Source organism: Miscanthus floridulus, chromosome 5 (genome assembly GCF_019320115.1).
Source record: "Miscanthus floridulus cultivar M001 chromosome 5, ASM1932011v1, whole genome shotgun sequence".
Lineage (NCBI taxonomy): Eukaryota > Viridiplantae > Streptophyta > Magnoliopsida > Poales > Poaceae > Miscanthus > Miscanthus floridulus.
In genome coordinates this window covers 78500849-78645027 of record NC_089584.1, presented here as the reverse complement: position 1 = coordinate 78645027, position 144179 = coordinate 78500849, and the positions used below count along the sequence as shown (strand labels likewise).

General features: G+C 46.7%; 5 protein-coding genes and 2 pseudogenes across 8 annotated transcripts; 6 read left to right on the top strand and 1 right to left on the bottom strand.

Annotated features, from left to right (window-relative positions):
• The first annotated feature begins 4787 nt into the window (after positions 1-4787).
• LOC136454803 (uncharacterized) lies at positions 4788-5345 on the top strand. The gene has a single exon (XM_066455081.1). The coding sequence runs from the start codon at positions 4788-4790 to the stop codon at positions 5343-5345; it is 558 nt and encodes a 185-aa protein (XP_066311178.1).
• Positions 5346-31324: 25979 nt separating this feature from the next.
• On the top strand, positions 31325-35645 carry LOC136452408 (TPR repeat-containing thioredoxin TTL1-like; annotated as a pseudogene).
• Positions 35646-49062: 13417 nt separating this feature from the next.
• LOC136452407 (vacuolar protein sorting-associated protein 32 homolog 2-like) lies at positions 49063-53562 on the top strand. Of its 2 annotated transcripts, none has more exons than XM_066453027.1 (8): positions 49063-49319; positions 49619-49745; positions 50312-50411; positions 51126-51211; positions 51290-51381; positions 51468-51582; positions 51675-51870; positions 53181-53562. In XM_066453027.1, the coding sequence occupies exons 2-7, from the start codon at positions 49662-49664 to the stop codon at positions 51864-51866; spliced, it is 669 nt and encodes a 222-aa protein (XP_066309124.1). In that variant the 5' UTR covers positions 49063-49319; positions 49619-49661; the 3' UTR covers positions 51867-51870; positions 53181-53562. The 2 variants fall into 2 exon arrangements, with proteins under 2 accessions (XP_066309124.1, XP_066309122.1); XM_066453025.1 differs by having other exon boundaries at positions 49612-49745.
• Positions 53563-79067: 25505 nt separating this feature from the next.
• On the bottom strand, positions 79068-92626 carry LOC136450106 (zinc finger CCCH domain-containing protein 8-like). Its single transcript, XM_066450394.1, is given in 13 exon segments — positions 79068-79579; positions 80773-80907; positions 81021-81074; positions 81506-81639; positions 87706-87752; positions 87846-87883; positions 88272-88499; positions 88580-88636; positions 88722-88817; positions 88890-88943; positions 90998-91239; positions 92415-92571; positions 92573-92626. Coding segments are annotated over 13 exon segments (1446 nt in total). The 5' UTR covers positions 92612-92626; the 3' UTR covers positions 79068-79414.
• On the top strand, positions 81646-87692 carry LOC136450105 (putative transcriptional regulator tpeD). The gene is made up of 2 exons (XM_066450393.1): positions 81646-84455; positions 84544-87692. Exons 1-2 carry the CDS (start codon positions 82885-82887, stop codon positions 85157-85159), a joined length of 2187 nt encoding a protein of 728 aa, XP_066306490.1. The 5' UTR covers positions 81646-82884; the 3' UTR covers positions 85160-87692.
• A 17430-nt stretch (positions 92627-110056) lies between the features above and the next one.
• On the top strand, positions 110057-114686 carry LOC136450104 (heterogeneous nuclear ribonucleoprotein 1-like). 3 transcript variants are annotated; one of them, XM_066450391.1, is made up of 6 exons: positions 110057-110217; positions 110320-110360; positions 111439-111602; positions 111760-111859; positions 111952-112124; positions 114415-114686. In XM_066450391.1, the coding sequence occupies exons 1-6, from the start codon at positions 110177-110179 to the stop codon at positions 114427-114429; spliced, it is 534 nt and encodes a 177-aa protein (XP_066306488.1). In that variant the 5' UTR covers positions 110057-110176; the 3' UTR covers positions 114430-114686. The 3 variants fall into 3 exon arrangements, with proteins under 3 accessions (XP_066306488.1, XP_066306487.1, XP_066306486.1); XM_066450390.1 differs by lacking the exon at positions 114415-114686 and adding an exon at positions 113543-113956; XM_066450389.1 differs by lacking the exon at positions 114415-114686 and adding an exon at positions 112362-113032.
• Positions 114433-115803, top strand: LOC136454802 (small ribosomal subunit protein mL103 (rPPR7)-like; annotated as a pseudogene).
• Positions 115804-144179: the final 28376 nt, after the last annotated feature.

Here is a 144179-nt window from a genome sequence, read left to right as displayed (position 1 = left end):
TTCCTTATGCCACCATGTCAGCGTACGTCAGCACTAACTGGACGTAGGTCTTGAGTGTCTGGTCACTCTTCATGCCAGTGTCCGGTCATGAGACTGAGACCACATGCTCACTGCTGCCATTGACTGGACACGCCAATCCTACCAAGGCTAGCATCCAGTCACTCACAGTGACCTCCTTTCACCTTGGTTTCATCGCTGAGTTGATCCACATCAACTCCAACTTCATCTCCTTCGTAAATGTGCCAACACCACCAAGTGTACATCACCATGTGTATGTGTATTAGCTTTTTCACAATCATTTTCCAAAGGATTAGCCACTCAACTTGCCACGCCACTTGTTCCTAGCAATGATGTAAAGTTAGATCACTCGAGTGGCACTAGATGACCAATATGCAAACAAGTTTACCCCTCTTGATAGTATGGCCATCTATCCTAAACCCGGTCATAAACTTTCTCTACACACCTATGACCGGTGAAATGAAATGCCCTAGGTTATACCTATGTCCTTGCGCATTCCATTCCATCTCCTCCATTGTTGATGCAACACGTGCACCAACACTGATAAACAATGATATGATCCACTTCATATCATTATGTGATCATATTGGTTCATAGATCTTGACTTACTTGCTTTTCACTGTTGCCTTCGTACATCGGTGGCAAGTCTTGCTGAAGCTTTACCGCCACACGGTCCATCGCTCCAAAGCCTCCAACTTGCCCTTCACTGCTTGCAACTAGTCCATCAAGCCAAGTCTTATCTTGATCTTCTCCACCTCAATCACATGACTTAATGTCATGTCTCATGTGCAATGAGCTCCTTCATCATCACATGTCTGAGCTTTGCAATATCTCTAAGCCATGTCCACCTTCATGGCATATGTTGCTCACACACATGTACCTATGGACTAATCACCTATGTATCTCACATAAATACAGTTAGTCCACCTAGGTTGTCACTCAATTACCAAAACCACACAAGGACCTTTTAGGGCCGCACCAGTCGAATCACTCCATCCACTCACCAAAGCAGTTGCTAGGTGTGGAGCAGGAGGCTGCGGCGCAACCAATTCCAATTCCAAATCATTTGCCAACATGCGGACTCACTTCTCTTTTGTGGGATGAAAGCCCTTGTCTATTTATGTGGGTGAATCAAGTACAACAAGTCAGGTTAGAGCTTGTGGTAGAAGATTGGGCTCTGCTACGTAGATCCACTCAACTAGGAAAGAAGTACGCATTGCTAACTGACTGTTTGAATGATCCTAGTTACTAGTAAGTAGCTAATCAAGTCAAAGTAGGGTGGCCGAGAAGCTTCTTGCCCTTGCCCCCCAAAGCAAAGCACAGACTCTACTCACCCACGTGTTTTCCACCTACTGAGGGAGAAATCATCAAAATATCCTCATCCCCTAAAAGGGAACCCAAAAATAGGATGAGAGTGGATAGGGTGACTAAGGAGGTAGTAAAAATTAGTAGTGAATTTTGGAAAGAGAAGATTACAAAAAGGCAAGAGCAACATAATCGTCAGTTAGGGGTAAGAGGGGACAGGCCCGTATAGAAAGTCAATTCGGCATGGAGCAGGAGGCCACGGCTACGCCACAGCCCAACCGAATGCCCGCTCCACATCGACCACCTATGCGCAAATGACTTGGGCTGAACCGTGACACTCATAGCATCATCAACAATCAATGCCACTGCCCAGCATGATGGTGACTGTCCATTGAAGTGGTGGTGAGATCAGGTGGTGTGGGCCCTGGCCTAACCATCGAGGAGTGTGAGGACACACACCCCAGGCATGGCGGACTGATCCGAACGACCTGAAGCCCCTAGTCCGAATGGCCTAGGGCCATGGATCTTTGGTCGCCGCATCCAGAAAGTGTCGTTCCCACAGCGCTTCCAACCGCCCACCAACATCACCAGGTACACCGGGGAGACAAACCCCGGTATAGTGGCTCGAAGACTTCTAGCTCGCCTACTTGAGCCGAAGGAGTGGATGATGACTACTTCATCATCCAGTACCTCCACATCTAGCGTGGGGGAGCATGTTCGAGCATGGCTTGAATTCCTTTCACCCGACAGCATCTACGACTGGGCGGATCTCAAGGGGGTCTTCGTCGAAATTTCTAGGGGACGTATATCCATCCTGGGAATTCCTAGGACCTCAAGAGCTACCAGCAGGAGCCCAACGAGTCCCTGCAGGATTACATCTGCATGTTCTCAAAGTAGTGCAACTCCCTTCCTAGTGTTGTTGACTGCGGACAGTCGTCAGTGCTATTCCTCTCTAGGGACAACCTACAAGTCCCTAATCCACAAGCTCGACCGTGTGAAGCCCCTGTACCACCCACGACCTGCTTGACATCGCCATGAACCACACCTCCGGTGAGGAGGTAGTTGGGGCAGTCTTCAGCGATGGTCAGGATAGGGGTAAGGCCAAGCACAGAGGACCAAGGGGAGTGGCCCTCCACACAAAAGGGCAAGAAGAAAAAGAAGGATTGGCAATGACCGGCCTAACCCAGCTTTGGTCGTTGCGGCCTGACCGCATGGGCAAGCAGTCCCAGCAGGGCTAGCCCGACCACTTTGACAAGCTCATAGAGAGTCCATACACCAACCACTGCCTATCCCATCAAACACCTCTACAAGGACTATGAGCTACTCAAGCACTTCCTGCGGTAAGCCGCCAAGCCAAAGGAAGGGAAAGGCAAGGAGGAGGCGGCCAAGAAAGGAGGCAGTGGTGGGCAAGGATGAAGACTGGCTTCCCCGACCCTGAGGAATGCCTCATAATCTTTAGGAGATCTGATGCCATCCACTCCAAGCACCAGCACAAGGTATGCTACTAGAGAGGCATGCACCGCCGAGTCGGCCATCCCCTCTTTCCTTAGCTAATTGAACTCCTTGATCACTTTTGATAAGACAGACCATCCTTCCCCCTATTGCTCGATTAGGGTCGCTACCCGCTCATCATTGACCCCATCATCCACAAGAAGCACCTCACTAAGGTGCTAATGGACAGAGACAGTGGCCTCAACATTCTCTACGTCGACACCCTCGACGCCATGCACATCCCTTGGTCGGAGCTCCGCCCATTGAGCTCTCCCTTCCACAGCATGATCCTGAGGACGTAGGCATACCCACTCAGGTAGATCGACCTGCCCATCATGTTTGGCAACCGCGCCAACTTCCACTCGGAGGTCCTAACCTTCAAGGTTGTGGACTTTCTAGGGTCCTACCACTGCCATCTTGGGGCGGCCATGCTATGCCAAGTTCATGGTGATCCCCAACTACACCTACCTCAAGCTAAAGATGCCGAGGGCCGAATGGTGTCTTCACCATAGGTAGCACCTTCTCGCATGCCTACATGTGTGACCGTGAGTATTACAAGCTCGCCACTGTCGTCATCAACTCCACCAAGCTCCAGGAGCTCAGGAATTCAGTGACTCCAGCAGTCCCTGACCGCAATGGGCAGACCTCCACAAGCACCTTCCATCCGACTAAGGAAACCAAGGCGGTGGAGATTGACCCCTAGCAACCCAAGCAAGATGGTGCGGATTGGGACCAAGCTCCTAGCCAAATAGGAAAGCGAAGCTCACCTGACTTTCTATGCGCAAATCATGATGTCTTCGCGTGGAAGCCTTCTGACATGCCGAGCATACCGAGGGAGGTCACCTAGCTTGCACTATGCGTCGCCCTGGGTTCAAAGCCCACTAAGCAACTGCCTGCTGTTGCTTTGATAGACGAGAGGCGCAGGGCCATAGGCGAGGAGATCGCCAAACTTCTAGCAGCCAGATTCATCAAAGAGGTATACCACTCTGTCTGGCTAGCTAATCATGTTCTTGTGAAAAAGAAGAATGGGAAATGGAGAATGTGTATTGACTATACTAGCCTCATTAAGGCATGCCCAAAGGATCACTTCCCTTTACCACGCATAGATCAGATAGTTGACTCCACCTCAGGGTGCAAAATCCTCTCCTTCCTAGGATGCCTACTTAGGCTACCACCAGATCATGATGAAAGAGTCTGACTAGGTCGTGACTTCATTCATCACCCCATACGGTTCATACTATTATGTAACCATGCCTTTTGGTCTAAAGAACATTGGTGCCACCAATCAACAGTGCATGCAGCGATGCTTCGCCAACCAAATCGACCCGCCCGACCAACCTGACCAAGTCGAGCGGCCAAAACCAACAATCGTTGTCTATGTAAATGACATAGTGGTGAAAACGGCTCAAGCTAGCGACCTGATCGTAAACTTGGCCGCCACATTCGTGAACCTCCGAAGGTTCAGCGTCAAATTGAATCCCAAAAAAATGTGTTTTTGGGGTTCCAAAGGGGAAGCTGCTCGGATACATCATGTCTGAGTGTAGCATCAAAGCAACCCTAAAAAAGTCACGTCCATCTCTAACATGGGCCCTATACGCAACGTCAAGGTCATATAGAGGCTCACCAGCTGTTTGGCCACCCTAAACCGGTTCATCTCCTGACTAAGCGAATGGGGAATGCCTCTCTACAAACTTCTTGAGAAGACAGACACATTTGTCTGGACAAAGGAGGCATAGTAGGCTTTGGAAAGCCTCAAAGCATCACTGATGTCGGCCCCAATCCTCATCATTCCCAAATGGGGAGAATCCCTCCTCTACATCGCGGCAAGCAACCATGTTGTGAGCGCTGCCCTCGTCCTTGAGAGGGAGGAATCGGGACACCCCCTGAAGGTCCAATGGCCAATGTACTTCATCGGTGAGGTACTCACTGACGCCAAAATTCACTACCCCTAGGTTCAAAAGCTTCTGTACGCCATGCTGATGGCGACCCAGAAGCTCCTACACTACTTCACCGACCACGAGGTCATAGCCATCACCTTGTACCCACTTAGGGAGGTCGTCCGTAACCACGACACCATTGGCCGAATCTCCAAGTGGGCTCTCGAGCTCATGGGCCATGACATTAGGTATGTCTCCCGCACCGCTATTAAGTCTCAGGCTCTTGCCAACTTCATTATTGAATGGATGGAAGTCCAGCTCTTGACCCCAGATGTCACCCACAAGTACTGGATGATGTACTTCAATGGGTCAGTCATGGCACCTGGCTCGGGGGCTGGAGTGGTTCTGATCTCCCTAGATGGAAGCAGGCTCCGCTACGCGATCCACCTCCATTTTTTAGGCTCAAACAATGCCGTCGACTATGAGGCCCTCATCAATGGGCTGTGCGTCATCGTCGAGCTCGGTGCCACGTGGCTGTATGTTTGTGGTGACTCAGAGTTGGTCATCAACCAAGTCATGAAGGGGTCCTCCTGCAAGATCCCTCTCATAGCGGCATACTACAAGGAGGCACGTAAGCTCGAGGACAAGTTCTGAGAGATCGAGCTGCATCATGTCTCTCGAAAGGACAACGACACCACTGACTTCCTCACAAAATTGGTGGCTAGACAAGGAACTGCCCGTTGATGGGGTTTTTGTAAACGACCTCCACGAGCCATCTACCCGCATCCGAGAGGATCTAACCTAGACGTGCTCCAACACCAATCTAGGCACTCGGGGGCTTCGACCCTCTGACATGCCCCGACCCCTGACTGAGCTGCTCAGGGGCTCTGACCTTGGCAGCCTCCATACTTGATCTAGCTAGCTAGAGAGCACCACTGCTCGCCAACCTCCTTGAGGAGGTTCTCCCACTAGAAAGGACTAAAGCACTGATGAATCGCTCGACAGTGCTAAGATGTTCGTCGCCATTAGTAATGAACTTTACAAGTGAAGTTCATCGGGAGTGCTCATGAAGTGCATCCCGACCGACCAGGGGAAACAGCTTCTCCTCGAAGTCCATGCTAGAATTTGTGGACATCACGTAGCCCCAAGGTCGCTGGTCAGGGAAAGCCTTTCAGCCAAGGTTTTTACTAGCACACTATGCTGTGAGATGTAGTGGAGGTGGTCCGTAGGTGTGAATGATGCCATTTCTACACTCGGTAAACTCACCTGCCAAGCGTAGGAGCTTCAGACCATCCCCATCACCTGGCCGATTCATGGTCTAGGGGCCTCAATATGGTCAGACCCCTAAAAAAGGCCATGGATGGCTTCACTCACCTACTCATGGTGGTGGACAAGTTCACCAAGTGGATAGAGGCGAAGCCCATCACCAATATCCGCTCGAAAGAGGCGGTCAAGTTCTTCCTCAACATCATCTATCGATTTGGTGTCCCTAACTGTATCAACATCGACCATGGAACAAACTTCACCAGGAAGAAGTTCCTAGACTTTGTGATGGATACATCATCGAGATCGATTGGGCCTCGGTCGGACACCTACGTACTAATGGTCAGGTCGAGCTAGCTAATGGCATGGTCCTCCAAGGACTCAAGCCCTGCATCTATGACCGACTCAAAAAGTATGCTAGGGTGATGGGTTGCAGAGGTCCTAGTGATCCTCTGGAGCCTAAGAATGACCCCAAACCGGTCCATGGGGTTCACCCCTTTCTTCCTAGCATACAGAGCCAAAGCAGTGTTGCCATCCAACCTCGATCACGGTGCCCCAAGAGTAAAGGCCTTCGATCGAGACTGAGCCATGGAGGCTCAGTAGGACACAGTCGACCTACTAGAGGAGGCTCATGAGATGACTATCATCTGCTCCTGCTCGTTACCAGCAAACTCTTCGTAGGTACCATGAAAGAAAAATCAGGTGGAGAATCCTCGAGGTCAGGTGATCTCAGTACTCCGGAGGACCCAGTCAACTAAGGACAAACATAAGCTCTCTCTCCACCATGGGAAGGACTGTACATGGTGGCCAAGGTGATCTGACCAGGGCGTTTACCGACTGAAGGACAACAACAGCAGCAACACTCTCATCAACACATGGAACATCGAATAGTTACATCATTTCTTTCCCTAAAGCTCAGTCTTACCATTTATTTCCATTCAATGCTTGCTCCTACAGCGCCCTAGCCTGAGCACTCTCGTCCTGGGTTGCTCGGGGGCTCCACTGGGGGTGTGATACCACCCCTTTTTTACTATCATGTAGTAACACTTCTCGTTCAAACAAAAGGGTGTCGCCCAAATGAAAGGGCATCCCGTTCCTCTGATTACCCTACATAACTTGTGCTTTAGCCTTCCAACCGATCACACCCCACTACGACCTATGGTTATGATCAGCTAAGCCTTGTGGGCCACGCTTGGGTTCTTAAGGTTGTAGCCTACGGGTCAACGGGTAGGTGCAAAAAAGAAAGGACAAAAAACAAAGCTACACAAGGATAAAAACAAGGGCGGATGGGACAGGCTTCCCCTCACAAGTGATTCCATCACAAAATGAACTTAAAATATTCACAAATGTAAAAATTGTTCACACAGGGGCTCCCCCATGAATTCATCTTTTACATAAACTGACTATTTCTACTTTAACTCTATTGTGCCCCCCAGCTGTGCCGGTTGATGGTGCGGTTGGCGAGGACGAAGGCAGCTCGGTTGTGGTCGGGACAATGGCACTCGGCTCGGCTGTGGTCGGGATGATGTTCGGCTCGGTTGGGGGAGGGACGACGCTCACCTCTGACCTAGCCTCCGCTGCCTCCGTAGGCTAGATGATGTCTTCACGGCGCACATCTATGGCTATAGTCAAATGGAGAGCCTCCATCACCCACTATGTGGTGACCTGCTCAGCGACCACCTGTGCATGTGGCACCAAACTTTCCCCCAGTGCAAGGATCTTGTCTACGCTCCACCCATCGACATATCCTCTGTAGATGGCCATGAATTCTAGATCAGGGTAGTGGGTCGCCACCAAGGTTAGCACCCCCGATGTCCCGTAGAACATGTCATTGGAGATGAGCGCCCAAACTTCATTTGGGACCTCTGCCAGCTAGACGGCGGGCGTACTAGTGCTCGATCCCAACCCGAACACCTCAGAAACCACCACATGCGCAATGTTGCGAAGCTGGTCAAGCTCTCCCTTGAGAGCATGTTGCTCCTCAAGGGACTGGGCTAGTGCCTCCATGCTTCGACCATTCGTCGCTTTGACCGTCTCTAGCCCTTGCTCTAGAGAGCCAATCTTCCCACCTAGTTCTAGAAACAGGATGACAAATTCAGGAGCAAGGAAAAGAAAGATCCTAAGGTAGAAACCGAGGGTAGAATAGGTACGTACTGAGGTGGGCACTTTCGAGAATGGAAAGCTCTTCCTCTTGCTAGGTCACCCTCTTGAGCAGCCGAGTGTTTAACTCCTCTGCCCCAAGCATCTGCCCCCTGGAGCATGACGACCTCCCGCTTGGCATCCAAGCGGACCTTCCACTTTGTTTCTAGAGCCTCCATGGACTTCCTGAGCATTCACCTTAGTCGCCACCAAGTGGGCCTTCACCGCATCAAGTTTCTGCTCGGCAACTAGTCGCCCACTCAATCCGCACGTATCTCCCAGTCGCCTTGGCCACCTCAGTCTTGGGACTCATAGCTGGGCGGACTCCAGCTTGTACCTGAGCTCATCGACCTACCATAACTCCATCGCTTCTTGCTCCATCTGACCATGCTCCTCCTAGAGAAACCTAGGACTTGTGGATCGACATCATCTCTAGGTCCTATGAGACAAGAAGCAGGAGTGCTGAGATAACTGTTTAAATGCCAGGGAATCAAAGACATCACCAGGAACGCAGAAAACTTACCTCTGCAATGCTTGGCAGGTCAATAGTCATGGCCTGATGGATGAGCTCAACCCTCTCCAAGGCCTCTCTCCCTGAGCAGGTGCCAAAGCTTCACCTCCTCCTCATCATGAAGGACGAACTAGGCCTTTCTTGGCTCACTGAGGCAAGGCCACACCAACTCATGGATGGCCCTTGACCCGCCAGAAGATCCAGCCATCATAGTATCAAGCGACGATTGGATCATCACCAACTTCTAGGATGGCGGGATGGCTGGCGACTCCACTCTAGTGTCTTCCTTGTCATTGAAGGGGATGTCCACCACCAGAACTCCATGGCTCACCGTTAGCTACTCTACCTCTGGCCTGGTCGTGGCTCCTTCAACCCCCTCCAACTTTGACTAGGCGGGCGAACCGTGCACTCCTCCGCTGGGCGAGATAGGGAGCCCAGCTTCCCTCCTCTCCTCCTCCACTACCGGTGGGGGAGGGATCGCAAGAGTCACCCCCGACCTGGCCTCTACTGACACCATGGGGATCACTACCATCACCACCGCCGCTGCCACCGCTACCGCCGTACTCATGACCGATCAGTAAGAAATGACCCTCATTAAGGAAGGTCACGCCGTTGCCAACCTGCTTCCCTCGCCGCTCATCGTGACCCGCTGGAGCATGGCCGCTGCAAGAGAAGGCACAAACATAGGTTAGTCACACACAAAAACTCAACTATGAGGGCAAAGGAAAGCATGAATACATAGCTAGACAAAAGCGGCAGAACCTTGAAACCCCGACCGGCTGACGATGAGCCAACCAGACAAGGATCGCTCGGGGGTCACAGTCCACGCCCCCTCAGATCGATCGAGGGTAGGGACGACACGGTCGATCCCCATTCGGCTCATGAACGGTCATAGCCACCAGCTCACGGTGAGACCACTAGAGCAATCATTGGGGTATCTCCCCGTTGATGGCCATGCACGCACGGTGACCCTGAGGGAACAAGTGGATGATCAGGCTCCCCCGATCGACCAACGCGCACTATCACACTCGGAGCAGGGGCTGAGAAGCCAACGGCACCTCCAAAGGGTGTGGTGACCGCGCCCACTTCGCCTCTTGTTTTAGGGTGGTGTCTCACTCATGGCATGCTTCCTCGACTTAGGAATGTCACCGCGTGTCTCCATACCATGATCGTCGTCGACGGGGGCAGCCGCGGGCTCATAGTGCTCCGCTAAGGTCATAGTAGCACCCCTGTCTCCCTCGTCCTCTAAGGAACTCGCGTCATCACCTGTCTACAAGGGCTCCTCCAACTCGAGCTCCGCCTCCATGTTGCTCCAGCTCTCACCACCATGGACCCACCTATTGATCTCCTTCTCCTTATGAAACCTCCTCTGGACCTTCTTAGTTTTCTTCTTCTTCTTGGCAAGTGTAGCCTCCCTCTAGGTGGTTTGTTGAACTGTGCCTTCCAGCCCTTTTGGAGGATGTGGCTGGGATTTATAGCCTACGAGTCCCTTCGAAATAGGCAACTCAAAATCAATCAAAACATCAAAACAAGAAGGAAAAGGTCATGGGAAAAAACATACCAAATCGGATAGCTTAGCAGCATGAAGGGGTTTGGGCGTCCCTTCGAGGGAGTCTTCATCCCTCAATTGCAGTACCCGACCAAGATAACTCCAGACTTCATCTTTTGACAACTCCTCCGGCAATGCGTAGTAGGGATCCATTGGGCCGGAGTATTCCAACATAGGTCATGTACTTTCCCCCAGCGGGGCAACGCGATGGTGGAAGAAGGTGTGGAAAACCCACAACCCATCGAGGCCATTCCGCATGAGCTTCTGAAGCTTCGACTCAATAATCGCTAGCTTTTTCTGTTGATGGGAAGGACCCCACGTCCAACTTTCCCACTTCTCCGGCCTCACCCTAGTAAACGTTGGGAACGATGCCTCCACCAGGTTCTTGATATAGAACCACTAGCCATGCCACCCTCGATTGGAGTCACTAGGGGCATACATGGAGTAGGGGACCGATGGCTTCGGCCTCTTCTGCAAGGCAAACCCCCAACCGGTGTGGTTCTGGGCGATTTTCCCTCAGACAAGGCTTGCCTGATAAAGACTCACCGAAATAGATCCACATGCGGCTCCATCCCGAGGAAAGCCTCACAGACTGTGATGAAGCTAGCAATGTGCAGCACCCTAGTTGGGTTGAGGTGCTGCAACTCTAGGCCCCACTCATTGAAGAGACCGCGCAGGAACCAATGCGCGGGGTACCCGAGCCCACGCTTGTGGAAGGCGAGTAAGGAGATGACCTCATCGGCCTGGGTTTGCGGAACAACCTCCTCCGGCATGGGATCCCTCCAATGCACCACCTCCTTTGATGGAAGCAGACCCTTCACGATGAAGTCGGCTAGCATGACCTCATCCATGTTAGAAGGCCTCCAGTTCGACATCACCTTGAGCTTTGCCTTGGTAAGGGCGAGATCAAACTCCATCGACAGTCCTCTCTCCCTAAGCAGGTGCCAAAGCTTCACCTCCTCCTCATCATGAAGGACGAACTAGGCCTTTCTTGGCTCACTAAGGCAAGGCCACACCAACTCATGGATGGCCCTTGACCCGCCAGAAGATCTAGCCATCACAGTATCAAGCGACGATTGGATCATCACCAACTTCTAGGATGGTGGGATGGCTAGCGGCTCCACCCTAGTGTCTTCCTTGTTGTTGAAGGGGATGTCCACCACCAGAACTCCATGGCTCACTGTTAGCTACTCTACCTTTGGCCTGGTCGTGGCTCCTTCGGCCCCCTCTAGCTTTGACTAGGTGGGCAAACCGTGCACTCCTCCGCTAGGCGAGACAGGGAGCCCAGCTTCCCTCCTCTCCTTCTCCACTACCGGTGGGGGAGGGATCGCAAGAGTCACCCCTAACCCAGCCTCTGCTGACACCATGGGGATCACTACCATCACCACCGCCGCTACCACCGCTACCGCCGTACTCATGACCGGTCAGGAAGAAATGACCCTCATTAAGGAAGGTCATGCCACCACCAACCTGCTTCCCTCACCGCTCATCGTGACCCACCAGAGCATGGTCGTTGCAAGAGAAGGCACAAACACAGGTTAGTCACACACAAAAACTCAACTATGAGGGCAAAGGAAAGCATGAATACATAGCCAGACAAAAGCGGTAGAACCTTGAAACCCCGACTGGCTGACGATGAGCCAACCAGACAAGGATCGCTCGGGGGTCGCAGTCCACGCCCCCTTAGATCGATCGAGGGTAGGGACGACATGGTTGATCCCCATTCGGCTCACGAACGGTCACAACCACCAGCTCATGGTGAGACCACTAGAGCAATCATTGGGGCATCTCCCCATTGATGGCCATGCACGCGCGGTGACCCTGAGGGAACAAGTGGATGATCAGGCTCCCCTGATCGACCAGCGCGCTCTATCACACTCGAAGCAGGGGCTGAGAAGCCAACGGTGCCTCCAAAGGGTGCGGTGACCGTGCCCACTTCACCTCTTGTTTGAGGGTGGTGTCTCACTCATGGCATGCTTCCTCAACTCAGGAACATCACCGCATGTCTCCATACCATGATCGCCATCGACGGGGGCAGCCGCGGGCTCATAGTGCTCCGCCAAGGTCACGGTAGCACCCCTGTCTCCCTCATCCTCCAAGGAACTCGCATCATCACCTGTCTACATGGGCTCCTCCAACTAGAGCTCTGCCTCCATGTCGCTCCAGCTCTCACCACCATGGACCCACCTATTGATCTCCTTCTCCTTATGAAACCTCCTCTGGACCTTCTTAGTTTTCTTTTTCTTCTTGGCAAGTGTAGCCTCCCTCTAGGTGGTTTGTTGAACTATGCCTTCCAGCCCTTTCGGAGGATGTGGCTGGGATTTATAGCCTACGAGTCCCTTCGAAATAGGCAACTCAAAATCAATCAAAACATCAAAACAAGAAGGAAAAGGTCATGGGAAAAAACATACCAAATCGGATAGCTTAGCAGCATGAAGGGGTTTGGGCGTCCCTTCGAGGGAGTCTTCATCCCTCAATTGCAGTACCCGACCAAGATAACTCCAGACTTCATCTTTTGACAACTCCTCCTGGCAATGCGTAGTAGGGATCCATTGGGCCAGAGTATTCCAACATAGGTCATGTACTTTCCCCCAGCGGGGCAACGCGACTGGTGGAAGAAGGTGTGGAAAACCCAGCAACCCATCGAGGCCATTCCGCATGAGCTTCTGAAGCTTCGACTCAATAATCGCTAGCTTTTTCTGTTGATGGGAAGGACCCCACGTCCAACTTTCCCACTTCTCCGGCCTCAGCCCTAGTAAACGTTGGGAACTGATGCCTCCACCAGGTTCTTGATATAGAACCACTAGCCATGCCACCCTCGATTGGAGTCACTAGGGGCATACATGGAGTAGGGGACCTGATGGCTTCGGCCTCTTCTACAAGGCAAACCCCCAACCGGTGTGGTTCTAGGGCGATTTTCCCTCAGACAAGGCTTGCCTGATAAAGACTCATCCGAAATAGATCCACATGCGGCTCCATCCCGAGGAAAGCCTCACAGACTGTGATGAAGCTAGCAATGTGCAGCACCCTAGTTAGGGTTGAGGTGCTTGCAACTCTAGGCCCCACTCATTGAAGAGACCGCGCAGGAACCAATGCGCGAGGTACCCGAGCCCACGCTTGTGGAAGGCGAGTAAGGAGATGACCTCATCAGGCCTGGGTTTGCGGAACAACCTCCTCCGGCATGGGATCCCTCCAATGCACCACCTCCTTTGATGGAAGCAGACCCTTCACGATGAAGTCGGCTAGCATGACCTCATCCATGTTAGAAGGCCTCCAGTTCGACATCACACCTTGTATTTATGAACAAATCTGTGAGTTTTTCCTCTCCCTTGCTCTGCCCTCCTCTCTCCAAGAAACCGCTATGGCACACCAACAGGCTTGGCAAAAAGAAGGAAGGAGAAACAGTAGGGGTCGAAGAAAGGCGAAAGAACAGGAGGAAAATTCTCTCCCTTCCCCCTATTTAATGCGGAAAGGCGTGTGGCGGAACGTGGCCCTGGCTGACGGGATGTGGTCTACCCGATGGGACGTCGCCTAGCTAATGGGACATGGCCTGGGTAGGGCCCACCACTACCGCAACCTAGGCACGGGAAACAAGGCGCAACCACATGCAAATGACCCTCTACCTTCCCAGGCAGGGTTTGGAGGGGCCCACCGATAGAATCTTCATCGAGGAGAGGCCAATGGGTCACCCAAGTCGATCAAATAGTTTGGGCAGCTAAGATAGGTAAGGAGCAGTGGGATGCCCCATGCGGGTTATGCCAACTCTATCACAAACGACGGACCTGAATTCCACTAAGACATATTCGATAGGAGCTCCCCGAACCCGTCACTCGAGCCATCGAGATAACTTTACCAACCCCCATCTTACTTTTCCAATACATAAGCATTCATTCTCATGCATGCATTCATACATCTAAATCATTGCATCGAAACACTTTATGTCACGTCATAAAGTGGTAGTCTTCTCATTCGATATGAGCGACAACTGACTAGGGTTCGAAGGCCAGACTGCGAAGGGCTCGAGGCTGCCTCATGTCAAATAGAGCTAGAGGAGAAAACACAGATGAGCTCCAGCGGCCCTCGCCTAACCTTCTCAAGAGCGGATAGGGTCATCTCAACCTTCTCATTTGATCCTAACCTCGAGCCGTTTCCACATAATCTCTTTTGAGGGAAGGCCATCGGGCCACCTGAGTCGCTCTCCGGAATGACTCGGGCATCTGTTGAGAGGTAGGTTAAGGAGAAGTGGAGTGCCATATGAGGGCTATGCCAACCCCATCATGAACAATGGACCTAGATTCCACTCGGACATGCATGTTAGCGAGCTCACCGAAGCTCGCCACTCGAGCCATCGAGGCAAGTGGCGTCAGCTCAACCCCTCTAGTTGCAGAAACCATGGATGGGGCGATGTAGGAAATCATGCAACCAACCTCAATCGACCCCTAGTGGCTCGGGGGCTCGAGCCGCCAGATCCCGACTTAGGAACCCGACCGACTACACAGGTTAAGGTTAGAACGGACACAGATGAACACCCCGATCGGAAGAGACACAAGAGTCCACAGTCCCAAAAAAGAGTACCAAGGTGCTCAACCTCCGACTAACTCCCCAGTCGGTAGCAGGCTCGGGGGCTACACCCATCGGGTGCGCTCGCGCGTACCCAGTGGAAAACAGATTACCAACGAGTCTCCTCCTTAGGGGCTGGGTGCCTATATCTGCATGGCATAGCTCTGTAGCCTTCGCCAGTCCCCTCCTTAGGGGCTGGGTGCCAATATCCCTCTAGGCGCACCTTCACAGCCTTTGCCAGTCCTCCCCATAGAGGCTGGATGCCCATATCCACTCTGTGCACCTTTGTGGCCTTTGCCAATCCTCCACATGGAGGCTAGGTGCCGAAATCCTACTCGGTTACCCTACATAGTACAACAAACCAAGGGGAAAATCAACGAAGTTCCAATAACAACCCGACTCCATGGCACAATGGGCACAGGAATTACAAAGCAAAAACAAGCTTTCATTAAGCTAAAAACACAAGCCCCTGACTTTTACAATATCACGTAAAGCGTGTGTGAACAGCCTCTTCACGGCTTCACAGAAGTCCTAAAGGGGCTCGGTGGCTCCTGTCGAGTTCATAAACCCTGGGTCCCTAATTGACTCGCTTCCCTACAAAACTCGGCCTAGCAGGCGACGCAGCGATAGCATGCGCCTAGGCTGGCCTAGATACACAATGACAGGTCAAGACCACGATCCGGTCCCCGACTAGCACCTTTGGCCAGGAGATCTGGTCGGAGCCCCAACCATAAGGCCTAGCCATGGTGGGACCGCAGTCCAACTCTAACCCCCTTTCTTCGACCAAGGATACGTCAGACCTCTGCTCGCTACTCTTTTTCGACCAACACAGTCGGGGCCAACTGGGAACGACTGACCGAGGACGCCCGCTCGGTGTGGGCCCGAGGAGCAGATGGAGCAGATAAGGTAAGGCTCTCAGGTCAACCGTAATACCGAGGACCATACCCTACCATGCCCTGTGCACCTATAGGATGGTGCCATCGGGCCATGTTAGACAGACACTGTATAGCCTACCAGATGTGTCATAGCATAAATAGTATTATGGGTGTCATCGTTTGCCGTACTAGGCGAACACTATATAGCCTACCAGACGCATTAGAGCATAAACAGTATTGTGGGAGCTATCATTTGTCGCACCAGGTGAACACTGTACAGCCTGCCAGACATGTCAGAGCATAAACAGTATTGTGGGCGCCATTGTTTGCCATACCAGGCGAACACTGTGCAGCCTGCTAGATATAACAGAGCATGAATAGTAAGGTGGGCGATGGTGGCCATCCTATACCCAATGGCGTGGGTAATAAGACTAGGACAGCGCCTGTATACACACACTCTCTCTCTCTGACTTGTAAGGCCATCCCCTTTAACTATAAAAGGGGATGCGCTCTCTCCTAAAAGATGACCCAAGGACACGAGGACTCAATGACCGAACATGGTCTCAACAGTCTCAATAGCTCATAAGCTCAGGCACACTAGAGACACACACATAGCACACACTCCAACACTTAGTAGACATTTGAACCCCCGTCACTCTCTTCTACTCAGACTAGAGTCCGACCGAGCCTTTTACACCCCCCACTTCATTCCTCACTCATTTGTAACCCCACAACAAATTTTGAGCAACTAGTGTCGGTGTTTCGAGTAAGCACCAGCTAGTAAATTTGTATATTGCGCGTCTGACCCAGATGATGTGCTAAGAGGACACAAGGATTATACTGGTTTGGGCCAAATGTCCCTATGTCTAGTTTCAAGCCGCTCATGTTACTAGCACTGAGTTTGTAGTAGGGGGTTATAAACTAGCGAGAGAGGGAGGTAGCTCCCAAGTCTCTGAGGTTTGGTTGCTCGACGCTTGATGTCTGATGTGGTGCGGTGAACCGATGAGTCCATCCCCCTTAGTGGGATGCCCTACTTTCCTATTTTATAGGTCAAGGGGAAGCAGGGGTTTACAACCAAAGGGAGGAGGAAAAAGGAAAGAGAAATAAGGCTCTTGGAGGTGTGCCATCCTCCTCTTCACGTGGGCCCCACTGACCCTATAGATCATGGTGGCAGCGGCATTGTACCAGGGGTCCTATTGGCCCCTACAGCTTACGTGTGGGCATCGCATGCCATTCTTGTCTTTCATCATATTTAAGCGGATGGAATGGTAAGAGCGTCCCCTGACAGAAAGCCATGCGGGGGGCTAGCGATATAGTGCCAGTCAACTGGTGTCGGCTGACTGACTGTTGGACAGTGGTCAGACAGGGAGTTGGCAGTATAGTGACCACGTGTCCATCACTGTAGGCGATGTGAGTTCCTCGGAAAGACATGTCATGGGGACTAGGTCATGCTGAGATATGACCGCTCCCTGCACGATGCCAGAAGTTTGACCCTTGAGTAGTACTTTCTGGCCCATAGCGGTTGGTGGCGACATGAGCTTCCATTAGGAACCATGCCTAAGGGATCGAGTGACATGAGTCAGCCCTCAGACATCGATCAAGGTGGAGCCAACCCTCGAGGGTTGGCCTAGGCGGAGCCTACCCTCGGGAGTCAACCGAGGCGGAGCCAACCCTCAAACGTCAAGCAAGGCGGGGCCTACCCTTAGACATTAGGCGAGACCAAGCCAACCCTCAGGGGTCGGATGAGATGGAGCCAACCCTTGGAAGTTAGCCGAGGTAGAGCCAACCCTCAGGGGTCAAGCGAGGTGGAGCCCATGGTCTTGGCGATCAGACGAGGTGGGCCTCAGCAAGAGGTGTAGTCACGCTCTTGACCGCTCAGATGAATCAACATTGATGGTTACTAGCTCTTCCACTTCGGGTACCCTAGTATTAGTCCCCGATAGTAGCCCCCAAGCCCCTGGGCTATTTGGGTAGAATCACCTAGGGGCTTTTTTTATTTGCTAGTGGGTGTGCGTGAGCGCACCTGGTGGGTGTAGCCCCTGAGCCTATGAAGGAGTAGAATACTCCTTCGAAGGTTTTTCAAAAGGGAGGACTCTAAGGGCCATAGCCTTCTTTTGTCGCTCATGGCGTGTTCTAGGAATGGTGATTCCTTCTTGCTGAGGTTGGACCCTTTGTGGGTATGGCCATGAGTTTTGGTGGTTCGTTAGCTGGATAGTTTGATTAGGGTCCAGGCATCCTATTCGCGAGGATCTAGCGAGGGTTAGCCTATTTGAGACCCAATCATGGGCCAAGATGTTCGTGGCACTCATGCACCTAGGTACTAGCTGCTTGTGGGCCCATCCCTTATCCTAAGGGTGCCTAGAGCGGCTGTCGAACCCATCGATTGGCCAACCATCAAACTCCTGAGCCTAGATGGGCCATAGAGGCATTTTTAATTCGTATTCCTCTTACTCATAATGAGTCGTGGCCCGCCCAAGGAGGCAAAATGTTCGACATGTCTTCCAAGGGAAAGGATAGAGATTATGTGTGCATATCCTGTGGTGCGATGTTATAGTAGATTGTGGCGGGCGTGGAGATCTAGGTGGACGGTTGGTTTCCTCGTATCTGTCGCCTGTATAAAACCAAAGGGTTCGCCCTTAAGGCTTCATACCTTGCCTTCTTGCCTTCGCATCTACAACCTCCACCACCAATTGCCTAGGCCTCCTGCATCTGCATCCTAGCCGTTGTCGAGCTCACATCCACCCACCCAAATCTTCTAATGGATCCGTGGTGCCGCTCTGAGATCACGTTCCAGTGTATGGAGGGCCTCGTTCGTCATGGTCTTCTCTGTGCGTGGACCATAGACGAGTGGCTACTGCCCGGCGAGGAGGACGTGTCATTACTGCCCACCGGCTATGTGGTGTCATTCACGCACTTCCATGAGCATGGGTTCGCTACCCCTGCTCATGGATTTCTTCAGGGGTTGCTGCACTACTATAAGATTGAGCTGCAGCACCTCAATCCCAATGGAATCCAGCACATGGCGGCATTCATCGCTCTGTGTGAGGGATTCCTAGGGATTAGTCCCCACTTTGATCTGTGGTGGCACTTCTTTGTCGTTACCCTCCAGAAGAAGAGGGAGAAGAAGCAAGAGTTGAATACACCGATGGGATGCGCCGACATCCACCTTCAGAATAATTGGGTCAGCGAGTACCCTGTCGATGTGGCTGTCAACCTCCAACAAGGGGTGGCATTCGCATTGGTTCTATCTCAAGAACAACACTGCTGCCCCCTGCTAGAGTTCACTAGGCGTCTAATCAAAGAGGCCCCGAATTCATGGAAGTGGGGCATCCCAGAGAAGGACAAGAAGAAGATTCAGGACCACCTTGCCGCCATCCACATCCTGAAGGAGAGGGGCCTGAAGGGGTCAGGCATCATCGGGGCCTACCATGCGAAGAGGGTGGCACCGCTGATGAGGCACGCGCTTCCGCTGTATGCGATGGTGCCCGAGGCGTCAATCATCGGGATGGTGCTGGCCGAGGGAGCGCTCTCCCCCTCCAAAGTCACATAGCGCATCAAGGAGGCGATGGAGACTTCACGGGATGGCGTAGGCATCTCTCTTGATTTCATGTACCTGGTATGGGGGCATCCTCCGATGTGACTGGAACCGGGCTATACTATCTTTGTAAGTTTCCTCTCCTCATGCCTCCTCTTCAATTGATCTCCCGACCCCTTGACACTAATATTGAGATAGGGGTACCAGCCAAGGGACCTCGTCCTCATGGATCACTTGGCTCCACTACCGAGGGATTCGTTCATAAGGGCGGCAAATCACGCCGAGGGCGAGCGGCTTGGGAAGGCTAAGGAGGACAAGAGGAAGAATAGACAGTGGAAGCAGCTAGCGCGATAGCGAGGGGAGGACACTGACAGCGATGACGACGATGTGGAAGATGATGACGAGGTAGTTGACGACAATTGAGTGGGATGACCTAGAGAGCGAGGATGTGCTGACGGGTATCCTGCTCATCTTTGTAGGAGTCAGGGCCCTTCCCATTCCATGGATGGGAGGGCGCGTCTGTGGAGCCGGCAAAGATGGGCCAGACCGTTGGCCTGCCCCTAGAGCCAACAGGGGTGGGCAGATTGGCCACCATGCCCAAGGTGCTAGTGGAGGCGGGTGGCTCCGCTGTCATGCCCTAAGATGCAAGGGTAGAGAGCCCCTCTGCCCTGGGAGTAGGGGGCTTGAAACAGTCCCATCCCAATGAGGTGGAGCAGGGATCTAGGGGTTCACCCCCTAAGCATATCCACCGCCCAATAGCATCAATGTAAGTCACCACCTCCTTTATTTTTCTCTATTTTCATTGTGACTTATGCTTTTATTTCTTTGTAACATCGTGAAGTGGTGTAATCCTTTAGCGCTGGCACAAAAGGAGAGCGTCGCCCTTCAAGTAGGGCGACAGCCATCGATTGGCGTCACGCACATTTTGGGTGAGAGCGGTGCTAGTGTGACCGCGTCATCGACCGGTCAGGTGCCGCCCGTGGTGGCACCCATGCCTTTGGTGACATAGGCGGGCGCAGGGGCTCGAGGGGCACCTTCGGAGCTCACCGAGCACCTTGCGATGGAGGCGGTACTGCTGTCGATGATGGGGCAGTCGAAGCCACCATCCGTGCTCATGGCACCGTCCACGGCGGGCGCGACGTAGTCGGTCCATGCCCCACCAACATAGGTGGAGGTGGCAGTGGCTGTGACAAGCGGGCCACAACCGAACACAACCATGGTGGCACCCGAGGCAGTGTCACAACCCATGCCACCGATGGCTGAAATGACGGCATCCGACATGGGCTGGATGGAGGGGGACACGGCCGAGGGGTCTCCAGACATTGTTGTGGTGGCAGAGGGGACTGATAGGGAATCATCCCTAGTCCCAACATCTAGAGGTAGCCACTCGCCTGCGCGGGGTGAACCCCTACTCCGATGGACAAATTCGGAGGACCCTGGCGTCAATGCTATTTACCCTCGACGATGCCACCGAGAGCATGGAGCGGGAGAGCCTCGACGTGGGAGTCGCGTCTATGCTCAAATCTCTGGACCATGCCTAGGGTGCCTTGGCTAACATTGTCATTCCCATTGGCCAGGTACTTGCTTGATCCTACTTCTCGTTTTTTCCTTTCTCCACATATTCTTGTATTCTGACCATCATCTTCTTTCAATCCCTTATTGCTCATAGCCGGGGGAAGTCGCGGTTCCTTCATGAGTAGAAGGGAACCTAGGATCACCTTGTTGAGGAGGAGTGGCTACATGGGGAGGTGATGGCCTAGCTTGCTGCCACCTAGCAGAAGGTGGCTGAGCTAACTCCTGTTGCTGAGGAGGCGAACAGTCTTCGATTGCTGGTGGTCGAGGCCCATCGGCATGAGGATGAGGCCGAGAGGGCATTTGAGGCTAGGTCAGCGAGGTCGTGGGAGGATGACAAGGAGGCCACCAAGGTTAGGAGGGAGAGGGATGAGCTGCTTTAGGATGACGCTGAAACCCATCGGCGGATTCTTGACCTCCTAGACGAGGTTGATAAGGAGTGGGAGCTAAAGCTAGGGCCAAGGAGAAGCTCACGGCCATGGAGGACAAGGTGAGTCTGGATGCAGCGGTGGTTGCCTGGCTATGCAAGGAGCAGGATGAGCTACTCCAAACCACAGAGAGGCTCTAATCGGGGCATGGCGTGGCTCATGAGGAGCGCGACTAGGCCCTCCGAGAGCGCGACAACATGTAGCAGAAGATTGGCTCCCTTTAGGCTGAGCTTGGAACTATGATGACCCAGAGGCTAGAGGCTAAGGGCATCTCCACCAGGCTAGCCATGGACCTCGCTGAGGCAAGGAGGAACCTTTAGGCGGAGGGTGGCGAGCTCGGTATCCTGAGCGCCACCCTTGAAGTGGTCTATGATGACTTGGAGGTGGTGCCATCGAGATCATGGCATGGGTGTGCCAGCTTGAGAGGGAAGCCCTTCATGTCGAGGGTCCATCAATCCTTCATGATTGCTCATTCTCATTATGGGGACAGCATCGACCTAGAGATGATGAGCCTTGGCTTCACACCTGGCTACTACAGATGTCAAGCTGGATGAGATAGAGGCGGATGGTGGCTCCTCTTTTGTAGGACCTAGCAGACAAAATGGAAGACTCAGTTCTACCAGTAGAGGGGTTAGTTAGTTAGATAGGTCGAGTAATCGTTCATGTAACAAGCAGACAAACTCTGACCCTTCTACACTATCACACAAACTTATCATTTTGTTTTGTTTGACTAAGTTGGTTTTTTCCTCCCTTTTTATGTGTGGAAAGGGGTTTGTGTGTTTCCGACCCTTCCGTTTGTTAAAACCATAGGGCCCTGAGGTGTAGGAGGGAAACTCTGATCATGCTGGTGAGTAAGAGTGCCCTAGCCATAGGGGCATAGGTTTTTCGTAGTCCGACCAACCATGCTCAGTCATTTGTTTCCATAGACCTTGTTACTAGATTTAACTTGAGGAAGAGGTCGGGGCAGCGACTATTTTAGAAAAGGGTGTATTTATACCCTTATCAGCCCCGAGTGAGATCCAACCCCTTGTCATTGCTAGGGTCAGGTGTCACTAAAGATCATGGAGAGGATAGCAAGATTAGTAGGAGAAAACATCTCTTGTTTTCGTCTGTACCCCCTCCATAGGATCCGAGCTATCATTCTACGACCGCGCGTTCAGTCTCCTTGCGAGTCTAACTTTCGTTGAGCCCCTGCACATAGTAGGGGTTTGATCAAGGGTCGGCTTGACTTTGTGATTGTTGCTCCATCCATGGTTTCTGCAATCGTGGGGGTTGAGCTAATGTTATTTGCTTTGATAGCTCGAGTGATGTGTTCAGTGAGCTTGCTAACGGGCATGTTCGAGTGGAATCTAGGTCCATCATTCACGATGGGCTCAATAGAGCCTTCATGTGGCATTCCACTGCTCCTTAACCCGCCTTCCAATAGATGCCCCCTCAATGGGGGTTCTATGGGCTTGGCTGGGAGTTAGGATCGAAACGAGAAGGTTGAGATGACCATGTCCTGCCTCTAGGTAGGTTAGGCGAAGGGCGCTGGGGCTCATCTATGTTTTCTCCCTTGGCTCTTGTTTGACATGAGGTGGCCTCGGACTCTCCAGTGGGTTGGCCTTCAAACTCCAATCTCCCGATTTAGGGTTGGTCGGCTCGAGCCCCCGTGCCACGTGATGCTCAGGATGGGTCGGTCGTGTTTCATGAGTCACCCCACCCTCAATTTCTACAACCGGAGGTGACTCATCAGTTTATTTGCGACTACATGTTTGGTCTCTTTGAGATGTCGAGCCCCTATGCATAGTAGGGGTTTGGTCAGTGGGTCGGTTTGTCTTGTGATCGTCATCCCTCATGCGTTCATTCGCTAGAACAGAGGGGCTGAGTCGTGCCATGCTTTCCTCGCTGGATGGAGAATGGTGCTTGATGAGTTGTTAATGGGCTTGTTCAAGTGGAGCCCCGGCATCCCCTTTGCGGGGGGGGGTCAAGGTTAGCTGGTGACTGACTATAGATTCTTGGTGGCCGGTCCATATAGTTCCTGGATCTGTTTGATCGGTCTGAGGGCTCGATGTCTTTCTTCGAGGAAAAACCATGGACCCTGCATCATCCAAGACTCAAAACAAGGGTCGGGACTCCTGAGGCGCTTCACGCGCTTCGAGTATTGGCTGCTAGCGGGCCTGTCCTTAACCTCCCCTCACTCTAGGGTGCCTTGGAGCGACCGTGAACCCAGTGGTGGGCTAACCTTTGAACTCCTGGGCGTTAATGTTTTGCAAGAGTGTTTTTAGCTCCGTATCTCACTTACCTATGGTGGCCTGTAGTCTTTGAAGGTGAACCGTCACTCGTCTTTCGGTAGCTTCCTAGAGCCGTTCGATCGACCTGGGTATAGGTTTTACCTTGATGATAAGAGTGATGGGTTTAGGAAGCTCTTACCAGACATGATCGAGCGGGATCCAGGCCCATCGCTCGCGATAGGGTCGGCATAACCCACACGGGGCATCCAGCTATTCCCTACCTGTTTCCCTATAGTGGCCAAGCCATCTGATCGACTTATGTTACCTGCTGAGACAAGACTTTCCAGTGGAGAAAGAGGATGAGGACATCCTCCGCAAGAATTTAGTTAGGTAGATAAGCCAGGCGGGGAACTTGTAATAAACGGACAAGCTCTTAAATTTCATTATATCAAACAACTCTTCAGTCTTTCTCCCCTTTTGTATAACAAGGTTAGTGCATTCCGGCCCTTTTGTCATTAAGGCCATAAAAGCTCAGGATGTGGGTGAGTCAATTCTAATCACACTGGTGAGCAAAGACGTCGTAGCCGCTGGGGCATAGGTTTCCTAAAGCCCGACCAGTTATACTTAGAGCTTGTTCCCGTAAACCTAGCTCCTAGGTCTTAACATGAAAGGGAGTCAGGCACTAAGAATGTTTGCTAGGCGGATAGATTTTTAAAGTGTACCAGCCCTTTTCATGGCTAAGGCCAAAAAAGCCTAGGGTATGGAAAAGAAACTCCAATTATGCTGGTAAGCCAAGGCACCATAGCCGCTAGGGCGTAGGTTTCTCACGGTACGACCAGTTTTACTTAGGGTTTATTTCCACAAACTTTGCTTTTGGGTCTTAATCGTGAGAAAGGGTCAGACGTAGAGATTATCTACCAGATAGATATGTCCTTATTAGTCCCTGTCGATATGGGACCCATGGGATACCCCACAGGGAAGGAGAAGATCTAGTCTAACTAGGATTCTTTCCATATAATCTTAGTAGTAGTATTATTCTATAATCCTACTAGGAACTCTCATTGTAAATCGACTAGGACTCTGGCCTCCTGACTATATAAAGGAGGGCGAAGTTCCTGGAGAAGAGACAACACTTTACAATTAATCCAACGCAAAGGCTAACGCCGACTGGACGTAGGGCTATTACTCGATCACGGTCGAGGGCCCGAACCAGAATAAATCGACTGTCTCTTGCTTTTACCGTCAAGTTCTGCATACACTGAAGCCCAAACAAACTACCTCGGGTACCCCTGTGGTAGGCTATCGGTGGTGAAACATCGACAGCTGGCGCGCTAGGTAGGGGCTTTCGGTGAATTTGCGATCGAGAGCTCGATGAACCTTAAGATCAACGTCTTGTTCCTGATGACCAATCTATTGCTTGGAGTTCTCTGTTCTGCTCTAAGTACTCGGTGAGTCAGCATCTCCCTTGGCATTTAAGTCCAAGCCTGAGTTAAAGTCTAGATCCAAAGTTCAATTTCATGTCTCGGTGAGATACAGAGCTAGCGGTCCTCTGCTCAAAGCCTATAAAAAGATACATGTTAGTTAGCAGCGTCATCGCGGCGTCTATACCGAATGAGAATTCAAGCTGCTCCTGCATACCAAAGGTGGTCAATTTGCAGCACACGAGTATAGGGCGAGGCCTCCACTCGTGTTGCGGCAGCGTTCTTCTCTGCCTCCATCGAGTTCGACTCTTCTAATGACCGATTCTGACTCCATCCCACCGATGTTGACTATGCTGATGACCGATTCTGACTGTTTCGCTAAGTATGACTCTATTTCTACTTGGCAACTACTCGGCTCGATCAAGAGTAGGATGACATCAAAGCTAGCCAAGATATTCAAGATATTATGGCTTCACGTGCTGGTGCATGCTCTCAACAAAAAACAAGTTCGTTCAAAATGTCATGCCTGCATCAACATGTGCCGTGTGTCAGGCATGCCAGCCAACCATGATCCATCATGAACAAAAGCAATCTACAAGCATATACGGGAATAATTTCTCTTGCTACTGACACACAGCTTTCAAATAGCATGAGATCAATAATGCCTGAGAAAACTCGGTTTCGGTTGATCACAACGTTCGGCTCAGCAGGCCAGCAACTAGAGAAGGCATATCCGAATCAATGTGGCATGCAAGCTAATTAAATATTGAGGCTTGTATACATGTATACATGCAGGATGTACAGCAACAACCTAGAAGGTGTAGATGCTCGTGCACCGAAATCATGGTACACGGCCTTCCGTAGTCGAAGCTAAGGAGCTGGTTGCTTTTGGGGGTGCAGACCTCCATTGTAGGTAGCTATAGCTCCTCGGGTGCCTCGGTGATTGTGTCGAGGCTAGTGAAGAGGAGGGGTTGTGTGGCAGCGAAAGACCACACCAACTCTCCCTTCATTGTAATGACGAAGTCTAGGTTCCTAAAATGCATGCGCGCGCCTGGGACCTAGCTGATGTTGTGATTAGCCATTCGAGGCCTAGTGTTGATGTTTAGATGTGCAAAAAGGCCCCTACCTGGTGCGCCAACTATCGGTGTTTTGAGTAAGCATCGGCTAGTAAATTTGTATATTGCGCATCTGACCCGGATGGTGTGCTAAGAGGACATAAGGATTATACTAGTTCGAGCTGAATGTCCCTACGTCCAGTTTCGAGCTGCTCGTGTTACTAGCACTGAGTTTATAGTAAAGGGTTACAAACTAGCGAGAGAGGGAGGTAGCTCCCAAGTCTTTGAGGTTCGGTTGCTTGGCACTCGATGTCTGATGCGGTGCGGTGAACTGATGAGTCCATCCCCCTTAGTGGGACGCCCTACTTTCCCTTTTATAGGTCAAGGGAAAGCAGGGGTTTACAACCGAAGGGAGGAGGAAAAAGGAAAGAGAAATAAGGCTCCTAGAGGTGCGTCGTCCTCCTCTTCATGTGGGCCCCACTGACCCTATAGATCATGGTGGCAGCGACATCATACCAGGGTCCTGTTCGCTGCTGCAGCTTATGTGTGGGCGTCGTACGCCATTCTTGTCTTCTGTCCTATCCGAGCAGGCAAAATGGTCAGAGGGTCCCCTAACAGAAAGCCATGCGGGGGGCTAGCGGTACAGTGCTAGTCAACTAGCGTTAGTTGACTGATGTTGGATGGTGGTCAGGTAGGGAGTTGGCAGTGTAGTGACTACGTGTCCATCACTGTAGGCGATGTGAGTTCCCCGGAATGACATGTCGTGGGGATGGGTCATGCTAAGATGTGACCGCTCCCTGCACGATACCAGAAGTTTGACCCTAAGTAGTACTTTTTGGCTCGTAGCGGTTGGCGGTGATGTGAGCTTCCGTTAGGAACCATGTTCGAGGGATCAGGCGAGGTGGAGCCAGCCCTTAGATGTCGTCCGAGATGGAGCCAACCCTTAGGGGTCAGCCGAGGCGGAGCTAGCCCTTAGACATCGAGCGAGGCAGGGCCTGCCCTCAGATGTTGGGCGAGACAAAGCCAACCCTTGGAAGTCAGCCAAGGTGGAGCCAACCCTCAGGGGTCGGGCGAGGCAGAGCCCGCTGCCTCATTGTCCATCGAAGCGGGGCCAACCCTCAGGGGTCGGACAAGGCGAAGCCCATGGTCTTAGCGATCAGACGAGGCGGGGCTCAGCAAGAGGTGTAGTCACGCTCTTGACCGCTTGGATAAATCAACATTGATGGTTATTAGCTCCTCTTCGGATACCCTAGTATTGGTCACCGATAGCTGGGCTCAGGAATAAAGTCACCAACCGACCACAACTAGACGTAGGGTCTATTACCTGAACCAATATAAATCCTATGTCATTGAGTGCTAGCCCACATCCAATCACAATACACGGCAAAACTACAAATATTTACTTGTTGGCCACATTTCGCACCGACACACATATTCTTCATTAAAGAGTCTAAAGTTTTAGAGAAATTTCTGCCAAATTAAGTTTAGTTATGTAATAGGTTTATCAAAGTGTAAGTTATTTTTGTGTGGGTGGGGCGGGGGATTCCATTTAATTCAAATTAGTCTAGAACAATTTATGTACACTTGATCTAAATCCTTCAATTTTTTAAAAGGGATCACCCAATGCAAACGAATTCAGATTTCAACCATGTTAGTGTTTGTAGAGTAACTTAGGTATATGTTTATTGAGCATGTTTATGAATCGTGAGTGAAACACGTTGACATTTATATATTGTGCTGTCAAGTTTCTAGTGTCTTACGTGAATAATACTAGTGCTTTGTAAGAGTAACATTTTGTCCTTGATTTGTCTTAACTTGTAAAGAAAGGATAAGTCATATGTCGAAGTACAGCACCAAAGTGACAAATGCTCCATTGATACATTGGATAATATGCAATACGTTAGTGACATGTACCCCAGTTTAAAAATAAACATAGATGCATATTATTACTGATATATACAATGAAACTATAGTTTGGGACTCCTCCGTTGAGATGAAAAAAACTAAAAGGCCGTCTCAATACTTTAGATGGTACTTAACCATGTCATAAACAAGCAAACACCATTGAAATGTAGCTTAATATGGGACGATGTGTCACGTGTCTACCCTTGGAATATCCCCCTAGGAATCTCCATGGGGATGATGTTAGCTAGCGACCACGCCTCATAAGGCTTAATTGGCAGCAAGAGATGGATGCTTAGAGTATTTCTAGCAAGGCCCTTATTCATGCCTCTATTCTATATTTAAGGGTTGTTGCGCAAACAATCTACATCAGCAGAGGCCTTCCAAAGTAGGAGGTCCTCAAATTCCCTCCTCAAACCCTCATTCTAAGGGCTTTGGTCTAGACCCCTACTTTTCTAATTCTAGTTGCTCCTCTCTTGTTCGTCCGGTATTACATGCTCCATTCCATTGCTCATGCTTCGTTGTTGTTGCTTTCCTTTGTCCCCACCAACCATATTTGGCACCGCTGGTCCCTCGACTACCCTCTTGCCTAGGTTCTCCCATCCCGTCGCACCCTCTTGCCTAGACTTCCTCCGCTGCCTCCCTCCACTGGCAACGCCAACCTCCACCTCCCATGTTGGTTCCACACACCTGTCTTTTTCCATCCTTACCGACCTTCACCACCTACTACTGTTCCATGCATCTAAGCTCCACATCGGTTGCCTAGCAATGAAAAGGAGGGGAGGGTACTGCTACTGACTCAGAGGAAGGGAGGGCACAAAACCACTTATGTCGATGCACATGAGTAAGGAAATGGCGTAGGAGCTCGGCCTCATGGTTGTTGGTGTGAGGAGGGCAAAGCTGCATTGTGGTCGCTAGTGTAGGGGAGGGGGGAGGTGATGGTGGGGCCACTGGTGTGGGGGAGAGGGCCATGTCTAGCGGTTAGGGTAGGAGAATGAGAAGAGTATGACTATAGGAGAAGGCATGGCATATACGAATAAGGGCTACAATTTGGGGACTGTTATCGGAGTTAGAGCAATTATTTGAGGGTCACAAAAGTAGGGGGGGCCCCTAGATCAAAGTAGGGACCTTGATTTGGGGAATTTTGCCACTAGTGCTCTTAGGGGTCTCTAAATGGGGCAGCTGGCATGGCTATGCGACACATGTCTAGCTACCCCTATCTTTGTAGGGATGCTAATGGATGGATCTACCCTCATTATATTCGTATCTCTCTCCATTTTTCCTACACATTTTTGTCAGATTGTTAAGGTAGTAGTGGAAGGTGATATGGGGGCTCAACGAGACTTTGTTGGGGTATTGTTGTACATGCTTACATGGTATGAAGTGTTCCAAACATGGTACCATTTGGCTATTGTAGAGGAACATGAGTTTGTCCACATTATGGTGGCAAAGATGACACTATACCGTTAAATATATACTATGATCAAGGTTAGTATATACCAGTACAATGAGGATTACATTTGTTGTCGTGTTGCATGATGTCTCTACACCATAAAGATATACTATGGTGAAGGATAGTATATACCAGTACAATGAAGATTATGTTTGTTGTCGTGTTGCATGATGTCTCTAAACTCCTTAGCAGAGCGGTTCTATGAAATTCCATGGTTTATTTTAGAAATTAAATTAGCTAACATTAGTTATGTTGCATGATTATTATTCATACTTCACTCGTGTAGTTTGTAATGTTCAAATAGTTTTTTAATTCAATTCCATTTAACAAGGTTATTCATTTAGGTGCCTTAGTGATATATTGGCATGTGACATAGTTATAATTTATTAAGAGATCATTCTTTGTGAGTAGCAGAATGTTATTGGCCATGCTGGAACATGTTCTTAGGGTAATGTAGTTACTTAGGCCTCAAAAACCAAAGATGGAAACATTTGTTCTTAGGGTAATGTAGTTACTTAGGCCTCTCATGGGAATCCATAATGCCACTTGCCGCCTATCTCTTTGTCTTTGTTTTCGAATAACTCTTGTTCCAATATATTCTTTTACTTGCGAACATACCAAGAAGTTGTTACTAGACAGAGAGATAATAAGGATGTGCACAATAGAGAGGCGTCCACACATGTAGAAATATTATCTATCTTGGAATAATAAGATCGCAAGCATTCATGCTGACCATTGAAGATGTCGTGACTCTTACGAACAAATGACACGCGTAAAAAATATTTGCATATATATATATACATATGTATATATATATATATACATATATATATATACATATATATATATATATATATATATCTCGAAGGTATCAACATCTCTTTAGGTGTAAAGTTTTCAAAAGATTGACGGACACACTTCTACTGACCACGAGAGATGTCTATCATAAGCCATGCATACGTGTGGATGCATATATCTTGAAGTTCGATGCGCCCTCCTTTTATTTTATTTGAACCTTTTCTGGTTTATAGAGATGCCGTGACGTCAAGTAGCGAGACACTGACAAAGGAAAACACGTATTAAAGCATACTCGCCGGAAAGATTACAACTGTTTTGTGATATAAAATATCAAAATCCATATTAGAAGCCAATGATGTAACTGAAGCACCGACATGACCATAAATCTTGTAGATATTAGATTATCTATGGTTTATCTATTGCTAGCATGCTGTGTGAATGGTAAGTCTCATGCAATGTCATGACGTCAACGATGACGACCAACTAAACTCAGTCAAACAAAGATGAAAGTTTATTTTTTTTAGATAGGTACATAGACTATACTCTAAATACAATAGAGTTCATACAAAACATTTGTATTTGTATTGTAAGAACGAGCAAACCACCTCTAATCTTTCTAAAAAAATTATTGAATATTTTGTGATATAAAATATCAAAATCCGTATCGGAAGCCAATGATGTAACTAAAGCACTGACCTGTCCTTAAATCCTGTAGATATTAGATTATCTATGGTCTATCTATAGCCGGCATGCTACGTGAATTGTGAGTCACATGCATTTTCGTGACGTCATTATTGACGACAAACTAAACTGGGTCCAATAAAGATGAAAGCTTAATTTTTTTAGATAGGTATAGACTATACTCTAAATACAGTAGAGGTCATACAACACATTTGTATTTGTATTGTAAAAACCAGCAAACCACCTCCAATCTTTCTAAAAAAATACCGAATAGTTGTGCTTTGTCACCAAAGCCTCGAGATCACCATGGACTAGGAGAGAGAAAAGGAGAAACCCCACTGAGAAACCCAAAAAGACCGAGGGAAAACAGAAAAAACTATAAGGGCCTATTTAGAATGCAGGATTTTTTTCCTATTCTTGTATTTTTCCTGTGAAATTGAACTAATTTCTGTGAAATTCCTATATAACTCGTGTGAAATTCCTGCGTCCCCAACAGACCCTAAACTCAAGACGAAAACCCATCCTGCAACTCAAATAACCCCACAAAAAAAAAGGAGCGCTGTTTTTCACTTTGGACCCCGGAACATCCGCGGCCTCTCAAGGCCGCCCCTCCCACCCACTATTTCTTCCCCTCGCTCCCACTCCTCCCCTTTCTTCGTCTCCCCTTCCTTCCTTCTCTCCTCCTCCGTGAGGGCTGAGGATATCCTTCAACCCATCCACCTCACGAGGAATCCGCACTCGCTTTTGCTCCGCAATTTATTGCTCAGGGTTCTTGCTGGGTGGTGGCGGTGGGTGGTGCGAGCAGTAGTTCACAAGAGCAAGCTGTTCTTGTGTGCGCGGTTCTATGCCTGCTTGCTTGGCGAGGGGAGGAGGAGGAGGCGGCGGAGTAGTGGGAGTTGAGGGGTGCAGGTGCCGGCATTGCTGAGGCGGCGCGGAGAGATCCGGCAATGTCGGAGGCCTACCGGATACGCCACCGCACGGCGGCGCTGGCGCTGCACGACGATGAGGTAAGAGACAAGCCGGACGCCAAGGCGAACGTCTTCGCGGATCTCGGCTCGCCGGTGTCGCCGCTGCGGGCGCGGGCGAGCGTGGCGACGTCGTCGTCCTCGTCCTCCGGGTCAGCCAAGTCGCCGGCGCCGTCGAATGCTGGGATGGCGGGCGGGAGGAGCCACTCCGGCGAGCTGGTGGGCGAGTGCAACCCGCCGCGGCTGATGGCGCACCGGCGGTCCGGATCTGGACAGTTGATATTCTCTGGCAGCAGCAGCCGGGGGAGCGGCGGCGGGGACCGTGGAAGCACGGCGAGCTCGCCGATGCTGAATGCGCTCCCCACCGGGAACATCTGCCCGTCCGGGCGTGTCCCGGCAACGGCGGCCACGCCCCCTCCCCCGCGCTCCCGCCCGGACGTGCTCGGATCCGGCACCGGCCACTACGGCCACGGGAGCATCATGCGCGGCGCCGGCATGGCCCCCGCCAGGAGCAGCATTGACTCCTCGTCGTTCCTCGGGCACTCCTCGAGGTCGCCGGCGAGCTTTCCGGCGAGCAGTGGGAGCCTCCAGGAGGTGACCCGCTTGGGGAACGAGTGGTACAAAAAGGGAAAGTACGCGGAGGCGCTGCGCCACTACGAGCGCGCCGTGGCGCTGTGTCCCGAGAGCGCTGCATGCCGCGGCAACCGAGCCGCCGCGCTCATAGGACTCGGCCGCCTTGCCGACGCGCTTCGTGAATGCGAGGAGGCTGTCCGACTCGACCCGGTCAGCGGCCGCGCCCACAGCCGCGTGGCATGGCGTTTGCCTCCGGTGAGCTTACTGCGGTCTTCCTACCTCCACCATTGCGCTGCAAGCTGTACTAGATTTTAGAACTGATGTGCATCAAGGTCCCTAGCTCTTACTTCGATTTTGTTCCTCATGGTTGCATCTGCGTGTTGATGTTGCTTTCTTGGATGGCTTTCTCTGTGAGCGAGACAGAGGAGAAAGCAACATGAGTGTTGTGCCTTTTCACCTTTTCCTTTCCATTGAGGCAGTGAGATTTAGTTCTGCGATTGCTCCATCTTCTGACTCAATATTCATTTTGTTCGCATCCTCAGGATGCTAGATATTGATCTTTTTTGCAATTCAAAATGAATTCTTTTTTTTTCTGATTATCTGTATGTAAGTAAACTATAATATTGTCTTGCTTTGATTGTGGGTAAAATTGGCGTTAAAGCTTCCCATCACATAACACTGACAGAAGGGGTGTCTGCTTAGCTGTACTTTGTAAGGTTGCTTGATGACGATTTCGTTAGGTTCATTGGATTTAGACCACACAGTGCTGATTGCATACTGAATTTCTGTTCCTAATATTGTTTATACTGTATATTGTCCTGACTCTCCCCTGGAATTAGGTGTCGAAGACTGATGACATGCTGCAATTATTTGCATTTCTGCTGTTTCTTTCTGCTGATATGCTGTGAGGGTTGTGTTGTTTCAGATTGGGGATGATTAACAAGGCGCGGATGCATTTCACCCAGGCAGGTCATCTTCAGCAGTCTGACCCCGCCGAGTGGCAGAAGCTGCAGGAGGTCGAGGTGCATCTGGGAAGATGCACAGATGCAAGGAAAATTGGGGATTGGAAGAGCACGCTGAGGGAGGCTGATGCTGCCATTGCTGCTGGCGCTGACTCCTCTCAGTTGGTAATGGCTTCCTCATGGTTTATGTTTTGATGGAGTGCTGGAAGTGTTGCTATATTGTTTTGGTAGTGGAATTTATACTGACATCGTGCTTTCCATGCAGCTTCTTGCCTTGAGGTCAGAAGCACTTCTCCGCCTTCACAAGCTGGAGGAGGCTGAGTCGACTCTTGCAAGCTTGCTGAAATTGGACGGTGCATTGCCCTCATCATTGACAGCAGCAAAACTCTCGGGGATGCTCGCTGAGTCATACGTACATATTGTTCGAGCGCAGGTTGACATGGCATTGGGGAGGTGTGATTGTCTAAACTTGATATAATACCCAATTTTCCATGATGCTGGGTCAAAATCAGGTTAGCACTAAGAGTTATTATTGGTCTATGCAGGTTTGATACTGCTGTTGCTGCAGCTGAGAAGGCTAGAGATCTTGATCCTGGGAATGCAGAAATCGGGATGGTTTTGAATAATGTGAGACTAGTTGCAAAAGCCAGAGAGCAAGGGAATGATCTCTTTAAAGCTGCCAAGTTTTCAGATGCATCCATGGCCTATGGTGAAGGGCTCAAGTATGATCCCTCAAATTCAGTGCTCCATTGCAATCGAGCTGCTTGCTGGTCAAAGCTAGAAAAGTGGGAAAAAGCTGTTGACGACTGCAATGAGGCACTAAGAATACAGCCAAACTATACAAAGGCTCTCTTAAGGCGAGCTGCATCCTATGCTAAGGTAAGCAATGAGCATGCACATGTAATTTTTTTTGCTCTTTGTAATGTTCCATTGACATTGTATAATTTTATTCAGCTTGAATGTTGGGTGGACTGCGTGCGGGACTATGAGGTGCTTCGGAAGGAGCTTCCCAGTGACAAGGAGGTTGCTGAGGCATTGTTCCATGCACAAATTGCCTTGAAGGCGACTCGTGGTGAGGATGTATCAAATATGAAGTTTGGGGGAGAGGTAGAGATAGTTTCCAATGTACAGCAACTCCGTGCTGCCATAAGTTCACCTGGTGAGTTATTCTCTGCTACCTCTCTCTCTGCTGATTCACAATTCATAATGAGATTTACTCGGTTTTTAGTATGTCAGAATTGCTTGCACTGCCTTGTTTACATTGTCTTTTATTGTCATACACAATATGGTCTCTGTGTGACTTATCGCTTGTGTTTCTTCAGGGGTATCTGTTGTCTACTTCATGTCAGCAATGAATCAGCAATGCACACAAATTACACCATCGGTCAACACTCTATGCACTGAATGCCCCTCGGTGAATTTTCTCAAGGTAAGCTACTGAATTCATCAATATGTCTGTCTCCAGAAACCCTGGTAGCCAATTACAGGTAGGAAGGATTTCTAAATGATGACTAACAAGTACTATCTTCTGTGCAACCCAACAGGTTAACGTCGACAGCAGCCCAATGGTGGCAAAGGCAGAGAACGTGCGGATAGTCCCGACGTTCAAGATATACAAAGGAGGGGTGAAAGTGAAGGAGATGATCTGCCCGAGCTTGCATGTTCTGCGCTACTCCGTGCAGGCACTATTCTGTATCCAGTTCTTGAGAAGCTTTAGGTACCCGTACCCCAATTTCCCATTTTCTCTAATGCATAGAGCTCCCGGTCAAACTTGCAACATTACCAGCCTCCAGAGCATTTTCACCACCTGCGTAGCTACTCCCCATTGAGCATGAGCATAACGAGCTAAGACTGTCAGGTGGAAGAGCCCCCCAATTCCCCATCTCCTGTCATTTTCGCCCCTTCACCGTTCATATACCGACCCATTCAATTCAATAGCTTTTTTCATGTTCAGGCTCGCTTCACCTCATTTTGTATTTTAATACTCCATTTTGATTCACCCCATCATAGTCCATAGGCCATCACCCTGCTTCTCAAGAAAAAGGGGAAATGTTTGTAATGTTGTCTAGGTTTAGCATATACCATCTATCCTTTTAGGGAGGGAGAGGAGGGGGGCGGGCGGGCGCTGGGGGTTGCAGTTTTCGTTACATGTAAATATCCTATAGGAAAAACAGGAGAGAAATCCATTGGAAGATTGGTTCCCTGGAGAAAAGAGAAAAAGAGAAATGGTGGCATCAGATTGAGATGAGATTTTGGTGGTTGGGGTCAGGTACAGGGCTAGTAGTTGTTTTGAGTTTCCATTAGTCTTTATCTATCTATCTTTCTTTAGAGGGAGAGAGACAGAGAGACAGAGAGAGGTGTTAAGTTTAACTAATGATGCAGAGATGGTTGGTGTCCATTGAAGATGATGACATGTCGTTTTGCTGCTTCTGTTGGTTTTAAATGGCGCTGATACCATATATGCTACCATTTCCATGAATAAAACATTGCAACATTCGTTTTTTTTTTTTTTTTTGGTTCTTTCTTCAATCGGTCGGTTAATCATCTCTCTGCGATTTCTTCTTTCTTTGCTGTTGTGATGTCGTTCCCCGTATTGATAATGGGATCTGTTCGCAGTCGCAGCTGGGATTCCAGTTGTAGCATGCTACAGCATCTGTGTTTGCAGGGTTTGGTATGTGTTGGCTTGCTGTGTTTATGATGACCCACCTGATCATTGTGTGAGCTGGGATCTTAAAGGAAAATGCGGTGGCTTGTTCCTATCAGGCCGCTCGCCCAGGGGAGGGAGGGAGGAGGAAGAAGACGGCAGCGGCAGCGGCAGGACGAGCTGGTCCCATCCGTTGTGTGGTGGTGTGAGTCAGGCTGTGTGTGTGCGCGCGCGCTTGCGTGGCAACGCGGCTGGCAGGGAGCATAGGGACGAGAGAGAAACAGATCGCGTGGCGCGCCTCCCGACGTGCTTAGGAGTGAGAGAAGTTACCCTACCCCTCTCTCTTTTGGCAGGCCTCTACGGTCTACAGTATTGCTACAGAAGTACAGTAGGCCATACAACTTCGAAAAGCCACGACCATAAAACCGTGGGTACTCTTCTGGCCAGAAAGGAGATGATTTTAGGTTTAGTCTAAAACAAGCTATTTTTAAACTAATTTTGATTAAATTTATAAGCATCATTAAACTCCAAAATACAGTAAGCATCATTGAACTCCGTTGAAGCATAGTTTTTGGTATATCTTTTTAATGAGATATAGTGTATCTCTTTGGAGTCAAGAGTGTTAATCAAGATTTAGAATTATAGGTCCCGTTCGGTTTACTTCTATGTTCGGCTTGTTTTTTTCAGCCAGAATAGTATTTTTCTCTCACAATAATTTAGCCAGAATAGTATTTTTCAGTTAGTTTCAGTCAAGATTTAGCAAGCCGAACGGGGCTATAGTACCGATCCTCTTCGGTACAGAACTGGTCGGTGGAACCCAGTGTCAGATAGTATTTTGTATAAGTTTAGTCAGGTTTAACATAGTTTATTAAGTTTTACCAAATTAGAAAAAGCATTTTTTGTGGGACAGAGGTAAGTACGTTAGAGCAAGGAGTATACTTAGGACTAGGAGAATTGAAAAAACAATTTTGGTTTATTATTTGTTTTTTTTTCGTGTTGATGAGGGGGGTGATGAACGAACCCAACGATGAGATCTGGGATACTGGTTGAGCTGGCCCCGTTTCAATGGGGATGGGTGGGTGCAAGTGCACATCCTCATTCACTGCTCTCATTCAATCGGATCCAAATGGAGCGTCCCTTCCCCTTGCTTGCTTCACTCACTCAAGCGTGATCGGCCTGGGGCGGGCCGGCTGGGCTGGCTGGCCCACCTACATGGATACTGTGAACCAGTCAGTAATACTTCTCTCTCATATAAACGAACCAGCAACGATACGAACCAGCCAACCGAACAGGCTGTCACTCCCTTCCTCCCTCGCTGACCCGGGTCTGTTCGCTTGAACTTATCAGCCGGTTTATCAGCTAGAATCTACGGTATTTTTCTCTCACGACAAAACAACTTCAACTAACTTATCAACCGGCTTTAATACCAGCCTCACCGTAAGCAGCACGCTGGCTGCACACTTCCAACTAGATCCGGCTCGGTGTCTTCCTGTTATACAGTCTGTTCGTTTGGCTATGGCTTGTCGTAAACGATCGTAAATTTTCAATCAAAATAGTATTTTTCCCTCACACAAACCAGCCAACAGTATTTCTTCACGAACCAGCAACTGTACGAATTAGCCAACCAAACAAACAGGCTGACAGTAGCCCGTAGGCGGCCCGTTAGGACATGGGCGAAGGGGGCCTGCACTTTACAGTACGTGTACGTTGCTCCAGGTGCCCATTCTCACTTGGCCGTTGTTTTGTTCCCATGCCGATCCGGCGAGACCCAAAGAAATGTCAAAGCTAAGCCCATCGTCATCGATGTGGGTGTGGTCCGTGTGTGCACCGTACGGAGGGCGGTCGCCATTGCTGTGGTAGAGTAGCAAACAGAGTATGGGTACATGTTGGGGGTGGTACGACGCTACGCATTAGTTGGCTCTACTGTTGCTGCTTGCGTTGTATTGCTAGGGGTCCGGCCGGAAATGATTAAACCGTGTGGACCACGCGCGCACCAGCAAGAGTTGATTCCATGCTCCGTATTACGGGGCACGGTTGGACAAACAGTGCGTTTCAAGTTTCGCACTACTAGCTAGGCTCGCTCAAGTATTCATACTCCAATACAACTATCTCCCAGCTGCACATGTTAAATGCACACACAAAAATCCACGCTCGATCGGTGTCGGGACCGAGCCACTGACAAATCTCGGCTTATTTATTAATTGTAGTGGTTTTACATTGAGCTGTATGCACTAGCTAGCTAGTTCAATCCAAAAAGTTCGAATTAACTGAATAGGTTTGAGGCTAACTAGCTAGATATATGCAATTCAATATGGTTAAGGTCATAAGCTTTGAATTCGAGTCTTGGTCAGCATAAGTAATTTAATAAAAAAAATATTTTTTCGTTATATTCCACATTTAAGGCCTGAGGATAATTCAAAATGAGGAGGAGGAGATCTCATGTTATTGTGATAAATAAGCAGGGACGAGTGTAGTGTAAGTACATAGAATGATATAGACTTAGTGGCGCTTGATGTTACTGCCTCTGTCTAAAACAAAGTTTGACCATTTCTGGATCCGTCACGGTATAAAACCAAAGACTCATATAAGCCATTACGTGCTTTGAATGCTATTTTGTGTGTATCTTGCTCTAAAATGCATTTCTGGTGGTAGCGTAACCGAAAATCTAGCTTGGAAAACCACCTAGCACCAGTGAGCTCATCAATCAACTCATCCACAATGGGTAAAGGACGCTTGTTCTTCACAGTAATAGCATTCAGATGCCTGTAGTCCGCATAGAAATGCCAAGTTCCATCTTTCTTCTTTACTAAGAGCACTGGAGATGCATAAGGGCTTGTGCTTAGCCTAATGATTCCGTGCTGCAACATTTTTTTCAATTGTTTTTCAATCTCAGTTTCCTGGGTAGGGGCATACCTATAGGGCCTTACATTCACTGGTTGTGCCCCAGGCATCAAGGTAATCTGATGATCACAAGCTCTCTTGGGAGGCAACTCAGTGGGCTCTTGGAACCCTTCTTGATACTTAGAGATTACTTCTTAAATTTCATCAGGCATATCAGACTCTATGACTGAGAAAACTGACAGGTCAGTTGACATGTTATTAATAGCAGCAACAGGTTTAGGCATGAACTGCACACAATGAGTCACAGCCTGTCTCCTCAACAACTCTTTTAGTCTACCAGCGCTGATTGTTGAGCACCTAGTCACTTCTGGCTTAATTCCTCTCAAAGTCACCCTAGCCCCCTTATGCATGAATCCCATTATTTTCTTGGTCCAGTGCACCCACATTAGACTGCATCCTTCTAACCAGTATTCTCCCAATATCATGTCATAGCATTGTAGAGGAAGAACTCCCACATGAGAGTGAAATGTATGCCCTTGAGTAGACCATGTCAAGCTTAGAATGTTTTGAGAACATGTCATTGGTGATCCATCAGCTGTGATATATTGAGCATCTTGACAAGGCTTAAGCTAATCCTTTAGTTTATTGGCCACAGCAGTGCTTATAAATGAGCCAACACTACCAGAAGCCACTAGGATCAAAACTTCTAGATTACCAATATTACCACTCAATCTCATGATCTTTCTCTTCTGCTGAACTTGAGCTAGACTGTCACCAATTGCCATTACTCCTTCAGATTCCTCAGACTCCTCACTGTAGCAGTGTCAGGCTCTCCTCCATCATCCAAAGCGTCTAACAGTTTCTCACCCACATGGATAGATACCTGAGTGGGACACTTATGCCCTAGGCCCCACTTCTCACCACATCTGTAACACAGTCCATGTTGTTTGTGATAAGCTTTCAGAGACCCCAATTTATCTTCAACTAGCTTGATCTTGGATTTTTCAGAATTAGCAGTTTTTGGCCTGTCCACTAGACTGAATGCCTTATAAGCAGATTTGGACTGATCATGATGAATGATCTTGTTCTTGGAATTTTCTAATTCTTCTTCTTGCAACAATGCTAAGGCGCTGGCAGTATCCACATCTTTAGGCCAATGCAAAGCAATAGCTGCCTTGATCTCCTCCTTGAGTCCACCTAGAAATCGTGTGACCAAATAAGTGTCATCAAAAGCTGGGTTGTATAGAATGATGCCATGGGCAAGCTCCTCAAAGTGTTGTTGATACTCGATCACTGAACTCGTCTGCTTCAGAGCCTCCAAATGATGCAACATCAGAGCATACTGGTCTTTGTCATACTTGGCGAAAACCAACTCACACAGCTTTGCCCAATCAGTAATCCTTCCTCGACGTTCCATAGTCTGAAGCCAGGTAGATGCAGGAGCTATGAAATTCAGCGCCGCAAACCGGGTCTTCAACGTAGGATGAACCGCGTACACCTCAAAAATACATTTCACATTGGTCACGCCATAGTTGTGGATTCTCACCAGCAAACTTAGGGAAATCAAGCTTTGGGAATGGAGCTCTTGGGTACGAAGATGCAGAATCATCATGCACATAGCAAGAAGTTTGAGGGGGGTCATTGAACGTACCCTGAGGGGGTAGCAAGTAGGGTCCCAACACCCCCTCACCAGGTGCCCAGTGCCCGTTGAGCGGTTGCTCCCCGCTTGACGCAGATGGATGCGGCGAGAGACTTGGAGCACGGTTCAGATCCAGCATGGTGTGCACTGCCTGAACCGGATGAGGAAGCACCGTAGACGCTTGCTGAAGAGGTAGAGGCTGCAGTGGTGGTGGTGGCGGTGGTGCAGACCGCGCCTCCAATCGCTCCAACCGTGCCGCGGCGAAACACATGTCGATGGAGGTGTTCGAAGCCTATTGGACAGCGCATCGAACGACTTGTCCGCATCGCTGCGCCATGTCTCCAATCCGCTTAGCTTGTCCATCATCTCCTAGAAACTTGCGAGCTGCTTGGAGAGCTTGTCCACCTTGGAGTCCACCCCATCAATGGAGGTCGCCATCTTCTGCTGAAACTGGGAAATCTTGGGCGCCAGTTCGTCAAGAACACCGTGAACAAAAATTTGTCCCTGATACAACTCGGCTCTGGATACCAATTGATACAAACTCAGGCAACTAGGTTGCGGGATAACCAAATGATCGAATTTGATACAAGAATGGATAGATTTCGGGGTAGAAAGCACGGAACTTGGGATAGGTAGCAAGAACAAAGTTCTAGGATTGGGAAGCAACAGAGTTAGTTGGGGAATTCGGTTACAATGGGTTCGATACCCCGTGCCTACACAGCAGACTGCTTCTTATACTTCCCAAACTAGGTCATCGGCCCAAGATGTCAAACGGCCCAAATGAATCCATCTTCCGCGGCCCAAGCTTCATTCCTTGTTCTTTCTTCTCTCCCCACTCCTGTTTCCCTTCCCGCACATAACAATCCTTGCAATAATGTAACGCCACATAGGCCCTGGCGAAGCGCCTGCTACAGCGGGGCTTAGGGCGTCCACCTAGTGCAGGAAGGGGTGGTTGTACCATGCGCTAGAGCATGTAAGATGCCTGTAGCGCAGCGTGCTGCTGTGAATACAGAGAAGAGGGGGAATGTGGCAATAGCTGCGAAGGAAGAGAGTGAAGTATACTATATACACGGAGAGAGAAGGGAAAAAGGCAAAGCGGTTTGACCCCAGGACAAAGAGGGACGACAGGGTTTTGACTCGTCTGACCCCAATCGACCCTAGGTTCACTCCATCGAGACTCATAGCGCTGCCACACTCCTTCTCTCCTCTCGCCGCCACTCTCCGGTGTCCCGCCTCGCTTCTCACCGCTACTCTGTGTCAGAGACAGGAAAGGAAACTTGGAAAAAGGAGAAATGCTAAATGACACTAGGTTGTTTTGGAGCAATCCAACACTCGATTTTATGGACATCTCGATTCAAGCTCTTGTCTCATGATTAACTTGGTTAGCATTTAGGGGTTGAGTGGCCTTTCTTCTCCAACTTTGATAGGCATAGAAGAAAAATCTAGGGAAGAAGACCGGACCAGTGGTGGAGGCGGGTGCGGGGGCGACGGGGGGCGAGCGGCGGTGGTGGTGCCGCCGGTTGGGCAGTGGAGGAAGGTGATTGGGCAGGAGATGGGCAGGTAGTCACGGTGATGTCCCGACGAAGCACTGGGGGTGGGGTGGTGGAGGCAGATCTTGGTGGCGGGGAGGCACCAAAGACGGGGTAGGTGGGCGGGGCGGGGTGTTTTGTAGAAATGCCATATTGCCATGGATGACGGGAGTAGAAAAAGACTGGAGGCAGAAGAAAACTGGAGGTACAAGAAAGGATAAAGGACGGTTCGATCTTCATCCTAGGATTGTAAAAAAAATGAATGTTGAACCGCTTAAAACACTCGATTGTGGGATAGACAAATAAACGAATCTGTCTATGCCTCATGTAAGGAAAATGGACCCTTGGCCCATTTACTTTAGATTTTGGTGTTTGATGACCAACACAACCAAATTGGACTAATGAATTTGCAAGTGTTTGTTTTGTAGTTCAATAGGGTGCAAGACGTAACTTGGACAAAGGCGACGTGATGATCCAATGATCTAACACCTCAAGCAAGACCTTAGGAGCACAAGAAAAGACCCAAGAGAACAAGCAAAGTCTAAGCATGAAGATTGGAACCAAGCCGTACGCAAGATTATGAAGAAATAAGCTCACTGTGGTGACCGAATGTAGGACCGGACGCTGTACAGGCGATCGGACGCTATGATCGGAAGCTGGGCGAGTGGCTCGGCAGACAGGCGACCGGACACTAGACCGGACGCTGGCGGCAACCGACCGAACGCAGGACATGAGCGTTCGATCAATTACAGTAAGGTTCCAGAGCGGCACATCTGCGACCGGACGTGTCCGGTGGCAGGCGATCGGACGCTGGCCAGCATCCGATCAGTACATTGCTAGCTCAACGGTCGGGACGACCGGACGCGTCCGGTCAGGACGATTCAGCGTCCGGTCAATAGCAGTTTCACGGGAGTTCGACCCCAACGGCTACTTTCTCAGTGGGGCTTATAAATACAACCCCCAACCGGCCATTTGAAGTGTGTGGAGCTAAGGAAACATACCAAGGGTGTTGATACACCATTTTAGTGATCTCCACATGCATAGTGCTTAGTGTTTTATTAGATTATTAGCATAAGTGCTTTTGCGAAGTGCTTAGGTTGATTAGACCACCGCTTATGCGCTTGCTCTAGGTTTATGCCTAGTGTTTAGTGAGGTTTGCATACCTCTTGCCACCCCGTGCTTGCGAGCACAAGTGTTGTACATCAGAGGGGCTTAAAGTCTTGTGAGATCACACTAACCACGTTTGTGGTGTGGCTGCCACCGTGTACCGGAGGGAACAAGGCCCGCAGCGTTTTGGCCGAAAGCTTGATAGTGAAGACGGCGGGGAGCATCCGGGAGAGGCTTGCCGAGAGGCACATCGGAGACCCACTTGCGCATGGGGAAGGCCCGAGGCTATCCACGGAGTCACCCGACGGGGCTCCAACGAGGACTAGGGGGAAGCTTGCGCGCTTCTCGATACCTTGGTAAAAATACTAGAGTCGTCGACGGGAGTTTGCATATCTCTACCTTGCTCTTTAGCTTCCGCATTTATATTAATCACTTTACTACGTTTGCGGTAGAGATAGCAACACACTAGCAAAACTATAGTTGCACATTTAAATAGTTTATCTATTGCATATGTTTTGCTAGGGTTAGAAAAAGAGGCCATAGTTTAGAGTTAGATTTTTAAGTTGCCTAATTTACCCCCCCCCCCCTCTTAGGCGTCACGGTCCCTTCAATTTGTATCAGAGCCGGTTGGCTCATATTTGGACCTTTGGCTTAACCGCCGTTGAGCCGACGCTATTGTAGAGTGGTTGGGATGGATACCGCTAGGCCTCTACAATTTGATGGCACTAACTTACTCTACTTTAAAGCTAGAATGGCTTGCCACCTTGAGACGGTTGATTTAGGTGTATGGAGAGTCACTCGTGATGGGATGAAACCCATTAAGAATCCCAAAAACCCCACAAAGAGTGACGAAAAAGAAATGCATTTTAATGCTAGAGCTAAGAATTGCTTGTTTGAATCATTTAGCATGGATGTGTTTAATCAAGTGTTCACCTTAAATACGGCACATAAAATTTGGTTAAAACTCCAAGAGCTACATGACGGCACAAGTAATATCCGTGAGCAAAAACATTGTCTAGCTAAGCAAAATTATGATTCCTTTGCTATGAATGATGATGAGTTTGTTCGTGATATGTATTCTCGATTGAATCTAATTATCAATGAGCTCCATTCAATAGGATTATTAAATCTAGATGATGCGGACATCATGAGGAAGATCATCTCCGTTCTACCACAAAAGAAATATGCAAGCATCATTACCATTCTTCACAACATGGAAAACTTGAGCACCATGACCCCAGGCATTGTCATTGGCAAGCTAGTGGCATTTAAAATGTCACGTAAGATGGGTCAAGGAGAAGCATCTTCATCAAGCAAAGGCAAAGCTCTCGCTTGTAGCGAGAAGAAAAAGATGAAGGGCAAGAAAGTTGAGTCAAGCTCAAGCTCAAGCTCCTCAAGTGAAGAAGAAGAAGATGAGGATGATGATGATGATGATGAACAAGAATCAAGTGATGATGATCAATCTTCCTTCTCCACCTTCGACCTTGATAAAGAATCAATCAAACTTATCAAAAAGGTAGAGAAGATGATCGTAAGGCTCAATGTCAAGGGTGTGCCCATCCAAATTCAAGATCCCGTTTTCACTAATCAAAGAAACGAGCAAAGAAAAAGAGGATGCTATGGATGCGGCGAGTTGGGGCACTTTGTGGAAGTTTGTCCAAATAAGCCCACACCCAAGGCAAAGAAGAAGGCGTGCAAGAACAAATCCCTCACATCAATAAGGTCATGGGATGATTCTTCAAGTGAAAAAGATCATCACAAGAGGCGAGGGCGCAAGTACTTATCATCAAGCTCTCCTCGTGTGTGCCTTATGGCACGAGGTAATGAAAGCTCATCCTCTAGTGAGAGCGATAGTGATGATGATTTGCCTTCTTATAATACAATTGTGCAACAAAATCGTAAATATGCTAAAGTTTGCACTAGTCAACAAAAGAAGCTAAAAAATTTAAAAGAAAAGCTAGGTAGTTCACAAGAAGCATACAAGAATTTGCTTGAACAATATGAAAACTTTGCAAATCTCAATGTTGAACTATCTACTAAAATTGAGCAACTTGAGGCTAGTGCAACAACAAATGAATGCACAATCAATGATAAGCAACTTGAAAAGAAAAATTAAAAATTAAAAGAAAAGTTAGCTAGCTTACAAAATGATTATCAAAGTTTGCTTGCTAAATTGGAAATCATGTGCAAATATTGTGATGAGCTAACTAATAAAGTTGCTAATCTTGAAGCCGTCAAAAATACCCCCACCAAGGCATCTAAAAAGAAAAGTTCTATCATTAAAAAGGATGTCTCTACTTCTTGCAATGATTTATGTTTAGACTCACCTTTGTGCAACCAAGTTTGTGTTGGGAAAGTTGTTGTAGATACATGCACACAAGAGGTTGCAAAGGAAAATGAGCAACTCAAGCAAGAAGTAGCTCGCCTCACCAAAGACTTGACTCAAGTGAAAGGCAAGGCAAAGCAAACCCAACTTCATCAAGATAACACCGTCAAGGGAGTGAAGAAGCTTAATGAAGGACAAATCGTGGTTTGTTATGTATGCCACAAGGCAGGTCACAAGTCCTATGAGTGCAAGGTGAAGAATGGGAGAGGAGCAAAGAAGAAGGAGAAAAAGCAAACAAGCAAGCTCTCCAACACCTACACCAACAAGGTGGACAAGAAGACCTCCACACCTTATCTTTTAAAGAAAAAAAATGGCAAGGTGGTGGCCATCAAGGTGAACAAGCAAGCCAACAATGGGGTCAAACGCTTTTGGGTGCCAAAGGAAATTATTTCAAACATGAAGAGCACCAAGAAGGTTTGGATCCTGAAAGGGAAGTGAGAAGTTCGTCGGACATCGGGGAATTTGGAGACTTAGGCAAAGTATGGGTGCATTTCATGGGGTGCATCATGATGGACAAAGTCATTGCCAAGTAGGTTAGTGAAAACTATGGACCCAAATTCCCCTACCCATGTTAGGTAACTAGATGTCATTACTTTCAATTAGTATTCATTGCAATTGGTTTTGTTTTTCAATTGATATACTCTTAAAGCATCTAGTTATCTTTCATGCCTATGTTTGCATTTACATGCTTAATCTTTTGTCATGCATTCAATAGGTATATCATATGGTAGGCTTGCTCGTTTTCTTAATCAACCCTTGGAGCAAACCTACATGGTTTAAAATTATTTAGGAGCACGGCACATAGCTTGTTTTATAATTTTTTATCTAATATGTGCCAAAGTCCAAATTGTAGATAATCTCTCCCAAATACCATCTTTCAAGTGGTATTTTGATACTTTAAATCAATGTGCACAAATTTTATAAGTATTCAACACTTGTGTGCACAAATTTAGGGGGAGCTTATTCTATAACTTGGATGCTTTGAGACTAACACTTTTTCAAATGGTATCAATTTTTCAAACCTATCACATGTGTAATAGTCTCATTGTAAGGAAATTGGAGTCCCCGGAGTTAAGCATCATTCTTCAATTGGCATAATCATGTTGATTTCATTTCATATTTATATGCTTTCTCCATGCATTATATAGATTAAACTCTCTTGTACAATAAATTGCTAACTATGCATATGCTTTGCTTTCTACCATATGTATGCATATATTTAGGGGGAGCTTAGTCTATATAATGTGAGAGTCAAATTTTGTGATCCATTTCACTCTTATACAAAGGATCATGAAATTTGACCCTCCCTTGTACTACTAATGTCTTTCTTTTTGGTGTTTGATGTCAAAGGGGAAGAATTTGAAGGACCAAAGGCAAGCATCAAGTTGATGTCTACAAGTGGTAATAGTCCGAGAAAGGGAGAAAAGTGAATTATGGATTAGTCTAAGTAATGGAAGAATTTTTTTAGAAAGCTAGGCTTTAATCCATAATATCATATGGGGACATTTGCAAGGGCAAGACAAGCTTTTAAGTAAAAGTTTTAATTGGTATCTTACAATTGACTTCAATTGGTATCCCTAAATATCTTATATGATTTCAATTGGTATCTTTAAGTATTAAATAAACTTGCCCTTTTTGCATTGCATCCTAGCAAGTAGGTAGTTTTTAACTTCTAAATTCTTATTTTTTGCTTGCCTTGGTCGTGTTGGCATCAATCACCGAAGAGGGAGAGATTGTAAGGAAAATGGATCCTTGGTCCATTTACTTTAGATTTTGATGTTTGATGACCAACACAACTAAATTGGACTAATGAATTTATAAGTGTTTGTTTTGTAGTTCAATAGGGTGCAAGACGTAACTTGGACAAAGGCGACGTGATGATCCAATGATCTAACACCTCAAGCAAGACCTTAGGCGCACAAGAAAAGACCCAAGAGAACAAGCAAAGTCTAAGCATGAAGATTGGAACCAAGTCGTACGCAAGATCATGAAGAAATGAGCTCACTGTGGTGACCGAATGCAGGACCGGACGCTGGACAGGCGACCGGACGCTGCGACCGGACGCTGGGTGAGTGGCTCGATAGATAGGCGACTGGACACTGGATCAGACGCTGGCGGCAACCAACAGGACGTAGGATATGAGCGTCCGATCAATTACAGTAAGGTTCTAGAGCGGCACATCTACGACCGGACACGTCTGGTGGCAGGCGACCGGACGCTGGCCAGCGTCCGATCAGTACATTGCCGGCTCAATTGTCGGGACGACCGGACACGTCCGGTCGGGACGATTCAGCGTCCGGTCAGTAGCAGTTTCGCAGGAGTTCGACCCCAACGGCTACTTTCTCAGTGGGGCTTATAAATACAACCCCAACCGGCCATTTGAAGTGTGTGGAGCTAAGGAAACATACCAAGAGTATTGATACACCATTTTAGTGATCTCCACACGTATAGTACTTAGTGTTTTATTAGGTGATTAGCATAAGTGCTTTGCGAAGTGCTTAGGTTGATTAGACCACCACTTATGCGCTTGTTCTAGGTTTATGCCTAGTGTTTAGTGAGGTTTGCATACCTCTTGCCACCTCGTGCTTGTGAGCACAAGTGTTGTACATCGGAGGGGCTTGAAGTCTTGCGAGATCACACCAACCGCGTTTATGGTGTGGCCGGCACCGTGTACCGGAGGGAACAAGGCCCGCGCCGTTTTGGCCGAAAGCTTGATAGTGAAGACGGCGGGGAGCATCTGGGAGAGGCTTGCTGAGAGGCACATCAGAGACCCACTTGCGCGTGAGGAAGGCCCGAGGCTATCCATGGAGTCACCCGACCAGGAGCTTAGCCCTTGCGAGAGATTCCTTGCGAGGGGCTCCAACGAGGACTAGGGGGAAGCTTGCGCGTTTCTCGATACCTCGGTAAAAATACCGGAGTCGTCGACGAGAGTTTGCATATCTCTACCTTGCTCTTTAGCTTTCGCATTTATATTGATCACTTTACTACGTTTGCGGTAGAGATAGCAACACACTAACAAAACTATAGTTGCACATCTAGATAGTTTATCTATTGCATAGGTTTTGCTAGGGTTAGAAAAAGAGGACATAGTTTAGAGTTAGATTTTTAAGTTGCCTAATTCACCCCGCTTCTTAGGCGTCATGGTCCCTTCACCTCACTCGAGTGTTATGAGATGCCCGAACACTCGATTTATTTCCTTCTCCCGTCGTGTCGCCGCCGCCCACTGCCCCATTGTGGCATGATAGGGTATCGCCGGAGCTCCGCTGTTGCGGCTATGGCCGTGAAGCTCCTACGAGACCCTACCACGCCCACAACAACCTCCTTCCTCTCGTCCCTCCTCTCGCCGTCGCCATGGCCATGGGCGTCCCCGTTCCGACCTGGTCCGACCGCCTCCTACGCCACCAAAACCCTAACCGCCGTCTTTCCGCCATCCCCACTACCTAACCAGCCTGTCTCCCAAAAGATTTCTTCTAATGCCGCTGGATTTGGAGAAGTAGGGGGGAGAGAAAGAGAATAGATGTGTTGGATTGCTCCACAATACTAGGAGTGCCGTGCAAATAATTGACAATAAAGGTCATGTTCGCTTCTCTTATAATCAGTCTTTTTCAACTTGATTTTTAGCTGGAACAATATTTTTCTCTCCCCCGAATCGGTCGGAATGGTATTTGGGCTTCTTCTTTTTAGCGAAGCAAACGGGAAAAAAAAAACCAACTGCAACCGTGTTAGCGAAGCAAACGGGAAAAAAAAACCAACTGCAACCGTGTTTCCGTTTGCTTCGTCTGGTCACCTTCCGCGGTGCGTGCGTACGCGGTCGTCTCCATCCGACCCAACTCCAACTCGTCTCCCTCTCCCCCGATCATCGAAAACCAGCCCAGAATAACAAATCTCCCCCATCGATCCCAACTCCCCCACCCGATCCCCTCGCTCGGCTGTTGCCTCCTACCCAAAGCCGCGCCTTCCAACGAGATTCCTCCCCTCCTCTCTCGAATAACGCTCGCCGCCGCCGCCGCCGGCGACGACGAATCCGGTAAGCCTCCTCGCTCCTGCTAGATACACCGATCACCGCTCCCAGATCGGTGCGGCCCCGCGATTAGGGAGAGGGTCGAATGCGATCCACCGTTCCTCTGCCTTAGTTCATCGCGGTCGATTAGTCGGCGGTCTCTGCTCGGATCGGGCACCCGCTGCTTCGATGTAGTATTAGATGGGGGCTCCACCGGGGACAAGCCCTCCTGTTCCACTTCAGTTATTTTTGGGGGTGGTGCTTGCAATTGCTACTTGATGAGTTTCTCGAATTAGCTTGTGAAATGACGTTGTTCCAGCCCACAGTTTTGCCTCGCAGGCGTTTGGAGTTTCTGTTGCCAGAGTAGCCATGTCCATGTTCAATAGGATCTTCGGGAAGCCCAAGGAGCAGGCCAACTCCAATGCCTTGGCCACTCTCGACAAGTTAAATGAGGTGACCTTTCTGTCTTCTTTATTTATTTCCTGGCGTATGATTACCTTGTCTCACTTCCATTAAGGTGTTTTTTTGGGCACGTTTGATGTTCTCTTATTTTGGTTGCGTAAATATAATTGGGACTTCAGAGTTTCCTTCATTTGAATTGAACTGTTACAAGGTTTAACCAAAATATGACAACACTTGTTGCCTGATCACGCATGCATGACAAAAATCCGCACCCTTCTACTTTAGAGTCTTTTTTTAGCAAGTTCTACTTTAGTGTCTTGGAACTCACATTTTGTTAACTTCATCTCAACTTATGGGATGCTTAAGTTCTTCCCATGGCATTTGCAAGGCTCCATCTACTTATGATCAATACCTTTGTAGGCTGATCATTCTTTGATTTGCTTTATTTGCTCCTGAAGTTCTAACATTTTACTAATTACGAAGGGATCAGTTAACTCTTTATATATGTTTAACCACCTAATGAACTATGCTCTTGTTATAGCTGACAATTTGGCACATGTAATGCTTATACCATAGTAAATTAGAAAGTTCTAAAAGCTTGCTTTGTTTATATTCAGACTCTTGATATGCTGGAGAAGAAAGAAAAGGTGCTGGAGAAAAAAGCAGCCGCTGAGCTTGAGAGAGCCAAGGAGTTCTCAAAAGCAAAGAATAAAAGAGGTATGATAAACCACAATAGTGCAATTTGAGATATATACTTGTGCTCTGGCGGTATGATTGGAGACTACATGCTTTTGTTAAGTAATCTGAATCTCCTCGGCGCACATGCTGTACTCCAAGCTTATCCATCATATTTGTGTATCTGTGCATATAAATTTCTTTGGTGCATTGGATCAAGAAATATGCACGTATTATTTTGACACAGTTACTGTGCTTATCATTATTACTTTATTAGTGTTGTGTCACCATATTGACAAAGTATTTTACCGAAACGAATTTAGCTTGTCCATCGTATTTGTGTATATAAATTTCGTTGGTGCATGGTGCATTGGATCAACAAATATGTGGGTATTTCTTTTGACACAGTTATTGTGCTTATCGTTGTTACTTGGTAGTATTGTTTCACCATGTTGACATAGTATTTTATCAAAACAAGTTTAGGTTTGTATGCACCTGCAATGTAATAGATCCACATAGAATGCAAATTCCATGGAACATTATTTGCAGAGCAATTTTCAACATCTTTGACTTGAAGACCTCATGATCATAACGTTATTAGCTAATACAGCTTATGTTTTCTTTATTTTTCCTCTTTCTTGGCTTCCATGTAAACTAATGTTGACCATCTTTAAATGCTACCAACCTCCTTTCCTATGCAATGGGAACTGGATTTATAGAAACTTGTGCTAATACAAATAAACTTCCTCTTAACAGCGGCTATCCAATCCTTGAAGAGGAAAAAACTTTATGAGCAACAAATTGAGCAGCTCGGAAATTTTCAGTTGAGAATCCATGATCAGGTATATTTGCACTCAAACATTGAGGTTTTTGTTTACTGTACGCTGTGTGTTAACTATATAAACCCATTTTGTATGCAGATGATCATGTTAGAAGCAGCTAAAGCTACAACAGAGACTGTTGATGCGTTGAGAACTGGAGCTGCAGCTATGAAAGCAATGCAAAAAGCAACGTTAGTATTAATATTGAGTCCTATTTTAGGATTTATGCACCTAGTCGTTCAAGGTCTCAAAATGATTATTTACCATGTCCCTGCAGAAACATTGATGATGTCGACAAGACCATGGATGAAATTAACGAACAGACTGAAAATATGAAACAAATTCAAGATGCTTTGTCAGCTCCTCTTGGAGCTTATGCTGATTTCGACGAGGTAATTCACTGTGGGCATTTAAGATTTGCAACCTTGCAGTGCATAGTTTTCTCTGACACACTTAGCACCCATTGCACTGAAAAAACTTACAGGATGAACTGGAAGCGGAACTTGAAGAACTGGAGGGAGCAGAGTTGGAATCTCAGCTCCTGGAGCCTGTTGCAGCTCCTCCAGTGCATCCAGTGCATGTCCCAGCCAACAAGCAACCAGCTCGCCCTGCTCCACAGAAAGCTACAGCTGAAGATGATGAGCTTGCTGCACTGCAAGCTGAAATGGCGTTGTGATCAGGTTAATGTTTGATCCATTTGTACATCTTAATGTGTATTTGATGTTCCTTTCATGGGACTAATTCACTGGTATCTGTTAGCTAAATCTGATAATGCTGTGTCCAATCGGTTGTACGGTTGTCAGCAGTACATATATTTGTTAATGATCCAATGTAGAAGTGTGCATATATTATACTACCTCCATTCCAAATTATTGGACGTTTTGTTTTTTCTAGATACATAGCTTTTGCTATGCACTTAGATATACACTATGTCTAAATACATAGCAAAAGCAATGTATGTATCTAGAAAAGCCAAAACTTCTTATAATTTGGACTAGAGAGGGTAGCTTTTGAATTATTCTACACTAGCTTTTAAATTATTCTACACTGTTTTATTCCTTCATTTTTTTATTTTCAACTGTTTAGGCTCAGTTTTAACTCCTAAGATATCCTAATGCGTTAGGACGATAGAAATTTTCTGTCACTGGAACACTGCATGATGAAATAATGTACTCCCTCTGTTTGAAATTACAAGCTTATTTCATTTACAAGCCTTTGACTAGTGATTACTCCATTAAAAAATATTTTTTGACACAGTTGATGTCATTAGATTCATGTATTAAAAAATACTTATGATTATAATTTTTTATCTCATAAATAAAATATTAATATATTAATTTCTCTTCAAATTCTTGTCCTAACAAAACAAAGTGTACCATGCATAAAAATAGAGAAGGTAGTAATTTACATCTGCAGTAGATACTTGCCTGAGAAAGAAGTTCAGCAGATCAAATGTGCTAATTTGAGCGCTGCTTACAGCTATTCAAGCATCCCCATTCTTTTTAGATGGTTTGCTGGAAGCATGCAATCATCATGACAGTTTTCTGTCTAGATAGACTTTTCAGATTTTGAAAGGGGCATATGCTTCAAGGTGAAGGTGTATCCAATTATTCATCCAGTTGATGTCCAATATTAGCACCTGAGAATTGAAATGCCAATTTTGTCTGACCTATTGTTTGTCTTAATTGGCTGAACTGTGGCTGAACCTATTGCAGCCACATTATAGTTTACCTTCATTTTCTTTTGGCTACTTGCTACAATCAAAGAGAACTGTAATTTTTTAAATCAAATATTTGCAGAATTTGCTTGGAATTTACACTTAATTAGTTCAAGTTTATGGTGTTTGGACTATATATGTTTCTGGAATAATCTCCAAGGATATGGTTTCTATGGAAATACTATTATTTGAGTCCTGCATTTTTTTGGTTTGCGTGTTTAAAAGTTATTGCTGCTCTTGGTCATTGTTATTAACCTCTACTGAAACTTGCAGGTTTCCAATGAAGAGGTGAAATGTGTATATGAATGGCGTTATGCTACAAAGATGAAAGCTGAGTCAGGCTTTATTATATTTGCCATGTGTGTATAATCTTGGTGGATATTTGGCAACCGAAGCAGGAAAAAAGGCTGCTCCAGCTAGTGTTTGTTTCGGTGATTTTGGGCTCTGTTTTCCACAGACAATTTAGTTAATGTCGCCCGGTTAGCTCTATGCTAGCTATTCAGGTCACCAACGTGCATTGTTTGTCACCGTATTGTTCATTTAACCATATTGTCTGGAGCCATGTAAGAGTGTTGGAACGTATAAAGCCTCAGGGTTCACATTTGATGTGCCGGTTCGCAGCAATTTCAACATATGTTTCCTTGTTGCACCCGAATTACCAGTACTGTTTTTGCTACTGAGTAGTAGTGTGTTTCGCTGGAAAATGACGGTCGAACATGTAGGCAGTAACGCCATTTGAAATTTAAATGTACTACTAGTTGGTAGTATGAGTGATTTCACTGACCATTTTGGGAGCATCTGAAAACACTGATTTATTAAAGATCTCACAACTAAAGTAAAAGTTGGTTCAAAATTTTGTGAAACAGTACTTCCTCCGTCCCATCTCTATCTCGTACTTCAAGAGTCAAATAATCTCAACTTTAACTAAATATATTAAAAATACAAATATTTGTAATATTTAGATAAACATTATTAGATAAGTTACATCATATATTTGCATAGTAAAATATACTTGGAGATACAAATTTTGATACTAATTTTTGCAAACCTATGCTCTATTCGCTCTGCTGATAAGCCATGGCTGAAAGTACTGTTGGCTGATTTGTTGTGAGAGAAAAATATTGTTCGTTGACTAAAAAAGTACGGCTTATAAGCCAAGCGAACAGGGCGCTAGTTAAAGTTGAGATTGATTTGACTCCTCAAAATATGAGATGAAGACTTATTTTAAGACAGAAAGAGTAAGTGTTCCACATCCATATAAAGTGAACAATGTTCGTGCGCTATTGTACTCATGTTTTTCTCTCTTTCTTTGTCTTCTGTTTTGTAGATTGTTTTATTTTTGCGAGCATTGTTATCAAGTCGTCCTATTAATCACAATTAGTTGATCTCTTGCTCGACTATCCTTTTAATAAATATTTTAAAATAACTCTCCTAGCTTTTTTTAAAAAAACTAACTAACCTTGTTGCCCTCACCAATATGGCTAGCGTGGTAAAAGCAACTGCTGTGCCACCATTCAAAAAAAAAAAAAACTGATGTGCCACCGAACTACATGTGGCATGTCAGGATGTCACCATAGCACAGTTGGCTAACATTGTAGCGAAGCGGATTTCACCCTGTCTCACAAGCCAGTCAAGGGTGCTGGACCTCCTTTATGAAACCGTCCACCAAAAGCTTAGCAAGCTCCTCCTCCATAGTCATACACCTCTCCTTGTCGAGGGAGTGACGACCTCCCCCACCCCCACCTCCACCCCCACCCCCACCCTAGCTGATTTGCTCTCTAGTTGTGTTTGTGTGGTGTAGGGGTTACAATCAAGGAGGGGTCACAATCGTTAGTCACTTAAATACTTCACAAACATCATTAGTTATTTATTTGTATTGTCATTAATTCACCAAAACCCACAGTAGGATTAGATGCACTTTCTAAAACTCAAATCCATCCTTTGAGCACTCTATTTCTTTGTCAAGCTGGCAGCTTTGCGTTTGTCCCTTCAATCGCTCCGAGAGGTCTCTGTCGTGTTTTTCTGGTGGAAATCAGATTACCGCAAAAGTTAAGGAGGATCAAAATGACTTGTTTCACCCAAAAACAGAGGCCGCCTCAAAAAGTAAGGCCTTGATTTTGGGCTCGCTAACGTTGCACTAGCATGTACTAAAATACACTATTGATTCTCAAACTGACTCAAGGTGCCATCCAGGTTCTCAAATTTCCAAAATGTATATCCAGATACCTAAAGGCCTAAACTCACATATACGAATAATGTTATCGATGCAGAAAGTGACCAACACGTAAATATTTATAGTTTTGTTGTACGTTGTCATCGGAGGTGACCTAGCACTCAATGACACAGGGTTTATATTGGATTAGGCAACGTGCCCTACGTCTAGTTTGAGTCGTTCAGTGACTTTATTCCTAAGCCCAGGTGCTCGAAGTTTGTTGTGGGGTTACAAACGGAAGGGAGAAAGATGGGGCGTACAAGAGGTCCGGTCGAACTCTGGTCTGAAGAGCTAAGAGTGACGGGAGCTCCACTATGTGCTAAGTGTTCGAGCATGTGCTCGGTATAACTTTAGAGTGTCTAAAGCTACAGGGTGAATCAATGTAAGTGAACTGATCGATCTCCTTGTTGGAAGAGAGCGCATCCCCTTTTATAGATGAAGGGGATGGCCTTACAAGTGAGAGGGTGAGAGTACGTATGCTACTAAGTCTTGTTGCCTACACCGGCAGGTACAAGATGATGGTAGGCACCCACAATACTGTTTAATGTCAGATGCACATGGAAAGTTGCGTCTTCTTCTGGTAAGACAGACGTCGATGTCTACCATACTGTTGATGCTGAGAGCCATACAGGGGGTTTTACCATGTTCGCCTGTACGGTAAATGCCGGCGTCCACAACACTGTTGATACCCAGAGACATGTGGGGGAGCCTAACCGTGTTTGTCTGGTATGGGAGTTGATGGCGCGCACAACACTGTAGGGAAAATATCGGCGCCTATAACACTGCTTGGGTTCTGTTATGCCAGAGAGGTCGTAGGGTACTGTCCTGTAGGTGTACAGGGTACGTTCCTCGGTATTACAGTTGACTTGGGTGCCCTGCTTTACTTTTTCCATCTGTTCCCTGGTCCTTACCGAGTGGGCGTCCTCGGTCGGTTTGTCCCAGTCAGCTCTGATTGCGCCAGTCGAATAAGAGCTGTAAGCAGGGGTTCGGCGCGTCCCCGGTTAAAGACGCGGGTCAGGGTCGGAAAGTGGTGTTTGGCCAGTCCCTCCGGTCGAAGAGGCCGTCCGGAGGTGGACCGATGTTAGAAGCGAGCGTTGTTCCTCCTTTGTGAGGCCTTTCGGTCGGAGAGGCGGGCCAGAGTCGGAAGCGGGCGTCGTTCCTCCTCGGCCAGGCCTTCCGGTCGAAGATTGGATTATCCTTCTGGCCCGTCATTTAGGTGTTTGGGTCGGCCCCTGAGCTGCGCATTGTTCGTAACATTATCTGTTGGGCCGAGTGAAAGGACCTTGATGTCGCCTAAGAGGCCTAGAGGGGGGTGAATAGGCCTATAAAAATTCAACTTGAAACTCTGTTAGAACAGAGGGCGGCACTGCCGCTCTTCAAAAATAAAGCAGATAGTGTTGAGATTTCACAGATAGTAACCTGACCCTCTCAACTGCTCAATCCAGCAACAGAAAGACAAAATCCAGTTCGAAGACTGGATACCACAGAAATCTCACACAAGAGAGGATCGAGCTACGAAACCCTAACAACAGCTAGCAAAGAGTTGAACCAGCAAGAACACAAAGTGAAGCACGCGAGACATAAAATTTATCCCGTGGTTCAGCTCGCTACCAAGGCTTGACTAAGTCCACATTGTTGAGGCATCCACAAAAGGATTGGCTCGCCACCAAGGCTTGCCTTGCCCTCGTTCTCAAATCAAGAGAATGAACTCTTAAAGTGAGGAATAATTTTTTAGCTATAGGATGAGGTTACAAACCTCCCAAGGCTGCCACACAAGTTGGCAAGCACAAGGGCGACGCCTAGCCGGCTAGGAGCAAGCTCCAAGAGTAACAAACCCTAGAACCACCAGCCAAACGTGAACCAAATGCTCTTAGACTTTGGAAATCAGTGGATCTGCTCTACAATCGAGTTTTGTTGTCTTTTCTCTCAAGTTTTGATGGTGGAAATCAAGGATTGTTTGGGAGCTTGAAGGAGCAACAATGAAGGAGAGAGAGGTGAGCTTTGGTCTGTTCAGTTTCAAACTGAACTGTTGGAGAAGAAGGCTCTCCGTTGTAGGCCGGCCCAAATGGTATTTATACCTCTTGGGTCTCAACGGTCGTTTATGGGCGGCACTGCCGCCCTCATAGGGCGGCACTAGCCAAAACAGGTAGAATCTAGAGATTTTTAGCTGACTGCTTTGGCTGGGTAAGAGGATATAGATCTATAGTTTTGAGCATCTGGTTGCATAGTTGACCAACTGTACTAGAATCCCTCTTTATAGTATGACTTTTCCTAAACTCAAATTCAAAGCATAAAAGAATGTAAATGCCTTTGAGCTGGTTGCCACTTCATTTGGCAATTGAGAACTTCTATTATCGAATATGTTTTCCTCATTCTCATTATACCTTGATTATGTGACTTGAACCATTTCCATACATGAGTTCAACTTCATGTCTTCAAGTCACTTCCACTAATGATTTGATCCTCAACACAGTATGACTCCTCATAGCTTGATTAGTGCCTCGACTCAATGTAAGTACTCTCTTCTTCACCTTAGCCATGGTACCTCGGTCGCCAAGCCGTCGCTTGCCCTTCACCTTCGCTTAGTACCTCGAAGCCCTTTCCTTGCTATCTTCACCCTATCAAGCCATACTTAAGTCACATTATATTAAGCATCCATTAAAAAACATTTCTTCAATATTTTGATCCTTGCTTGAATACTTTCTAGATATGAATGTTGAGATCAATCAAGCTTCAATTTGTCTCACATAGAGACACACATGGATCAACATCAATATGGTCAAGCTAATTCACGATTCCTTATTTCCTTCTCATTTTGGCTTGACATTCCAATTGATCTTTAATATATTCATCCATATAAGCAAACCAATGTAGAGACCGACTTATATCCATTATACATTGTCATTTACCAAGTATGTTTGCTTTCACATGATGCTATGATATCCCACAACATAAAAGCCATTTCATTGATTCCATTTGCATTGTTGTTTTTTGCTTGAACTAGATTGCTTCCAAAAACTTCCAATACAACAATACACAGTTTGGCATTCACTTTAACATAATGTGGCATATCATCAAGTTTGCCTACTAGTTGAACCTTGTATATACTTGTTAATACACAACCCACAAGTATATGCAATAGACTCAATTTCCTATTCAACACTTAGCAAACTTATTAGACCTTTAATTGTGTTGTCATTCAATTTACCAAAACCCATTAAAGGGCTAGATGCACTCACAATCTCTCCCTTTTTAGTGATTGATAACAACACAACAAAAGCTTATAAGAGATTGATAAACATTAAGATTTGGAATCCTATTATATAGTGAGCTCCCCCTAAATGTGTGCATTGAAGGAATTTAAATTTTGGCCTCAAATGCCAAATACACATATTTAAGATGAAGTGTGGGATCTCCCCTATATCTTAGCATCCATGGGGTGCAAGGTGTAACATGATAACCGTGATGCTCATGACAGTTCATGCACTCAAAGATTGTTGACCAGCAGAGGGCGGCACTGTCGCACCAGAGAGCAGCACTGCCGTACCTGCCTGACCAGCACAGGAGAAAACAAGCATCACTCAAGGCATGAATGCCACACACTAGCATAAATGGTCCTTATCAAGAGCATCAATTTAAACTATCCTTGCACACACCACAATATTATTATTTTTTAAACCTTATATGTATGCATGTCCTTTACCCCTTTCCATCCTCATATCAATCTCTCTCCCCTTACATTCTCCCCCAATATTTCTCCCCCTTTGGCATTAATCTCCAAAAAGGATCTCTCTACCAAAAGGAAGAAATGTTGGTCGATAAGTGAGGCAAGAGTAGGTAAAAGTTTAGCATATGGGATTTCTCACCTATTTTCTACCAAACAAAGTATGCAACTTTTACGTCAAGATTCTTGAGATGTTAGCATATTTAGCTCATACCTCACTTAGATGACAGTATAACATGAGACAAACTCATGCCATCACCACAAGAGGTATCAACCAAATATCTAAAGAATTCTCTAATTGCCACCACAAGAACAAACTTATGGTGTGACTCAAAAATTGCATACACATGCACACACTAGCATGTAAAGGCCTAGATGCACAAAGATAATACATGAGTTCATGGAGCTATATACCTTTGTTCTAAGCCTCATAATTTCCACCATGAAGATGATTTCAATACTTGGATTTAGTGCTCTAATGGGACTAGTACTTTTTTATGCAAGATAATTTCATTTGTGCCCATCTCTCATCATCATCATCTTCAAGGAGATACCATAGACTTGTGCTTGATATTAATTGAAAGTCCATTGCTAGCTCTTGTTGTCATATTGAGATATCAGTTGAAGACAAATTTCTTGATATACCAAGTTAAAGATTATCAATCAATATCAATTGAAATATGATCTTCATAATTTTGACACCAATTAAGAGTCTTCATAAGGCTTTGTAATATTTTGGTCGTCAGCAGCTAGCCCAGGGGCCGTGGGATGAGTATATATACACCCAAAACCAAAACTAGCCATTGAAGTTTAAAAACCAGCCATCAAGACCTATACAGGTGCGGCACTGCCGCCCTTATGCACGGCACTGCCGTAGCTCTTAGAAACAGCACAGGTCACCTCACGGAAAACATCATATCTCTTTACTCCGAACTCCGTTTTTAGTGATCTTGGACTTTCTGGAAAGCTTGTTTCGAGAGCTATCCAGCCCAACCAAGAGAAATCTCAAGATCAACAAGTGCAAGTGCTATTCTATTGAAAGGATCTTCACTAGTTGATGCTAATTGGAATGAATGCCCATATCTCATAATGTCACCTAGGAAATGCTCATAAAGACAAGATATACCATTAAATTGCACAAGAGAATTTAACAACTAGTGATCATTTTGGATGTGAAAGACATGTAGATCACTAATTGCAAAACCTTATAACATAGACTAAATTACCCATTTTTTTGATAGTGCATACATATACATGTGGAAGGCAAGAACATAGGCACTTTTGGTTAATTAAGTCCAAACAAGGGAATTTAAGCTATATTATGGAGAGTAGCTACTTAAGAGATAAAAATACAATCCAAATGAATATGAGAGATAACCAATTTGGATTGAGTCAATGTAGCATACTCATGAGAGACTCATTCTCAGCAAGAGACTACATAAATTCACTAGAAGAAAAGGTTAGTCTTAAAAGACACAAGGCATAGGATGGGCTCCCCCTTAATATGTGCATCAAGTGCTTGAATTACTTGTGAAATGCACTAGAATTGGTTTAAGAGTCGAGGGAAGTTCATCCTATATCTTGGTCAAGGCATGATAAATTTGCAACAATTGAAATTATGCCAAGGAAACATACCACCACCAAGGTAGATAGATCACCACATAAATTTTCATCGATATGACCATCATAGAAGAGACTTCAATGATTTGGATGGCTATAGTTCTCACTTGATGAAATGTGGTAAAACTAACCTCTTGTGATCATCCAAGATCCATATTAGTTTCTTAGTTCTTTCTTTACCTAGAGCAACTCACACAGAGAGCAAAGATAAAATTCATGAAATTTGCAAATTATGAACTAGGAGTTACCACTCTTCGTTGATAAGATCCTGGGAGATCAATGGGATAGATCATAGGTACTTGATGAGCACTTAGAGAGGAGAAATAGCAATAAAAGCCCACTCTTTAATTATTTTCTCCATCTCATCCAAATCTAGGTCTATTTAAAGGATTGGGACATTCAACATTTAAACCAAGAGCACTTGGTTTATAAAGACCAAGACCTCCTAGAATAATTATGAAACATCTAGAGAATCCAAAGGAACTACCCATCCTCCCTTTTTTTCATGTATGGGACTGCACATCAAACACTTGAAAGAAACCAATAATCCCACAAGATATAGGCTAAGCTCCCCCTAAATTTGTGCATACAAGAGTACACAAAGTTCACTTAAGCACATTAACAATATGAGGTCAAGGGAGTGACTTGCACTATACTTCAACCGATTTGAACTCCTTGAAACTGCTTGCAATTCAATAGCCTCAGCTGATTACTTCTTGTTCCAACTAGTTGCAATCACTTGCTGCTGCTTGTACTCTGATTGCAACTTATTTGGACCCTTGTCTGAGTTCTTTTCTTTCATTGAAACTTCTTTAGACCAAATTTATATTTCTCATATTTACTGATTCTTCATGACCAACTTGAGAGCTAACTCAATCTTGTTGCCACAATGCAATCCAATTCCATTCAGTCAGTTTTCATATTCTGTCATCCTCAGAAAAAAATCCATATCTCTCAGACCACTAGCCCAATATGCATTAAAATTGGTAGAGATATTCATCTATGAGTCCTCTAACTTCTCTAAAAAATTTAGCTCATTTGAACTCCATTTGGTCAGTGAAAATAATTTTCTACTAGAACTGCTCAAGTCTGAAACTGCACTGTTGAAGCTGACAGAAACCAACTCAAAACTGATTTTCTTCAAAACCAATCTTCATACCAATTGTACAGCAACAAGTACTAGATGTGTATAGCATGATCACAAATTTTTAGGTCAATTTATCAGTATTTGAATCTCCAAATCCATGCTTGAAGGCAGTCAACTTAGATTTGTAATTTTCTGGACAGATTTGATGATCGATGATTCTTCTTCTTTTCCTGTCCAATCTTTGAGGTGATTTCAGTTGAGAATACATACAAGATGTTATATCCATTCAGTCCTCTCATCAACACTTGTAATCTTATGAATTCTTCTTGTATAGCTTATTCAAATCAACCTCAGACTTGATTCAAGCGAAACTAAAACTTTTGATCTAAATGACCTTTAGTAGCAACATCTTTCTTTAGGTGAAGAATAACCTTTAAGCTTGTGAATTAAATTAGCACAACATCTTCTTATTGATTTTCTATGAATAAGCTCAATCACAAGAAGACATTAGTAACACAAGCACTAGTTTTTCCATTTAGTAACCATTTATATGTGGATGACAAGTGGGTTACCAAAATGGAGAAACCTCATAACATGGACTAAATCTCCCTTGATGCCTCATGCACATTCTTTTGAGTGGAATGGAAATGTAAATGTGCATGGTTGGTCATTTAAGTCCAAAGGGCAGATTTAAGCCATATTATGGTGAGTGGCTAACATAGACAAATCTAATCCAAATTAGCTAGAGAGAAAATACATCACATGGTTTTGGATTGATAGCCTTCATATAATAGCACACTCTATTTGAGAAACACATTCTCATTTAGTGAGACTACATAAATCACTTAGAGAGAAAGATTAGTCTCACAACTCTAGCCATAGAGTAAAGTCTCCTTTTATAAGTGCTCTAAGTATTTGAATTTCTCACATAGCACTTTATTCATTTAAGAACTTGAGATTTTCACTCTATGTCTAGGTCATGGCAACAATAGTGTAATCAATTTGAACTATGCCAAGGGATACTCACAACCATTATAGCATGTAGATGCCCATAAGATGAAAATGAGAATTTGGCAATCTAACATATGACAAGATTCCATCAAGTAGGAAGTTCTTGACTTATGAGTAATAAGTCCCTTTACTTGACTTGAGCTTGATTCTTTATTCTTGGCCATTTTAAAATCTACTTGTATCCTCCAATGTGTACCAAGATTCCAAATCCATCAAACCAACTCATAATGTGCGCGAACATAAACTTGCTTCATCTTGTTTTTCTTGGTTTGAAGTCCACAAAAGAAAGTCAAGTCACCTATGTTGCTTGATGTGGATGATCAATTCAATTTTGATCATATTTCTATTCTATGACCAGCAACCAATGAATATCCTCAAGTGCTTCTATTATCCTAAGTGGCTACACAAGACACAAAGGAGTTTAGTTTCAAATAAATTGCACTTGAGATTTAAATGTTACCACCCTTCTTGATTGTAATGGATGAGGTGGTCTTTTCATCTTCATCTTGCACATATGAAGGTTGTAGATTTGTCCACGAACTAGAGTGGAGTCAGCTGCTACTATGTAGGAGGGATGGCACTACTGCCCTTGAGTGCGGCACTGCCGCCCTACTGATTTGCAGTAGGGGTGTGCTGCACCTCTGCATCAGAGTTATCAGTGGAATTTGGTACAACAGCAACTTGAGGAGCTTCCACTTTTGTGGCATGTACTTCTTGTGGTCTTATATCACCAATGGCCATTTTCTTGATTTCTCCACAAGGTGGTTCCTCATTACCTACAACATGAATAAGATCTTGCTCTACTAGAGAGCCATTAAAAGCATCATATGGCAAATTATTCATTTAGACTTGAAGTACTCTAGCCACTCTTAATAATTCACAAACACACATATATTTGTGGACTATTAGAGACTACACATGTCAAGTGGCTAGCTAGCAAGGGTTAGGTACTAGTTACCAAGGTGAATATGAAGTTTGAAGTATTTCCATTGATTCATCTTTGGGTCAACCATATAAGAGTATGCAATGTGAATTGATTGATAGCTTGAGTGAATATTTTCAATCAACTTGCTCAAGCACCCGAAGCTTCATATCACCTTCAAGTACCTACAACACTTACTAAGCACAATTTGGTACCCAAACTATGTTGGGTCCATTATGGTTAGTCACAAGAGACTTAGGCACCCAAATGGCTTGTGTACTAGCACATGGTGAACCAATCACCTTCCTAGCACAAGTGTCATTTTTGGGCCTCCTAAGCATATTTAAATCAATTGACAAGTTGAGCTTAGAAGTGTTACCCATGGGACAATCTTTACTTAAATGTCCCTTTCCTTTGCAAGTGTAGCATAGGCGATTCTTGTTCTTTCTAGCCTTCTCTTCTTGCACTTTGCTTGCTACCTTGCTAATGAACCTCTTTGTTGATGATGACAAGCCTTCACTTTTCTTATTAGAACATGAGCCAATTTCATGTCCCTTCTCATGACAACCATAACACTTCCTCTTGCTTCTTCTTGTCTTGTTCTTTGGAAGTGTGGCTTGATCATCGACCTTGTTGGAACACATAGAAGCATTGTGTCCCATGTTGGAGAACTTGACATGAGCCTTCTTCTTCTTCTCTTGGATCTTGCTCATGCCCTTCTCTTCTTTCTTCAAGGGGCAATCTCTGACATGGTGACTGTCTTTCTTGCACTTGAAGCAAGTGATGAGAGTCTTCTTTGATTGACGTTGCACCTTGATGGCCTTGGGAACTTTCCTGTTCTATCTAGGTGTGGCACTACCACCCTTGGGGTGCGACACTGCCGCAGTCTGTTCAGCTGGCTTAACTACTGCATTCTAGACAGATTGCACTTCTTTAAGTATCCCCTTCACTTTGCCATTGTTGGACTTGTAACCCTTTTGATAAGGCTTGATGCATGCATCGGTTGATCCCTTCTCAAGCTTCTTCACCATGTCTTCATGGTTATCTTGAGAAGGTTGAGCATTGCACTTGCCCTTCCATTGAATCAAGTCCCTTTTTAGCATTTCAACTTCTTCCTTGAGCTATTCATTTTCTTTTGCAATGAAATTATCACAAGTTTCTACAATTACATGCTCAACGGAAGGTTGGCTTGCTTGAGAGCAACACTTGTTAGCACATGATAAAATAGATGAAGCTTGTGTATATGTGCATTTGTGAGTGTGAGGTTGGTATGATTTTACCATTGTTACCACAACCTCATGAGCAACTTCTAGCATGAGATGAGATTCCATAAGCTTCTCATGAGAGCACAAAAGCCCATCATGACTTTCTTGCAAAGTCTCATTTTTGCTAGTAAGCCTTTCCAACTTGTCCTTGAGCATATAATTCTGATCTTCTAATTGAGCAACACAAGATAGAGAGTTAATAGTATGAGTTTGCTCAATTGACAAGTTTTCATACCTTTGGACCAAGCTAGCATGAGAGCACTTAAGCTTTTCATGCTTTTTGGTCAACTTCTCCAAGCATTTGATCTTTTCAACGAGAAGCTCTTCTTGCTTGTAGAGATCTTCTTCTTGCTCTTGAATCTTCTCTATGAACTTGATCACTATCAACTTGTCTTTCTTGCTTAGACGTGCAAGGTGTTGATTGATCTCATCATCATCACTACCACTATCACTGTCACTCTCACTCTCACTCTCACTTGCCACTTTCTTCTCTTTCTTTGCCATGAGATTGATATGTGAAGTGGTATAGAAAGTTGAGCTTCCTGGTAAGGTGGATTCATCATTTGGCTTCCACCGATCACAAGCTTCTTCTTCCTTCAAAATGTTAGTCTCACAAGAACTAAAGAAAGTAGAAGTACCACATGTAAAAATATTATTCTCACCAACTATTTCATTACCATCCAATAAGTCATATGTTGGCGAGGAAGTGGATGTGGCATGATCAAATAGGCCTTTTGAGAGAATCACTTGAGGCTCATTATTTGTCGATGAAGTTGAGCATTCCTCAAGTGGTTTTTCCAATGAGAGGTTGCTCTCTTCACATTTGGAGTTGCCATACATTTCCTTAAGTGTGGTCCAAATGATATGAGCATCACCAAGTGGTTCACCATCTCCAAATATGATAGCATCAAGTATATCTTCACTCAAAGCACTAAATAATACATTAGCAGCTTGAGCATTGAGTTGTAAGCATTTCACTTCCTCTCTAGAGAGGTAGATCAAATCATCATGAGGAGGTGAAATGCTTACATCTACAATCTGCTCTATTTGAGGACCCATGGTCCTAAAAGCATCAAGCACACTAGCAGACCAAGATGTATAATTTGAGCCATCTAAAAGTAAAAATTCTAGAGATACCTCCTCACTTGTCGACATCATTCTCTCAAGGCGGTTAAGCCTAAAATTGAGAGCTAGGCTCTGATACCAATTGAAAGGACCTTGATATCGCCTAGGAGGCCTAGAGGGGGGGTGAATAGGCCTATAAAAATTTAACTTGAAACTCTGTTAGAACAGAGGGCGGCACTACCGGCCTTATAGGGCGGCACTGCCGCTCTTCAAAAATAAAGCAGATAGTGTTGAGATTTCATAGATAGTAACCTGACCCTCTCAACTGCTCAATCTTACAACAGAAAGACAAAATTTAGTTCAAAGACTGGATACCATAGAAATCTCACATAAGAGAGGATCGAGCTACGAAACCCTAACAACAGCTAGCAAAGAGTTGAACCAGCAAGAACACAAAGTGAAACACGCGAGACACAAAATTTATCCCGTGGTTTAGCTCGCCACCAAGGCTTGCCTAAGTCCACGTTGTTGAGGCATCCACAAAAGGATTGGCTCGCCACCAAGGCTTGCCTTGCCCTCATTCTCAAATCAAGAGAATGAACTCTTAAAGTGAGGGGTAATTTCTTAGCTACAGGATGAGGTTACAAACCTCCTAAGGCTACCACACAAGTTGGCAAGCACAAGGACGACGCCTAGCCGGCTAGGAGCAAGCTCCAAGAGTAACAAACCCTAGAACCGCTGGCCAAACATGAACCAAATGCTCTTAGACTTTGGGAATCAATGGATCTGCTCTCCAATCGAGTTTTGCTGCCTTTTCTCTTAAGTTTTGATGGTGGAAATCAAGGATTGCTTGGGAGCTTGAAGGAGCAATAATGGAGGAGAGAGAGGTGAGCTTTGGTCTGTTCAGTTTCGAACTGAACCGTTAGAGAATAAGGCTCTCTGTTGTAGGCTGGCCCAAATGGTATTTATACCTCTTGGGTCCCAATGGTCATTTATGGGTGGCACTGTCGCCCTCATAGGGCGGCACTGTTGCCCTAGCCAAAATAGGTAGAATCTGGAGATTTTTGGCTGGCTGCTTTAGCTAGGTAAGAGGATATAGATCTGTAGTTTTGAGCATCTGGTTGCATAGTTGACCAACTGTACTAGAATCCCTCTTTATAGTATGGCTTTTCCTAAACTCAAATTCAAAGCATAAAAGAATATAAATGCCTTTGAGTTGGTTGCCACTTCATTTGGCAATTGAGAACTTCTATTATCGAATATGTTTTCCTCATTCTCATTATACCTTGATTATGTGACTTGAACCATTTCCATACATATGAGTTCACCTTCATGGTTTCAAGTCACTTCCACTAATGATTTGATCCTCAACACAATATGACTCCTCATAGCTTGATTAGTACCTCGACTCAATGCAAGTACTCTCTTCTTCACCTTAGCCATGGTACCTCGATCGCCAAGCCATCGCTTGCCCTTCACCTTCGCTTAGTACCTCGAAGCCCTTTCCTTGCTATCTTCACCCTATCAAGCCATACTTAAGTCACATTATATTAAGCATCCATTGAAAAACATTTCTTCAATATTTTGATACTTGCTTGAATACTTTCTAGATATGAATGTTGAGATCAATCAAGCTTCAGTTTGTCTCACATAGAGACATACATGGATCAACATCAATATGGTCAAGCTAATTCATGATTCCTTATTTCCTTCTCATTATGGCTTGACATTCCAATTGATCTTTCATATATTCATCCATGTAAGCAAACCAATGTAGAGACCGACTTATATCCATTATACATTGTCATTTACCAAGTATGTTTGCTTTCACATGATGCTATGATATCCCACAACATAAAAGCCATTTCATTGATTCCATTTGCATTGTTGTCTTTTGCTTGAACTAGATTGCTTCCAAAAACTTCCAATACAACAATACACAGTTTGGCATTCACTTTAATACAATGTGGCATATCATCAAGTTTGCCTACTAGTTGAACGTTGTATATACTTGTTAATACACAACCCACAAGTATATGCAATAGACTCAATTTCCTGTTCAACACTTAGCAAACTTATTAGACCTTTAATTGTGTTATCATTCAATTTACCAAAACCCACTAAAGGGCTAGATGCACTCACACTAAGCCTTTGTTGGGAAACTGATCCATGAGGGACCCTGGGTTTATGAACCCGACAGGAGCCCCCGAGCCCCGAGCGATTCGGGTAGAATCATCTAGGGGATTTTTGTTTTGATGCCGGATGCGCGTGAGCGCACCCGTGGGTGTAGCCCCCGAGCCCTAGGTGATTTTGGGTAGAATTGTCTAGGGGGTTTTGTTGCCAGCGGAGGACGTTTCGTCAGCGGGTGCGCGCGAGCGCACCCGCGGGTGTAGCCCCTGAGCCCCCGGGCGATTCGGTCAGAATCGCCTAGGGGGGTTTTTGTCAGCGAGCATGTGTGCATGCATTTTAGTCGAGACAGAGTCATCAACCAAGGTATCGTGCATAGCTGAGGCAGATTGTTTTTAGGGATCGAGCGAGATGGAGCTCATGGATCCTGGCGTCGGGCGTAGCCAAGGGATCGAAACGGACTCACGGATCTAGGCGTCGGGCGCGTCGAGGGATTTGGGCAAGTTAGAGTTGTGGACCAAGGTGCAGCGAGGCATTTTTTTGGTGTCTTGAGCCCCTGAGCCCTGTTGGCCTTTGGCAGGGGTCGGTTGAGTTTTGTGTGTTACCCCGTCCGTGGTTTCTCACAACCAGAGGGGCTAAGCTAACGTCGCTTGCCTCGATCGCTCGAGCTCGAGTGACACGCTTGGTGAGCTCGCTAACGGGTATGATCGAGTGAAATCCAGGTCCATCGTTCATGATGGGGTTAGCATAGCCCTCTTGTGACATTCCACTGCTCCTTAACCTACAACCTGACAGATGCCTAGGTCGTTCCAGAGACCGACCTAGGTGGTCCGCTGGCCTCTCCTCAATGGAGATTCTATGGGTTTGGTAGAGGTTTAGGATCAAACAAGAAGGTTGAGATGACCCTGTCTGCTTTAGGGTAGACTGGGCGAGGGCTGCTTGGGGCTCATCTGCGTTTTCTCCTATGGCTCTATTTGACGCGAGGCGGACTCGAGCCCTTTGTGGGCTAGCCTTTGAACCCTGGTAGGTCGTTGCTCATGTTTGAATGAGGCAACTGTCACTTCGTGACACAACATGAAGCGTTGTGATGCATTTAACCACATATATGATGCCTTAGCACCCGAGCCCTTGGGCGATTTGGGTAGAATCATCCAGGGGGCACGGACGTATGAAATGAATGCATGTATGGATGTATGAATGATTATATAAAGAAATAGTGGGGGTTTGGTAATGTTACCTTGATGACTCGAGTGACGGGGTTTGAAGAGCTCCAATCAGAAATGTCTGACCAGGATCTATGCTCGTCATTCGTGATGAAGTCAGCATGGCCCACATGGGGCGTCCCTTTGCTCCTTACCTGTCTCTTGGCATTTTTCTGAGCCATTCGATTGATTTTGGAAGCCCGATGGTCTCTCTTGGGCGGAGATTCCATAGTTGGGCCTTTCTAAGTCCTGCCTAGGAAGGCGGAGGGCTGCCTACGCGTGGTGGCGCTTTGTTTCTCATGCCCGGTCATGCGGTAGTGGTGGGCCATACCTAGGCCATGTCCCATCTGACCAGGCATCATTCTGTTGGTCAAGGTGCATCCTATCGGTCGGGGTGTGTCCTATCATTTCCCACCCGCATTGAATAGGGGAAGGGAGAGGGTTTTTCACCCCATTCCTTTCGCCTTTCCTCAACTGCTCTGCATTTTCTTTAAATAGGGGAAGGGAGAAGGAAAAGAGAACTCACAGACCCATTCATGATTCTAGAGCACGATGTCTAGTTGGAGGTCCCCCAATGTAGATGAGATGGTGCTAGCCTCCTTTGCCGAGAAGGGGCTGCTTCCATCGAAGGAGGTGGCGCACTAGGGGGTGTCATATGTCGCCGACTTCGTCACCATCTACAAGGCTTTCATCGGGATGGAGCCGTACATGGATTCCTTTCGACGAGTCTTCTCCAGGTGAGCCTTGTCGGAGAGGAAGATGCTCAGGACTGTGCTGGTGGGAGGTTTCACCCTTGCGGCTGCTCACGTTGGCCAATTCCTAAAGTTTGATGAGATATCTTCTAGCCACAGCGGCCATACCTCAGTGGGCAGCATCCATGCCTAGGAGCTGCCTCGACTCCCGTCTGACTAGGCATCGTTCCATCAGTCAGGGTGCATCCTATCGGTCGAGGCATGTCCTGTCATTTCCCATCCGCATTGAATGGGGGAAGGGAGAGGGTTTTTTGCCCCATTCCTTTTGCCTTTCCTCAACTGCTCTGCCTTTTCTTTAAATAGGGGAAGGGAGAAGGAAAAGAGAACTCATAGACCTGTTCATGATTCTGGAGCGTGATGTCTAGTTGGATGTCCCCCAATGTAGATGAGATGGTGCTAGCCTCCTTCACCGAGAAGGGGCTGGTTCTGCCGAAGGAGTTGGCGCACTAGGGGTGCCGTATGTCGCCAGCTTCGTCACCATCTACGAGGCTTTCATCGGGATGGAGCCATACATGGATTCCTTCCGGCGAGTCTTCTCCGAGTGAGCCTTATCAGAGAGGAAGACGCTCGGGACTGTGCCGGTGGGAGGTTTCACCCTTGCGGCTGTTCACGTTGGCCAGTTCCTAAAGTTTGATGAGATATCTTCTAGCCATGGCGGCCATACCTCGGCGGGCAGCATCCATGCCTAGGAGCTACCTCGACTACATGAGAAGGTCAAGAGCTCCATGCTCTTCTATTAAGCATCTATGGGTGCGACGCCCTTGAGGTACCCGTTGTGCTCAATGAAATCGAGGGAGCGGAACCGGGCGGGGCCCTTGCGAGGGTGGTTATGTCCAGCGACATGTGTTGTGGCCTCTCCTTTGGCATCAGTTGATGCCATCGAGCGGCCATAGTAGTATTTAGAGTAGAAGTAGTCAGCAAATATAATCGTTAAATTTGCGGGGGAGCCCCCATGTGAATAGTTTTTTGTATCAATGAATACATCAGTTATGTTTTTGTGATAGAATCACTATACGTTCCTTGTTTTTTATCCTAGCATAGCTTTGTTTTTATCCTTTCCTTTTCACACCTGCTTGTTCGTTCCATAGGCTGTAGCTTTTAAGAACGTGGGCATGGCCCACGGGGCTCGGCTGCTTATAACCGTAGGTCGTGGCGGGGTGCGTTCGGTTGGGAGTAAGAACAAAGTCACGTAGGGTAATTAAAGGAATGGAATGCACTTCCGTTCGGGGACAAAGTTTTTACCATGTGATAGTAAAAAAAGAGAGGTAGTATTTAGTATTGTACCCTCATGGAGCCCCCAAGCGACCTGGGCTGAAAGTGTTTGGGCTAGGGTGCTTTACAGGAGCAAGTGTTGAATAAAAGCGGTAAGACCAAATTTAGGGGGAAAACAACATAGCTGTTCAATGTTCCAAGTGTTGGTGAGAACGTTGCCATTGTCGTCCTTCAGTTGGTAGGCGCCTGGCTGGATCACTTCGGTCACTGTATAGGGTCCTTCCCATGGTGGAGAGAATTTGTGTTTCTCCTTCGTCGATTGGGTCCTCCAGAGTATGAGATCACCAACTTTGAAGATCCTCCCCTTGATCTTCCTTTTGTGGTACCTGTAGAGAGTTTGCTGGTAGCAAGCGAAGCGGATGACGATCGTCTCGTGGGCCTCCTCGAGCAGGTCGACTACTTCTTGCTGAGCCTCTGCGGCTCGGTCGTGGTTGAGGTTGGAGGGCAGCACTGTTTCAGCTCCGTAGGCCAAGAAGGGTGTGAACCCTATGGATCGGTTTGGGGTCATTCTCAGGCTCTAGAGGATTGTTGGGACCTCTGTAACTCATCGCCTGGCATACTTGTTGAGTCGGTCGAAGATGCGTGGCTTAAGTTCTTGGAGGACCATGTCATTGGCACGCTCGACCTGACCGTTAGTACATGGGTGTCCGACCGAGGCCCAGTCGATTCTGATGTCGTATCCATCACTAAAGTCTAGGAACTTCTTCCTAGTGAAGTTAGTCCTGTGGTTAGTGATGATGCAGTTAGGAACGCCGAACCGGTAGATGATGTCAAGGAAGAATTTGACCACCTCTTCCGAGCGGATGTTGGTGATGGGCTTGGCCTCTATCCATTTGGTGAACTTGTTGACTGCTACGAATAGGTGGGTGAAGCCACCCAGGCCCTTTTTGAGGGGTCCTATAATGTCGAGGCCTCAGACCGCGAATGGCCAGGTGATGGGATGGTTTGAAGCTCCTATGCTGGTAAATGAGTTTGTCGAGCATAGAATTGGCATCCCTCACACCTTCAGATGACCTCCTCTACATCTCATAGTACGGTGAGCCAATAAAAAACTTGGTGAAAGACTTTTCCAACCAGCGACCTCAGGGTTACGTGATGTCCGTAGATCCTGGCATGGACCTCAAGGAGGAGCTGCTTCCCCTGGTTAGTGGGGATTCACTTCATGAGCACCCCTGATGGACTCCGTTTGTAGAGTTCGTCACCGAGCGCGACGAAGGTCTTGGCACATCAAGCGATCCATCGGGCTTTAGTCCTTTTGGGTGGGAGAACCTCCTCGAGGAGGTAGGTGAGTAGCGGTGCTCGCCAGTCGGTTTGATCGAGTGCCAATACGGCGACATCAGCAGGTGACGTCGTCATAGAGGCACTAGGGTCAGAGCCCCTAAGCGTCGACTTGGCTCTAGGGTCAGAGCCCCTAGGCGCTGGCTTGGCGTCGGGGTGTGTCTGGGTCAGACCTTCCAGGATGCGGGCAGATGGCTCATGGAGATCATTGACGAAGATCTCACTCGGAGACGGATCTTACCTGTCGACCAATTTTGTGAGAAAATCGGTGGCATCGTTGTCCTTTCAGGGGACGTGATGTAGCTCGATCCCCTGGAATTTGTCCTCGAGCTTGCGCACCTCCTAGCAGTATGCTGTCATAAGGGGGCTTTTGCAGGAGGACTCCTTCATGACCTGGTCAACGACCAACTTCGAGTCACCGTGGACGTAGAGTCACGTAGCGCCGAGCTCGATGGCGATGTGTAGCCCATTGATGAGGGCCTCATATTCCATGGAGTTGTTTGAGGCCGAGAAATGGAGGTAGATGGCATAGCGGAGCCTACTCCCATTCGGGGAGATCATTACCACTCTAGTCCCCGAGCCAGGCGCCATTACGAACCCGTCGAAGTACATTGTCCAGTACTCATGGGTGACGTCTGGGGTCGGTAGCTACACCTCTATCCATTCAACGACAAAATCCGCGAGAGCCTGAGATTTAATAGCGGTACGGGAGATATACCTGATATCGTGGCCCTTGAGTTCGAGTGCCCACTTAGAGATCTGTCCCATGGTGTTGCAGTTGCGGATGATGTCCCTGAGCGGGTATGAAGTGACGACCATGACTTTATGGTCGATGAAGTAGTGCAGGAGCTTCTGGGTCACCATCAGCATGGCATATAGGAGTTTCTGCACCTAGGGGTACCAGACCTTGGGGTCAGTGAGTACCTCCTTGACAAAGTATATGGGCTGTTGGACCTTTAGGTGGTGTCCCGGCTCCTCCCTTTCGACGACTAGGGCGGCGCTTACCACATGGTTGCTGGCCGCGACGTAGAGGAGGGGTTCTCCCCGTTTGGGAGCGATGAGGATTTAGGCCAACGTCAGGGACGCTTTGAGGCTCTCCAGAGCCTGCTAAGCTTTCTCAGTCTAGACGAAGGCATCCATCTTTTTGAGGAGCTTGTAGAGTGGCATCCCCCATTCGCTGAGCCAGGAGATGAATCGGCTCAGGGTAGCTAGACAGCCGGTGAGCCTTTGCACGCCCTTGACGTTGCATATAGGGCCCATGTTGGAGATGGCCATGATCTTTTTGGGGTTGGCCTCGATGCTGCGCTCGGACATGATGTATCCTAGCAGCTTCCCCTTTAGAACCCCGAAAACACATTTCTTGAGATTCAATCTGATGTTGAACCTTCGAAGGTTCATGAATGTTGTGGCCAAGCTTGCGATCAGGTCATAAGCTTGAGCCATTTTGACCACTATGTCATCAACATAGACGACGATTGTTGGTTTCAGCCGCTCGGCTTGATCAGGTTGATAGAGCGGGTCAATTTAGTCGGTGAAGCATTGCTGCATGCACCTTTGGTAGATGGCGCTAGCGTTCTTTAGGCTGAAAGGCATGGTTACGTAGTAGTATGAACCATACGGGGTAATGAACGAGGTTGCGAGCTGATCGGACTCTTTCATCGTGATCTGGTGATAGCCCGCATAGGCATCCAGAAAGGAGAGGAGCTCGCAACCCGAGGTGGAGTCGACTATCTGGTCTATGCGCGGCAAAGAAAAGTGATCCTTTAGACACGCTTTATTGAGGCCAGTATAATCAACGCACATTCTCCATTTCCCAGTCTTCTTTTTAACAAGAACAGGATTGGCAAGCTAGTCGGAGTGGAATACCTCTCTAATGAATCTGGCTGCCAGGAGTTTGGCGATCTCTTCACCTATGACCCTATACCTCTCATCATCAAAGTGGTGTAGGCGTTGCTTAGCAGGCTTCAAGCCTAGAATGAGGCGCAGTGCGTGCTTGGCGACGTCCTGTGGTATGCCTAGCATGTCAGATGGCTTCCATGCAAAGACATCGCAATTGGCACACAAGAAGTCGACGAGCTCGCATTCCTATTTGGCCAGGAGATGGGTCCTGATCTGCACTGTCTTGGTTGGGTCAGTGGGGTGGATTCCCAACGCCTTGGTTTCCTCGAGCGGGTAGAAGGCCATCAAGGAGGTTGGTTTGTTACAGTCTGGGACTGCTGGGGTCGATGACTCCCCGAGCCGCGGGAGCTCAGACAAGTTGATGACCGCGGTGGCAAGCTCGAAATGCTCGTGGTCACATGTGAAGGCATGCGAGAAGGTGCTGCTCACAGTGATGATGCCGTTTGGTCCCAGCATCTTCAGCTTGAGGTAGGCGTAGTTGGGGATTGCCATGAATTTGGTGTAGCATGTCCGCCCCAAGATGGCGTGGTCGGACCCTGGGACGTCCACCAATTCAAAGGTGATGACCTTCGAGCGGAAGTTGGCTCGGTTGCCAAATGTGATGGGCAGGTCGATCTACCCGAGCGGGTATGCTTGCGCTCCTAGGATCACCTCATGGAAGGGAGAGCCCGCTGGGCAGAGTTTCATCCAGGGGATGCGCATGGCGTCGATTGTGTCAACGTAGAGGATTTGAGGCTGTTGCCTCTGTCCATCAGCACCTTGGTGAGGAGCTTCTTGTGGATGATGGGGTCGACGACGAGCGGGTAGCGTCCTGGTCTCACGACATGGGAGGGATGGTCCCTCTAATCGAAGGTGATCGAAGATTTTGACCAGCTAAGGAAGGAGGGGACGACCGTCTTAACGGCGCATGCCTCCCTGTAGCGCACCTTGTGTTGGTGCTTAGAGCAGATGGCCTCAGATCCGTCGAAGATCATGATGCATTCCTCAGGGTTGGGGAAGTTGTCCCTATCCTTGCTCACCGCCCCTCCTTTCTTGGCTACCGCCTCTTTGCCGTCTCCCTCTTTCGCTTCGCCGGCCTATCGGAGGAAACGTTTGAGGAGCTCACAGTCCTTGTAGAGGTGTTTGTCACGGTAGGCATAGTTGGTGCACGGGCTATCCATGAGCTTGTTGAAGTGGTTAGGCAGGCCTTGCTAGGGCTGCTTGCCCGTGCGATCAGCTACGACAACCAACGCGGTGTTGTCCGATCGGTGCCGATCCTTTTTGTTCTTCTTGCCCCTCTGTGTGGAGGGGCCCTTGTCTTGGTCCACGTGTTTGGCCTTGCCTTTGTCCCAGCCTCCGTTAAAGACTGCTCCAACCGCATCCTCGCTGGAGGCGTGGTTAGTGGCGATGTCGAGCAGGTCACGGGTGGTACGGGGCTTCAAGCAGCCAAGCTTGTGGATCAGGGACTCGCAGGTTGTCCTAGAGAGGAATGCGCTGATGACGTCCGTGTCGACGACACCAGGGAGGGAATTGCATCATTGGGAGAACCTATGGATGTAATCCCATAGGGACTCGCTGGGCTCCTGCTCGCAACTCTTGAGGTCCCAGGAGTTACAAGGATGGACATACGTCCCCTGGAAATTTCCGATGAAGACCCTCTTGAGGTCCGCCCAGTCACGGATGCTGTCGTGCGGGAGGAATTCGAGCCACGCCCAAACATGTTCCCCCACATAGATGGGGAGATATTGAATGATGAAAAGGTCATCATCCACCCCTCTGGCTCGGCAGGCGAGCCGGAAATCTTTGAGCCAAATACCGGGGTTCTTCTCCCCGGTGTACTTGGCGATGTTGGTGGGCGGTCGGAAGCACTGTGGGAACGGTGCTCTCTGGATACACCAGCCAAAGGCCCATGGTCCTAGGCCCTCAGGGCTAGGACTCCGGTCGTCTGGCCAGTGACCATGCTTGGAGCGCGTTTCAATGCTCCCCTCGATGGTTTGGCCAGGACCCATATCGCCTACCGTCATCGCCACCCGGTGGACGTCATCATCATGCCAGGCCTAATGTCGGTTGTTGCTGACGCTGCAAGCATCTTGGTACGGACCGAGCCATTCGTGTATCGGCGGTTGGTGTGGAGCAGGCGCCAGGTCAGACCACGGTGCAGCCGCGGCCTCTTGAGTTGCGCTTGGTGGCTGTAGCGGAGAGCGGATGAAGCGATCCGTCTGGTGCATCCCCATTCCCCTAGTGGGGAGAGAGGGCGTGTGTCGGAGTCGCGATGCAGAGCTTTCTGCCTATTGAACGGCTGTGGCTTTTACCAGCGCCCAGAGGTTCCGGTAGACCGCTCGCTCCTAGGGGTCGACGAGCTCGGAAACGCCACGTAGAAGCATTGCTACAGCGGCGATGTTCTGGCTAGCCCGAGCGAACTATGGGGGGTTGTTCCCCTCATTCATGATGTCGCGCTAGACCTGGCAGGAGCGACCCCGGGCGTCGCCCGTTGGGTCATGCGCATGGGGCACAACGTGCTGCACCGAGCGCGCCGGCGCAGGCGGTGGCTAGTTCTGTCGCTGTCATCGTAGCTCCTTGGCGTGCTCTTGTGCAAGCACGAGGGGCCCTGCACGCGAGTTTGGAGGGGTGTGAGTCTGCATAGACTTCACAACCACTGGCGGCTGTCCCGGAGCGTCCGCCATAGCGCACTCCCAGGACAGACGGTGGCTAGGTGCCATGTCGTCGATGCTGGAGCCATCGCTCTCAACCTCATTATCTAGGAGTTCGCGAAAAGTGGTGGGAGCATAGCTCGCCATTCCCACAAACTCAGATGTGAGAGGGGCGGCACCAGCGTCCTTCAGAGCCCCGAGCGCACGCATCCGTGGGAGACGCGAGGCCGTAGGGGAACTAGTCGTACGGTGTTTGCGGTGCAGACAATACGGTCCCTCTAGATAATCGACGGGAGATAGTAAATAGAGAGTAAATAATAGTATGCACATTACTTAGAGTAGGGTTCGAGCAGAGAGTTTGCTCGGAATAAAGCGTAGGCGCCTCGTCGTTGAAGTTGTCATGCGTCCTGGAGCCAATGGAGGGTGCCCCTCTGACGGGCGCCAGAACAAGTGCCTCCTCGCGGAGGTGTAGTACGCTGAACCAGTCGGCGATGAAGTCCAAGCTTCCGAAGAGGAAGGCCTAGGATGGCTCGAAGACGGGTGGAACCCACATCCAAACAGATGGAAGTGTGGGGAACTCCAGTGAGCCGAAGCGAGTCGTATCGCTTGAGCCCACCATGGCAAAGGTGGCGGAAAAGTGGGTCATCCGATGACCAAAAAGTGTGAACGTACAACGTCTTCTCCACGGATGGCGCTAACTGTCGGTGCAAAAAGTGACCAACACGTAAATATTTATAGTTTTGTTGTACGTTGTGATCGGAGACGGTCTAGCACTCAATGACATAGGGTTTATACTGGTTCAGGCAACGTGCCCTACATCTAGTTTGAGTCGGTCGGTGACTTTATTCCTAAGCCCTGGTGCTCGAAGTTTGTTGTGGGGTTACAAACGGAAGGGAGAAAGATGGGGGTACAAGAAGTTCGCTCGGACTCTGGTATGAAGGGCCAAGAGTGACAGAAGCTCAGTTATGTGCTAAGTGTTTGAGCGTGTGCTTGGTATAACTTTAGAGTGTCTAAAGTTACAGAGGGTGAATCCATGTAAGTGAATTGATCGATCTCCTTGTTGGGAGAGAGCGCATCCCCTTTTATAGATGAAGGGGATGGCCTTACAAGTGAGAGGGTGAGAGTACGTATGCTACTAAATCTTGTTGCCCACATCGGCGGGTACAAGATGATGGTAGATGCCCACATACTGTTTAATGTCAGATGCACGTGGGAGGTTACGTCTTCTTCTGGTATGGCAGACGTCGGTGCCTACCATAGTGTTGATGCTGAGAGGCATGCAGGGAGTTTTACCATGTTCGCCTGGTACGATAAATGTCGGCGCCCACAACACTGTTGATGTCTAGAGGCATGTGGGGGGAGCCTTACCGTGTTTGTCTGGTATGTGAGTTGATTGTGCCCACAACACTGTAGGGAAAATGTCGACGTCTACAATATTGCTCGGGTTCTGTTATGCTAGGGAGGTCGCAGGGTACTGTCCTGCAGGTGTACAGGGTACGTTCCTCGGTATTGCGGTTGACTTGGGTGCCCTGCTTTACTTTTTATGCCCGTTCCCTGGTCCTTACCGAGCGGGCATCCTCGGTCGGTTGGTCCCAGTCGACTCTAATTGCGCCAGTCGAATAAGAGCTGTAAGTAGAGGTTCGACGCATCCCCGGTTGGAGACACGGGTCGAAGTCGAAAAGTGGTGTTTGGCCAGTCCCTCCGGTCGGAGAGGCCATCCGGAGGTGGACCGGTGTTAGAAGCGAGCGTTGTTCCTCCTTTGCGAGGCCTTCTGGTCGGAGAGGCAGACCAAAATCAGAAGCGGACGTCGTTCCTCCTCGGCCAGGCCTTTCAGTTGGAGATTGTCCTTCTGGCCCGTCGTTTAGGTGTTTAGGCCGGTCCATGAGCTACTTGTTGTTCACAACGTTATCTGCTGGACCGAGCCTTTATTAAGAAACCGATCCATGAGAGACCCCGGGTTTATGAACCCGACAAATGCTAACTTAAGTTAATCTGTTGACAAACTAATTGCACGTTGGCATTGCATCAACATGTGAGGCAAACAGCCACTCCTATATCCCTAACATCATGTAGGCTCCACATCCCAATGCCATATTATCACATAATCATTGCAATCAGATTAACTCAAGTTACGGTAACTAGAATCTCACATGACATAGTTAAGTTTGGGGCCAGGTTGTACATTTTGGAGGTTAGCATCCAGTGAAAATTTGAGAACCAGGTGCATTTTTACTCTAGAAACCTGCAACATGCACCTTGACATAGCAACACGGCTGAAGCAACCAACCGAAGGTAAATCGTTAGTACCAGCACTGCTCCGACAAACACTTCTGGTGATACTGAACTTTACAAGTCAGACTCCCACCAAGTCAGTGACAGCATCAAGCATTAACTAACAGTGCGATTCACATGGTAATTACATCCTGATGCAGGATACAGTACTAGACATCAGGGTCGTGCAGGACGACGCTCAGCCCTTCTATTCCTTCCTTTCCGGCTGCCTGCAGCTTGGAAATAGCCTCCTGGCGAGGAGGGTGGTCGAACTTGCAGTGCACACCGAACCTGCACGTGCCAGACCTCATGTAGAAGGCACAGGCCTCGGCGTCCTGTGTAAGCATCAGCACTGTGTTAACAAGCATGTAATTAAATTAACATTTGTAAACATAAACAGAAGTAAAAGGTCACAGAGATCTAGCTGAAAACAAGTACAAAAGCATTCTTTCTAATGACAATGAATAACGAGATAATTTCAATTGCCGCTGTAACGTTAAGGGAATTCTGTCACAGGAACATACAAGTCATGCTCTTGTATATTTTTAAACCAGACACAGCATCAGTTTACAAGTTGAAATGCCAGCTTACTAGCAGATTGCTGGTTTGACATGCAAATTATTTTTGTCAACAAATCTAATGGGAAAAAAAAAGTTTGCTGTAGTCCAGTTTGGCAGAAAACATCTTATGCCAGCCAAGTACAGGCATGGTTCGAAAAAAACTAATTAAACCTACGTTTACTCTTGATTAAACCTGAAACGGACCCCTAGCGTCTCGTTTAGGGCCTAGGCGTCCAATAAAACTCTGGACATGTCTAGGTAGTCCACGTAGGCGTGAGGCAGTGCCTAAGCAGCGTAGAAACACGGAAAAGCTGGCTTGATGGGCTGTGTGTGGCCGTGCGGGCTGGAGAGCAGGAAAAAAGCACGCAGAAGAGCCAGGGAAAAGGGAAACAGGATGTGTGGGGATCAAAATTACAAGTCTTTTCACCACTTCTTTGCAAGTTTGCAAGAATTGGAATTTAAATTGCCTTAATGTGTCACAGTTCCTTCTGTGATTGAAGTTGGGCATCTAAACTGAGCCATATGTGTTGCCAGGAAAAAATAATTTTTTTGAAAATAGAAAGCACAAACGCTTAATCGTGTTTAATCCATCTAGGCGCTAGGAAGTGGCCTAGTGCCTGGCGTCTTTTGGAACCTTATGAGGCCAACAAAACAACATGGCCAGATTAATTTTCCCAGGTGATGCAGTGGAAGATGTGGCATTCAATTCCCGCCGATGCTTGGCATGACATTATTTTCTCTGATTTTTATTCAGAAAGATCCAGTGTGCAAACTGAGCATAATCAAGCTCAGGTCTTCATTCTTGGTTTAAAAACAGTGTTATCCCACAAGAATGATCAGAAAGTCATTAAAGTATCAGAGACATGATATAACAGGATATTAGTTAGCACATAACATTTTACAATATGAAGCATCTAAGCTACTAGTAATAGTCTAGCATGTTTTTTTTTAATAAGGTAGCATGTTACCTCTCTCCTTGGAAGGCCAAGTGTCACAGGCTGCTGAGGATCCCCGTTTTCTTTGGAATGAGGTGCAGACCGGTCAATAGGGTGGTGAAACTTGCATTTCTGAGAATACTTGCAAGATCCTGTCTTCATGTAAAACTGCAGTACACAAAAATGAGAAAAAGGGCCAAAAGAGCTCTAAAATAAGCACAATAAACCAAGCACATAAAAAAAATGAATTGGACATCTAAGGAGACGGCTATATTACACACATCACAAACAATTTCTCCAGGCCTTTGAGGATAGATCATTGGCACAGGCTCAACCTGTGTTTTACAAAAGAAAACGTGTAAATGTTATGTACATCACACACACATTTGCCATTTTTAGACGCTTAGGGGCTGTTTGGTTCCTGCAGGAACTCCTAAAATTCCTGTCACATCGAATATTTGGACACATGCATGGAGTATTAAATATAGACTAATTACGAAACTAATTGCATAACTTGCGACTAATTTGCGAGACGAATCTTTTAAGCCTAATTAGGCCATGATTTGACAACGTGGTGCTACAGTAAACATGTGCTAATGACTTAATTAGCCTTAAAAAATTCGTCTCGGAAATTAGCCTCCATCTATGTAATTGGTTTTGTAATTAATCTATATTTAATGCTCCTTATTAGTATCTAAACATTCGATGTGACATGAATTTTAGGAGCGACTAAAGAACCAAACACCCCCTTAGTCTCTACACATACCGGCACGTGAGTTGCATGAAAATCAAAGCTTTGTAGCAAATCTGCAGCCGGATTTAGCACCACTGCAGGGACAATGGGTGCTGGAGAAGGAAGGGTACCTTGAACCAGTGGAGCCATAAAAGCTATATCAACAACTGCACACACAAAACAATATCATCAGAGGGGGGGGGTCTAAAAATATTCCAGATATATTTTTTTTCTCGAACACGCAGGAGAGCTGCGTACCTTTGTATGAAGAAGAAAAGGGGGCAAGAGCCCTTACAACACATACCCACACTCCTAAGCTCTTAGACAAACATACGCGCCTTTTACTAAAACAAAAAATGACCTCACCTCCACAAAAGGAACCTACTGGCTATCTACAGGCTCAAGAGAAGGGAAGGAGCTTCCCTGAGCCTTTGCAAGATTCCAGTAACGATGTTCCTCACTTGCGAGCAGCTATGTTACACGGATACTTCACTGAAGCCGCGTATCGCGTATCCGATACGTATCGGATACGGATACGTGTCCGATACGCCTAGGATACGTATCCTTCGAGTATCCGATTTTGTATTATTTTTGTTAAAATCGGATACGCCCACGGACACGTATCCTTCGTTCGGATACGGCCCAGCCCATTAGAAGCCCACGGAGACAGCCTCAGTCCCGCACGCCCGCAGTCGCATTCAGTCCCATTCCCGCAGTCCCGCACGGAGACCTCACGGCTGCGCCCTTGCGTCGCGCCGCAACCCCGCTCGCCGGCCGCCAGCCATCGGCGACGAGGCTCCGCCTCCGCCTCCGCTCGCCGGCGTCCCTACTCGCCGGCCGCCAGCCAAATCCTCCTCGTCCTCCTCCCTCTCGTCCCCATCCAGCATCCAGCATCCACCGCCGCCGAGCGGACGGACGGAGATCCGCTCGCGCCTCCGGCTCTGCTGCGGAGTGACGGACGGACGGAGATCTGCGCGTGCCTCCGGCTCTGCTGCGGAGCGGACGGACGGACGGAAGGAGATCCGCACGCGCCTGCGCGCGCCTCCGGCTCTGCTGCGGAGCGGACGGACGGACGGAAGGAGATCCGCGCGCGCCTCCGGCTCTGCTGCGGAGCGGACAGACGGAGATCCGCGCGCGCCTTCGGCTCCGGCTCTGCTGCGGAGCGGACGGACGGAGATCCGCGCGCGCCTCCGGCTCTACGTCGGCTCAAGGTCAGTTCCCTCTCCTCCTCCACCGCGGCCCGGGTCTGTTAGTGAAATTGCTAGTGTACGACTGTATGCAGTTCGTATTGATAGTGTATGCAGTTCGAACTTCGTATTGATGAAGTCATGAAGTTAGTCTTATACTCTTATTGATGAAGTGTAGTTCGTGTTGCTTTGCTTTGCTTGTATGCAGTAGAGACTAGAGAGTAGATGGCGTCTGCAAATATGAGCAGTGCTAGTGTAGGATCTGCAGCCACAAACACAACTGACATCAAGGCTCCACTTTGGGATCATGTAACCATTCTGGAGAAGCCTAGAACTGGTGGAGGAAATGCTATGTGGCGCTGCAAGTACTGTCCAATGCAAAAACTGAGTAGTTACACTAGAGTTGAAGCTCATTTGTTGCAGAAGGGAGGAAAGGGAATAGGTAAATGTCCTAATGTTACATATGAAATGCTTAGTGAAATGAGGAAGGAAATTGAAAGGTGCAAGAATCTGGTGGAAAGATCCAAGTCAAGAACTGTTTCTTTGCCTATTGCTCCTTCCTCAAGCAATACTGCTGACAGCAACAAGAGGAACAAGAGGGGGCCTGTTTCTGCATTGGAAAAATCTTGGGCATTAGAAGACCGTAAGCACTTGGATGCTTTAATTAGTAGAGCAATTTATTCTGGAGGGGTATCTTTTAATTTTCTGAGAAATCCATATCTTCGAGAAGCCTTTACCTTTGCTTGCAGCCGCAACATGCAAGGTTATGTGATTCCTGGTTACAACAGAGTTAGGGAGGGGCTTCTGAAGCAAGAAAGGAGGCACATAGAGACTTTGTTGGAGAGCACAAAGAGCACATGGGCAGAGAAGGGAGTCACAATCTGCCCTGATGGTTGGTCAGATCCTCAGAGGCGACCAATCATCAATTTTGTTGCTGTTTCTGACAAGGCACCTATGTTCTTGAGGGCTGATAATTGTGAAGGACAGTACAAATCAAAAGAATACATTGCTGAGAAGTTGAAGGGTATAATTGAAGAAGTAGGTCGACATAATGTAGTGCAAATCATTACAGACAATGCTGCAAATTGCAAAGGTGCTGGTCTCATAATAGAATCTGAGTATGATAACATATTTTGGACACCATGTGTTGTGCATACCCTCAATCTTGCGCTGAAAAGTATATGTGAACCTAGAATAGGAAACAACCCCTCTGATGAAGAACTATTTGCTTGGGGGGAACTTGAATTTATGTATGATGTTAAAACTGAGGCTGCTATGATAAAGAATTTCATAATGAATCATGGCATGCGGCTTTCAATGTTCAATGAGTTCAGCCCTTTGAAGTTACTTTCTATTGCTGAAACAAGATTTGCCTCTGTTGTTTGTATGTTAAAGCGGTTTGTTGAGGTAAAAACAGCCCTCCAACAAATGGTGATTAGTGACAAATGGAGTGTGTACAGAGAAGTCAGAGATGATTCTCCAACTCCAACAGCCCAAATTGTCAAGGACTTGATACTTAGTGATGTATGGTGGGACAAGGTGGACTACATTCTTAAGATTACTACTCCTATTTATGAAATGATTCGTATGACAGACACCGACACACCATGTCTTCACTTAGTTTATGAGATGTGGGATTCAATGATAGAGAAAGTGAAGAAAGTTATATATCGATATGAGGGCAAGCAAGAAGATGAGGAGTCAAGTCTGTACTCGGTTATTTATGACATATTGATTGCTAGGTGGACAAAAGGAAATAATCCACTTCATTGTTTAGCTCATTCACTTAATCCAAGGTACAAATTGCCATTCTGATTTTTCCATTGACTTGAATGATCAGTACTGATTTTTTTCATTCACTAAAATCATCATTGCCAATTGCAGATATTATAGCAAAAAGTGGATTGAAGAAGGTCCTGGCCGTGAACCACCCCACAAGGATAAAGAGGTATCAAAAATGAGGATGGTTTGCTTCAAGAAGTTCTTTCCCATGCCAGAAGAATTGGCTAAAGTAAAAGAAGAGTACTCAAGGTTCTCTAGTAGTTCAGAAGAATTTAATGATCCTGACTCAATCTATGATAGATGGGCTGTTTCCCCTATGACTTGGTGGACAAATCATGGACAATCTGCTCCCTTATTGATGAGTTTGGCCATGAAATTGCTTAGCCAGCCAGCCTCATCTTCTTGCTGTGAAAGAAACTGGAGCACCTATAGCTTTGTCCATAGTGTCAAGAGAAATGCCTTAACTCCAGAGCGTGCTGAAGATTTGGTCTTTGTGCACTCAAATCTGAGGCATCTGTCAAGAAGAAGTGATGCATACAAGACAGGAGAGACAAGGATGTGGGATGTAGGAGGGGATTCTTTTGATTCACTTGGTGGTGTTGGCATTCTTGAAGTGGCTGATCTGTCCCTTGATGAACCTGAACTGCAAGCTGTGTCCTTTGGTCTGGATGAGCTGCCAGTTGATATTGTGGATGACAATGAAACAATTGAGGAATAGGAACTTGCTGCTGCATGAATGCCTTGCCTTCTATTAATTTTCTAAATTTGAGAATTGAGACTACTATATTTGAGAGTTGATGAGACTGCAGACCTTCTGTGCTGTAATAATAGTACTCTTAGAGTCTTAAGTGATTAATTGCAATGTTTTATTGTTATCACTTATCAATTTTAGAACTTGCTGGCTGCTGCTGCATGAACTTGCTGGCTGCTGCTGCATGAACTTGCTGGCTGCTGCATCAATTTCAGAGTTCAGACAATAGGAACTTGCTGGCTGCTGGCCTGCTGCTGCATGAACTGCAAGGTGATGTACTGAACTACTACTGATTAGTGATTACTGAATACTCAAGTAGTCAGGTTTTAGTAATAAATTGATTGACAGTTGGTTCCTTGGTTTTTCTGTGCAAATTCTGGACTTGGAGTCTTGGAGAACTCGAGAATGGACAATTGAAGAATGGAGATGCTTTCGGAGTTCCGGTCTTTGCTTTGGCTGGTAATTGCTATTGCAAGGTAATTTACTACTTTCACTCTTTCGCAATTTTAATATGCGCTATTATCTATATTTATTAAAAAACAGTAAAACGTATCCGCGTATCGGGTTTCTTAGAAAATTGCCGTATCCGCGTATCCGTATCCTTCCGATACCGATACGTGTATCCGTATCCGTGCAACTTAGGCGAGCAGCAATGCTAGATTCCAGATATGTTAAGTCCACCTAACGGTGTTAATTTTTGAAAAAAGGACAACTTTGCCCATGCGTTTTTACCCCTGTTTTATTTTGATATTTGTGTTTTTAGTTTTTACCCCTATTTTCATAACAGCAATTTGGCAATTTTGATACAAAATTATACAATTCAATCAGTGCAAAACTCAACCATTTTTAGGAAAAATTCGACAACATTTCAGAGAATAATCTGGACCTAGCACTTAGAAACACAAACATTGGGGTGGCGTTTGGTTAGCCACGGGGATTGGGTTTGGGTTAGGCCCCGTTCGGCTAGGGAAATCCTGGCCTGGAATCATTCCTGCTAACAAAATTTTATATAAAATTGAATAGCAATCCTGGACCAGAATTGTTCCTGGGAGTTTTTTTTTCCTAAACGAACGGGGCCTTATGAGGATACGTGGGTTAGGGATGACGATACAAGATTTGATCCATTTGCCACGTTTGGCCTCTTTTTGTCTGGGGTTGAGTTATGTGGCGGGACCCACAAAATAAATAAATAAACATTTTTCTTCTCTTGCTCATGAGTTCGCTGCGCTCAGTTCCAGCTTAGCAGCAGCTCCCAGCCGACGCGGCTCACCTCACGAGGGCCATGCATGAGGCGGGCGGCGCATCCGCAGCTGCGGCAACCGGCGCGTGCGATGCTTCCGTGCTTCCTGACGGGTCGGCGCATGCGACTATGCGAGGCTCCACGAGACGACAACCGCCGGGGCTGCCTGCGTGCCTCCCGCACACGCCCGCCGGGGGCCGCAGCGAGCCTCCCGTGCGCGTCCGTGGGGCCGCCTGCAAGCCTCCCGCGCGCGACGCCGGGGCCGAGGCGAGCCTCCCGCCCATGGCCGCCGGGGGACGCCTACGAGCCTCCCGCGCACGACACCGGGGCCGCTGTGAGCGACACCGATGCCCGATGGGGTCGCGAGGTGGCGGGGGTGGGGGGTGGCGAGGTCGCTGGCCTTGCCGAGGTCGCCGGAAGCACCCGCCGGGGCTGCTGAAGTGCTGAGGGTTATTGTTGTCTTTTCGGGTGGGTCTCTTTTTATTTTATTTTATTTTTTTTGGTATTTAATCTACTCAGATTAAACGGTGTGAGAAAGTAAGGGTAAACGGCAGCTTCAGTCTAAAATTACGAGGGCAAAAACACGAAGTTAAAAAAAGTGAGGGTAAAATCACCAATGAGGTCTGAAGTAAGGGTAGAAACACCAAATTCCCCTAAAAAGTTTAATAAAAAATTGGAGGGTCATAATGGTAAGCACTAATGATATCGTTAGAACAAAGTTAATAGGTACTACTCTGAAAATGTTGTTTCAAAAAAAACATTGAAAATGGAATGAACATTTTGTGATTGCTGTCTGAAAATTTGTGGTATAAGGTCAAGATATTTTAGCATGGCATTCAAAAACAGACACATGATAATAGTCACAAGTGCCAGAAACTATCAATATCCTCAAAACCTAAGCGAATGAGTAAAAGATACTTCAGGAAAAATTCAAAGTGCTTATCATAACTTCACTATGCCAATCAGGTGTTTCAATTCCTAACAAAAACATAATATTAGAAGCTCTGGTGCATTTTCTATACTATTAAGACTTTTAAGAACCTTTAATGTTTACAAGGTCACTACAAGCTCTGCTTTCAGCATGATTTGAAAATGGCAAGTCTTCAACAGGGCATATATTGCAAGCTAAAGTGCGATTTGATTAAGAGTGAGCTTCCTGCTGATGGTTTCTCTATCCTTCTGGATGTAACACAAATGGAAACAGAACAAAATAACCTATAGGATGCCATGACAATTTAACTCAACCAAATGATTAGTTATGAAAAGAACAGACCTGGCCGATCAGGATGGTTGAAGCGACAAATAGAACCATATTTGCAGCTGTAAAAGCGCAAAAGGAAAAATGTCAGATCCCTCCAAACTTATATGCATGAGGTAAATTCAACTTAGCAATCCTGCTCGTGAAGAAGGTACCTGCCTGTCTTCATATAAAACGAGCAATCCACTTCACCCTGCAATATGGGAGAAAATGTGGTGAGCAATACATGGGTACAGTCAATGCTATAGTACTAAACTAAAGCGATATGTGAAGATACAGTAGCAGACATACTTTGGTAGATAGATTTTACTAAGAAATAGGAGTTGTCGAGAGATAACAATCTTTACTCATAAAAATCTTTTATACACCAAGTCTGGATTACTGACAGAATTTGCAGTAAGCATAGAACAGACTTTAACTTTACCTTTTTGCGTCTATTTTACAACATATTTATTGATATATGGTTCCAAATAAAAGACGTGAATAAAACTGAAATTTACTGTATCTAGTGCTCTAGCAAATAAAAGAAAGATAACTAAATTTTACTGCTCTAGCTAAAGAGCCATTTGGTAAATACATACTGGTCTTATAGGAAGCCCTTTTGCATTATGCGCCTCGGCTGGGGCAGTTGGTGCATGTGTCTTTGCTGGAACTGAATCATCTGCTGCACCAATGTGCGCTGCTGCATCAGTTGTTGCTGTATATATGGTTTCCTTTGCAATCAAAGGTGCTGTCTTAATATCTTTTGGTTTTGGATGATCGAACTTGCAAATGGCACCAAATTTGCATTTGCCTGTTTTTACATAGAACTGAAATACAGGACGTTCAAGAAATGAAGGACTGTGCCATGAGAAAAATAATAATAATTAGCATCAATGGAAGATCTTACCGAACAAACGGGTTCAGAAGGCCTCACTGGTAAGATAGCGCTATCAGCAATTAGTGACTGTTGCATTTCAGGAAAGCACAGTCCATTGAGACTCTCAGAGTCGAAAAACTAGCAATCTAGTGAACAGATATAATTAACTTACTTCATTATCTGTTCCTGTTGCTAATGCATTCACCATTTTCTTCGGATGGTTGAACTTGCATTTAGATTTAAACTTACATCTACTACTCAATAAATACTGCAATGTTGAGAACAATGCTATGAATACATCGGTCAGACAGATTCTAAAACTAGAATGTGATATGCTTACAGGACAATCTGGTTCCCCTGGTCGCTCAGGATAAGAATCTTCAACATTTGGGACCTGCAAAAGGAGTTTAAGAAAGCCAGAAAGAGAATCAGTAAGAGGATTACAATACAGAAGGCACAGCTACATAATATTAGAGATTTCAGAAGGCATCAAATATGAAAAGGCAAATAAAAAATAGCCAAGAAAATTTCAAAGAAGTTGATACAGAAACAAAATTCCCGTGAAAGTGTAACTTTTCTTTTAGCTAGGCATGCCCCCGCATGAAATGTTGCTTTCGTCAATGTTTATCAGCACCTCGGCTGCTTAAGTATTCGTTAAACATTGTTTAATGGGAGCAACAGCAAGAGTTGTTGCAGTGAGAGTAAGGCGCAGGCACACAGCTTCGTAGAGCAGATGCAAATAGGATGGTGGGGGGGGGGGGGGGGGGGGGGGGGGGGGGGGGGCTGAGGCATGCAAAACAGCAAGAAAGAAAGCAGGTAGGTAGGAGTTGGAGAAAAAAAAAGCTAGGCAAAGAGATGTATGTACAATTGTACATATGAATATGGTAGGAGTATACAGTGTACCATGGTTCTTACAGCAGTAAGGCAACACATGGTATGGTCAGTGGTGACCCACCGGCCACCACCTCCATATCGCCTAGGCACCCAAGGCAAGGAGATGCCATACACATGCTCGCTTCTCAAGAGAACAAAAACAATATAAGAAATATAGAAGGAAGATTGAATTTTCCTAGACTATTCCAGCCTGTCACCCTTTCTAGGCAGCCCCAACTCATGCACTTACTCCGAAAAAGATATACTGACATAATCCAAGCCCTACCATCCACTCACCATAACTGAACACACCGCTAGCAGCAGCAACGCTATATCAGTCTGGCCAGCAGCAATCGAGCATAGTGAGAGGGAGCATCAACAAACCCCGCAGGCCTATAATAATAACCCCTTCCACTGTCCCTATCCAGATCAAACGCCGCTACTGTCCCACCCAGATTGACCACTGTTGGAGCCAGCAGGGGCAGGCAGGGAAAAAAGAGGTTGCTTGGCCCTGCTGGTTCCCAATAGTCTTCCTCTCTCTCACACACACACTGCTTTTGGAAAGGCATCGGTGATGCCCGGGTCCCATGACTGCCCTAACACCTAGCCACCTAGGTGATGACTTAAGAACCATGTTGTGTAGTGATGCAAACAGTAGGATGGTATTCATAAAGTTAACTATCTTAAACACGACCTATATTGGCCAGGGCGATAACTTAGCTGTACTGTTGAATAACACAGAGCAAAACTAGAGTTCCAATTTGCATGGAAATCATTAGGGCTTGTTTGGATGCAGTATCCACCTCAACCCACGTGTGAGTGGATTGGAGGTGTGTAAGGGTGTCAAGAAAAGCAATTCATGGGGCATCATGGACAAGAGATGTGAGAAAAAGGGCGTACCCAGTGCAGAGAGCTCCCGCTCTGTGCGGGGTCTGGGGAAGGGTGTTAGCGGCAAACCTTACCCTCGCCTGTGCAATGCGAGGAGACCGCGACTCGAACCCGGGACCTTCCGGTCACAGGCAGGTAAGACTCTACCGCTTGCACCAGGCCCGCCCTTCGGACAAGAGATGTGAGAGGAGTCAAGATATATATGCATGAGATGGGAGGGGAAATGAACATCAGGAGTAAATTAGGAAATTGTTAAGTACCAACCTGTCAATAACGAAATTAAAGAGAGCGTTGAACAGGTTACATGTACCCCTCCAAAAGCAAGAGTAAGCACATATCCACACAAACTCAAGCACAGACACACCACACATTCCGGTGAGGAATATCTGAATGTGATTTAAAACCACTATTCACCTAAACAGTTGTTTAGCACATTTCTACATGGTGGTAAGCCATGTCCAACTGATGAGCTGTTTATCTCATTTAAATGGCCATTTAGCTCATTTAAATGGCCAATTAGCCCGGTTAATGGCAAAATGATAGGTGACTAAATAAAAGCATGGTTTGTGTAATAAAAGGACTGTTAGCAGGTTTCCATAAAGGTATGTGTAAAAAAAACACACTACAAGTAACATTTTAAATAATAAGATGTATAGATCGCTACAAATAATAATGACAGAGAGTCACCTCTTTCCAGTTTGGAACCCCACCCTCTGGAACCCATTGTGGATGGTCAAATTTGCAGGTCTCTCCATACTTACAGGTTCCAGTGCTCATATAGAAGGCACAGTCCTTTTGCCCCGGTCGTTGTGGATATATAGGAAGGCTGCTTTCAAGCCTAGGGCGTTTAGCCATAGTATTTGATGAATATAAAGCCTCACTCTGGCCAACAGTACTATGACTTCCCATAAAAGATTGGTGATAGAGAACTATAGTATATATACAAAAGAACTTTATAAGCCAGCTGTATTAGGTAACCATATACTGAAAATAATAATAATGTACTGAAATGAATGAAAGCACAGTTATCAAACATAAGAGTACTTACTAGAATAAGGGAAAATCCTACTCGAATGCTGTCTAAGAACCTCTTAGTACTACTCACTTGAGAAGAACTGCAACAGTATAACTTTCAGTAGAGTGGCAAAAATCAAGTGCATTAGTTCGTAGCTAACCTCAAAATTGTCTTGGATTTATTAGTAGAAACACAGTGAGAGCATTTTTACATTCAAAATCAGACGGCCAAAGGTCTAAACTCCAAGTATTCTGTTTTCTGGTACAGGTACTCCCCACTAATTACCAAGGTTCTTCCTGTTTCTGGATACAGGTACTCCCCACTAATTACCAAGGTTCTTCCCTGTTCAAATATCATTACTACCATTTTTTTATCCTCTGGTCCTTCATTGCTAAGCGCATTCACTAAGGGGGTGTTTGGGACTACTCAGCTCCACGTTTTTCAGCTCTGCTCCACATTTTTTAGCTTGACGGTTTCAGCTCCATGCACTCTATTCGTGGAAAAAGGGTGGAGTTGTGAGAGCACAAACTCCAGTTTTTTGTGGAGCTGCTCCACGGTGGAGTTTGTGGAGCAGTCCCAAACACCCCCTAAGAACCCTCCACGAAATGGTCTAATTCTACAATCTGCATTGCATCTACCAAAATATCAAACAAGTCAACAACTGAGGATCTGAGGTTATGATACATGCCTATATAACTTGAAGGCAATACCACTATCGATGCTTGATTGTGCAATTTCTGTCCTTAATTATTCTCTGCGGTGTCTCAATTAAAGTTTTATGTAGACACACAATTCCACACAGCGTAATAAAATTGTTCATAAGTTTATATATATCCAAGATAGCTAGATCAGTACGAGCTCCATTAACACTAGCAACACCCAACATAAGCTCCGAGTCCCATAGCCAATTGATCTTCATCTTCATAGTACTAGTTTCAGACAAAGCAAGCAGCCAAACGTCCATACACTATGGCAACCACGACCAGGAAACAAATCACCCATGCATCGGCTAAAATACGGCAGCATTGCCCGATGAACACACGGGGAAACTCCTCATACCAACCAAAACAGGGAGAGGGCCGCTCTCACCTTCCGCGGATCGTCTCGCACCGAGATGCGAGTCGAAGGCGACGACGTCGGCAGAGAATGGATAAGGCGATGGGGTGCCGGTGTAACGGGACGCGATGAGGTCGACCTCAAAGTCCGAGTAACGCGGCGGCGGCGGCGGCGCACTGTCGCCGCCAGCGAATGGCTCCGCGGTAGTACGGGTTGAAAGGGTCCGACATCGTCGGCGGCTAGGGTTTCCGGCTTTCCGCACGCGCTGCGCTGTGGGGAGAAAACCGCCGCTTTGAGTGGGAAGGCTTTATCGGACCGGCCTACGCGCAGGCGCAGGTAAAGATGGCAACAGGCGTGGTGCCCGTGGATAGTACCTTCCTAAGCCCATGCCCGCAAGCTAAATCTCTCACCTACGACCCGTCACGGACAACAAACCACGCCCGCGCCCTCCATCCACGGGCATAAAATGCCCGCGGGCATGCCCGTGTGCCCGTCAAGTTGAACATATATATAAACCATAGTGCATTACAAGAGATACGAAGATACATATTCACAATAAATTATGTATATATACATATATTTGCTTGTAGGTCCCACATGTCAGACCTGTGGAGCGGGTCTGACGGATAAGCGGGCGAGGATAGCAAATATCTTTGCCCGCGAAGAACTATCCTCTGGGTTCAGGATGGTGCCCGCGCCCGTGCCCGCGGGCAAGAAGTGGTGCCCGTATCCTTGCCCATCGGGTTCCATGCCCGTGGGCATGCGGGTATTCTGTGTCCGTTGCCATCTTTACGCACAGGCACGCAGACGCACTACGGGAGGGGAAAGTACTCACACAGGGCTGGCGCCGTCTAACCCCTTCATCTTGCCGGCCATCTCGTATTGAGATCTCGGGAGATAGGAGCTAGGCAAGGGATGGAGTTTCTTTTTTTCTGTGGGAAAGGGATGGGGTTTCAAGACGTGTGTCGTCGACTTCGAATGAGGGCTACGCGAAGAGGCGTGCGTGTGATAGCCACGGGGAGAGAGAGAGACGAGAGAAAGGAGCTTGGGTTATTTGGATTCTTGCTATTATAATTTCTCAATTTTTAAAGAATGTTATTACTATTTGTCTTATTGAAAATTTGTCATTGCTATTCTGCTTCTCCCTCACCTTTGCCCTTTGCTACGTCTGGAGCGTAGCTAGGCCCACCTGCAGGCGCCGTATTTCCGTATGGGCCTGTATTGCCCCTGTACGAGAGGATAAGGAGAACGTCGTCGTTCTTCTCTGCGGCCCCCGTTCTTCTCTCGCATTCTTCCTCCTTCTCTGCCGCACGCCCGCGCCACCGTCCAATCTTCTCCCCTCATCCTTCCGACCAAACCCTAACCTCATCTATTTCCGCGGCGAACCAGGCATGAGCGGTGACGGCGAATCAAGGCGTGGTTGGCGACGGCGATTGGAGGTGGTGGTGACGGAGACAAACCCTAACCTCGCGTCCACTGGAGGTGATGGAGGCACCCTGGTAGCGGGGAGCTCAGGCTTAGCGCCTCCATGCGCGTCCACTACTTCGGCAGTGATGGAGGATAGCGGCAGCAGGTACCCTTTCTGCATCCTTCGTCTCCATGTGGTCAACACAGTTGGCGATTAGTTGCTATTCTGATGATTTGTCCATGTATACACTTTGATTTGGGATGAATTTACTGCTTCTTAGGAAATCATACACAAAAGGCCGAGTGTTTGCGCTAGAGGTTAAAGTCGAAGCTTGTGCTTCCAAAGACTCGACTGGTAGGAAATCATACACAAAAGGCCGAGTGTTTAAGTGGGATGTGGAGTATGGGTCACTGACACTAGACTTGCTATTGAAACATCTAGCAACTGAAATGAATCTATGCACTAACCAGACACCTACTGTTTGGTTCTTTGACAAAAGATTGAATGAGGATGTCAGACTAATTGATGAGATACAGATGGTTGATCTGTTTGAAATGCATGAGGAGATGACCTGCCAGGTTATAGTAGGTGTATTTGATAGTGCAATTTATGTGGAACCTGAGTTTGATGCACTGGAGCCTCTCTATGTGGTTCCTCCTGATGATGCAACAGAATTAGACACTCGTGATGCTAACATGCCTAAACAACCCAGTAGTGGTGGTACTAAGCCAACAACCTTGCCATGTGCTTCTCCTGAGAATCCAAAGGCGACTGATGAGTTAGAGCCAGATAGAGAGATAGCTAGAGAGCCAGATAGAGAGGCAACTAGAGAGCCAGATATCTTTGATAACGATGAAGAATACATGGGAGTTGATGATGAGGCCATGTATGATGAAGCGCCACCTACTGAGTTTGCACAGCCACAACCATTTGACAATGCTAACACTCATGCTACTGCTGATCCATCTGATGACTTTGTCCATGTTGAGGCAGAGGTGGATGATGCTGATCCTCTAGAGATAAATGTATTGCATAACCCTAAGAACCCGAAGATTGTGAATGGGGAGTTATTTCCTGATATCATTGTGTCGGTGCAGAAAATAACCAACTAGTGAATATTTGTAGTTTTAATGTATGTTGTGATCGGAGGTGGCCTAGCACTCAATGACATAGGATTTATACTGGTTCGGGCAACGTGCCCTACGTCCAGTCAGGGTTGGTCGGTGACTTTATTCCTGAGCCTAGGTGCTCGAAGTCTGTAGTGGGGTTACAAACGAGAAGGAGAAAGGAGGGGGTGTACAAGAGGTCCGGTTGGCTCCGACCGGAAGGGTTGCAGTTGGAACTTGGTGGTCTTGCAGTTGCGAGGTGTTGATGTCGATCTAGTGAGTCTGAACTTGGTCGTCCTCTGTTTAGAGGAAGCGCATCCCCTTTTATAGATGAAGGGGGTGACTTTACATGTGTGTGTGAGAGAGTACGGATGCTTCTAAGCCTTGTTGCCCACGCTGATAAAGACTGGATTGTGGTAGAATGTCGGATGCGCACGGGAGGTCATGATATCTTCTTCAGGAAGGATGGACGCCGGTACCTACAAATATTATTTGATGCCTAGTGGCATGTGAGGAGTCGCACTATGTTCACCCGGTATGGCAAATCCTAGTGCTCATACCACGATCGATGTCTAGAGACACGCGGGGGGCTTACCGTATGGGAGTTTTAGCGGCCCCTACAATACTACAGGGGGAGATGGTGGCTGCAGAGTACTGTATCATGCAGGGTATGGTCTCTGGTATAGTGGTTTTGACTTATGAGCCTTGCCTTACCTTTCTCCGTACATCATCTGGTTCCTACCGAATGGGGTGCCTCTGGTTGGATGGCTTTAGTCGGCTCTGAGTGTGCCGGTCGGAGAAAAGTAGTGAGCAGGGTTCCCACGAGCCCCGGTCGTGGGGTCGGAGTCACGGGGTCAGAGTAGAAAGCAGCGTTTTGGCCTAGGCCTTCCGATTGGAGAGACCGCTCGGAGATGGCTGGTGCTCGAAGCGAGTGCTCCGGTCGGAGAGGTGGGCCAAAGAAGTTGTAGAGCGAGCATTTGTTCTTTTAGGTAGAGCTTCCGGTCGGTGACCGGACTGCCCTTCTGGCCCGTTGTGTTTTAGACTCTTGGGCCAGCCCATGAACTACATGTTGTTTTCCTTGGCCAAGCCCAGGCGTGGAAGCCGGTCCTCGAGGGACCTCGGGTTTATGAACCCAACAGGAGCCCCCAAGCCCCTGGGCAATTTGAGCCAAATCGTCTGGGGGATTTTTTGTCTTGCCAGCGGGTGTGCGCGAGCACACCAGCGGGTGTAGCCCCCAAGCCCCCTGGTGGAACCGGCTGGGGGGTTTTGTGTTGTGTTGGTGGGTGCGTGCGGGCGCACCCGTGGGTGTGTGTGTTTTTAGTTTTGAGATGGAATTTTGTTTAACCATGGCGTCGTTGTGTAGCCGAGGCATTTTTAGGTGCGGGGATTGGATCGAGACAGAACTTACTGATCCCGGTGTCGGTGCGCGTCGGGGATTGGGCGAGGAAGTTTAGTTTGAGACAAGACCTGGCATCGGTGCGCGCTGTGAATGGAGATAGCTTAGTTTGGATGCAGCAGAGTTTGATCTTTGGCGTCGATGCGCGCCATGGGATCAAGCAAGGTGGAGTCACGAGTAGACCCAGGCATCGGTGCTCGTCGTGGATCGAGAGAGTTTGTTTTAGTTAGTTTCAGTTAGTGAAGCCGTTACGCGAGTTCGGAGTCATGGTCCCAAGAGCCGTAGCCGGATGTCGTCGATCCTGTCGACGTGAGTTCGGAGTTGTGGTCCCAAGAGCCATAACCAGATGTCATCGATCCTGTCAACGTGAGTTTGGAGTCACGGTCCCAAGAGATATAGCCGGATGTCGTCGATCCTATCAACGCGAGTTCGGAGTCATGGTCCTAAGAGCTGTAGCTAGATGTCGCCGATCCTATCGACGCGAGTTCAGAGTCGTGGTCCCAAGAGCCATAGCCAGATGTCGCTGATCCTATCGACACGAGTTCAGAGTCACGGTCCCATGACATTTAAGCCCCCGAGCCTTGTTGGGCCTTCGTGGGGGTCAATGTGAGTTGTTTTGCGCTACCCCATCCGGTTCCTCACAACTGGAGGGGCTGAGTTTCGTCACCTGTCCCGATCGCTCGGGCTCGAAGACTAGCTCGGTGAGCTCGATAACGGGTGTGATTGAGTAGAATCCGGGTCCGTCATTCATGATGGGGTCGACATAGCCCTCTTGTGGCATTCCACTACTCCTTTACCTGCAACCCGACAGATGCCTAGGTCGTTCCGAAGACCGACCCGGGTGGCCTGACAGCCTTCCCTCGATGGAGATTCTGTGGGTTTGGCGAGAGGTTCAGGATCGAATGAGAAGGTTGAGATGACCCGATTTGCTAGACCGGGCGAAGGCCGCACGGTGCTCATCTATGGTTTTCTCCCCTGGATCTGTTTGGTTGCTCATGTCGAATGAGGCAAACCGCCGCTTTGTGGTGCGACACGGAGCGTTCTGGTGCATTTCGCTGCACGTGCGATGCTTAGTTCCTAAGCCCCCGGGTGGTTCATGCCCTAACCATCTAGGGGGTTCAGGCGTATGAGATGAATGCGCGTATGGATGTATGAATGATTTGTAAAGAAATAGAGGAGGTTTTGGCAATGTTTACCTCGACGACTAGAGTGACGGGGCTTGGAGAGGTTCAGTCATAAATGTCCAACTAGGACTCATGCTCGTCGTTTGAGACAGAGTCGGCATGGCCTGCATGAAGCGTCCCTTTGCTCCTTACCTGTCGCCTGGTGTCCCTCCTAGGTGATTCGATCGACTTAGGGAGGTCCGGTGGTCTCTTCTGGCGGAGATTTCTCGCTCTCTCTTCCTTCTTCCTTCTCACCGAGAGTGCCTATATGCCGCGGTGGTTCCTAAGTGAGAGGAAGAGTGAGCGAGGGGGAGGACTTACGGATCCTTTTGTGAACCCAGAGCGTGATGTCAGACTGGAGGTGACGCTGGATCTGGTCTGCGAGGCCTCCTTCGGGATGGAGCCATGTGTAGACTCTCTGGTGGATCTTTACCGGGTGAGCCTTGTCGGAGGGGAGGTTACTCATGACTGTGCTGGTGGAGGGTTCTGTGCCTGCAGCTGCTCAAGTTAGCCAGTTCACAAAGTTTGATGAGATTTCTTCTAGTCATGGTGACCTTACCTTGGTAGCGGTGCCCCCACTCAAGAGCTACCTTAACTGCATAAGAAGGTCAGGAGCTCATGTTCTTCTGCTGAGCATCTATAGGTGTGACGCCCTTGAGGTACCTGTTGCGTTTTGCCAAAGTTTTGAAAGAGCGGAACCGAGCGATTTCTGGCGTTCAGGCAAAGTTGTCGAGTGGCCATAGTAGTTTTTGTAATAGTAGAAAATGTGATAGTTAAGTTCATGGGGGGGAACCCCTGTGTAAAACGTTCATGTGTGTTTTAATGACTACAATCGGTTTTTGTTTTTGTGATGGAGTTGCTTCGTTTGGGGAAGCTTGTTCCCTTTTGTTCCTTAGTTCTCCCTTAGCATAATTTTGTTTTAAATTTCTTTCTCTCTCGTACCTGCCCGTTTGTTCTGTAGGCTACAACTTTGCGAGCCCGGGGCATGGCCCATGAGGCTTGGCCGGTCGTAGCCATAGGAAAAGGTGGGTGCGATCAGTCAGAATGTTCTAAAGCAAAGTTACGTAAGGTAAATCAAAGGAACGAACTGCCCTTTTGTTTAGGTAGGAAAGTGTTTCTCCATATGAAGGTAAAGAGAAAGAGAGGTAATACTCGATATTTGTACATTTATGGAGCCCCCGAGCGATCCGGGTTGAAAGTGTTTGGGCGAGGGCGCTCTTACAGGAGCATGTGCTTTAACCAAAAGTGTTTAGACCAAATTTAAGGGAAAAACAACATAGCTGTTCAATGCTTCAAGTGTTGTTGAGAACATTGTCGTTGTTGTCCTCCAGTCGGTAGGTGCCCGGTCGGATTACTTCGGTTACCGTATAGGGTCCTTCCTAGGGTGGAGAGAGCTTGTGTTTTTCCTTCGTCGATTAGGTCCTTCGTAGCACGAGATCACTGACTTCGAGAATCCTTCCTCTAATCTTCCTTTCATGGTACCTACGGAGGGTTTGTTGATAGTGAGCGGAGCAGATGATGGTTGTCTCGCGGGCCTCTTTGAGCAGGTCGACTACATCTTGTTGAGCCACCATGGCTCGATCATGGTCGAAAGCTTTTACTCTTGGTGCGTCGTGGTCGAGGTCGGAGGGCAACACAGCTTCCGCTCTGTAGGCTAGGAAGAAAGGTGTGAATCTCGTGGATCGGTTTGGGGTCGTTCTTAGGCTCCAAAGGATCGCTGGGACCTCTGGAACCCATCGTCCGGCGTGTTTGTTGAGTCGGTCAAATATGTGCGACTTGAGTCCTTGGAGGACCATGCCGTTGGCGCATTTGATCTGACCGTTAGTTCGTGGATGTCCGACCGAAGCCCAATTGATTTTGATGCCATATCCATTGCTGAAGTCTAGGAACTTCTTCCCAGTGAAGTTAATCCCGTGGTCAGTGATAATATAGTTAGGAACGCCGAATCGATAGATGATGTCGAGGAAGAATTTGACCGCCTCTTCTGAGCGGAGATTGGTAATAGGCTTGGCCTCTATCCATTTGGTAAACTTATCGACTACTATGAGTAGGTGAGTAAAACCGCCTAGGCCTTTCTTGAGGGGTCCTACCATATTGAGGCCCCAGACCATGAATGGCTAGGTGATTGGGATGGTCTGGAGTTCTTACGCTGGTAAATGGGTTTGCCGAGCTTAGAACTAGCATCATTCGCACCTGTGGATGACCTCCTCAGCATCTCATAGCACGGTGGGCCAGTAAAAACCTTGGCAAAAGGTTTTTCTGACCAGGGACCTTGGGGCCGCATGATGCCCGCAGATCCCATCATGGACCTCGAGGAGGATATGTTTTCCCCGGCTGGTGGGAACACACTTCATGAGCACTCCTGACGGACTCCGTTTGTAGAGTTTGTTACTGAGCACGACGAAGGTCTTAGCGCGTCGAGCAATTCGTCGAGCTTTAGTTCTTTTAGGTGGGAGAACCTCCTCGAGGAGGTAGGCGAGTAGTGGTACTCGCTAATCAGTTTGATCGAGTGCCAATACGGCAACGTCCGCGGGTGACGTCGTTATAGAGGTACTGGGATCAGAGCCCCCGAGCGCTGGCTAGCTGTCGGGGTGTGTCTGGGTTAGACCTTCCAGGATGCGAGCGGATGACTCATGGACGTCGTTGATGAAGACTCCGCTCGAGGATGGATCCCGCCTGGCGGCCAGTTTTGCGAGGAAATCGATGGCGTTGTTGTCCCTTCGAGGGACGTGATGCAGTTTGATTCCCTAGAATTTGTCATCGAGCTTACGCACCTCTTGGCAGTATGCTGTCATGAGGGGACTTTTGTAGGAGGACTCCTTCATGACCTGATCAATGACTAGTTCCGAGTCGTCGTGGACATAGAGTCGCGTAGCACCGAGCTCAATGGTGATGCATAGTCCATTGATAAGGGCCTCATATTCCATGGCGTTGTTTGAAGCCGAAAAGTGGAGGCAGATGGCGTAGTGGAGCCTACTCCTGTTTGGGGAGATCATAACCACTCCAGCCCCTGAGCCGAGCGCCATTACGGACCCGTCGAAGTACATTGTCTAGTACTCGTGGGCGACGTCTGAAGCCAGTAGCTGGACCTCCGTCCATTCGGTAACAAAATCCGTGAGAGCCTGAGACTTAATTATGGTGCGGGGGGTATACCTGATGTCATGGCCCATGAGTTCAAGGGCCCACTTAGAGATTCATCCCGCGGCATCACGGTTGCGGATGATGTCTCCGAGTGGGTATGAAGTGACTACTGTGACTTCGTGGTCGGTGAAGTAGTGTAGGAGCTTCCTAGTGGCCATTAGCACGTTGTATAGGAGTTTCTGCACCTGGGGATACCAGACCTTGGGGTCGGTAAGTACTTCTCTGACAAAGTATATGGGTCGCTGTACCTTGAGCTGGTGTCCCGGTTCCTCCCTTTCGATGACCAGGGCGGCACTCACCACATGGTTACTTGCCGCGACGTAAAGGAGGAGGGGTTCTCCCTGTTCGGGAGCGACGAGGATCAAGGTTGACGTCAAGGATGTTTTGAGGCTTTCGAGAGCCTGCTGGGCTTCCTCAGTCCAGACAAAGGTGTCCGTCTTTTTTAGGAGCTTATAAAGTGGCAGCCCCCATTCGCCGAGCCGGGAGATGAAGCGACTAAGGGCCGCCAAGCAGCCGGTGAGCATTTGTACGCCTTTTACGTTGCGTATGGGGCCCATGTTGGTGATGGCTGTGATCTTTTCGAGGTTGGGCTCGATGCCATGCTCGAATACGATGTATCCAAGTAGCTTTCCCCTTAGAACCCCGAAAACACATTTTTCAAGATTTAGCTTGATGTTGAACCTTTGGAGGTTCGCGAATGTTGCGGCCAAGTTTGCGATCAGGTCATAAGCTCGAGCCGTTTTGACCACTATGTCATCAACATAGACGGTGATTGTTGGTTTCGACCGTTTAGCCTGATCAAACTGATTAGGCGGGTTGATTTGGTCGACGAAGCATTGCTGCATGCACCTTTGGTAGGTGGTGCCAGCGTTCTTTAGACCAAAAGGCATGGTCACATAGCAGTATGAACCATACGGGGTTATAAACAAGGTCACGAGCTTATCGGGATCTTTCAACGCAATCTGGTGATAGCCTGAGTAGGCATCCAGAAAGGAGAGGATCTCGCAACTCGAGGTGGAGTCAATTATCTGGTCTATGTACGGTAAAGGAAAGTGATCCTTCAGACATGCTTTATTAAGTCCAGTGTAATCGACGCACATTCTCCACTTCCCGGTCTTCTTTTTGACAAGGATGGGCCAGTCGGAGTGGAAAACCTCCCTAATAAATCCGGCTACCAGGAGCTTGGCGATCTCCTCGCCTATGGCCCTAGGCCTCTCGTCGTCGAAACGATGTAGGCGTTGCTTGGCGAGCCTTGAGCCCGGGATAAGGCGTAGCGCGTGCTCGGCGACTCCCCGTGGTATCCCCGGCATGTCAGAAGGCTGCCATGCGAAGACATCATGATTGTCGCGTAGGAAGTCGATGGGCTCGTATTCCTATTGGGCCAAGAGCTGGGTCTCGATTCGCACCGTCTTAGCTGGGTCGGTGGGGTCGATACCCACCGCCTTGGTTTCCTCAAGCGAGCTAAAGGCCATCGAGGAGGTTGGTTTGTTGCAATCTAGGACTGCTGGGGTTGACGACTCCTCGAGCCACAGGAGCTCGGATGAGTTGACGACCGCGGTGGCGAGCTTATAGTGCTCATGGTCGCACTTGAAGGCGTGTGAGAAGGTGCTACTCACGGTGATGACGTCATTTGGTCTCGGCATCTTCAGCTTGAGGTAGGTGTAGTTGAGGATCGCCATGAATCTTGTGTAGCATGGCCGCCCCAAGATGGCGTGGTAGGACCCCAAAAAGTCTACCACTTCGAAGGTGAGGACCTTCGAGCGGAAGTTGGCCTAGCTGCCGAACGTGACGGGCAGATCGATCTATCCAAGCGGGTATGCCTGCGCTCCTGAGATTACCCTATGAAATGGGGAGCCTGCTAGGTGGAGCTCCGATCAGGGGATGTGCATGGCATCGAGGGTGTCAACATACCGGATGTTGAGGCCATTGCCCCCATCCATCAGCACCTTGGTGAGGTGCTTCTTGCGGACGATGGGGTCAACAACGAGTGGGTAACATCCTAGTCTCATGACATAGGAGGGATGGTCGCTCTGATCAAAGGTGATCAGAGATTCCGACCAGTTGAGAAAGGAGGGGACGACTGTTTCGACGGCGCACGCCTCCCTGTAGCGTACCTTATTCTAGCGTTTGGACCAGATGGCATCAGACCCACTGAAGATCATGATGCACTCCTCAGGTTTAGGGGAACCATCCCCGTCCTTGCCTGTCGCGCCTCCCCTTTTGGTTGCTGGCTCCTTGCCGTCTCCCTCCTTTGGCACGCTGGCCTATCGGAGGAAATGTTTGAGGAGCTCGCACTCCTTGTAGAGGTGTTTGATGAGGTAGGTGTGATTGGGGCATTGACCATCCATGAGTTTGTTGAAGTGGTCAGGTAGTCCTTGTTGGGGCTACCTGGGTGTGCGATCAGCAATGGCGACTAATGCGATGTCGTCTGACCAGCGCCGATCCTTCCTGTTCTTCTTACCCCTCTGAGTGGAGGGGTCTTCGTCTGGATCCGCGTGCTTGTGCTTGCCTTTGTCCCAACCTCCGCTGAAGACCGCTCCGACCGCCTCCTCGCCAGAGGCATGGTTGGTGGCGATGTCAAGCAGATCGCAGGTGGTATGAAGTTTTAGGCAGCCAAGCTTGTGGATCAGGGACTCGTAGTTTGTCCCAGAGAGGAATGCGCTGATGACGTCTGCATCGACAACATCAGGGAGGGAGTTGCATCGTTGGGAAAACCTACGGATGTAATCCCGTAGGGACTCGCTGGGCTCCTGCTGGCAGCTCTTGAGGTCCCAGGAGTTTCCCGGGCGGACATACGTCCCCTGGAAATTCCCGACGAAGACCCTCTTGAGGTCTGCCCAGTCGCGGATGCTGTCGTATGGAAGGAATTCAAGCTATGCCCAAACATGTTCCCCCACGCAAATAGGAAGATATTGGATGATGAAAAAGTCATCATCCACTCCTCCGGCTCGATAGGCGAGCCGGAAGTCTTCGAGCCAAATGTCTAGGTTTATCTCCCTGGTGTATTTGGTGATGTTGGTGGGAGACCAGAAACGTTGTGGGAACGGTGCTCTCTGGATGCGTCGGCTGAAGGCCCATGGCCCCGGGCCCTCGGGGCTGGGGCTCCGGTCATCCGTTCAGTGACTATGCCTAGGGCGTGTTTCACCGCTTCCCTCGATGGTTCGGCTAGGGTCTATGTTGCCTGCTGCCGTATGGCGGATGTCGTTGCCGTGCCAGGCTCGACATTGGTTGCTAATGATGCTACGAGCGTCCTGGTGCTGTCGGTGTGGAGTAGGCACCTGGTCGGACCATGGCGCGGCTATCGCTCCCCAAGTCGAGCCTACCGACTGCGGCGACGAGCGAACGGATCGATCTGGCTTTCTACCTGTTGGACGATGGCGGCCTCTACTAGAACCCGGAGGTTCTGGTAGACTGCCCGCTCCTGAGGGTCGATGGGCTCGGGGACATCGCGGAGAAGCATTGCTGCAGCAGCAATATTTTGGCTGCCCTAGGTGAATTGTGGGACATCGTTCCCCTCATTCACGATGTCGTGCTGAACCTGGCGAGCGCGACCCCAGGCGCCACCCGCCAGGATAGGCGCATGGGGCGCAACGTGTTGTACTGACGGCACCGGTGTAGGCAGCGGCTAGTTCTGCCGTCGTTGTTGTAATTCCTCAGCGTGTGCTTGCGTAGATGTGAGGGCCCCCGCACGTGGGTCTGGAGGGGTGTGCGTTTGCACAGACTCCACAACCATCGGTGGTTGTCCTAGAGCGTCCACCATAGCGCACTCCTAGGACGGACAGTGGTGGGGCGCCACGTCACCGATGCTTGAACCATCGCTCTTGCCATCACCATCACCATCTGGGAGTTCGTGGGAAATGGCAGGAACGTAGCCTGCCATTCCCACGAACTCGGACGTGAGGGGGGATGGTGCCAGCATCCTTCGGAGCCCCCAAGCGTATGCGTCCACGGAGGACATGAGGCCATAGGGGAACCGATCATATGGCATTTGTGGCGTGGGTAGTACATTCCCTCCGGGTGATTGGTGAGAGATAGTAAATAAAGAGCGAGTAGTAGTACACATATTACTTATAGCAGGGTTTGAGCAGAGAGTTTGCTCGGAATGAAACACAGATGCCGCGCCGTCGAAGTCGCACGTCCCAGAGTCGATGAAGGACATCCCTCCGATGGGTGTCGGGTCGTGAGCCTCCTCATGGAGGTGGAGTAGGCCGAGTTGGTTAGCGACGACGTCCAGGCTCCCAAAGCGAAAGGCCTAGGATGGCTTGAAGACGGGTGGAACCTGTCTCCCGATGGGCGAGAGTGTGGGAAACTCCAACGAGCCAAAGCGAATCGTATTGCCCGAGCCCGTCATGGCGAGGTTAGCAGAAAGGTGGCCCATCCGATGACCAAAAAGTGTTGAACGTACAATGTCTTCCCCACGGACGGCGCCAACTGTCGGTGCAGAAAATGACCAACTAGTGAATATTTGTAGTTTTGTTGTACGTTATGATCGGAGGTGGCCTAGCACTCAATGACACATGATTTATACTGGTTCAAGCAATATGCCCTACGTCTAGTCGGGGTCAGTCGGTGACTTTATTCCTGAGCCCAGGTGCTCGAAGTCTGTAGTGGGGTTACAAATGAGAAGGAGAAATGAGGGGGTGTACAAGAGGTCCGGTTGGCTCCGACCGGAAGGGTTGCGGTCGGAACTTGGTGGTCTTGCGGTTGTGAGGTGTTGATGTCGATCTAATGAGTCTGAACTTGGTCGTCCTTTGTTTGGTGGGAGCGCATCCCCTTTTATAGATGAAGGGGATGGCTTTATAGGTGAGAGAGAGAGTACGGATGCTTCTAAGCCTTGTTGCCCACGCTGATGAAGACTGGATTGTGGTAGAATGTCAGATGTGCATGGGAGGTCGTGCTATCTTCTTCAGGAAGGATGGACGCCGGTACCTGCAAATACTATTTGATGCCTAGTGGCATGTGAGGACTCGTGCTATGTTCACTCGGTACGACAAATCCTAGTACCCATACCACGATCGATGTCCAGAGACACGCGGGGGGCTTATCGTATGGGAGTTTTAGCGGCCCCTATAATACTACAGGGGGAGATGGTGGCTGTAGAGTACTGTATCATGCAGGGTATGGTCCCTAGTACAGTGGTTTTGACTTGCGAGCCTTGCCTTGCCTTTCTCTGCACGTCATCTGGTTCCTACCGAACAGGGCGCCCTCGGTCGGATGGCTTCAGTCGGCTCTGAGTGTGCCGGTCGGAGAGGAGCGGTGAGCAGGTTTCCCATGAGCCCTGGTTGTGGGGTCGGAGTCGCGGGGTCAGAGTAGGAAGCGGCGTTTTGGGCCAGGGCTTCCGATTGGAGAGACCGCTTGGAGACGGCTTGTGCCCAAAGCGAGTGCTCTGGTCGGAGAGGTGGGCCGAAGAAGTTGTCGAGCGGGCATTTGTTCTTTTAGGTAGAGCTTCCGATCGGTGACCGGACTGCCCTTTTGGCCCGTTGTGTTTTAGACTCTTGGGCCGGCCCATGAACTACATGTTGTTTTCCTGGGCCAAGCCCGGGCATGGAAGCCAGTCCCCGAGGGACCCCGGGTTTATGAACCCGACACATTGCATTTAGGAAAGCATTAAGACATTATGCTATGAAGACTGGGTTTGAGCTTGCTCCAGGTTACAAAAGTGACAAGCAAAGGTTCATAGCAAAGTGTGCTGCTGAGGGATGCCCTTGGCGCATACATGCTTCCACCATTTTTATAAGAAACTGTATAGGTACATTTCTTTTCTGATTTGTGATGTATCATTGTCTCTATTAACATTTATTTTTTGATGTATTATTTTCTGTTAACATTTTCTTTTACCATATGCTATTGTAGATGAAAAAGCTTCCTGCTGCCCACAATTGTCCTACCACTAAGCTAAGAGAAGGGAAAATGGCCAGTCAGGGCTGGTGTGCAGATAGGATTGGAGATTGGGTTAAGAATAACCCAACAAAGGGAGCAAAGGAGGCAAAGAAAAAATTAGAGGGTGACTTTGGAATAAAATTGAAGTACTCAAAAGTGTGGTCTAGTTTGAAGGTAGCCTTGGATCAGATACATGGTAAGTATGAGGAAAGCTTTCAACTTCTTTTCATTTGGGCTGCACAGCTAGAAATAAGTTCACCTGAAAGTAGAGTACAAATTGAGTTGGAGAAGATTGGTAAGAAGAATAGGTTCAAGAGGGGTTTTGTTGCTTTGAAGCCATGCATTGATGGATTCCTAGCTGGTTGTAGACCCTTTGTAGGAATAGATGCATCTTTTCTGAATGGAAAGTATACTGGACAGTTGGCTTCAGCAACAGGTGTTGATGGGTATAACTGGTTGTACCATATTGCATTTGGTGTGTTTTACTCAAAGACTGAGGACAACTGAAAGTGGTTCCTAGAGAATTTGCATAGTGTCATAGGAGACCCCCAGGACTAGTAATATGTAGTGATGCTTGTAAAGGGTTAGAGACAGGTGTGGGGGCTGTTTTCCCACAGGCTAAAAACAAGGAGTGCACAAGGCACATGTACAATAACTTCATGAAACACTTCTCAGGGGATGTTTTCACTGACCATCTGTATCCTGCTGCAAGGAACTACATAGAAAGCATGTTTAGGTGGCATATGAAGAAAAATCTTTGAGTTTGCTCGAGCTATTATTGACTACCATTAGAAGCATCATCCTAGGATATGGTACAGATGTGGCTTCTCTGAGGAGAGTAAATGTGATTATTTAACTAATAATGTCTCTGAAAGCTTCAATGCTCAGATCAAGGACTTCAAAGGACTGCATATCCATGAGTTAGTTGACAGGATAAGAGAGATGATAATGGAGAAAAAGTACATAAGGAAGAAGATTGCACAGAAATTGGGAGATGGAATTCTTCCTGGTGTCATGAAGGACTTGAACCTTATAAGCAAAAATCTAAAAGTTGTGCATGATTATTACTCTATTGCTAAGTTCAGAGCTGCCTATGAAAGTAGAGTAGAACCAATGCCAGACAGATCCCAATGGCCACAAGTTGATCTTGGGTACAAGGTTTTTCCACCATTACTAGGAAGAGCAGCAGGTCGACCAAAGGTTGTGAGGCAAAGAGGGTGCCTAGATAATAGGGCCAACAAGAAGAAAGTTAGATGTAAAAGGTGTGGAGGTTTTGGCCACTTCTCCAAGACTTGCAAGCTTAAAATGGTTGGAGAGGATGGTGAGACTGCTAGCACAAATAAAAGGTTAACATTATTTTCACTAATCTTCTGTTATTTGTATTCTTTTCATCAAATAAAAGGTTAACATTAATTTCACTGATCTTCTGTCATATGTGTGTACATAGGAAGAGATCACAAGATAATACTGCTGGACCATCGAAGGTGAAGAAGAATAAAGCACCAAAGAAGAAGAAAACCCCTAAGAAAAAAAACACCACCGAAAAAGAAGTAGAAAAAGGATACTGCTGCTCCTCCAGCAAGGGTTGTGAGAAGCCTGATGGACCTCCTCTCTAATGGACAATGAGATTGTGATGGTTGTGATGGCCTTTTGTAATGCCTGTGATGGCCTTTTGTGAAATGGATGTACTGTTAGCTATAATACCTGTAACGCTTGAAAACTAGAACAAGCTGAATTGATGAACTAGATGTACTGTTAGCTGTAATGCCTGGGATGACCTTTTGTGATGTTTGTAATGCTTGAGTACTTGAACAAGCTTGAAATGCTACTCTCATTAATATTGTCAGTATGCCCGTGAATTCATGCTGTCACTTGGTTCTCTTTCAGTAGTATCTGTTGCTTTTGCTGCATGTCAGACAATATATAGATTGTCCTAATATCTAATGTATTGTTTACAGAAATTATCAGTTCTATTACATGGGGTTGTACCATGTGTGTTTGTCCAGTTGGTAATTTTGCCAGGTAGCTGAGTTTAGGCATTTCAGAAGAACCACCTTTTTTTTCTTGGTGCTTTGGTACTTATGCAGCAAGCTCATTCTTATCATTCTTCCAGACATGTTGGACTGGTCCTTTGGTGATGAGGCCGGTCCAGATGAAGGCAAGCTCTTGGATCACCAGCCAACAATATTGTTGAGTGGGATCCAGAAATTGAGCGTGTAAAACTTTCATCTAGGAAACCACTGGTATGTGTGTATTTCGTGATGTTGTTTCCATAACGTGCAACATTTATGTTACATATTCAGACTCATATCTGATGAGGTGCTACAACTACTGTAAGATTCATGGTTAAGACATGATAAGATTTTACACAACAAATTATTTGAAAAACTTTCAGATTCCATTCATCAACTTCAGGCACTGGTACATTCAACATATAATGAAAGCTTACAATAACTAAGACCAACATAAGCTACATTGCATACAATTCACTACTTTCAAAGTTTGCTCATAAGACAACTAATAGCTACACCTACACAGAATGCTGCTATAACAACATAATCCATCTTAATCTTCGTAACTTGCGCCTTCACCACCGAAAGATCAGTCACAACACTATCAAGTTTCTGCTTTATTTCATTGAGTTCTAGCTTCAGGTCAAAAAATGAGCTCGACAGACCCATGTCTACCTTCTCCTGAGCTCAAATGGCTCACCTTCTTCGATCGATTCTTGTTCTGCTGCTCTGGGTTGCGTAAGAATGCAACGTACTGCGCCTCGGATATTATGATGTCATATGTTGTTGGGTCACTCTGCATCCCACAAAACCCTAGCCGCATGAAAAACATCTAAGAAACTCCAAATTAAACACAAATTGACTTACTTTGACATTGTTTGGGCACTTGACGAAGGTCTTGCCATAAGTGGCACGCTGGTTGCTTCTAATTCGTACCAACTGAACTCGGGAATCCGGGCACTCTATGAGTGAGTGCAGCGGCGGGCTCTTGATCCCCCAGAGTCCGCCGAGCTGGAGCTGGCCGCCGCCACTCCACTAACCTGGCTTCCACTCATCTGCGGCAATGGCAGGTGGCGTGAGCGTCGATGGCGTGATGTGTAGGTTAGGGTTAGTCTCCGTCGCCACCACCTCCAATCGTCGCCCCAACCACGCCTCGATTCGCCGCCACCGCTCATGCCTGGTTCGCCGCGGAAATAGATGAGGTTAGGGTTTGGTCGGAGGGATGAGGAGAGAAGATTGGATGGTAGCGTGGGCGTGTGGCAGAGGAGGAAGAATGCGAGAGAAGAACGGGGGCGGCAGAGAAGAACGGCGGCGTGCCCTTATCCTCTCGTACAAGGGTAATACGGGCCCATACGAAAATATGGCGCCTGCAGGTGGATCTAGCCATGCTCCAGATGTAGCAAAGGATAAGAGTGAGGTAGAAGGAGAATAACAATGATAAATTTCCAATAAGATGAATAGTAATAACATTCTCCAAAACATAAGAAATTATAATGGCAAGAATCCAAATAAGCCGCAACTGTCCTGCTCCTTTCTCTCTTCTGTCTCTGTGGCTATCACACGCACGCGTCTTCGCGTAGCCCTCATTCGAAGTCGACGCCACACGTCTTGAAACCCCATCCCTTTCCCACACACACAAAAAAAACTCCATCCCTTGCCTAGCTCCGATCTCCCGAGATCTCATACGAGATGGCCGGCAAGATGAAGGAGTTAGACGGCGCCAGCCCTGCGTGAGTACTTTCCCCTCCCGTAGTATGGCCATTGAGTTGTTTTCCAAACCATGGGAACGGTTTTCGCTGATTCTTATTGCCATGCTTTTGGGCTTCGTGCAGTAAGATCTTCATCGGCGGGCTCTCCAAGGACACAAGCATGAGTACGTGCGGATCCCCTCCAGATTTGCTTTTTAGCGGATTTCAATTTTTTCTGCCGTCTTCTCCTTGTATTAGCTAGGTTTCCTCGTATTCCCTCAGATCTGGTCTCTCGTTGCTTGTAATGGCTGTTCATCATCTTTTGTGCACGCTAGTTTACTCGATCCAGTGTTGATTAGTTAGTTCTTAGTTAATTTCGTGTCTCAGTGTATGCTTAACATGTGACTACCCTTAGTAAGGAAGCATGTCTAACTTGATTTGGGAGCACTGAGTTATGCCTTTTTCTGTTTTGTTAGTCGGGAGAGGAGTTAGCCCTTGATTTCTTGTTTGTTGATGATTTGTTAACAACAACAAAAACAACAACAACAACCACAAAGACTTTAATCCCAAACAAGTTGGGGTAGGCTAGAGTTGAAACCCAGCAGAAACGATCAAGGTTCAGGCACGTGAATAGCTATTTTCCAAACACTCCTATCTAAGGCTAAGTCTTTGGGGTTGATGATTTGTTAACTTGGTAATTATTTATTTTGCTAATTTCCGTACAGTCTCACGTTGTTGAGTTCGAATTATAGGTGGAGTTGATCCTTTCATTAAATTTGTGAGGTACAATAATACATTATATTATTATATGTCCATGTTCTTGGGAAATGGCCTGATGCCTGACAATCTATGGTGGTTTTATCCCCATTGCTTAGTATTTTGTGGCAACTTGTCATATTTTAAATTATGGCTAAACACAATCGCTTTACATTAATGGTATCTACAAGAGAAGTTTTCAAAGCAAAATACTGTAACATTCAGGTACAAAACGTATACTTCAAATGTTTCTTCCTGCTTATCATGATGGATTTTTAGGATATATACTTTTGTTTATGTTGTGAGCTGGTTAATTGGGCCTGTGGCATGATTGTTTAGTAAACTGGCTAACTAGTTTGGAGCTGTACTGATTTTGTGACATTTATTTTCTGTAACTTCAAGTAAAAGGTCATAATAATTTTCATGGAAGATATTTAGATTGCCTTTACCTGCAAGGTTTATTCTGGGACCTTCAACAACCAACTGCTTTTCTTCGTGACTTTTCAGGTACATTCAAAGGACATTTCGGGAAGTATGGGGATATAATTGATGCTGTCATAATGAAGGACCGCTACACTCAAAAGCCCAGAGGCTTTGGCTTTATTACCTTTGTTGATCCCGCTGTTGTTGACAGAGTGATTGAGGATGAGCATGTTATCAATGGAAAGCTGGTAAACTTTTTGGTTTTGTCTTTGGTTTATATCTTTGTCTCACTCTGTATTAGCTCACAGTACATCATGTTTAATGAAAACATATAGTAAAAAAGATATAGTAAACATAAGAAGCACTTCTGTGTGTAGTTTGAAATCTCGTTCTCTTAAAATGCAGGTTGAAATTAAGAGAACGATCCCTAAGGGTGCTGCTCCCTTGAAAGATTTCAAGACGAAGAAGATTTTTGTTGGTGGATTACCCTCAGCTCTAAAAGAAGGTATATTTATGTTTCCTTGGCTGCATAGTAGCAAATGTGCTTTTTTGTCCTGCATAATAAATTGAATTTGGTGACATAATTTGAATTGACAGATGAATTCAAGGAATTCTTTTCCAAGTTTGGAAAGGTTGTGGAGCATGAAATCATCCGTGACCATACAACCAACCAGCCACGTGGATTTGGTTTTATAGTCTTTGATGCAGAAAAAGCGGTAGATGATTTATTAGCTAAGAAAGGCAATATGATTGATCTAAATGGTTCTCAGGTGAGGCATCATGTAGCTTTTTCTGAGCTTTGTAAATCTTATTTCCTGCGGTCAAGACTGCACACAGTAACAAATTGTGGTATTCTAGTTAAGTCTATAGAGCACATCTTATTGGGTCTTTTTTGTTTCAGTTGCCTTAGTTTTGCTCTTATATGAGTGGCAGGTTATTCTCACTCCAATCTTGGAAGTAAACAAATTTGAAAGAAATATAGGTTTGACTTTCTTGCTTTGCTGTAGGTTGAGATCAAGAAGGCAGAACCAAAGAAACCCTCTAACCAACCACCTTGTTCACTTGATAGCGAACCTAGGGGCCGTCCATATGCAGACAGTTATGATGGATTTGGCAGCTCTTACAATTATGGTGGTAGTTTTGGTCCTTATAGATCACCTGGAAGTTTTGGCGCTAGGCCTGGAGGTTACAATAGTGCTTATGGTCCTGGTGATTATGGTAGCGGCTATGTTACTTATGGTGGAGCATTAGTAGGATACCGTGGAGAGCCCTCCCTTTATTCTAGTCGCTATGGTAGCACTTACGGAGGCAGCTTTGGTGATGGGTATGGTGGTGGCAGTTATGCCGGTGGATTAGCTGGTGCATATGGGCGTGATGCTGGGGGCTATAGTGGTTCTAGCTATGGTCCTAGTTATGATTCTTCAGGGGCTAAGACTGGTGCTGGGTTTGGCACCGGTGGACTCTATGGTGCTAGGACAGGCTATGGTAGCACTGGTGGCAGTGGTGCTGCTGGTCGTTACCATCCATATGGAAGATAGAAAATCACCAGTGCTGCTGTTTGCTAGAGAAGCTTCCAGAAGATCAATTCTAGATGTGTGCTCAAGAGATCATCTGCATTTAAAAGATCCACTGAAGTTCAATATGCTCAGTTTTCTGTATCAGGAAGTACAGTTAGATCAACCTGTAGAAATTTAAACCATTGTTTTAGTATTTGGAATTGGAATTTAAGCATACTTAATATGGGTATGCACTTTTATAGATAGAAAACTTAGTGACTTGTAAAAGCCAGCTGCTAGTATATGCATGTGTTCTTTGTTAGTATAGTTTGCTTTGTGTTTACGAATACTATGGAGTGCTCTAACTTATCCTAAGGGGCGAACGTCGCTGCCAGTTTCTTTACTGTAGTTACAGAAGTGTTGCCTTGTTTCTTTCTCTTTATTATCTGTATCTGCGAGTCTGCATAGGATATTTGTTTGGAGTTCGATGGATTAAGTTGTACTTAGAGCTAGATTGGTCTTTTTATACAGTGGTTCACATGCTTTCACGTGAAGCTTTGACGCTGTTATTAAATGATATATTGCCACCGGTGTTCATGTCTTTATGCCGATGCTGATGTTTTTCCCTTTCACCATGTTGGTGATTTGAATATCATCACCTTCGTAATTACATCTTAATTACATTGGGGCAGCCGTTCTACATCCGTTCAGGCAGTTCTGAGGGCTCGTTTGGCCATCTTCCTCAACGGTAGCAGCACTGTACAGTACTGTAACAGAGGACTTCTTCTCTGCCCTGGGTAAAATGAACTGTGGAAGCAAAGCCGGTGAAGCCATGCTACCGTACGAACGTGCCGAAAACATACATTTTAAATGAACTGTTTACGTGCCAAGAACGTGTCCAACATACATGAAACTCTACGTGTGTGCGTGTATATATATACAAATCTTTATGTGGCCACTTTACATATTTTTAACTGAATATATAATATGAGCGATGTACAATTTTAACATGACTCGGATCATAAAAAATTTGACCAATTTTAAGACAAAATATCAAAACCAACTAAAATATAAAATAACTTCATCCATATGTAAATAGAATAAAGTAGTTACTAAGGGTATTCGATTCAAAAAAATTTGTACATTTTTGCAAAAGGTAAAAACAAAACTAAAATAGCAGTGTATTCACGTTGAGCCGAAAAGGAAGGGGGTCATTCGCACGGAAAAGGGTGGTGCCGTGCTGGATTATTTCTTCCGTTACTTGAGGATTTGATCGAGTTTCTTTTTTTTTTCTTTTCTCATATTAATTAATTAGTTACTCCCGCTGTCCACGAAAGAAAGCAATTCTCACTTTTCGAGAAATAGTTCTCATCAGCTAATTTTCTTTGTAGCATGCGTTTGATCTTACTGTCTTCATCATAACACAATCTAAGTAAAACGACCTTGTAATCTGTTTTGTTCTTTATTAGGGTATAAATAATAAAAACATGCTACTCATACTAGTAGAAATTTGGTTCGATGCTTTTGAAGAGGAATTTGATGTGCTACTTGTATACTGTTCCAGGCAATTGTTTGGTAAAGTATGGGCAAATATGGTCAGGAAGCAGTGATAAAATGTGGAATATGGACAGAAAGGGCATGCAGAAAATTGGACCTGATTTTTTTTTAGCAAAAGAAAATTGGGCCTGAAGGAAGGACATGCAGAAAATTGGGCCTGGATGGGCTGGCCTCCACAAATTATTTCTAACAGAAGAAGCCCGACCACTATAGCATCCGACTTCTCTAAACCCTAGTAGCACTGGCTCTGGTCGCTATCGAGTATCGACTCTGTTTAGCTCCGCACCTCCGCGCTGCTCGGCACCATCACGTCGCCCACTACCGCGCACCTGAACGCGGTCGTCGGCCCACTCCTGCGGCGCCGCCGCCTGGCCGGGCTCGTGCCCTCCATCATCGCCGCGCATGCCGCCATCCCGCGGGACGCCGTCACGGACAGCATCCTCGCGAAGTCGCTCTGCCTCACCTCCGGCGCCGACTCCGCGCTCCACCTCCTCCGGGAGCCTTCGTCGGGGGCGCGGCCGTCGCTCCAGCTCTTCACAGCCATCATCGACTCCTTCTACAAGCAACACCTCCCGCACCGCGCCGAGGAGCTGTGGCGGGCCATGGTCCAGCAGGACCACGGCATCGCCCCCGACACCGCTGCCTACAACGCCCGGATCACCTACAAGTCCGCCAACGGCACCGTGGAGGAGGTCAAGGAGCTGATCCGCGTTCATGCGCGAGGAGGCCGGGCTCCGGCCGGATCTCGTGTCCTACAACGCGCTGATGCGGGCGATGGCGAGGCACAACAAAGTGGATGAGACGGTGGAGGTGTACCGCAGCCTGGAGGCCGGGGAGGAGGCGGACGTGGCGCCGGACTGCGCGACGTATACTTGCGTGGTGGGCGCGCTGTGTGGCGCGGGGCGGTGGTCGGAGGCGGAGGACGTGTTCTACGCGGGAGTGAAGCGCCGGAAGGTGACTGACCTCGGAACGGCGCGTGTCCTGGTGCGCGGTCTCAAGGACGCTGGCAAGGGGCGAGCGGCGAGGCGGGTGGTGGTCGGTCTGCGCAAGAAGTTCCCCGAGCAGTTCGACGGGCCGTGGAGGGAGCTTGAGGAGGCGGCCGGGCTGAACTCCTCCGGGAAGGAGGATGATGATGTGGAAGACGGAGCCGACGAGATGCCTCCGGTGACAAGGGCCGCCGCGGCGTGAGCGTTCGTGGCAACTGGCAATTTGGCGAATTTTTCGGTTTTAAAGGGCAGCGTTGGATGATCAATCAAATAAGCAAATTCACAATACTACAAGAGCATTTGAGTATTAGCTACTTGTTCATCTTTTTTTTTTGGTGTTTTGATAAATTTACTCATTTATTAATAGCACTATAGTCTAGTATTAATCTTCTAGATTTCGTTGTTTCTTAATGCCACGCCTTCCAATACTAAGCATCTTAGAGCTTAGAATTCGGATTGTGCAATGCCGACGGTGAGGGCGGCGCAGCTTGAGGCGCCAGGGCCTGCTTCCGAGATCAATCCCTCGCCAAGATCCGTCTTGTGGCCCGAGAGGGCATCGGTTCCTTGAACTCGTGGTCGGCGCCATCGCTTCTTCGCTTCTTGCCAAGATCCGTTCGCCGCCGGCAACTGGACGCGCGCCTCCGCCTTGTGCTCTTCTGTGTGGGCGTGCTACAGCAACCGCCACCAAGTACGCGCCCCGTTCCTTCGGAGAACGAAATGTGCGCTCGCCTATGCTTCTCCGTGTCCTGGCTACCGGTGGATGACCTTGTGCTATCTTCTCTGAGGACAAATTGGGGATTGAGCATCAATGCTGGATCTGCTGCTGCGACGGGGAATCTCAAGAATCGGATTATGTTGTGTAGTCGTCTGGTTGATGTCGTTTGACAACGTTTTCACTTTTCAGTTCAATTTTTCGGATACAAAATAATTTAACAACAACAACAACAACAAAATCTTTAAGTCACAAATAAATTAGAGTAGACTAGAGTTAAAACCCAGCAGAAGCTATTAAAATTCAGACACGTGAATAACTGTTTTCCAAGCACTCATTTCTAAGGCTAAGTCTTTGGGTATATTCCATCATTTCAAGTCTCTTTTTATTGTCTCTATTCAAGTCAATTTCGGTCTTCTTCTGTCTCTCTTCACGTTACCATCCTGGCTTAGGATTCTACTATGCACCGGTGTCTCTGGAGGTCTTCGTTGGACATGTCCAAACCATTTCAACTGGTGTTGGACAAGCTTTTCTTCAATTGGTGCTACCCCTAATCTATCACGTATATCATCGTTCCGAACTCGATCCCTTCTTGTATGACCGTAAATCCAACGCAACATACGTATTTCCGTGACACTTATCTGTTGAACATGTCGTCTTTTTATAGGCTAATATTCTGCACCATACAACATAGCAGGTCGATCGTTGTCCTATAAAACTTACTTTTTAACTTCTGTGGTACCCTTTTGTCACATAGAACACCAGATGCTTGGTGCCACTTCATCCACTCTGCTTTGATTCTATGGCTAACATCTTCATCAATATCTCCGTCTCTCTGTAGCATTGATCCTAAATATCAAAAGGTAATACAAAATAATTTAACTTGGTAATTAATTTAAGACCTAGTCATGCATATGACAACCGAGAATTGCAGAAATTTGATTCTGTAGCACCACTTGATCCGAGACATGAAGTTTTCTTTTCCTATGAAAGGCTTGTTTTTCTTTATGAAATATGAAAGAAATAAAATATCCAATTTAAGCTCTTAATTTTTCCCTACATGTAAATAGAGAGATGAGCAATTCCTTTTAATGAGAACGGAGAGAAAACATTTTTATGTTCTTGTGTTCTAAAAACACGTATTTTTATAAAAAAAATTATGTTTTTTTATTTTTTATTCCTCTGTTCTAAATATGCTCTAACTGATGGGATCTGTACAATCCACGCCCTATTCAATCAGCCCTAGGTCATTTACTCATTTGGGCTTCAATAATGCCCCCACGCAGGCGGGCGTCCATTCGGACGCCACACACCCCACTCTACCAAGCTGCTGTCTTCCCTTGCCGCGCACCCTATCTCATGTCGCTCGCTCCACGTTGTCGCTCGTCGCCCCCCTAGCCGTGCCTCTCACTCTCGTCTAACGCCCCCTACACCCGCGACGCTCGCTCCCACTCTGTTGTGCGCGCCGCTTGCTCCCGTGCCATCGTGCGCGCCGCCGGCTCTGCTCGCCCCCTTCTCACCCTTCCCACCTCTTAGTCTCTCTCTTGCGTCTATTGGCAGCAAAGCGCCTCCCCCCTCTTTCCCAACCCTAGTGCCGTCGGGATGCCTCGCCGCCGTGGGGCGCTGCCGCTACCCCTGCCGATGGCTGCTGGGCGCACGTGTCGGGCGCCTCAGGTCATCCCCTGAAAGGTCCTAATGGCTAGAGGGGGGGTGAATAGCCTAATAAAATTTCTACAACAACACTTAACAAAGTGGTTAGACAATTATGAGGCGAAGTGAGTGTTGCGCTAGCCTACTTAAAATGCAAGCCACCTACCACAATTCTAGTTTAGATAGTGTCAATTCACACAATAGCAAAGACACTATTCTATGTTAGTGTGCTCTCAAAGACTAACTAAAGAGCCACACCAACCAAGCAAGCAAGCTCTCACAACTAGCTACACTAAAGAGCTTGTCAACTAGTTTGCGATAAAGTAAAGAGAGTGATTAGGATAGTTATACCGCTGTGTAGATGAAGTACCAATCAATCACAAAGATGAATAACAATGGAGACCAATCACCTCGGAATCAAAGGATGAACACAATGATTTTTACCGAGGTTCACTTACTTGCCGGCAAGCTAGTCCTCGTTGTGGCGATTCACTCACTTGGAGGTTCACGCGCTAATTGGCTTCACACGCCAAACCCTCAATAGGGTGCCACACAACCAACACAAGATGAGGATCACACAAGCCACGAGCAATTCACTAAAGTACCTTTTGGCTCTCCGCCGGGGACAAGGTCAAGAACCCCTCACAATCACCACGATCGGAGCCGGAGACAATCACCACCTCCGCTCGACGATCCTCGCTGCTTCAAGCCATCTAGGTGGCGGCAACCACCAAGAGTAACAAGCGAAATCCACAGCGAAACACGATCACTAAGTGCCTCTAGATGCAATCACTCAAGCAATGCACTTGGATCACTCCCAATCTCACTATGATGATGAATCAATGATGTAGATGAGTGGGAGGGCTTTGGCTTAGCTCACAAGGTTTCTATGTCAATGAAAATGGCCAAAGATATGAGCCACAGCCGGCCATGGGGCTATAAATAGAGCCCCAATCAAATAGAGCCGTTATACCCCTTCACTGGGCAAAACGCGCTCTGACCGGACGCTCCGGTCATACTGACCGGACGCTGGCCCTCAGCGTCCGGTCGCCCGATGGACGCCATGCGTCATCAGCTTCAAATGCTGTTCGTCAGATTCCAACGGCTACGAAGCTGACCGAACGCTCTGCGGTCATTTCTAGTAAGCTCCCCGAGGCATGTTTTTTCGACCGGACGCGTCCGGTCCACCTTGACCGGACGCAGACCAGCGTCCGGTGCTCAACCCTACCTACTGTGCCGTCTGACAGCTCGACCGGACACAGCCTTTTAGCGTCCGGTCGCTGAGTGACCCAGCGTCCGGTTAGTAGACCGATGTTAGCATCATTTCGATCAACTCCATTTCAACTCTAACTTCTTTACCCTTGCTCAAATGTGCCAACCACCAAGAATTTTGCATCTGGCGCAATAGAAAATAGACATTTCATTTTTCCAAAAGCGCCGAATCCCGCCTCGGCGGGATTCGGCGCTTTTGGAAAAATGAAATGTCTATTTTCTATTGCTCTAGATGCAAAATTCTTGGTGGTTGGCATATTTGAGTAAGGGTGAAGAAGTTAGAGTTGAAATGGAGTTGATCGAAATGATGCTGACGTCGGTCTACTGACCGGACGCTGGGTCACTCAGCGACCGGACGCTAAAAGGCTGCGTCCGGTTGAGCTGTCAGATGGAATCCCGCCTCGCAAGCTCGGCGGGAGGGAGAGAGGGACCCAAACCCATCTCAACCCTGCAAACACCTTATGCACATGTGTTAGCATATTTTCATAAAAATTTTCAAGGGTGTTAGCACTCCACTAGATCCTAAATGCATATGCAGTAAGTTAGAGCATCTAGTGGCACTTTGATAACTGCATTCCGATACGAGTTTCACCCCTCTTAATAGTATGGCTATCAAACCTAAATGTGATCACACTCTCTAAGTGTCTTGATCACCAAAACAAAATAGCTCCTATGGTTTATACCTTTGCCTTGAGCTTTTTGTTTTTCTCTTTCTTCTCTTCAAGTTTAAGCCCTTGATCATCTCCATGCTATCACCATTGTCATGTTATGATCTTCATTTGCTTCTCTACTTGAAGTGTGCTACCTATCTCATGATCACTTGATGAACTAGGTTAGCACTTAGGGTTTCATCAATTCACCAAAACCAAACTAGAGATTTCATCCCCGACTGAGCCAAGGGCACCCACAAGCGCAGTCAATGCTGGTGGGGCTCGTGCGTCACCGGCTCCCACCCCAACGGCCAGAATCGACAGGCCCCGGGCCTCCCCTCACATATGGTGCAAATGCATGTTTAAAGTGTTTTAGATGTTTAGAGGTATGTTGCAAGTGTGTTATGTGAATGTTACAAAAGTTGATCGAGATGTTACACATATTGCAAGTGTTTCAGAGGTATGCACATGTTGCATATGTTGCAAGTGTTTCATCTATTTCAGACGTATGCTGCAAGTGTTTTTGATGTGGATGTTGCATATGTTTCACACATCTGTTGCAAGAGTATGTTAAAAAATGTTTCATATGTTTCAGTATTATGTTGTAGCAAGTGTTTCTATGTTGCAAGTTGCAAATGTTTTTATCTAGATGTTGCATATATTTCCACACATGTTGTAAGTGTATGTTCTAAATGTCTTATCTATTTTAGACATATGTTGCATTCAAGTGTTTCATGTTGTTTGTAGAGTCACAAGGGCGTGATGAGTAATGGGCGCATAGCCTGGGTGCCGGGGATGGGACATGATGAGTCGAGGGCCTATGATCGGGGCAAGTGTAGGGTTGAGATGGCAGACTAGAGGGGGTGAATAGTCCTTTCTAAAACTTAATCGCGTCGGCTAACCGATATAAGTGCGGAATTAAAACTATCGGTCTAGCCAAGACTACACCATTCTATCTAAGTTCTCAAGCACCTTATAAAGATTCTAATTAGGCAACAAAGGTGTTGGGCAAGCTAGAGCTCACCTAACCAATTCTATGAGCAAGGTCACACAAACCTACTCCACTAGTACTTCAAGCACTAGAGAGCTCCTACACATGCTAGTAGCAAAAGCACAAAGCTCCTAAGCTCATTAGCAATGCTCAATAATAAGGCAACTAATGCCAAATTAGAGAGCACAAATTACTTTGCTACACAAACTAAGCAATGTGACTAACAAGGTTACTCAAACCGAATTAATCACATAAGGGAGCTACTTCTATACTACACAAGCAAGAAGGTAACTAGCAAGCTACACAAGCCAACTAATTACAAGAGTAACTACACAAGCACAATGTATGTGAAAGTAAATACAAGCTTGTGTAATGGGGATGCAAACTAATGGGAAGACAAGGTTGACACGATGATTTTCTCCTAAGGTTCATTTGGTTGCCACCAAGCTACGTCCTTGTTGTGTCGACCGCTCACTTGGTGGTTCGACGGCTAAGAGGTGTTGCACGACCTCGTCCACACGTTGGACATCGCAAGAACCTCACAAGCCAAGTGAGGGTAGCTCAACGACACACTCGACTAGAGTTCCTCTTCGCGATACCCGTAGGGTGAGCTCAATCCTCCTCACAAATCCTCCTCCGGAGCACCGCACAATCTTCTCACGTGCTTCAACAAAGTCACAAGCCACCAAGCCATCTAGGAGGTGGCAACCACCAAGAGTAACAAGCACCACTGGCTTGCAAGTTGATCACCCAGTGCCACTCGATGCAACCTCATGATGCAACGCACTAGAATCACACTCACTCGCAATTGGATCACACTCTTGCAAGGACAAGTGAGTTAGAGGGCTCCCAAGCACACCTACACATGCCACCAAGACTTAAGGGTGCTCAACCAGCCAAATGCCTAAGCTCCACCTCTATTTATAGCCCCCAAGCTAAATAGAGCCATTGGAGCAAAGATCCCTTTTCTGTGAGGGCACCGGACACGGCGGTGGTGGCACCACCCTAGGGGTGGCGGTGCCCCTTCAATGGTCACATAACGGCTAGGTTGACTGGTCATGGGCACCAGACAGGAGTGGCGGTGGCCACTAGCTAGTCACCCGAAATACCACCTCTTTGGAAAATAGTGGTGGTGGCATCGGACACAGTGTGGTGGTGCCTTCTCTGGTGACCAACCCCACTTGGCTGCTCTCGAGAATAAAGGGGTGGTGCCCACGGCGGTGGCACTGGACACACCCTGGCGGTGCACCACTGTCCTAGGGGTGGTGCACACTGCCACTAGCGGTGCCACCCCCAGCACCAGCTCCTCTCGGCCTCCTCCAGCCGAGGCACCACTCCGAGCCTGATTTCGCCTCCTTGCTTCACCTTTCGACTTCTCATTTGCAAGTGTGCTAACACCACCAAGTGTTCACCAACTTATGCACGCGTGTTAGCTTTTCACAAATATTTTTCCAAAGGATTAGCACTCTTTTCTCAACGCCACTCGATCCTAACACGTATGCAAAGTTAGATCACTCAAGTGACACTAGATGACCGATATGCAAACAAGTTTGCTCCTCTTAATAGTACAGCCATCTATCCTAAACCTGGTCATGCACTTCTCTACACAACCTTTGACCGGTGAAATGAAATGCCCTAGGCTATATCTTTGCCTTGCGCATTCCATTCCATTTGCTTCGATGTTGATGCAACACATGCACCAACCAATCACCAAGTGATATGATCCACTTCATATCATCACGTGACCATATTTGTTCATTGATCTTGACTTCACTTGCTCTTCACCATTGCCTTGGTCCATCGGTGCCAAGTCATCACTCAACTTACCCTTCACACTTGCAACCGGTCCGTTAAGCCAAGTCTTGTCTTGATCTTCTCCACCTTGATCACATGACTCCATGCCATGTCTCATATGCTTCATCACATGTGTGAGCCTTGCAACAAATCCAAGCCATTTTCTCTTCCATGGCATATGTTGCTCACGCACATGTACCTATGGACTAATCACATGTGTATCTCACATAAATACAATTAGTCTACCTAGGTTGTCACTCAATTACCAAAACCAAATAAAGACCTTTCAATCTCTCATTTTTGGTAATTGATGACAACTCTACAAAGATATGAAAATTAAGCTCATTTCAAGCTAGCACTTCACACAAGTGTAAATTGCTAACTTGATTTGGATTTTATGCTACTTATCCAACATTTAAGCTCTATGTCAAGATTTGGATAAGCACCATAAAACTCAACTTGGTAGTGATAACTCCTCCTACATGTGTGCTCAAATGGTTTGGTTTAAAGTTTGCACACATGCATAAATATAAAATTTATGGGAGTGTTACCACTACTAAGTGATGCTAAGGTGTATAGAATAACCTTTGAAGCATGATACCAATCGGAGTTGCACTTTTAACACCATCCTTAGCATCATGAGTAGCTAGACAACAAAAACACTAGAAACCCCATGAGATCAACATTAAAAGCAAGGCACTAGTAATAGTTGAGAAGCATACCAAGTGTCTAGCTACCATCCTATGCATGCTAGTTATCATATCATCATTCAAGTTCTATAACTAGCATACACCACACAAGCATGCATATCAAATTTAAAAACTTATGCAATGCAAGCAAGCACATGAATATGCACATATCAAATGCAACCAATCAAAGTTCATGAGATTGCTCCCCCTACTTGTGTGCTTCTCTTGTCCAAGAATTTTGATCCTCTCACATTTTTCAATGTTGCTCCCTCTTTGTCCACATCCATATCCAACTTCTACTTCTTTGTCTCAATCTCTCCCAAAGCTTTCATATCTTTATACAATCTCTCCCTCTTTGTCACCAATTTCTATAAAAGGTATGCTTCTCATTGATGCAAGGCTTGCATTGGGGTAGATGGTTGAGGCTTAAATCTTGCATTTTTTATGGACACCACTACATATGTTGGAATGACACCACTTGTATAGCTCTTGAGATACCACACGTTGGATCTTTGACCTTGATACCAATCGGTGGGACATCTCCCCCTAAGTTATTGCATGGATCATCCATTTGCTAAACTTGAGCTCCTTTTTGTGGGAGATGCATTCTTCATTTGATGATAACTTAAAGTTGAGGATCTTTTGTGGAACCACTGTCTTGTATGATTGATATCACATGTAGAAATGTGATACCACATGAAAGAATTTACTAGCATGGAACCACTTGATGGATTTGTCAATAAAAACTATTTCTTGAACATTTTCTATCTTCATGAGTACCACTTATAGGATATCACTTGTTTATTGATCTAGACACCACTTGTGAATACCGCTTGCTAAATCAATTGAGTCTAGATACCACTTGAAATAACCAAACTAGATATCCATTTGCATTGTTGTCTTGCACTTGTACTCTTGTTGCTATCATGAGCTTCTAAGTTGACTTGAACTAAATTGATTTGCCTAAGCTTCCAAGTCTGGTTTGAACCAATGACAAGCTTCTTAACACCTCTTACAAGGGTTATCTTGCCAATGTTGTACTTGTCACTTGTTAGCAATCCAAATTAAATCAAGTACTTGGGTTCACTAGCTCATGAACAAGCTCACATGCTTACCACTAGATCAACTAATCATTCAAGCAATAGTGGTAGACTATGAATTTTAAACTTTCATTTGTCATGCATGATCCCAATAAGCATGTACTATATGCACTAACCGCATACTAGTAAATGATGAAATGATCATGCACATTACAATGATACCTTTGCTATCTTGAAGTAGAGGATAGTCACTAGTTTCCAATTAAGCTCTGCAATAGCAACATGAAGTCCAATCTATAGCTTGATGAAGACCAATCATCATAGATAGAGTCTATTCTTCACCCATATGAAATGAGAACCACTAATGATCAAGTGCACTATCATGATGCAGTTGGCTCGCTTCTTCTTTTATCAATGCTTGCATGAGATAACTATTTGGAATACCACTTGAATTTTCATGACTAGCTCTCTTTTGGGTGTTGCTTGCTTTTCTTGATCAATCCAACTGATTGCTTCAACTAAGCATCTCAAATGTCCCTCAGATCACTAATTCCATGTTAGCCTTCCAAGTACCACACTTAGTTTACCTATACATGGGTGGCAAACCCCTACACTAGAAAGAAGTGACCTCTCTCTAAAGAATCATTCTTGACACCCACTTGAAATGTCTTGATTGATTGATCCAAGTGAAGGACTTAATTTGATGAATAATCATGAATCTTTCTTTAAGTTCTTTTCTTTCTACTTGTTGAAGTCCTTTTCATTTTACCAAATGATTTTTAATTGTCACTAGAACTTAAACTTCATCTTCATCTTGAGTTTGATCTTGATCTTCAACTTAAGTACCAAATGTGTGCCAAGTAAACTCCACAATCAAATGGCCTTGTATTCTTTGCTTGTCATGCTTCTATCTCATCTCAAAACCAAATTTAGGTACCTCAATCACTTATGAACATGTTTCCAACTTGAGGACCTTTCAATCAAAGTGACTCTTGTTCAATCTAATAATTATCACTTTTCTGGCAGATTCTGTACCCTTCAATGAAAAATCCATATCTCCCAATTTACAGATTAAATTACCATGAAATTTGGTGGAGATGTGATTCACTAAGTCATCTAGAATATGTAAAAATTTGGGATTCATTTGACTTCTAGCTTGGTACAAGATTTCAATTCTTCCACCACTGCTATATGCTAAAAACTGCTGCACTATGGCTGACAAGATCCACTCTAAAACCGAAGCATCTCTTATCCAATTATCATGAAATTTCTACAGCATCTCATACCATAAGTCTAGAGCATGCATACCAAATTTCAAGCCAATCAAAATAGATTTGGTCACTCAAACTCAGACTTGATCTCAGCTAGCTTAGATTTTCAATTTAGGACAGATTTCAATCACTTGAGCTATACTTCATCAAATATGAATCAAACTTGAAACTAACTTGTTTGAATACTTTCACAAGACATATATCCATTCAATCCACTTACTAAAAGTCATTTCCTGAACTTATCCAACACAAGTCAATCCAAACTTGATCACTAATCAATTTATCCATTCAAACATCTTATAGCAAGCAACATTGCATATTTATCCAATTCAATCAACTCATATGCACCCAAATAAAATGATCAACTAGAGATATACCTTGATTAGCTCATGATTATCCATAGCAAGCTTTCACTCAATTATTTGCAAGCCACCAAATAATTCCAATAAATCACCACAACTTGAATTATAGCACTTGTATGTTGATAGCTCTTGGACTGCACTATCTTGTCATGGCATTAGGATAATGATCATTGCTTTTCAATACTTGGCTCAATTATGTGATCAATAAAATGAATATCACTTGAACCAAGACTCCAATGCCGATGGTACCTACAATCATTCATCCACTTTTTGATGGTACCCAAACTAGTTTGGGTCCTCTCAAGTTAGGAACAACATACTTAGGCATAGCCTTAGTATGAATAGCAGGATGTTTTGCAGTTGCAACCAATGAGGTACCATTGCCATCCTTTCTAACCATAGAATCATCATTAATTGAAATAGGCTTAGGAGTATTACGTAGGGGACATGAATGAGCCATGTGTCCCCTTTCCTGACATAAGTAGCAACTTCTCTTGGATTGAGCCTTTTCTTCCTTGCTCATGTGTTGCTTCTCATTGCCTTGCCTGTCATGGGTTGCTTGAGCCTTCTTCTCAAGCTTAGTAGAACACTTCTAGGCAAAGTATTCTGTATCTCCACACTTGAAGCACTTGATGTGAGCAAACATTTTCTTCTTCATCATCATCAAGTCACCATCATCATCTTCATTGTTGGTCTTGACTTGGACTTGGGGTGTCTTGTCTTGCTCAACTTGTGGCTTTGGTTGAGGCTCAACTCGTTGCTTCACCAATTGCTTGGTTGGACACATTGAGGTGAGGTGACCCCAAGTACAGTACTTGAAGTGCTTCACATGCTTTAGCCTCTCTTCTTCCTTCTTTAACTTGAGCTTCTCAATATTTGGGCAACCATTTACAAGGTGTCCCGCTTCATGGCACCGGTAGCACATTGAGTGAGACAACTTCAATTGTAGTCGCTTCTTCATCTTCTTTGCCCTTTTTCTTTCGCCCTTTGTCATCTTCTTGTGGAAGCCAAGGCCATTTTTGTCACTGAACTTTCTTTGATTTCTTCACTTCTCTTTTGAGCTCATTGTTCTCCTTCAAAATGTTAGTCTCACAAGACATAGAAGTAGAACAAGCATCTATATGTGAAGAATATGGCATATCTAATAAATCATCACAAGAGGTGGATACATGCTTCTTTCCTACATAACAAGAGTTAGTCACATGTTGCAATTGATCACTTGACTTATGTGATGAGCTCTCATTATTTTTAAGTTTCTTTGAAAATGCTTTAACGAGAGAAGCATATTGTTCCAATAATTCTTCGTGAGATGCAAGTAGTGTCTCATGAGTCAATTTTAGTTCACCATATGAAGATTTAAGAACATCAAGTAAGTGCTTATGTTCTTCACATGAGTTCTTTAGAAATGAGTTTTCATTTTCCAATTTCATTGATTTAGCTTTCTTATTTTCTAAAGACATGGTCGTGCTAGCAAGTATACTCACAAGCTCATCATATGAATCAACATGATCAACCACATTAGCATTAGATACCTTAGTGTCACCTTGTGACATGAAGCAATGTGGTGATGTTAGAGAGTTTGTAGAAGCATCCCTTTCATAGCCTGAGAATGAACCATCATCATCACCATCAAGTGTGCATGGGGTAGCATCATCATTTGCATCACTTGTGGCATCTTCATCAACCTTGTCAAGTGAACTTGTGGTAGAATGATCATCATCATCATCACTTGACCATGAGGTGGAGCAATCTTCCATAATCACCAAATTGTGGTCATGCTCAACACACTCATGTGCATCTTCCTTAGGCTCATCCTCCTTCTTACACTTGCCATCATCCCATGTGGAGGAGTCACCGAAGGTGTGCTTGATTGATTCCCACAACTCATGGGCGGTTCCTTTGTGGTTCACCTTGTAAAACAACTCAAAGCTCAAAGCATCTATTAGAAATAAATAAGCATCGGAATCAAGTTCAAAAAGAACCTTTTGAGCTTTGGTTAGATTTTTATGGTCCAAGACATGGGTGAGACCACTTGTGATAACCCACCAAAACTTAGGTCCCTTTGCACAAAAATGATCAAGCATATGGTGTTTCCACCATGCAAAGTGTGTGCCATAAAAAATATATGAGTCACAAATATCATCTATCCCACTAGACGCCATCCTCTTGGGTTGGTAAAGACCACAAATGAAAGGCCTCGCTCCGATACCATGTGTAGGGTCGAGATGATGGACTAGAGGGAGGGGGTAAATAGTCCTTTCTAAAACTTAATCGCGCCGGCTAACTGATAAAAGTGCGGAATTAAAACTATCGGTCTACCCAAGACTACACCCCCGATCTAAGTTCTCAAGCACCTTATAAAGATCCTAATTAGGAAACAAAGGTGTCGGACGAGCTAGAGCTCACCTAACCAATTCTAGGAGTAAGGTCACACAAACCTATGCCACTAGTACTTCAAGCACCGGAGAGCTCCTACACATGCTAGTATCAAAAGCACAAAGCTCCTAAGCTCACTAGCAATGCTCAATAACAAGGCAACTAATGCCAAATTAGAGAGCACAAATTACTTAGCTACACAAACTAAGCAATGTGACTAACAAGGTTACTCAAATCGAATTAGTCACGCAAGGGAGCTACTTCTATGCTACACAAGCAAGAAGGTAACTACAAGCTACACAAGCCAACTAATTACAAGAGCAACTACACAAGCATAATGTATGTGAAAGTAAATACAAGCTTGTGTAATGGGGATGCAAACCAATGGGAAGACAAGGTTGACATGATGATTTTCTCTCGAGGTTCACTTGGTTGCCACCAAGCAACGTCCATGTTGTGTCGACCACTCACTTGGTGGTTCAGCGGCTAAGAGGTGTTGCATGAACCTCGTCCACATATTGGACATTGCAAGAACCTCACAAGCCAAGTGAGGGTAGCTCAATGACACGCTCGATTAGAGTTGCTCTTCGTGATACCCGTGGGGTGAGCATAATCTCCCTCACAAACCTCCACCAGAGCACCGCACAATCTTCTCACGTGCTTCAATGGAGTCACAAGCCACCAAGCCATCTAGGAGGTGGCAACCTCCAAGAGTAACAAGCACCACCGGCTTGCAAGTCGATCACCTAGTGCCACTCGATGCTACCTCATGATGCAACGCACTAGAATCACACTCACTCACAATCAGATCACACTCTTGCAAGCACAAGTGAGTTAGAGGGCTCCCAAGCACACCTACACAAGCCACCAAGGCTTAAGGGTGCCCAACTAGCCAAATGCCCGAGCTCCACCTCTATTTATAGCCCCCAAGCCAAATAGAGCTGTTGGAGCAAAGATCCCTTTTCTACGAGGGCACCGGACACGACGGTGGTGGCACCACCCTAGGGGCGGCGGTGCCCCTTCAATGATCACATAACGGCTAGGTTAACTGGTCATGGGCACCGAACAGGGGTGGGGGTGGCGGTGACCACCAGCCAGTAACCCGTAACCCAAAAACCCCCTCTCTGGAAAATAGTGGCGGTGGCACCGGACACAGGGTGGTGGTGCCTTCTCCGGTGACCAACCCCACTTGGTTGCTCTTGGGAATAAAGGGGCGGTGCCCACGGTGGTGGCACTAGACACAACCTAGCAGTGCACCGCCGTCCCAGAGGCGGTGCACACCGCCATTGGCAGTGCCAGCCTATAACACCCTCTGTGTTACACCTTAAATCTTTTACTAAAACATATCATGAATGTCATATTTATGTGTTAATGCATGTGATAAAGTGTGTAGATCAATTTCTATAACTCAAAACGATTAACTAAAATGTGAAACGAAAGTTGATTCAATAGTCATGTTATATCACTTAGGGTTTAAAACCAATTTTTATTAAGCAAAAATGCTATAGAACATATATGTGTCACCTTAATAAAGTTGGAAGTACAAACTTTGTAGATGACAGTGAAATACTTATGGTCGAAAAATGATATTACTAGCTAATATTTCCATTAGCTTAGAAATCGCAAATGGACATCAAATTCAGCTCAAACTTAGAAATTTTCAAGTCTGCCAACCGTTAGACACTGCTATATTTAGCAATTTATTATGAGAGATTGGGTTAAGGAGTGGTGTAGTGTTATAGCTTAATTTGGTAGTCTCCTATGCCATCTTGAGCGTGGTGAAGGTGGTGTAGGTCCTAAAGCAATCGTTTGGTCATGTTGAATGCTTTAAAATTCGTGTGTCACTGTCTCGGGTTGGTTGGCGTCGGGTGCACGGTCACCGCGTGGCCTTCTCACACTGTGCATATGGCCACATCCCATGTGGTCAGTGTACCACTATGCTTGGCTGGTCGAGCTGCCTAGGCTTGGGCGAGGCTGGCCATAGCGAGCCGCTGGCCCTGCGCCCTGCTGCTCTACCTCACGCTACCGACTTGGGTGCCGACACGGCCATGCTGTGCTGCCATCATGTTCGCACTACCATCAATACTCATGTCGTGATGCTGCCGCTACCGTTGCATCATTGTCGCATCCACGCTAATCTGCTGCACCTCTGCGCTGTTGCCGGCCCTGTTCATGTCGCCTCTGCTGCATGCACATGGGCAAGCCGCCGTCGCCATGCCATTTATGGCACTACGGTGTGTGGGCCATGCCGATTGAACACGCGTGCATTATCTATAGTCCTAGAATGTGGGCCTCCCGTTCTCACCGCTTGCATCCCGCCAAGGCAAGGACGAGCCGAGCCCACCTGCCGCACCGTCTCTCTCTTTCCCTCTTCTCCCTCTATTTTTTGCCATCGTCGCGTTGCATCACGGTGAAGCCAGAGAGTGAGCACCTCTCATCAATTCCTCATGCTCGCATCTCTGCCTTCATGTCCCCTCTCCAGCCAACCCCATCTTGCCTTGACTCGTGTTATGTTGAGCTCCAATTTTGGAGCTTTGCCCGCCGCCATGCCGTTAAGGCCCATCATCGCCCATGCCATGGCTAGCCTCCACCACTTCACCCTATGCTAATTTCTCTACACCACTAGCTCACCTTGGCTCCCTCTCCACCATGCACATGCTAGTGGGAGCACTACCGCCTCATCGCTGAAAGCTCTAGTTTGGTTTTGGTGAATTGATGAAACCCTAAGTGCTAACCTAGTTTATCAAGTGATCATGAGATAGGTAGCACATTCCAAGTGGTGAAGCAAATGAAGATCATGACATGATGATGGTGATGCCATGGTGATGATCAAGTGCTTGAACTTGAAAAGAAGAAAGAGAAAAACAAAAGGCTCAAGGCAAAGGTATAAATGGTAGGAGCTATTTTGTTTTGGTGATCAAGACACTTAGAGAGTGTGATCACATTTAGGTTTGATAGCCATACTATTAAGAGGGGTGAAACTCATATCAAAATGTGGTTATCAAAGTGCAACTAGATGCTCTAACTCATTGCATATGCATTTAGGATCTAGTAGAGTGCTAACACCCTTGAAAATGTTTGTGAAAATATACAAACACATGTGCACAAGGTGACACACTTGGTGGTTGGCACATTTGAGCAAGGTTTAGGAACTTCACCAGTGGAGTGTCCGCCCATAGAGTGCGGACAGTCCGATGGTGCCACTAGCACCCTAGACAGAAAAGACGGAAGTCACTGTAAGTGACCGAACGCTGGTCTTGGTTGGACCGACGCGTCCGGTCAGTGGTAGCAGAGGGCGCATAGCGTCGATATCTGACCGGACGCTGGGTCACTCAGTGACCAGACGCTGATAGGGTGCATCCAGTCCCGTTGACGTGGTAGTGCACAAAGGAGTCATCGAGTGACCGAGCGCTGGGTGTGTCTGGTCGAGCATGACCGGACGCATCCGATCGTGAAAAGTCATCTCTGGATGCTTACTGGAAATGATCGGACGCTGGGGTTCAGCGTCCAGTCACTTTGAGCTGCTACGTCTGGTCATCACTTGACTGTTGAGATTGAGCGATCAACATTTGAAGAGAGAAGACACGTGGCACGCATCGCATGACCGGACGTTGAGGTCCAGCGTCTGTTCAATATGATCGAAGCATCCGGTCACCCCGTGTTGTGCCCAGTGAAGGGGTACAACGGCTCTATTTCATGGGGGCTTCTATTTAAGCCCCATGGCTGGCTCTAGCTCTCTCTCTTGGCCATTTACATTGACATAGCAACCTTGTGAGCTTAGCAAAGCCCTCCCACTCATCTCCATCATTAATTCATTATCTTTGTGAGATTGGGAGAGAATCCAAGTGCATTGCTTGAGTGTTTGCATCTAGAGGCACTTGGTGTTCGTGTTTTGCTGCAGGATTCACTTGTTACTCTCGGTGGTTGCTACCACCTAGATGGCTTGGAGCAGCAAGGATCATCGAGTGGAGAGTGGTGATTATCTTCAACTCCGATCATGGTGATTGTGAGGAGTTCTTGATCTTTCCCCGGTGGAGAGCCAAAAGGTACTCTAGTGGATTGCTCGTGGCTTGTGTGATTCTCATCTTGTGTTGGTTGTGTGGTACCCTATTGAGGGTTTGGTGTGTGATGCCAATTAGCTTGTGAACCTCCAAGTGAGTGAATCGCCACAACAAGGACTAGCTTGCCGGTAAGCAAGTGAACCTCGGTAAAAAATCATTGTGTCATCATTTGATTCCGAGGTGATTGGTCTTCATTGTTATTCATTCTTGTGATTGATTGGCTCCTTCCTCGACACGACGGTATAACCTTCTTGTTCACTCTCTTTACTTTACTACAAACTAGTTGTCAAGCTCTTTACTTTAACACGTGGGCCGCATCGCGCTCGCGCGCACGCGCGGTGTGCCGCGTGGGTCACGTTGGGCCAAAATCAGTTTAGCTTTTTCGTGGAAAATAGAAATAGCTTTTCATTTTAATTCTGAGATGAACTTTGGTAATTAATATAAAATAATGTAGGTATCCAAAAATTGTGAAACCAATTTTGTTAAGTTCCTAAAATTGCGCTCTATCTATTAGTGTATTTAGTTCATATATATATATATATTTGTTGATACTAGGAGCTATTACATTATTTGAGAATGCTCAATATTATTAGGTTAAATATGGTAGGATTTTTTTATGGTAGATTGGTGATAGCAAAAGCCCTGAAAATTTTATAGTAGCTTCATTGTATTATTATGTGCTCACTGTAATTTTTGTAGCCCTAAAATAGACTATTTAATATGGTAGCTCACTACTCATTAAGGTTAAATGAATAATGGCATGATATTGGTTTATAAAAATTAAGTACTTGTAGGGTGAGCTTGGAATCTATTTAGAGATAATGATTAGCTTAGTATCTTAGTCATTAGAGCTAGCTTAGTAGCTTAGCATGTGTATTCTTATTTTAAGAGTTGCTGTTGCCAAAATGCTAAGTGTTGCATTGTCATCGCATGCATGTAGAGAACGAATTGGTGGAGATCGTGACCATTGGAGATCATGAGTTCAAGGAGGTGATCGAGGAGTATGAGGAGGAGATCTTCATGTAGGAGGAGGTCCTAGAGCCACCACTGACTGACTGAGCTGACACCCCACCTACCCAAGGCAAGCCCCGGTGCATAACCCTTATTTTAAATGATCACTAGATATATATATGTGATGTGTATTTACGTTATAGGCTTATTGTTGAAACTACATGCATAGATAAACCTACCTATAAGTCCTACTAGCATAGATCGAGTAGCTTCTATGCTTAGGCTATCGGTAGTGTGAGTAACCTACCGTTACTCGCAATAGGTGATTATTACTATCACTCTCATAATAAAATGGTGAAAGGAAAAATGGAGACCGAGCAGGGATATGGTATGAGTATTGGTGGGTGTAATAGGTTGTGTCCCGTAGCCAACAAGGCATAGCTTGGTTACACTATTTTCCCTATCCGTGTCGGTTAAGGACCGACCATTGCATTGGATTCTAGTCAGGGTCACAGATTTATTATCCTAAGCACATACATGCCTTATAGGGAGTGAGAAGGCTATTGCTCTCTTGTCAGTAGGTTCTGGCTCTTTCTAGGACCTGACTGAATTAGAGATGGGGATGGTGGAGGTCTAAGCACCACACTGAGTCCAGGACTCAGGTGTGGGGGCTTGGAGTCCAAGTTTGGATAGGGACCTAGACCCCTTGACAGGAGAGTGGTGGGTTGGTCCTTGCTTGTGCCTGGGGTACAAGCAAGGGCGTGTGTTTCGAGGGTACCTAGCTAGGCTATATTGATTCAGCGAATCAGCCAGTGTAATATGGTACGACTTGCCTATGAATCTAGCACCGTAGTAAGAACTGAAAGATGAAAGGGAATAAATGGATCTGATTGCTCAACTCTTGCTTGAAAGTAGAATAGGGGCTTACATAGAATGATTAGCTAACAAACTAATCATGACTGCTAATAAAATACATACATAAGGATTCACTACTATTAATGCTTTTTTTTGCAAAAAGAAACCCAACAAACCGTAAAGTGTATCATATCCTTTGGAGTCAGAAAAATATTCCCACTAGTTGGGTAAGTCTTACGAGTACATTATGTACTCAGGGTTTATTTGCCCCAGTTGTAGGTGTAGCTTGAGGAGTAGCTATTATGTGAAAGATTCTTATGGTGGGCACAGATGGATCCTTGTATCTTATCGTTAGATGTTTATTGTAATTCTGCTATTTAAATTCTGAACTCTGAACTTGGTATTGTAATAATGTATTTCTAAGAACTCTTGTTGTATGAAAGGGACTAAGTATTGTAAACTCATTATCATTATTGGATCCTGGAGGAAAAATGTGGATTATTCAAGTTCTCCCTTGGGGTGTGATCGACAGAACCGTCCGATGTAGCTTACTTTCAGGGTGCTTAGTGTCTGGTGGAAGACGAGCGCCTCCGAAAGTGTGCTATTTCGGGCGATTCTGCCACAGGTGGTACTAGAGCCAATAATGAGTCTACAAGTTTCATAACTCTTTTCAAAACCTAAAATTTAACCAACAAAAGTTTTGCAAAAAGTAGGATGCGATAAAATTATGTAAATAAGTATAAGCCCTAGCAATATGGTCTATCTAGGATAGCGGCACTGGTTTTATCTAATCAATTTTCTATAGGTATACTAACTTACGCTGCATAAGAATCGTTTAGCGTATGGAAAGTGAGTGCGATGTGCTGAAAACTTGTGTGAATGCCGCTATATTCTGGCTTGAGTGAACGGGTAGGCCGATGCATGCATCATGAAAAAAGAATCTTGCTTAAACTAAACTTCCCCCACACGTATAATTTAGATTAGTGAATTGATAGGATGACCTAAAAGAATGCTTTGATAAAAGCCTTATCATTTCTCTAAGTCTCTTGTTCTTGATCTGGAGGTGTTGACCCTAATGATTGGTTCATATCTATTTATAGATGAAACTGAGGTCTGGTCATGGGAGTACCAGTGCTAGGATGGGCCATGGCCTTGGCGAAGGCCAAGGTGAAAGTGATCATGGCAATGAGAACGACAACAGGGAGAGCCACGAGGCCCCACTTCTGGCTCCTCCTCCTCTGCCACCACCACCTCCGATGACCCATGTGGAGATGATGGTGGAGATGCTGGATGCTCGGCACGAGTCAGGCCATGCCTTGGAGATGCTTGCCTAGGCCATTGGTGGCTTCACCCGTGGGGGCCACGGAGGCAATGGTGGGAACAGGGGTGGTGCCCGCTGGTCCCAAGGGGCCCTATTCTTACTAGGATTTCTTGAAGATGCACCCACCCATGTTCATGCTGACTGCTAAGGCTCTGGATGCAGAGCATTAGCTTTGTATTCTGAAGCAAAAGTTTCAGCTGCTCACTATAACTAAAGAGCAGAAGGTGCGCTTTGCAGCGCAACAACTATTGGGTTCTACCAATACATGATGGGACACGTTCAATGCCATATAGCCGGTGGACCACCGTGTGACTTGGCAGGAGTTTACCACTGCTTCTAGAGAGTACTATATTCTTGCTGGTGTGCTGAACCAAAAGTTGACTGAGTTCCTAGACCTAAAGCATGGGAGCATGTCTATGATAGATTATGTGAACAAGTTCAACCATCTGGCATAGTATGTTGGGACCCATGTTGGTATTGATAAGAAGAAGAGGGACCATTTCTATTGCGGCCTCTCTTGTAGTCTGCAGAACGAGCTATACATAGGGAACTACTAGACTTTTGGGGCTATGATGAATGCTGCTATTGCCATGGAAGGACTTCAGCATGACTCTCAGGCTGAGTGGAAGCACAAGTGGGTGATCACTAGATCTTCTAGTCACCCACAGGCTTAGAAGGTGTAGGTTGTCAGGCGAATGTCCTATCATTCTTTGGGTGGATAGCCATCCCATCAGTCTTAGTAGATTCACCAGGCACCTCCCACTTAGTATCGTGTGCCTACTCAGTAGGTGCAACAACAGCCTTAGGGACAGCAGGTTCTGCCTTGTTAGGGGCAGGGGAACAATCCTGGTGCTTGTTTCAAGTGTGGCAAGGAAGGCCATTGTGCTTGGGAGTGTCTATAGAACCAACCTGTGTAGTCTTCCTAGCCTTCAGCCAACTCCCGTCTGGTCAAGAGGACGATTATCAAGAAGGTGCCCGTAAGCCGCTCTAGACATGTCAACTTCACTGAGGCTGAGGAGATCTTATAGAATGAACCGGTGATGGCTAGTATTTTTACCATTGATTCCCACCCAGCATATGTGTTGTTTGATTCTGGTGCATCACATTTATTCATGAGCATGGGGTTTGCACAGAGACACAATATATCTATTATGGCTATTCCTATTGCCTATAGAATTAGTACTTCGGGTGCACAATTGTGCGTTAATACTCGGATGAACATAGTCGGATTAGTGCTAGTTGTAACACCCTTGGTGTCACACTGTATAATTTTTGCTAAAACATTTCATACACATCATGTTTATGTGATAGTGTATGAAATATAATATGTAAATAAATTCCTATGACTTGAAACATTTGTTGGAAACGTGAAACGGAAGTTATATTTTATGTCGCGTTATATCGCTTAGAGTTCTAGACAAAATTTTAATGAATGAAAATGCTATAGAATGCATACCTGACACTTTAATAAAGTTTGTGGTACAAACTTCATAGGTGGTGGTGAAATACTTGCGGTCAATGGGATTCACTAGCTAGCATTCTTGATAGCGTAGAAATCGAATTCGACGCGAAACTGATAAGAATGTAGTTGAATTTCTTAAGTTAGGAAACGCTTCGACGAAGCTAAGTTAGAGAATTTTTGTAGGCGAATTGGATTAAGAAGTGGTGTAATTTCATGGTTGGTTTTAGTAGTTTAACATACCATCTCGAGCGTTAAATAGTTAGTTTCGTCACTAGATCATCGAGTTGGGTTTTAGGACTGCTTTAAAAAACATACATGCCATGTTCCGGTCGGTGTCTGTGTCTGGACGCGGTCATCGCCTCGGTTTGGCTTGCCACTGCTGCACCAGTCACATCTCCATTGCCACGCCTTGGCATGTGCTCACACACGCCGCACACATGCCACCACCGCTGCACTGGCCTGCTGTTGGCTCTGCGCTGCGGGCCACGGCCACACCGCTACCACACCCAAGCACGTGCTCACGCACGCTCCACCTCGCTGGTGCTGGTGGGCCTAGTCGCTCTGCTCCACCATTGTCATCTGTCTCATTGGGTCCCCGCACGGCTGCTGGCCTTGGTTGCAAACGCTGGATCGCCCCGTGCGCTCTTGCCGCCGATGTCACGTCTACCTGTGTCACTGTGCCGGCACGTGGCCTTGTCATCGTCTGCTTGCAAGTCAATGCGCTGTGCCTGCCGAGCCATGCTAAATTGTATGAGCATGTGTGTCTTCCCTGTGTTTGCCTTGTCTGTTGCATTGTGTGGCGAGCATCGCTCTGCGCTCCTGGTCATCTCTGCCATTAATGGCGTCATGCCGGAGTCCCTGAGCAGAGCCAAGGCCAACTCGTAGCGCTAGTCGAATCCATGTAATTGCATGTGCCTGAGGATTGGGTAAGAACCTAGCTATGTGCCGAATAGTTCCACTACTGCTGCCAGCCGATGTTGAGCCCCAATTTGAAGTTCCTTTGCCGTCGGCCACTTTAAGACTCCACGACAGCGCCTTTCAAATTCCCCTAGCCCTATTCACCTCCGTCCAATTCGTTGGCACTGTATCTTTGCCCTGCTCGACTCTATCCTATGCGCACCCCATTTTGCCCTGCTACTGCCTGCTCAGCGCTACCAATGTAGTCGTGCCATCACCGCCATCACGAAGCTTGCCGTGCACGTGTGGCCATACTTGCTCGGTCAGTCTTCGGTCAAGCCACCACGTCCGATAGGTTTGGGGTGAGTCACTGTTGCCCATCCTTGAGCTTGTTCACATTGTGTCTAGGGCCACGCCAATGGAGCGCGAGCGCGTGCACGTCGCGCGGACGTGGGCCACACCGTGAGTAGTGGGCCGTAGTTTGAAATTTGGTTTTCTATTTTCCAATGAATTAGTAAATGCTTATTCAATTTAGTTTTGAGCTAAACTTTGATAAATTGTAGTAAATCTTGTAGATGTCCAAAAATAGTAAAACAAAATTTGCTAGGTTCACAAAAATGCTATCTATCTGTTGGTGTAGTTAGTTTGCAGTTGGCTATGATACTAATAGGTTCATAAATTCAAATTAGAGAGCTTAGTATTATGTAGCATAATATTTGTAGGAATTTTTATGGCAAATTGATGATAGATTTAGCCATGAATTTTTTATAGTAAGACCATTAGATTATTATATACTCACTATAGTTTTTGTAGCACTAGAGTAGGTTGGTAAATAGAATAGCTAGTACCCTTGTTTTATCGTATGTGGAGTAAATCGGTATTAAGAGTAAGAATACCTTTAGTTGTTAAGATAATATATGTCATGCTTCATACATGTTAGTGGTAACAGTAGGTAACTTAACACCTTAGTCGGTAGAGCTAGTTTAGTAGCTTGACAAATGTATTCATATTTTATCAGTGGCTGTTGCCATATTATTAAGTGTTGCATCATCATTTCATACATGTAGATCATGAGTTGGTAGAGTTCATGCCCGTGGATGAACAGGATTATGAAGAGGTCATTGAGGAGTATGAGGAGGAGATCCTTGTGCAGGAGGGAGCCCCAAAGCCTTTTGGTGCTGACTTTGCTGACCCACCGCCTGCCCAAGGCAAGCCCCGGTGCATAACCCATATTTTTACTGATCACTAAATATATATATATGATGTGCATTTATGTTTCAAGTATTTTATGGAAACTACATGCATAATACATCTACCTATGAGTCCTACTAGTATAGGTCGAGTAGCTGCTATGCTCATGATTCCGGTAGCATGAGTAACCTGCCGTTACTTGTAATAGGTGATAATTATGATCACTCATGATAAAATGGTGGAAAGGAAAAATGGTGACCAGACAGGGATATGGTTTGGGTATTAGTGGGTGTAAGAGGTTGTGTCCTGCGGCCAATAGGACATAGCTTGGTTACACTTTTTCCCTATCTGTGTCGGTTAAGGACAGGCCATTGCATAAGGCTCTAGGCAAGTCACAAATTTGTTATCCCAAGCACATACTTGGGTATGGGCACAGGGAAGACTTGTTGCTCTCTTGTCGTGGGTTCTGGCTCTTTTTAGACTGACTGATTGGAGGTGGGGATGGTGGAGGTCCTTGCACCGCACTAAGTCTAGGACTTAGAAGCGGGGGCTTGGAGTCCAAGTTTGGATGGGGACCTAGACCCTAGGATAGGAGGGTGATGGGTTGGTCTTGCTTGTGCCTTGGGTATAAGCGGGCCATGTGTTTTTGGGGTACCCAGCTAGGGGCATTGATTCGTGAATCATTGGGCAATCCGATATGACTTGTCTATGGTTTAACATCGTAGTAAGAACTGAAAGCTAGAAGATGATGAAATGGAACTGATTGTTCACCCCTTGCTTGAAAGTAGAATCGGTGCTTACATAGAATGGCTAGATAATGAATTAATACGGCCGTAAATAATAACATAAATAAGGACTCACTATTAGTATTGCTTTCTGCAAAAAAGGAAATCAGCAAACCATAAAGCTTTGCATATCCCTTGGAGTCGGGAAGCTATTCCCACTAGTCGGATAAGTCTTGCGAGTATATTGTGTACTCAGGGTTTATTTACCCTTGTTGCAGGTAATGCTTGAGGAGTACCATTGTGTGAAGGGTCCTTCTGGTGGGCACAAATGGATCCTCGTCGCTAGATGTTTATTTTTATTCTGCTATTTAATATTCCACACTCTGACATTTGGCAATGTAATAATGAATTTCTAAGAACTCTGGATGTATGAAACGTATTAAGTATTATAACTTGTTCTCATTATTGGATTCTTGGGGAAAAATGTGGATCTTTCAGGTTCTCCCTTAGGGTGTGCCCGATGGATACCGCCCGTTGTAGCTTGCTTTCAGGGCGCTTAGTGTCTGGTGGAAGACGAGCGCCTCCGTAAGTGTGTTATTTTGGGCGGTTCTACCACAGTTGGTACCAGAGCCAATAATGGGTTATGAGTTCATCACTCTTTTTAGAAACTTAAAAATTTGACCAACAAAAGTTTTGCGAAAAGTAGGATGTGCTAAAGTATGTAAATACGTGTAAGCCCCAGCAATATGGTCTATCTAGGATAGCGGCACTGGTTTTATCTAATCAGTTTTCTATAGGTACACTGACTTATGTTGCGTAAGAAATTGCTTAGCATATGGAAAGTGAGTGCGATGTGCCAAAATTTTACGAATGTCACTAGTTTCTGGCTCGAGTGAACGTATAGGCCAATGCATGCATCATGATAATGGAATTTTGCTAAAAACTAAATCCCCCCTACACGTATAATTGGATTAGTAAATTGATAGGACAACTAAAAGAATGCTTTAATAGATGTCTCGTCGTTCCTCTCATCCCTTGTTCTGATCTAGAAGGTCATTCTTAGTGGTTGGTTCCTATCTCTTACAGATGAATCTGAGGTTCAGACTTGGGAGCACTAGTGCTAGGGTGGGCCATGGTCTTGGCATGGGCCAAGGTGAGAGTGGCCAGGCCAATGAGCACAACGGGGAGAGCCATGAGGCTCCATGTCTAGCTCCTCCTCCTCCTCCTCCTCCTCCGCCACCGCCATCGCCAATGACTCACGTGGAGATGATGGCAGAACTGATGGCTGCTCGCCGTGAGTTAGCCCGTGCCTTAGAGCTAATGGCAAAGGCTATCGCTGGCTTTGCTCGTGGAGGACATAGGGGCAATGGTGGGAACGAGGGTGGTGCCCATGGTCCTAAGGGACCCTATTCTTACCAGGATTTCCTCAAGACGCACCCGCCCACATTCACACTATCGGCTGAGCCCCTAGATGCAGAGCATCGGCTTCACATTCTAGAGCAGAAGTCCTTGTTGCTCAACATGACTGACGAGCAAAAGGTGCGCTTTGCCGCATAGTAGTTGTTGGGGTCTGTGAGTGCATGGTGGGATACCTTCAATGCCATGCAACAACTAGATCATCAGTTGACCTTGCAGGAGTTCACCACATCATTCAGAGAATTTTATATTCCTACTGGTGTCCTCAATAGGAAGCTGACTGAGTTCCTAGACCTACAGCAAGGTAGTTTGTCAGTGATGGACTACATCAATAAGTTTAATGACTTGTCCCAATATGCTGGAGCTCATGTGGACATAGACGAGAAGAAGAGGAACTGCTTCTATCGCAACCTCTCTTGTAGCCATCAAGAGAAATTGTATACTAGGAACTATCAAACCTTCGGGGCAATGATGAATGCTGCCATTGCCATGGAGGGCTTGCAGCGGGATTCCTAGGTAGAATGGAAGACAAAGCGGGTGGCTATAGGGTCTTCTAGCCACCCTCATACTTAGAAGGTACAGGTTGTTCGATGGGTGCCCTATCAATCATCAGGTGGGCATTTGTTTTGGCAGCCCCAGCATACTTCTCAGGCTTCTTCCACATAGTACCATGCACCCACTCAGCAGGTGCAACCCTAGCAGCCTTTGGGACAGCAGGTCCCACCTCGTCTGGGATAGGGAAACAAGATAGGTGCTTGTTTCAAATGTGGTAAGGATGGCCACTATGCCCGAGAGTGTCCCAAGAACTAGCCAGCCCAGTCTGCTCAACCATCGGCTAACTCTAGGCTAGTCAAGTGGACCGTGATCAAGAGGAAAGTGCCAGCCAGCTAATCTGGGCAGGTGAATTTCACGGATGCTGAGCAGATATTGCAGTAGGAACCAGTGATGGCTGGTATGTTCACCATTGATTCCCATCCAGTTTATGTGTTATTTGATTCTGGTGCATCACATTCATTTATGAGCATGGGATTTGTAGACCAGCACAATATACCTCTTATGGCTATACCATATGCCTATAGAATCCATACTCCAGGTGCGTAGATGTGCATCAATACTTGGACGGACATAGTGAGCTTGGTATTAGCCACTCACACTTATCATCTCTAGTTCATGGAGCTACCTAGGCAAGGCATTGATGCAGTTCTCAGAATGAACTGGTTGTGAGTATATGGGGTAGTATTGGATTTGAAGCAAAGAATTGTGGAGTTACGACTTCCTTCTTTTGAGGATAGGATGTCTCTTCTTGTACCCTTAAATCCAGTCTTACCTATTGTTGCTCATGTTGAAGCCTCTCCTGATGTTGCCTCTATCCCAGTAGTATGTGAGTTCCCGGATGTTTTTCCCAAAGATCTACCTAGTTTGCCACCCGACAGAGAGGTGGAATTCTCCATTGAGCTAGAGCCTAGTACTGCTCCTATCTCCCGATGCTCATACCACATGGCTCTAAAGGAATTGGCTGAAATAAAGAAGTAGTTGGAAGAATTATTAGAAAAAGGCTTCATCCATCCTAGTTCTTCACCATGGGGACATTCAACCATTTTTGTGAAGAAGAAGGATGGCACTCTTTGGATGTGTGTGGATTACCGCCCTCTTAATGCGGTAACAATTAAGAACAAGTATCCTTTGCCCCACATAGATACTTTATTCGATCAGCTAGCTGGTGCCAAGGTGTTCTCCAAGATTGACCTCCGTTTAGGCTATCATCAGATCAAGATTAGACCACATGATATACCAAAGACAACTTTTTCTACTAGGTATGGGCTATATGAGTACCTAGTAATATCTTTTGGTCTCACCAACGCTCCTTCATTCTTCATGTACCTAATGAATTTAGTCTTTATGCCAGAGCTAGACAAGTTTGTTGTGGTATTCATTGATGATATCCTGATATATTCTAAGAATGATGAAGAGCATGGCCAACACCTTCGGATAGTATTGGCTCGATTGAGGGAACACAAGCTGTATGCTAAATTCAGCAAGTGTGAATTTTGGTTAGACCGAGTGTAGTTTTTGGGGCATGTGTTGACACTTGATGGCATTTCTGTAGATCCTAGGAAGGTGCAAGATGCGTTGAATTGGAAGTCTCCCAAGTCTATGCACCAGATTCATCAGTTCCTTGGTCTAGCCAGGTACTATCGGTGTTTCATTCCTGATTTCTCCAAGATAGCTCAGCCGATGACCAAGCTGCTCCAAAAAGAAGTCCAGTTTGATTGGAGCACAGCCTGTGAAGAAGCCTTTCAAGCTTTGAAGACATTTTTGACCACTCCTCCTATGTTGGCCCAACCAGATATTGATAGTGTCGGTGCAGAAAGTGACCAATTAGTGAATATTTGTAGTTTTGCCGTACATTGTGATCGAAGGTGGCCTAGCACTCAATGACATAGGATTTATACTAGTTCAGGCAACGTGCCCTATGTCCAGTTTAGGTCGGTTAGTGACTTTATTCCTAAGCCTAGGTGCTCGAAGTTTATAGTGGGGTTACAAATGAGAAGGTAGAAGAAGGGGTGTATAGGAGGTCTAGTTGGAAGGACCAAGAGCAACAGGATCTACGTTATGAGCTAAGTGTTCAAGCGTGTGCTTGGAGTCCAAACTCGGTGGTTCTATGGTCGTGAGCTAGTGAACTTGATCGGTGCTTTTTGTCTTCAAGAAGGGCTCTCCCCTTGTTGGAGGGGGTGCGTCCCCTATTATAGATAAAGGGGATGGCTTTACAAGTCAGAGGGTGAGGGTACGTATGCTACCGAGCCTTGTTTCCCATGCCTACTGAGCCTTATCGCCCACGTCGGTGGGTACAAGATAATAGTAGGCTCCTACAACACTGTTGATGCCACTGTTGAATGTCAGATGCATATAGGAGGTTGTGCTGCCTTTTTTAGGGATGGTGGTCGTCGATACCTGCAAATATTGTTTGATGCCTAGAGGCATGTGAGGAGTCTTGCTATGTTCACCCGGTATGGTAAATCCTGGCGTCCATACCGCTATCGATGCCTAGAGGCACGTGGGGGCCTTATCGTATGGGAGTTTTAGCGGCCCCTACAATACT

Coding starts and splice junctions, on each gene's coding strand:
- LOC136454803 (XM_066455081.1), top strand. CDS start 4,788: ATGCTGATGGCGACCCAGAAGCTCCTACACTACTTCACCGACCACGAG.
- LOC136452407 (XM_066453027.1), top strand. CDS start 49,662: ATGTCCATGTTCAATAGGATCTTCGGGAAGCCCAAGGAGCAGGCCAAC. Junction 50,412..51,125: donor AAAAGCAAAGAATAAAAGAG/GTATGATAAACC, acceptor TCCTCTTAACAG/CGGCTATCCAATCCTTGAAG. Junction 51,212..51,289: donor AGTTGAGAATCCATGATCAG/GTATATTTGCAC, acceptor TTTTGTATGCAG/ATGATCATGTTAGAAGCAGC.
- LOC136450105 (XM_066450393.1), top strand. CDS start 82,885: ATGGCGTCTGCAAATATGAGCAGTGCTAGTGTAGGATCTGCAGCCACA. Junction 84,456..84,543: donor GCTCATTCACTTAATCCAAG/GTACAAATTGCC, acceptor TGCCAATTGCAG/ATATTATAGCAAAAAGTGGA.
- LOC136450104 (XM_066450389.1), top strand. CDS start 110,177: ATGGCCGGCAAGATGAAGGAGTTAGACGGCGCCAGCCCTGC. Junction 110,361..111,438: donor CTCCAAGGACACAAGCATGA/GTACGTGCGGAT, acceptor GTGACTTTTCAG/GTACATTCAAAGGACATTTC. Junction 112,125..112,361: donor TTGATCTAAATGGTTCTCAG/GTGAGGCATCAT, acceptor GCTTTGCTGTAG/GTTGAGATCAAGAAGGCAGA.